The following is a 144,179-nucleotide window of genomic DNA, read 5'->3' as shown; positions in this document are numbered from 1 at the left end:
ACAATGTAGGCAGTGAGGTTTCAACTATATCTGACTCCGCTCAACATTTCATCTCTGGTTTGGTTTAGCCATGGGGTGAAGGAAAATGAAACACGGAGCGTGATTGACAAGAAAAATATAAACACAAAAAAATTAAGCATACAAACAAACAAAGGAAAAGAAAAAGTGGGGTGCTTAAGTGACAGACTTTAGTGTCTTGCCCAAACCAAGAACCCTGAAATAACGCAAAAAATTAGATTGTTTAAAAAAGGTAAAATGAAGAACCTTGGAAACACCTTCATTAGCGCAATCATTATAAACAAATATACTCATTAACTGATGGACTAGCATTTCAATTCAAAGCAAGATTAAATAACATTATCAAAACCATTTAAGTAGCAAAACTATTAATCAATCAAGCAAGTGGTATATCATATTATATATCCATCAAACTGAGGCTAATCACGGATAAAGCTCTGTTGTTCATCAGCCAAACTAATGTTTGTTGCAACCCAATCATCATCAACTCAAACAAGTGGTGACAAGAGGACTCACCAGGTCAACCACTGTGCAAAGCTTCAGAATGCTAGTCAGCCATTAGAACAACACATTGCAAGTTCTCTAACTGTGAAAACACCAGGGAGAAAAAGACAAAACATGGGTTATTGCATAAAGAAAACGCAAAAAAAATAAATGCAACAAAATTGACAAGTTATGACCGAAATATTATTATTATTATTATTCCACGAAGAGATTGTCATGGCGTCTCGTTCGGATCGAACTTCGAGGGCACGTTACAAGTGGCTAAAAAAGACACGAGAGGATAAAAACAGATGACGTCTATGCTAAAACAAAGGACATATGCCAAGACTGACGACGTCTATGCTAGAACAAACAACACCTATGCTAAACCAGTAATATACATGATAGATTAGATGACGGCTAGGTCTAAGATTCAAAGGCTCTACGGAAAAGTTCTGTTTTTAGGCATCGACGAAACAATGGCAGCGAAGAAGCAGATGTCACCAATGCTGGCAGACCATTCCATGTTCTGGCCGCAGCGACCGGGAACGCTCTGTTGCTGACTGGACAGACGTGAGGACGGGACGACGAGGTCATCCTTCGATGAGGAACGCAGTCGCCTTCTAGAAGGCAGATCCGACACATGCTGCAGGCCTTCAGCGAGATAAGGTGGTGCTAAACCATGGAGGCAGCGGAACATTAGAACAGCGACTTTAAACTGCGTGCACTGCTGGATGCGCAGCCAGTGAAGGTAACGCAAAATCGGTGTCACGTGGTCAAATTTCTGCCGGGCACAAACGAGTCGCACTGTAGCGTTCATTACGAATTGCAGTTTGTTAAGTGCCGTGATGGGAAGTCCGTAGAGTGTGGCATTGCCATAGTCCAGTCTGGTCAGCACAAGCACCACCATGAGGGCCTTGAGGACCGGCCTTGGGAGACAGCGACTGACGCTTCGAATTTGCCGCAGGATGCCAAAAAAAGCAGCGGTTACTTTGGCAATGTGGTTGTTCATAGATAGTTCTGAGTCCAGCTGAATTCCGAGGCTGCGTACAGAGGATGCAGGTGCGACAAACTCGTCGCCCACTCGCACAAGGTTTGCTGGAAGCTGATGTTGGCGACGAGCGGTCGCGAACCAAATAAATTTGGTCTTCGATGCATTGAGCTGGAGCCGGTTGGAACGCATCCAGTCTGAAACGGCGTCCATGCAGGCAGACATCCGGTCTTGCAGTGCTGCAGCATCCGCCGGCGCACAGTAGCCATAGATTTGGGTGTCGTCGGCAAACATGTGCGGATTCAAGCTGTGTGAATCAATTATGAGCAACACGTCGGCAGTATATAGCAGGAACAGTATTGGCCGAGAACCGAGCCCTGCGGTACACCGCAGGTGACCGTCGATGGTGTAGAAGAGGAGAGCCCGCGACAAACACATTGGAGTCTATTGTCGAGGTAAGACTCGAACCACCGCAGCACCGTACTGCGCAGGCCATACAATATGTCTAGCCGACGCAACAAGGTGGCGTGGTCGACCGTGTCAAATGCAGTGGAAAGATCGAGTAAAGCCAGCACCGCAATGTTGCCACAGTCGACCGCCTGCAGAATATCCGAAAAAACCTTCAGCATGGCGGTCTCCGTCGAGTGGTGACAACGATATGCAGACTGGAGGCGAGGCATGAGACCTGACTTATGAAGGTAGTTATTTAGCTGCCGGGCCACAACGCGCTAGAGAAGTTTCAATAAAATCGACAGGTTGGAGATAGGTCAATACGAATTTGGGTCTGAGGCGTCAAGGTCCGGCTTTTTGAGAAGCAGCGTGATGTAAGCGGATTTGAAGTTCTCAGGGAAAAATTGGGCCAGCTGAAGCCTAAAAGGAATTGCACAAATCTTTATAAGCTGAACCAGCAGCATTAAAACACGAGTTAAAACTATTCACTCTACCACTTAATTATATCTCTATTGAATGCTAAAGCTTACAAAGAGTATTACTTCCTTATGAACTAAACTTGGACTACTAGCAAGCAATAAACACCATAATGAGGACCAGCACCAACAACAAGTTAGCCATTTATTGCTAATAGGGCCATAGACAGTTGCCAGTTAAATTGCATTAATTGCAGATTTAGCAAAATTTGTCAAACTAACTGACATGGCAGTTAAATAGTGGTCAGACAAACACCGCAAACTTGTCAATGTATGGCTGAGTATTGAGTAAAAAATGTTACCATTAAGTCTTAACTAAGGCTTCCATGGCACTTGAAGGGAACCGTACGCATACGAGTTGAGTTCATTATGCATTTGGAACGAGTTCAGGCGCCACGGAGGGCATAGGGACGCAGATTCGTCGGCCAATTAGTAGACAGTGGTGTGGAGTCCTGGTAAGATATTCCTAATAATACTAAAGCTAGTTTTAGATTATCACTGCCTTTAGTAAAATTTTGTGCTACGCCTTCAGGAAATCTTCACAATCGCGCAGTTTCCTGAATTGTTATTAAACGCTTGTTTAAGGGAGGGGTATTGCCTAAAACTTAGGATTTTGACTTTTTCAGTTAGTAGTCTCATCTTAAAGCTGACATTCTGACCTATCCAACGGTACCATAACCATCTCTGTACATTGATTTATGCGTTCACGACATATCGCTAAAGGGTTAGGGGTGGTGGAGTTCTTTAACATTTAAGATAGAGGGAAATTAGCTGCCGAGCACTTAAATAGAGTGTCTGCTTGAGCTGCACTTCAGTTACCCACCTGGCATTGTATGAAGTGGTGTGCATGCAGTCATTCCCACCATCCTTGACTGGAATCAAGCTCCAGTAACGTTCAGTTTTGTATCCTTGCTACACTGAGTGCCTATTCCGATGCGTGCGGGACTTTGTCGGGCTCTACTGAAAGGTTAACTTATTGTCACTGCAAACCTATCTCCTCCTACAGTTTTGAAGCTACAGCATTGAAAGATATACCATTCAATTCCTAAAGACCATTCGGTACCTAACAAGCATTGAAGCCCCTTTTTTACAACACTTCTCTTTAACTTCACTTCTTGTCTGTTTGTTTGTTTGTCTGTCTGTCTGCTACAAATCTTGTAATCAAAATTTAATACACTTCTACTTATCCTATCGATCTGAAATTTTGCACATTTGTGTAAAGTTGGAGACAATGCATGAATCAAATGTCAAAGAAAAAATGATTTTGAAAATAAAAAAAAAATTTCTCAATATTAAAAAAATTGAAAAAAATAATTTTGTCAGCTACAAATCTTATAACTGATATTTGACACACTTTTACTTGTCTAATTGATGTGAAATTTTGCACACTTGTGTGAAGTCAGAGGCAATGCATGCTGTCTCTTATACACATCTAGATGTGTATAAGAGACAGACTTAAACTTGATCATTACAAACAAAAANACAAGATATATAAATATTAATTTTGATTTCTAATTAAAATATAACCGAAAGTTTTAAAATAATTAATTATAACGATAACATAAGAAAACTGATGGTATACATATCTCAGCAGACAGCTTCAAATTTAAGAACGATTCATCGCTTCTCTTGGTATTTGTTCTGTCTCTTATACACATCTAGATGTGTATAAGAGACAGCTGTTTCCATGGACATGCCATTGAGCATTGACAACAACCTTGTCCACTGCAAGCTTCATATCAGCAGCCAAGTAGCATTTCTTCTGTATCTGTAAGCTTACAGGATGGTTTGTAATTTTGCACAATTTTAATTGAGTCTAGCGACTTCATTATAACAAAAAAGATCGTGAAAAACATACCTGAAACAGAAAATAATGTTTTAGTGACAACCATCATATGTTTTGAAGAAATGAATCATAGTTTAGGTCAATAACTTTTCATTCTATGTTGCCCAGTGCACAATTCTATATACATATAGCATTCTATGTACAATTTTGTGATGACCGATGATGCACTAATTTTTCTATAAGTGAATTTTTTTTCGCCAAGTGAGGTAAATGTAATCAAAATTCTTTGTTGTTAATCAATTTTTTTTGTCAGCTGAACCTTTGCTAACTGAGGTTCTACTGTAAATGCATTTTTAAGGGTGTTTTAATTACCCCAGGGGTGTCCCTTTTTACCCCGTCGTGCGGAAATGGCTGCCATTTTTTTTTTAATGAGATAGGCAAATTCTGTCAATTACATTTTCAAGCTGACACCAGGGTGCAACTTTTGTGTAGGTAAGTAAAATTTTTCAATACGGCAAATATTTTTTATGCTCCAGACCTTAGCAGAGATACTTTTCCAAAGTCGCACTTTTCACTTTTATTCAGTGATTTTTTAAAGATGGTAAATGTTTGATTTCTTGACTAGCATTATACATAATAGATAGTAAATAATATGCGTTTAAAAATTACTTTTTAAAGACAACACTTCTAAAGAATTCAGTATCTGTGATGTTACATATGTAGAATGAATTTCTAATTTTATCATTAAATATTAAAAAAAGTCATTTTTAAATTTTATTTCAAAATAAAAAAAATTACATTTTACAAAATAATTTATTCTGTCAATTAAATCATGCATTGTCTCCAACTTTATGCAAGTGTGCAAAATTTTAAATCGATTGGACAGGTAGAAATGTGTTAAATAGCAATTATAAGATATGTAGCAGAAAAAATTAGTTTTTCAATTTTTTTAAAATTAAAAATAAAATTTTTAAATTTTTTCAAAATTATTTATTCTGTCAATTGATTCATGCATTGTCTCCATTTTTATGCAAGTGTGCCAAATTTCAGATCGATTGGAGAGGTAGAAGTGTGTTAAAAATCAATTATAAGATTTGTAGCAGACAGACAGACAGACAAACAGACAAAAAAGAAGTGTTGTAAAATGTTGAAGTTTACGCCACTATTTTTAGTTTTGCAATATTTTGATTAGTTTAGCTGCTACATTTCTATGAAATGTAAGATGCGCGTCTATTTACCCCGTTTGACAGTACCCCCCCTTCAACATTATTTAGGAAGGATACACATGGATATTTCAAGTTCTTTTTACAAGACTTCTCTTTAACTTCACTTCTTGTTTGTTTGTCTGTCTGTCTGCTACAAATCTTATAATCGCTATTTAACACACTTCTACCTGTCCAATCGATCAGAAATTCTGCACACTTGCGTAAAGTTGACGACAATGCAAGAATCAATTTACAGAATAAATGATTTCATATATTAAAAATTTTTTTTTCATTATTAAAAAAAATAAAAAATAATTTCGTCTGCTAAAAATCTTATAATCCATATATGACACAATTTGACCTGTCCAATTGACCTGAAATTTTGCACAACTGCATAAAGTCAGAGACAATGCATGAATCAATTGACAGAATAAATAATTTTGAAAATTTCCAAAATTTTGATATCATAAAAAATTTTTTTAAAATAATTTTTTTTCAATGTTTGAAAATAAAATTAGAAATTCATTGGGCATGTGTAACATCCAATACACTGGATTGTTCAGAAGTGTTGTCTTTAAAAAGTAATTTTTTAACGCATATTATTTAAAGATCAAACTATTATATTTTTTCAAACTTAAATTTTGTTGTATTTTAAAAAAGTTGTTGACATTTCTTTCCAGACTTTTTTTGAAGGAGATTGATCAAGGCAAGATTGATGAATCTGATTCTGTGATTGAGCTGGAGGCAAATCAAGTCTGTCCAGTCAAATGATGTCACCAGCTACAGCTAGTATGGCCTCCTCCAGGCAATCATAGAACACAATTTTTGGAAAATAAATAATGTGCTTTTCCATTTTATTTGCCTGTCAAGATTAAGTACCATATTAAACCACAACATGTATTCGTAGCAAAAATCATTTCAATTACCAAGTTCAAATCAGAATAGTAAAAGGATACGTCTCACTCTCAAGTTATTATATAAATGTATGACGGTAAGCCAAAGTTTACACCACATCAATAATTGATTCGTCTTGTTATTTCTTGATATATCTTGTTAAAATGGCCATAAATTCCGGAAAATTTTAAGCTACCTATTGAAACTGGGATGTCTTGTCTCGTCTCGTTATCTTCCCGGAATTTCTACGGACGGCTGAAAATTGTCCCGGTTTTTATTGCGAACAGGGACAGAGCCTGTTGTCTCATCTCATCTTGGATACAAAAAAATACCAAACGCAGGAGTCTATTAGCATAAACATTTGAGAAACTCACATTATGTTGATTTTGTTGCACACCAATTAAACTTTGCTGTTACCATTAGTGACAACACAGTTGATAACATAACCTATATTATATGAATCCAGGCTTACCTCATTGTCCCATGAGCCACTGATGAAAATTTCTGGCTTGCTGAATGTAGATGCAGATGGTTTCCACCGAACAGAATTTATTTTAGAATAAACATAAGATTTAGTTATTGAACTACTATTTGGCATTCTTACAGTTTCAGACTGTTAGTGGCAAAAATAACTGAAAATAAATAATATAGATTCTGTGAAAAGGATTAAGGCAAATGTATATGTTACAGATCCCATATTTAAAATACAGGAAGCCTCAGGAAGGTGCAATCAATTAATCACTGTTCCTATTTTAAGCATATATAATATATAGATTGATTTATGACTTTTCTCAAATTATAAAAAGCTACTTATGCACACATTGCTGTATGGCTCACAATAATTTTTTTTCTACATTATATTCAGCATGGCACACTATTTTAAATTTTCAGAAAATTCAGCATGGCATACTACTTTAAACTTTCATACAAATCAGCTGGGTTTTACTTGGATGCTGAAAATGTTGGAGTGGATATTTTGCCTCATGGAATACTGGGCCATTGAGAATAATACGGGCTCTATCTGCAGCAAGTAAGATCATATTGATGATTGAGCTGAAATTCTTTAATATCTAAAAAAATTATTTTAATACAATATTCTCCCCCTCATAATGGACAAATCTTTTTTAGATTTATAACTTTTTCATTGCTGTCTTTGATAATTGTGAAGGGCAGTAACCTGTTCACTTGCCATTTTGCCCCATCTCTTCACTTTCCCACAACCACAGGGCCCATGTTGCCTACAGTTGGCAATCTTACAGAGAGACTCTGAGGTGAGAGAGGAATTTAAGAGGGTTTAAACTATATGATATGAAAAAAATTAAACAGAACAACTAGAACTACTGTACTTCAAGTGCAAAAACCTTCCAGTATTTGAAAAATTTCAAGTTTGGCACATGTTTAGGTTTTTGTATCATTGTATCAAGAATATATTTTGAAACTGATCACCTTACAATACTGGGGATTGATCTTGAGATGCCCCAGTGGCCCAGCAGATGGGCAGAGATGCCCCAGATAATATGGGGCATCTCTTCCCTTGCAAGCAATCAATGTAGGGTTTTCTGAAAAGGATAAATCAGGAAGAATGAAGAAGCCACTCGTCCTCAGATTCAGAGGCTCCATCAAAGGTTATAAAGTGAGCAAATGGGAACCTAAGTGTCATGCAATAGTACGAAAGTGTGGACTACATGAAACACTGGCTTGCCCTGAGAATAATAGACCAAGAGAGGAATGGATGATAACAGTACAGGGTGCAGTGGGGATCAAATGGGACGTCAAAGAATGGAAGAAGGAAATAGAAAAGAGAGTGAAACTGTGGGGTCTGAGAGTTTGGAAGCATGGAATGGAAAGAAAGGACAGCCTGAAGTTGTACAGGAATCAGGATAAAAGAGGTGCCAAGCCTCCAAGATATGAGTACATATATGATGGAAGTAGAGGACTAGAGGTGGAGATCTAATGTTCTGTGTGAGAGCAAATGCTTCGAGTGTGAATGTGTGACATACAGGTTGAATGAGAGAAGAGAGGATATTTGTTTCATGTATGACAGAGGTGAGAGGGAAACTGTGGAGCACCTGATGATGGAGTGTGTCAGTGTGATGCATATGAACGGGAGAGACTGGAAATGATGAGTGATACTGGATGAGAGAGGAGAGCCTGAGAGGTGAGGGCGACGGAGTGGTATATGAGAGAACAGGAGACGAATGGATGGCAATGCTAGTGGGCTTGTCAAGGGGTGACAGCTGCTATGACAGTATGACAGAGTGGAAAGCAATTTCTGGAGAGTGCATGGAGAACAAGGGAGGAGGAGGCTGGCAAGAGTGGAGGCCAGGGGACAGTAGAGAGCAGCAGTATAATAAAGATAGAATAACTGAACCATAATAATTCAATATAACACAGATAGTCACTCAGGGCATTAGAGGCCACATAACTAACATAAATGTAAAATTACACAGGGCAAAAACAGAAACTAAGATATAGCAATAATAAACCATATGTATTTCCTCTTGATTTCCTTTCACCTAGCTCTCATCTTACCACTAACACAAACTTTCACAACCTCCTTGCTGTTTTTAATTTCCCTATCTTCCTCCTTTCTACTAACAAATGAATATGTGATGCGTGGCTGATGGCCATTGCAAAGGCCTGACTCTGATATATCATTTTTCTCTTCAGAGTCACCAAGCCCCAAATCCATAAGGGCTCTTGGTGTTTTTTCCTTCCCTTTTGCAGGCTACAACTCCATTCCCTGGAGACATGGAGTCCTCTTTCGACAACGAATCAGCTTGCTCGCCGGGGTTATACAGTTACTTACTTGGTTACTTGGTTAAGATGAGGCGTGTCACCAACTGAAGTATTGGCGCCCCCATTCAGCTATCTTCTTGGATTACTAAATGTTGTCAAGCATGTTGATGTCTTGGAGGTACTTGATAATTATATCAGCAGGAAATTCAAGGGCTATGAGCAAGGACAGGCTGAAGGAGACTCCGAGGCGGATGCAAGCAGCTTTCAGTTGATTGCGATGAGGAGACAGTGCAGGGCAGTTAATGAATAGGTGGTCAAGAGTGAGCCGGCATTGACATGAGGAGCACTGGTATGGGGGTGAGCTTGTGAAGTGATGGCCATGCGTCAGTAGGCAGACTCCCAGTTGAATCCGTGTGATGGCAACTTGATGTGGACAAGGAAGGGAATGTTGGGCTAGTGGGCCCAGTATTTGCTTGAAAAATGTGAGTTCTTGTGGTTGTGCAGACCATGCTCTTTGCCATTTAGTGTGAAACGTTTGAGTGATGAGTTGTTTGGTGTCAGCAGAGCAGAGGGGCACCTGTGTGATCTGCGTGAGATCCAGTGAGGAGCGGGCCAGCCTGTTGGCAGCTTCATTGCCTTTTATACCAACATGGCCAGGGACCCACTCCAGGGAAAATTTGTTTGGAGTGAGAGTCATGAGAAGGCTCTGGATCCATGGCACCAGGTGATGTCTGGAGGGGCGGGCTGATCGAAGGCAGCAATGCAGGCAAGGGAGTCTGTGAATATGACAAATTTGCCAGGTTTTTCAGTGGCAAATTTTATTGCAAAGTAGATAGCGTACAGCTCTGCTGAGAAGACTGATGTAGCTGTTGGTAGATGGGCTTTGATTTGAAATGAAGAGCTGTGGATTCCACATCCTGATTTATTGTCTTATGTGGAGCCATCAGTGTAGATTTCGTGGTGGGTAGGGTATGTGTGATTCAGAAGGTCTTTGAAAGCTTGCTGCCATTGTTCAGGAGAGGTTGTTTCTTTGCGTTGTGCTGCAAGTGTGGCCCAGGTTTCAAGTCTGGCAGGGATGTAGAGCGCTTGCATTGGCACAGTTGAGACATCCTCTATTTTTAGTTGTAGATCCCTGAAGCCTTGGAATGCTCGTCCTGCTGCTGGTAGCGGTCAAGTGAGGTGTTCATATAGCGCAAAGAGATCGTAATTGAGTATTTTGGATCTTGCTGAGTGGCGGGGGATGATGAGGATGCAGGAACAGTACGTCAGTAGAGTTTGCTGTCACCTCAGTTCTAGAGGCATCAGATCTGCCTCTGCCGCTAGTTTTGCAGTGGGTGTGCAGCGCAGTGACCCTAGTATGATTTGTGCGGCTTCATATTTAATTCTGTTGAGCTTTAGCAGGTGCGTGGCTGCTGCTGGAGTTAGGAGGAAGCTGGCATAGTCAAGTTTGGACCGGATTAGGGCAATGTATAGCCGCCGGAGTGTTGTGGCGTCAGCTCCCCACTTTCTGGCAGCAATTACTCGTAGCAGGCGGAGGTCAGCTTTGCATCTAGAGGCAAGGCCCGCTATGTGGGGGCCCCAGGTAAGTTTTTGGTCAAATATGATGTTGCCGCGTGTCTCCCGCGGGTGAGGCAAACACGTCGCCTACTTCTACTTGATAGGTTGGCAACAACCTACTTGGGAAGTGGATAATGATGAGACTAAAATTGATCTTTTATTAATGACAAATGAAATGGAATTTAGATTACAGTTCAATTAGATGGCTCTTGGTTATGAAATGAATAAGTGTGGTGCATAACTGAGTGAAGAATGGCCTAGCATAGGAGCATAAGGAACTAAGGAGCATAGGAGTTAACAAGAATAGGAGCAAGGAGCATAGGAGCATGTAACTAACTAGAACAGGAGCATGGGAGCATGGACTAACGTACATAGGAGCATGGACAAGATGCATATGTGATCTGCCATAAAAAGACAGTAAAACTTATTAATTTTATGCATCATAGCCATAAGACTATAAGATAAAGAATTGGATTAAATATGAACAAGCATTAATTAACAAGCAGAAAAACAGTAATAATCAAGAACCTTAATAATGACTTCTTAGAGCAACTGTGTTGCTTATGGATGCAGAAAAAGTAATCAAGCAAACTTATATTGCAGCAAACAGCTTAATGAAGAATTAAGCTACAGCAATGAAACATATACCATTCGATTCGTAAAGACCATACCTATTGACTTGAACATCACTTTATTGAATTTCTGTCTGGTTCGTTTTTTTTATATGGGGGAGAAGGGAAAAAGTGAAAAAAAAGCGAAAAAATTGAAAAAACTCGAATAAAAAAAGAACTATGGGGAAAATGAAGAAACCCATGTTTGAATCGATAGGTATGGTCTTTACAAATTGAATGATACGAGAGAGGAAGTCCCTCACAAAGCAAGCCAAGTTGCCACCTATGCCCATGCTTTTTAATTTCTGCAGGATGCCTCCATGCCACACAGTATCAAATGCCCTTGTTATGTCTAGGAAAATTGCAGCACATGAATTGTTAATTAGGAGGCACTCGCGGACTTCAGATTCGAGACGGAAGAGTGCGTCAACAGTGCTGTGTCCAGCTCGAAAGCCACTCTGATACGGGCTGAAGAATGCACACCTTTCTAGTTGTGCTTGCAGATGGTAGTTAATCATTTTTTCCATTATCTTGCATAGGCAGTTTGTTATTGTTGGGGCGGTAAGAGGAGGCGCTTGTTTGGGGGCGGTAAGAGGAGGCGCTTGTTGCAGGTTTTCTAGGCTTGAGGATGGAGACAATGATGGCTTATCTCCATTGGTGGGGGAATCCATTTGCATAGATATAGTTGTAGAATTTGAGTAGTGAATTCAGTTGCTGTGAGGGAAAGTGGTGTAGGAAGCTGAAGGGGATGGTGTCAGCACCGGGTGATTTGGAAGATAATGAGTGCAGGGCTCTGTGTAGTTCGTCTGTAGTAAAATTTTGATTGTACCACTGTTTAGAGTCTCTTTCAAAGTGAGATGGGTGGGCATCCTGTGTTGCTTGGTGTGCTGAGAAGATGGGATTGTCATATTTCCCATTACTTTGCTTTGCAAAGTGTTGCCCGAGTATGTTGGAGGTGGTAGTTGGGTTTGTGTGTAGGGTGTTGTTGCTGATGAGTGTTATTGCTCGAGGGGTTTGTCTGTGGGAGAGTGCTCTAATCTTGCCCCAGATCTCACTGCTGCTTGTCTTTTCTGTCATTGTGGCCAAGTATTGTGTCCAGCTCTCCTTGCGGGCGATGCATACAGTCTTCCTGAAGATGGCTCGAGCTTGTTTGAAGGCAATCCAGAGATCAAGGTTTCCAAGGTGGTTCCTGTACTTGGTTAAGGCTTTGTTTTTTCTGCGTCGTGCAATGGCACACTCTTTTGTCCACCAACAGTTTCCTGGTCTGTGTCTGCCTGGTGTTGAGCATGGTATGTGGGCTTGGGCAGCAGTGAGAATAGCTGTTGTTACTGCCCCACATGCCTGGGTTGGTGACAAGAATGCTGTGGGCAATGTTAGAGATTGCTGGAATCCAGCCCAGTCAGCAGCTTTGATGTGCCAGCGTTGGGGTTCNGCCTTTGCAGTTTAGACATTTGGGGGGCAGGTTGATGTCTGTACAGCTCTCTCTTGTGTGTCCCATTTTACCGCAGTGGCTGCATGAGGGTAATTTGTTTGAGCATCTGGCACGGGAGTGCCCATATCGGCAGCATTGCCCACATCTTAGTGGGTTGGGGTAATATTTATCTACTCTGACGTAGCAGTACCCTATTTGTATTTTGGTGGGTGGGGTTGGGCTTAAGAAGGTCAAGACAAACAGTGGGATGTGGGACTTAGCTGGGTCTGATAAGAGTTTTCTTACACCCACCACTTTGTTGGGCTTTAGTATTGACAGCAGATATTCCAGTGATTCACCCTGTAGTTCAGGAGCAAAGATTTTTCCATATGAAAAGTGGGACGACCAGGCTATTGTTGTGTCTACTGGGATAGGAGTGCCAGCAGGGGTGAATTCAGATAATTTCATCAAGGTTTTTACCTGTTCCAGCGTTTTGGTGGTGATGAGCAGGGATCCATTGCGAAGATGTTCTATTTTTTCTACTGGTCCGCAGATCTTGTCTGTGGCTGCAGCAATGCGAAAAGGGTTTATTTTGGATAGGTTTGTGTGTTCTTCCTTTGCTGTTATCAGTATTTGCCTGATGTCCTTTCCTGCATTTTGAAGCTGTTCAGGGCAGTTTAAGTTTGCTCTAGCAGATCTTGGTGCGTTAGCTTGTTGCATAGGTATAGGAGTGGAGCTGGAGCTATCCAGTATTGGCATGGATGTCTGTGACATCTGGGCAGTGCAGAAAGGTTATTGCTTGATTGTAGTTGATCCATTTCGTTCTCGCTGTCTGATAGGACTCCACTTATTATTGAATCTGCATCATATTCTTCCTCTGCTTGTGCTTGGGGGGCAGAGTCAGGGTTTAGGACTGCATTGGTAGGTCTGTTTGAGGTTTTAGTTGAAGATTCTAAGTCTTCCAGAGCACTCTTCTTGGTTTTTGAAGAGGCAGCTGGGAAGTTCATTCTTCTTTTCAGCGATTGACTAAGCTTATTCTTACTTTCAGTTGGTGAGAGAGGCTCGAGCGTTTTTCCCCCCTTCTTGAGCTTTTCTTTTGAGCTTTGATCCTTGGGCTTCATGTTCGTTGCCGTTGGGAGGTGGTCCCCTAGGAGACGGCCCTCCTTTTGTGAGGAATCCACCCTCGGTGTCTTGTTGGGTGATATTGTCCTTGAGATGTTGATGGGAGTTGGTATTTTTGTTGATGTTACTTTATATAAATTGTCAGAACTCAGTAACACTTATAGCACTGGTTTTAGAACCGGCAGATTTTGTCACTGCGGAGCTCACACGTCCGCTCACCACAAACTCACAATCGAAACTGCACTAGGTCTGGACTCTGGACAACTGTAAATTTTGGGAAATTGGAAATTTGGAATATTGGAACCTCCTGTACATTTGAAGAAACTTTCCAATGATGCAACTAATTATTCAAAATTTACTTGTACTGAGAGATAATATTTATTTGTAAGCTAAATATTACATTTTTAGCAACAATGTCTTTCGTTTTATTCAATATATAAGGAATTTTGACCCTTTTGGTGGAACAATTAGGGTAACAAAATTGTGGGTGACATTGCATCTACCCTAAAGAAAGATTACATCATGGAAAAATCAGCTGTTTACTGTTATGATGACAAATTTTTATCTGATTTTTGCACACCTGTAGTTTTCTAATGTAATAGACTAATCGTTACTGTCAAGAATAAAAAAATACTTTTAAGTATTCACAGAAAATACTTAAGCCGCATTTTGAAAGTATTATTATTTTATATATGTGTAATAATCTCTTCAAGACCTCAGAGTGACAGCCACTTAGCTAATTTCTCTGTTCCGACAGCGACAGTAAACGACTGCTCCTGGAATCTGGATCTCTCCGTCACACGGTCTCAGACATGCATTCTCAGGATGGTGATGTAAGTAACGAAAAGAATACTCAATGAAACAATTACCAGAATTTCAAATATCAGACTTCAAGCACCAACAATTTTTTGGAGCATTTACTTCAATTCATAGTGGCAAAGCAGAGAGTTTTTTAGACTCTCCCTCAAGTTCATTTTTGAGTCTTATAAGTAGACCAGTAAAGTATCATGGATACCAGCATTATCATACAAAAGAAATTGGTTTAAATCTTGAGTAAATGAGGAAATTAAAAATGAACTGATTCTAAAAAATCTCTGGTTTGTCACTATGCTTCAATTTTTATGTTATGTATTATTTTTCTGACTCTGAGAATCTTGAATCTGAACTGAGAAAAGATTGCTAGTCCCAACTTGCAAAGTCATTCTGGTATGAGAAATTAGGCAGAAAGTGGAAACCACCTCTGATTATGAGAAAAAAATGACCAGGCAGGTTTGCCTAGGCAGCTAGGCTAATCCCTAATGGGCTAATGCCTACTATCAATATTGATAATCAATTTAATTAACCAAATGGGAAGGGGAGTCCACTCACTCACTCAGCCCAGGCTGTATGTATCTGGATTGCGCCCCCTTTGCGCTTAGGTTAAGCCATTGTCCGTTAAAGATATACAATCCTAGAGTTCCTCTATTATTTAACCATTTTTATGCCCTTGCCTGATACGTATTTCTCATACAAGAAATAAGAAAAATGGTACTTTTGATCAACTAGTATTTCCAAAATTATCTGTAAACAGTGAAAAGGTGGTAATACTTTAGATTAAATGCATCACAAAAAAAAACGTTTTTTTTTCTTTAATTATATGTTTTTTGGGGTGTAGATTAAGAATCTGAAATCCGATTTTGGCGGTCGGCATTGGAAATTTTTAATGGAACATGTTCCTAACTGGACCTAACCTGCGAGGTTTTCGTTGATTGATTGGCTAGGTTTTTCCGGCCGCCTGACAGCCTCCAAACATAGAAAAAACCTAGCCGATCATTGAAAACCTCGTAGGGAAGGTCCAGTTAGGAACAGGTTCCAATAAAAATTTCCAATGCCGACCGCCAAAAATGGATTTCAGATTCTTAATCTACATTTTACACCGCAAAAAAAACATATAATTAAAAAAAAAATACCATTTTTTTGGATGCACTTAATCTAAAGTAATACCGAAAAGGTTGTTGAAATATTGGGCTAAAATTTTCTAAGACTGTAGGTTAAAACAATTGTTTTATGGCAGGTGAAAATAGGCAATTTTTCTGATTATTTACTAAAAAGCTGCATGAAAGGCTATAGGAATGGGTAAAAGTGGCCAGATTAAATGTTTTTAGGATTTTCTCTGATTTACAGATGGCCATTGATTGATTTCCTAGCTTTATACCTGCAATTTTAAGAAAATTCTGCCTAATATTCTAGATTAGTTTAAAAAAAACCTGGAAAATCAAGTAGAAGCTACACCTGTAAATCTAACCAAAATGCCCAACTCAGCATGCAGTGATGGTTTTATTCAGAAAAATAAGCGGTGTTTGCAGGGAACAATTTGCCTTGTCCATTTTTGCACTATAATCAGTTTATTAGACTTAAATATCAGTACATACTTGGACACACAAGCAAATGGAATGTCTGGCAGCAGCTTAAAAATTTTTTTGATGAAATTGATTATTTAATGCTATTTTTGATAATTGAAGTTACTATTTAATTAGCATTTTTAGACAAGTATATTCAAACTTGGGCTATGGTCAGGTATGAAGCTTTCTATTTCATATATATATGATTTTTATATATATTAATATATTTTCTATTAATATTAACTATTTCAACAGGAAGAAGTTTTTGAAATTGTAGACTTCACTACTGCTTCAGAATGGGAAGTATTTACAGCTGCTGTAGAAGAGGCCATTCAGGGTTGGGGTCTTGCAGGTGGTGGCCGCAGCATCCCTCCTCCTCCGTCTTCTAGTGTCAGCGCAAGCTCCCAGTGGAGGGAACAAAAGCAAATAATAAACTACAGTGGTGAGATAATTTAAACAAATATGCCACTGAACATTCAAATTTCAAGTGTTTGGTCTCATATTTGCACCTTTCACAAGAAAACTACAAATCTCTCTGGGAATGATGTGAAGTACAATTTGTCATCTTGTAACATTAAAGTGAAATCTGTAAGGCATTATTAAAACTGTGTTGTAGCCAACAATATATAGGTTATTCAATATTATTATCTAATTGTATAAACCTGATGTTAATGAGTTATTTTTTTAACTTGCATCATTATATTAACATCATCACTTTTTACAGATTTTCCATTTGAATTGAGTTATCACTGCCCTTTGGAGACTGGAAGTTCTGAAGAAAGTAGCAATCATGGTCAGTTCTTGCAGCCAGAAATGTATTATTTCAGCAATAGCAGCAGTAAAACAGTAAAATACTTTTGATAGTAAAATAGTAAAAAGCTTTTGTAATTGAAATAATTATAATGTCTCCAACTTGATTTCATGGTAAGCAAGTACGGTAGCCTTCATGGTTGAACTAAAAATGATGTTTTGACCTCTTACTAGGCAGGGCTGATGTTCTCAGTCCAGGTGACTTTGGAGAAGAAGAAAGCTATGAAGACAGCTTGCCACCTTCACTTGCCTACATCCATGACTGCAGCAACTGTTTCCCTAACAGAGCTCATTGTGTAGCTAGATGGTGAGACTCGTCTCAACTGTTTCATTCTCTGTCATGTAATCCACACATTTAAAGAAGTAGGTAATTCTTACATTTACAGATATGTTTATTATTAAAGTTGGTCATAAAATAAAGATACCAATCTATTTTGCTTGTAGTTTTTCAAATTAAATTTGAAAAGAAAGTCTCGAGAATTTTTCACCACAGTTTCTAATTGGGTTTTTAAAGTAAATAAAGTTTGCCCTATTAACTATTTTATTTGTAGGTATGGCTTGAGGGAGTTCATCATTGCAGCACCAGCATCAAGCAGCTGTAGTGTCGCCCCTTCCAAGGCACGTCTGCTCCTCTCTGCCCTCACTCTGGCTGCCAATAACACGGGCTGGTATGGAACGTCTTTAATGCCTTGAAAGTATGTTATTTCTGTTGACAAATGGAGCCTGTTATTTTATATAAGCTAATTAGTGGTTAAAATGTCTGTTTGAAGCATGGTTTAAGTAATTTATTAGTGAACTACCAAGGCTTCTTGTTGAAAAAATTTTAATATAAACTTGTGCTGTAGCTGTCTCTAGAGGCATACAAATATTGACTTAGGTTCATAGAATTAATTTTTGTCATTCAAAATTAATGAAAAGGAAATAATAAAAAGATTCACCATATTTTAATTGAGATGGTTCTTACAACAGCTCCTTCATGAGATCAAAATTCAAGATTACCAATATAATAAAATAGATGTCAAAATTTCCAAAGGTTCGTTAAAACCTACATTAATTAATGGAAGGCAAAATAACATTAAATACTTTCAATTAAAAATGTCAATTGGATAAGAATTATAAGCATTATTATACCACCAGTTTTCCACTATCAGTATAGTATGTCAGAATGATGTTGCATAGTTTCCACATCAGATAGGACTAACACTGTGGCAGGAGTCCAATCTGATGTAGCAGTCTGGCATCCAGGAAATCAATTTGCTGATCCACATCAATCAGCTGTATGAGCTCTGGCCAAGCATAGCAAAATTTGTTTTCAAAAATGATTATAAAATTTTAGTTTCCGCCTCAGACACTTCAAATTTAATCATTTATGAATCCTTGCAATTTATAACAGGAACCTCTTCTTGATAACACTGAGACTTGTATTCATTAATTTAGTTTTCAATTTAACTAAACTTGTATTATCTAATTTTTATTTTGTGAACAATCTAGTCTATGGAAAGTTTTTTTTAATGAAATACAGTGAATTTTCTTATGATTTTGATCCAATTTTCACAGGCAAAATAATATTTTTTCTTTCTTCCAATTTTGAGAACCAAATGATTTTGAAATGTACGTAATTGTTTCAGTGAACGGTTCACACTTACGTCAACAGGTTCACTTTGTTTAAAATTGCAGAATTTATCTTTGGTGTTAAATTTATTTTTCTGTAACTGTAATAATTTTGTTGAGCAGCGAGGTGGCGATGCTGGTGCAGGTGCTGAAGCCTGCAGAGCGCGTGTTCATGGGCAGCGTGACGGCGCCAGGGCTGAGAGCCACGCTCGACATGATCCACTTCCGCTGCTCGCCTCCTGTCGAGTGTCAGGACTATGAAGGTAGCAACACATTCTACGTGACTATGAAGGTAGCAACACATTCTACGTGACTATGAAGGTAGCAACACATTCTACGTGACTATGANGTTGTGGGATGACTGGGGTAAATTTGTTGTTGCGTTCATGGAAGCATGCAATGTTGTGGGATGACTGGGGTAAATTTGTTGTTGCGTTCATGGAAGCATGCAATGTTGTGGGATGACTGGGGTAAATTTGTTGTTGCGTTCATGGAAGCATGCAATGTTGTGGGATGACTGGGGTAAATTTGTTGTTGCGTTCATGGAAGCATGCAAAGTTGTGGAATGACTGTGGTAAACTTGCTGTTGCGTTCATAAAAGCATGATATGTTGGGGTATGAATGTGGTAAATTTGCTGTTGCGTTTGTGGAACTATTCTATGTTGTAGAATGACTGTGGTATACGGACAGTTTCGTTCAATTAAACATGCTATAAGTACTTATATACAGATTAAAAGTTATATATTATAAGAACCTAATATATAATTTTATTTAAATTCCTAACATATTTTCACATATTCTAATTGTCTGCATGATTAGGTATTTATTCTCTGAACGTATGAGGTTAAACCTTTTTCAGAGTCCTGCTGAACTAAATACCATGCAATGTTTATTCTAGGTTTGGTGGAGCTCATAAGCGACAAAGTTGGCATCGAGCGCTTGCGGCTTGAGCCAGTTTCATCCATACGCTTCACTTACATTATTAATGAATGGCCTGAGGAGGCTTGCTGGGCTCAGACGCCACCTGACTTGGACCTGGAGCTGGGAGATCTGGGAGATCTCGGCTACTCCGGCCTCAAACAACTGCCTTTTGGTCTGCTCTATGATCCTGTCAGGTGAATATATCTATTCGAATAATTCGATATTTTTAATATTAACAATGTCACTTTTGTTTAAATGTTATTTGAATCGGTCATTGCAGTCATATAATCGTGGCGTCGATCAGTATTTAAATATTTGGAACTCATGATATGTAATGCTATTCACGAGCATTTAAATTTTGCCACAATAAAGTTAAATGAAGAGCTGCATTCTATTTATCAGACGATTATGTACTGATGTATAATATTTTCACTGTGGCTCTCATGCGTTTCCAGATAATGCCAATTTTCATGTTGTTCCTGTGAATGTTATCAATACCTTTATAATATATAACACTAATTTATCCGGTTTAGATCACTTTATTAGGTATTCAGGAGTTGTGAAGGCTATAATTAGCTTATTATTGAAAACGAAAAAAACCTTCATATGTAACGATAGAATAATCAGGTACAGAATTCTTCATTTGGTACTCAAGAGTTGTGAATGTAAAGAGGGAATTTTAACACGTTGACTACGATTGCTTCATCTTGTACTATTATTTCATTTTTTGTACTGTTTTTAAACAGTTTTGCCAGACGGTCATTTTTTCCGGACAAATTCAGTGATTTAGTTTTTCTCAATTGCGTTAGCCGGCTGAAATTTATGATATGGGTACTTCCTAATTAAATTGTAAATACTGCAAAAAGAAAATGAATGGAATTTTTATAGTGGAACCTACAAATAAACTTGTATATTTTGAGTTATCAGCCTTTTTTTGGCCTTTTTTGTTCTCGGATTTGGCCAATTTTAGGCAACCTGAATTATGTACCACTACGTCCTGGTGAAATACATTTCGTGGTACGCATATGTACCACTTCGTAGTCAACGTGTTAAGGTCATTACTGCTGTGCAGAGAGCTGCATTTATCAGCGGCCTGGCCCCGCCTACCCCACGGATCATTTGAGGACTCGCTGCTGCGGTTCACCCTCGACCCTTGCGACGCTCCCTGCTGGACCGCCAAGGTCCTGCCTCCTGCTGGTAATATATTATTTTTGATTATTGTCTTTTGGTTATATTATTTTATTATCTGCTTTGGAGGTCGCAATGTTATGTACGGTGAGCATATTTAATACTGTAATTATACACAGTGTGTACAGTATAAAAATCGAACTTGTAAAGTTTACAGTGTCAGTTAGAGAGTAGCAAGCTTTATTGTTTGTATTTCCCAGTGCTAAACCGTCACCGAGGTCAGTTCCGTATCTGATAACACCAAGGTAAGTCAAAGATTGTCTACTGCATAGGCTAACTGATCCCTCTAATGCTAATAATTGTCCGCGTTAACTGAAAGTTACGCCAGTGGTTTCAATACCTTAGCAATGTATAACGACGAAAGCTAAAGTGATGCATACTCAATTTACGTCTTTCGGCAATAATCCGCTCCGTATTGTCAAGTTTAGGTATGTTGCTGAGGGATCGTTATCATTCTAATCATGTTGACCACTGCCTGTATCCCTGTGGGGACTTTGGAGACCCTGAGGTGGCAGGACTGCTGGGGGAACATCTCATGGAGCATTAGGAGCCTAATGATCTTGTTCCCTGTCCCCCAGGAGGAGTGGAAGGCCCTGAGGTGGCAGGACTGCTGGGGGAACATCTCATGGAGCTGCTGCACGCGTGTCGAGACGAGCGCTCTGTGCCAGAGTTGCTGGGCAGCGCCTTCTCCGACCACGGCGCTCAGGGTCAGTGCAATATTCTACTTCACGTTGATAGTTGAATTATGTCTATGTCAATTATGATGATTACGCTATAGATTATAGATTGAGAAAAAATAAATCACTCAATTTGTCTAGAATGAAATCAAGAACAACACGCAGTACAGAATTAGGAATCAAGGGGCGAATAAAAGCATATTTAGTGATAATTTAATAAAATTATGTAACATTTTTTATAAAGCTTGTCTGTTAGAAACAATGAATAATTCTCGCATTTCTCATTAGGTTTCAACATATTGGCGAAAATTTAATGAAATTGTTGTACCTGGCACAAAGCGCGCAATATTTGTCTTAATTGACACTACATTACTAATTGCAAGGCATTAGGGCCGCCAAGTTAAAGCAGGATTAAAAGTTATCTCATTGTACTAGAGTATTCTGATAGCACGCGTTACACATTCATGTGTTGTTTATCTTTAGTAAACTTATTATTCGCTTAGTCAATGCAACAGATCACGAGAAAACTGTATCCATGCTTCCCTCCAGTCATAAATTTAGGTTAATACTTCTGTAATTAAGTTACAGTTCTTTTCATTGAATGGAATTTCACGACATGCACGTTTGAAAAATTTTTTGAATGGATTTACACAATGATGGTACCTAAAAGACGAAATTAAGTACGACCACAAACAAAATGGCGAGTAAAAATGTCATTAAGACATAGAGATGTGCTGAGTGACCGGAGTCTCTGCCATAATGGTAGGTCTTTTTCGCCAAAAACTGTAGCAACTGCGTTCTTCATGTCCACAACTCATGTCGATGCGTTACATTATTTCTACCATATCACTGTGTGCTACACATGGCCATTATTGCACCATAATAATATGTACACCTGCCCATTATTGCACCATAATAATATGTACACTTGACCATTATTGCACCATAATAATATGTACACTCCTGCCCGTTACAGCACCATAATAATATGTACACCTGCCCATTACTACACCATTATAATATGTACACCTGCCCATTACTACACCATAATAATGTGCGCAGGTGGCAGGGACGTGAGCAGCGCTCTGGACCGCCTCACGGAGCACGCTGTGCCGTCGCTGGGCGCCGTGCTGCTGGGACCTCACCGACACCGCGCCGCTGGTGAAGCTCCATACGTTTAATTGTTTTTTCTTTTCAATAGTTCGTGTGTAAAACGGTTGCGTTGTCATTTTATAACTTGTGCAAATGTTCCTACTTGATGCCCAATTCATGATTTATTGTGCTACACATTTTATGTATTTAATAATTCAAACAATGAATAATTCAATGCGTAAATTTTCTAACGACCCAGGGTTTAGAAAGCATTTATGCAGTTTCTACCTAAATCTCGCCTTGTTTCTTTTGTAATAAATCGACACAAACTAAAGCCAATCACTTGATCAGGGAATAAACGAGGCTCGACTGTACAGCAAGGCCCGTTATCTGAGGAAGTCATCGCTGCCATATTGAACTTCCTGTTCCCTGAAGAGTATTCAACTGATGATGATAATGACTCAGCATATCCTACGACGTTTGCTAGAGTGCCTCACTGGCAGCCTCACGTTCAACACCTCCCCGATGAACACCCCCTCAAGGTCTGTGTTCGGTGGGCGGGTATGTAGTCGTTTTCTTGTTTATATTTAACCCTCTACCGCCGTATGTCACTCTCCTCGGGACATAACTTTCAGCTTAAATTATACGTAAACTATTGAGTGAAGCAGCCTGAGGACGTTTGTACGCAACAGAGAACATTTTAAAGTTGTCGTACGTGGCGGCAACCATCAGTGCAAGTCATTTTGCGCTCACTAGAACGTATCCTTTTTGGTAAGTAGGCGCGTGATAATATTGCTCCGGTTACTCGTGTCAGGCGGTAGAGGGCTAAGCAAAGATTAAAATTTATTACGGAAAAATTATTGTAAAGTAACTTCCGATTTGAAGTGATTAGTTTCTTTTTGAAATGTGATAGGGTTAAATATTGTAGCTATATGCGGTCACCTATCTTTATGTAATTAATAATTAAACTGTCACGAATAATTTTAGTTAACCATTAGTACCAGATGTTTCCAAAATGTATTTATATTTTATTTTAATTTGATCTTCTATGTTCAGGATGTGTGTGTGGGTCTGAAGACTGCACCTGCCGAGGGTTTAGTGTGGCGCCTGAGTGTGGTGTGCTGTCACGCTCTGCACTCGCTTGGTGGGCTGCCCGCTGTCGCCCACCTCCTCTACGAGGTCTTGCTCGAACTCCGCTTCAGGTAGCAACGTCTCGTCTGCTCAATGCTTTTTTTTTCTACTCTAATTTAGCATTTTTCTTGTCAAGTTAAGTACCGTATGCTTCAACTAGGTACTTCAAATATGCTATCTGCAATTGTATTAGATATTTTATTCTGTAAAATCGTGCATTTTCATTATATATCTCATCTATTATAGAATTTTCAAGTTAGATAATCCTCGTTGCATTAGGAAGTTTCTTGCCCTTATTGGTACGTTTCAAACGTGTTGAACTATTTTCATTGCCATTAATTTTAACGATGACTGCTATTCTTTACTATCTTAATAGGTACCTGTGAGAATTTATTAGAAATTTCCTTAGGTACCGTAGTATTTTGTTCATTCTTTATTCAGATATGATTAATATTAAATATTATGCAGGTATAATTTTAATTAATTTTTCTGCTGGTATAATTTTAATTAAATTTTCCTACAGATGGGACAACTGTTTGGTGGTACCCGGCGTGTCGCCGGCGTTCGAGGAGCCTCCTCCCCCAGACCTCGCCTCGTGTCTGCTGCAGCAGAAGCTACAGATGCTCAACTGCTGCATCGCGCACCGCGAGCGCAGGGAACGCGGCACTGCAGCTGCTTCTGTTGCTGCAGCTGCTGCAGGATCTGCTGCTGCAGGATCTGCCGGGACTTCCTTGCTGGGATTCGACGAGGATGAATTTTTCGATTGCGTCTCCGACGACGATGAAGAAAAAGATGCGGATTCGTCTAAAGAATCCAACGACGGTAAGAAAAGCGCTGCGTAAAATCCAGTGTTCTTGTTTAAATAGATTAAGTCCAATCAATTAAGCAGGTTTGAGTTGATCAAGTAAAATCCAATTAGCGTATTTTAATTAATCAATTCCTATCCAGTATGTCTGTTAGAATTGATGATGTCCAAAATGGTTGTTATCGCTCTGTGCGCTTTCCTTTTCGTATTTACACTTTTTAAAGCCAGTTTTATATAGTTATCCAGTTTATCCCTTTAAATTGTTAAATATTTCAAGAAGTAATACCTAAGAATGTAGTAAGGTCTAAATTACATCTACCGTAACATTATGGTGAATAGTAAGAGAATTTTATCCATATTAAGATTTTGTTATAACGAAGCATGCCTGAAGATTGAGTTCTTATGAGCTGGGACAGACCACCAAAAAGTAATGCTTAAGAATATAATTGGCTCTAAATTTCATCTTACCTTTATATTTTGGTTCATGGTTAAAGAATTACATCCGTAATTCCATACAGGATTATTCTAAATGATTGAGACCCAATTTAATAAATTCGTATTTATTTAAGGGTAAATTAAAAATGAATAATATATCCACCGAAAGAAATAGAAAGCTTCAATTTTTTTTACATATTTATAAATTTCTAATATGTCCCCCATGTGTTGCACGACAAACATCTAAATGGTAGCCAAACTTGTCCCGCACACGAGAAAGCATATCTTCTGTTACTGAGTGCACCGTAGCAGTGATACGGTTCTTCAGATCAACCAGAGTTGCTGGTAGAGGCGGGACGTAAACAGAGTTGCTGGTAGAGGCGGGATGTAAACAGAGTTGCTGGCAGAGGCGGGACGTAAACAGAGTTGTTAGAGGCGGGACGTAAACAGAGTTGCTGGTAGAGGCGGGACGTAAACAGAGTTGCTGGTAGAGGCGGGACGTAAACAGATTCCTTGATGTAACTCCATAAGAAATAGTCACGTGAGGTCAGGTGATCTCGGTGGCCAGAAGTGTAGAGCCAAATCATAATTTCCTATGCGTCCTACCCAACGCTCAGGAAGTGACTGATTCCGCCTTTGAATAGTTTAGAAAAAACATTTGAATCATTCTTTTCCCATCATCGATGTAGAAATTATTCACTTCAAATTTATACTTGAGTAAATACGATTTTTAGCGCATTTCCTCATTTATGGTAAAAATGCACTATTGTGCTCGCCATGCCAATCTGTCCGTCCGTCCGTCTGTTCGTCCGTGACTTCACGTTTTCGTCGACGAGAAAGTGCGCTCTCTGTCACTCACTGCATTGAGTACCGAGTTATATTTTTTTTAAATTGGTCCTGACCGTCCAGGACTGATGAGCTGGGACGAGCCTGAGGGACGCGTGCGTCGGTGCGGGGAGCTGCGTCTGCTGCACTCGAGACGTCGCCTCTACGTCCCTGCGACGCAGGACCCCGCGCCCTGCACTGAGGACAAGCTCGAGCAGCAGGCCGAGGTGCTGGTCGAGCTATACTCTAAACTCATTAGAGACTCTTGTTCATCTCGTTTATTAACTTATTAAAGCCTTCAATTCAATTTTTTTATCAACTAATTACTGCATTCAGCTTAACTTATTAGTGTTTACTTATTACAGCCGTCAGTTCATTTCATTTATTAACTTATTGAAATCTTCACTTCAATTCATTTATTAAATTATTTCAGCCTTTGATAAACTAGTTACACCATTCAGTTAAACTGATATAAAATAGTTACGGCCTTCAGTTCAATTGATTTATCAGCAAATTACGGACTTCAGTTCAATTTAACAATTGGTACATTAATTTATCTACCAGGTTATTCAAGTTGAACTAATTTCTGAACTTATTCCAGCGTTCAGTTTAGCTCACTTCAATTCACATTGTAACATTTGTTCAGCTGCTGCTTCGTCTTGGCGACACTGACGAAGGCTCGGCGATGCGCGCTCGTCTCATGTCGTCATCGCTGCTCTCCGACATGGAGAGCTTCAAGGTCGGCATCAAAATTTAGATTTTTAGTGCCAGATGTTAAATGGTTTGTATTTTTCGGTGCTTATTTTAAAAATAGGAATCTTATTGGCGCTTGGTATTTATATCCCGAACTATTTTTTTTTTCTATTTAATATTTCTTCTTAAATAATTGAATTAGCTTTGAAAAATGTCCGTCAATTTTTTTGTTGATCTTGACACACGCGGTGTGTACGAATTTTTTTTTTTTTTTTGACGTTTTGTCTTATGGTGAAATCATTTTTGGTGAATTGGCTTGTAACGGATTTGCTTTCAGCCAAATTCTGCTAGCGATTTGGCTAATGACAATCTTATCCAATGACGGCTCATGATGACTTGGCTTTCGGCCCATTCGTATAATTCGTATTTATCATTCGTATTCATCATTCGTATTCATCATTCGTATTCATCATTCATATTCATCATTCGTATTCATCATTCGTATTCATCATTTGTATTCATCATTCGTATTTATCATTTGTATGTACAGGCTGCCAACCCCGGGTGTGTGCTGGCGGACTTCGTGCGCTGGTACTCCCCCAGAGACTGGGTGCCTGTCGCGCCGGGGGAAGACCTCGTGGGTGAGACAATATCCTGCCCACGGCCAATGCCCCACCAGGCAATCCCCCGCCAGAAAATATCTAGTTTTGTCGAGAAAATTGTTAATTCACTGTTTCAAGCAATTCATTTGTCTACCTGTGAATGGGTAACTTAGATTTATTAATTGAATTTCAGCCCATACATGAGAACACGTCTGTAAGTTTAAGTTTTCCATCGGTAATCTGACATTCAGAGCACCTTGATCGTAAAAGGAAGAGCGAGATCGAATCAATTAGACTTCTTACCGATCATTTATTCGTGAAATGCAGTGCGTGAAGACCGTAATATGTAGGTCAAGTGTTAATTTAGAGATTCAACGTATGACTTTGGTCAGAGAGAGCAAAAATGTTGGGCTAAAAGTGGTGAAAATTTTCACATTATCTCAATTCTGATTTTTAATTCTTGAACGGTGGCTTAGAAGTAATTGATAAATTTTTATATATTGTTCCTGAATGAGTTACACGTGTTTTTTCTTCTCAGGAGTCGAGGTGGTGGACGGCCATCGGCTGAGCGACCGCATGACTATCCCTGGGAACCTATGGCAGGAGGTACGTCACTTACAAGCTAAAACAATATAGAAATATAATAAAAGAAAATATAAATAAACATAAAATAAGTCTTCACATAAATATTCAACGTAGTACAGTATTAAGCTTCAACTCATATCCGACTAAGTAGGTATTTACAAGCACACTGAATTTCCTTCAAAAGTTTGTTGTACTACGCAATTCATTTTAGTTGCATCCTGCCGATGATGAAATCAGGACGTGTTCCTGCATGGGCATGTAGAATAATAAAATTTCCATTGATGTGCGGCTGCGTTATGTGATCAAGATTAAATTTAATTTTTGTTTATTAAATCTCATAAGCGTATCTATTGAAAAATTTTCCAGACACTCATCTCAACGTTTACCCAAGTCAGTACACATGTTTTAGGTCTTTAAAATCATTTAAATTGAGACATTTTTATCTATAAAATATTAAAATATCTATTCTATATAAATCTAAATAAATTTATAAATGTATAATAATGAATAAATATTTAAATATCTATTATTAATGCTGCTCTCGTTCGACAACAATAAGTATATAAATGTATAATTATCTTTTATAAATATATAATAGTAAATAAATTTTAAATACCTATTTTATATTTATAATAATAAATAAATCTATTCTAATTGAAATATTGTTGGTGCAGGTATGGAAAGGCTCTCTGCCAGTGCCAGCACGTCGGCAGAAGCGTCTGTTCGACGACGCGAGAGAGGCAGAGAGCGCTCTGCAGTGGCTCGCGTCTCTGGGACCAGGAGCTCTCTGCCGCCACCTGCTGCCGGTGCTGCTGCACGCCGCCTGCTGCAGGACTGCTCTGGAGCCTCATCTCTACACTCTGCCCAGGTTATTTTACTTACGAGTACAAAACGACGTAAACAGATACGATATCAAGAGTTATTTACTAACAAGTACATATGTACAAACCGTCATAAATAGTTGCTATATCAAGAGTTATTTGCTAACAAGTACATATGTACAAAATGACTTGAATATTATATCAATGGTCTTTTACATACAAGTGCTTATGTAGAAACCGACGTAAATAGTTATATCAATAGTCATTTACACACAAGTACTGATATGCAAAACGACTTAAATAGTTACATCAATAGTCTGCTTACAGCGCAATTTCACCTTGAATCTAATAGCAAAGGAAACGCTAAAAAATTTCAGTAGAGTTACCTCGTTTTAGATCAAGTTATGGTGAATTCACTTCTCGTTTTCTTCTATTTTAAATTTTCACTCGATATTAAGTTTCAATCCAACTATCGAGTTGCAGCGACTAAATTTCTTTCGCGCTTTCCAATAATATTACTGCATAAATTATGTATTGAGCATGCAACTGTTCCGTGTGAATTGTCTGAAAATCGTTTCGAATATCCCAAATGAATGTTGGGAAAATAAATGTTATGTAAATGTAATATTACTATATGTATCGACACCTTTGGCCAATGATTTAGTCAACAGAAGCAAATTACTGTGATGAATCTTATTTGAAAGCCTTGAATTTTTTTTTTTGGAAGCCGAATTATATTTTATTATTTATTTTTATCTCTTCTTTATTTGTTTACCTACTGTTTATTTTTTATGCATTTATTATTTCTTTCTTATTCATTACTTTGTATAATGATACATTAATTTATTAACAGCACCGCGGTGTGGGGCCAGACGAGCGCCTACCAGAGCCTAGAGGCGCTGCCGCCGCTGCAGCACAGCGAGAGCCTCCCCGCCCTCCTGTGCCTCCTCACGCAGCGCCTCGGCAGGCTGTCGCGCCAGCCTTGTGACCTCAACAAGTCTGTACTGTCTGTGTTGTAGTCTGTATGGTACTCTGTATTGTTGTCTGTATGGTACTCTGTATTTCAGTCTGTATCGTAGTCTACAGACTTGCCTGTATTGCAGTTCTTCCATCGTATTTGTTATGTTCTTGGTAACGCGCTAGCAGGCATGTGCATTGAAAAGCCACCTAAAGTTTTGCAGGGAAATCAGCGATCAAAGTCAGTGGGATTCGATGTGTCTAAACATTCTAGTTTTCTTCTAAAGTTTGTGTAGGTAAATCATCGTCTATGGTCGTCTTGATTTAGAATCTGGTATACTATCATCATCGTTGCTATTCCAATTTAAAATATTTGGTATTAGGTCCCAATTTCTATTGTGTTTCAACGAACTTTTTTTGTCCTTCGCATTCATTTCTGACGCAGTGAATTTTATGTGCAAGATTTTGTGTAGGCAATATTTGATTTATTTTTCTGATTATTGCCCGAAAAGTTACTTGATGTCTTTAAAGTTTCATGTGAATAACTTTTCAGCAATTTTTCAACGCGTTAAACCATCTGCCAGGTACCGCGACGTGATCGAACAGCTGAGTGCTGTAGAGCGATGTCTTGGCCGCGCCATGAGCTTACGACACAAGTTATTACCTCAAGAAGCACGCAATGTTGAACCCAAACAGAAAACTCTCGATAACAAACGCACATCAGAGGTTGATGGATCTTCTATGACAGAGGCTAGACGACCATCGGACGAAGAGCACCGTAAGTCTAAAACATCGTCGGATGAAATATCACAAGGAACGTCCGATGTTCCCGCTTCACGGCAAGCGTCGTCTGAACAAACTCGACGACCATCCCGTGCTGGAAATGCCAGTAAACACTCAAGCCACGGTGAAGAAAAATTCAAAGTTGGTCTAGAAGACAGCGACGATGCCATGGAAGGCGTCGAAAGTAACTTGGGTTCGCAATTTACTGTACTGCAAGGGTCTGATGATACCCAAGACGATAAAGACGGCAAAGACGCGCCGAAAGACGGCAAAGATGACTCAGCGGTTCTGTTGTCGCTGATCAGCTCCTTGCTCAGCTCTGGTGAGGTCGACGTCGAAGGAGCTGCTAAGGGCGTCGCGGGACAGGCTCTGCTGCGTCTCTTCGAACGCTCCATTGAAGTGAGAATAAGTGGAAGATTTACTAAACTCTTTTGTGACAGTTTCATTTATTTGTCATTTATCACATTTTTAGTTACATCCGTTGGTTTTGAACTCCATAAGAACAAGACTTGATACTATTGCATAAGCTCTATTTGCCTTTAACTTCGATTGCACCAAAACACCGTTTGCACAAGATTCCATGTGCCGACATTCCTTCGCACCAACCTCCTCTGTACCAGTTCCCTATTCACACATTCCTACCCAAAAACCTCCATGTCCAAGCTCTGTGTTCACACGTACTTTCTCACCAGCCAATCATATACAGGTTCTTAATGCACACATCCAACGCACAAACCCCCTGTATGAACGTTCCTTATACTCAAACCCCAATTCTATTAGCACCAAAAACAATTATCTGAGACTTTTTGACACAAATTTCTATGTGTGTCTGCAGGAGCAGGAGCGACAGGGCAGCCTCCCTCGCTACTCCATGGAGCAGCGCGCCGCTACAGCGCCGTCCGCGCGTCGCAGTCTGGCGGAACAGACGCGGTCGCGGCTCGGCTATCCGGGCGCGCGGGAATACATCGTCCGCGTGCGCGCTGAGCTGCCAAGCAGGACTTCCAGACTCATGCCCCACAGACTCTACGCCACCTTCCTCAAGGGGGACTTCAGGGTCGCCGGACTCTTCACTCAAGACGCGACTTTCTCTTAATGGCGCTTACCATTAAGGGCTGCCTTGTCTAAAATATCGTCTTGGACCATTAAGACGTGACCTTCTCTTAATGGTGCTAGACCATTAAGACGTGACCTTCTCTTAATGCTACCTTCCTTTAATGGGTCGTGTACGAGGCATTAACGGTATTTTTTTAAGGTAAAAATCCGTTTTCGAAAGCCTTGGGGCTGCTTGATGGGTGGAATCTGCGGGAACGTCGTAGTAATTGTCTGAGTAAACTGAAATCTCACTGAAAAACAGGATTTATGGTCATCTAACAATATATTTTTGTGTATTGTATTTTTATCACGGCGTCTGCTGACAAGCTTGTTTCTACAATCAAATTAAATTAGGTACAAACGATTTAGAAGTGGCTAATCCTTTTGGTGGTGAAGGAAAAGATGTCTCCAACTTATTATATTTACATTTTCTGACAGCAAACGTACTGCTGCACCACACCGAATTCCAAAATTATTCCTATGGTGTTTATTTTCATTCATTGTTCAGATAATAAAGTAAATTATTTAACCGAGATCTATTCATACTTCGATAATATTTGATACCATTTAAAAGTTACTTACCTAGAGAGGAAACACGGATAATCAATCCGCTGCCGTTAGTGATTCATCCAAGTTTTGGTTGATGTTTTAGTGAAACCAGAGTCTGAACTTAATGCCTAGTTACACACCGTGCTTGGCTACTCATATAAGTTAATGTTCAGTCAAATCGTGTTTAAATATTACCGAACTCCTCTAAAAACTAGAAACTTTATCCCGCCGAGTCTTTCATAGTTTACACTCTTACTCGTAAGCTTGATATTGGAGTTCTTTACGTGCTTGTCTGTTATATTTATTTCACCCTATCTAATTCCTAATTTAGGCGAGTTAAGTATGTTGTTGCATCAATAATTATAATTTAACACGTAATAGACTATGTGGGTCTTTATTATATTCAATACTGATACTGATAGGATTATCATCCATGCTGATTGCAATTGTTGATACATTTTTTATGGTTGGTTTAGGTTTAATTTATAATATGGACTTGGTTGAATAGAATTTGATAACTGCTGCTTCATTTCATTACCAAGTGTTGTTGACTTTTGATTTATCTATAAATAGACAACACTGAGCTACATTGTTTGATGAATTAATTCAACCGATGAGTCGAGTGTTCAGCTCTCAATATGTTTGGAAACTCTGGTGTAAATCACGTTGTTTCAATTTTCGACTTGAGCGGGAAAATGTTAACCTTATTTTTCTTTAATGAAAATGCGAAAACCGAACTTTAACAAAGCAAGTTGTTTTATCCCTCAGAACATGTTTTGAAATGAACTTGTATTAACACGCTACACACTCATAATCAAGATTCTATTGTAATTAGGTACTATATTTTCGTAACTGCACTAATTTTAATTCATCTAGTTACTGCTGCTGTATGCTGATACTTGTAATTTAAATGAAAAGTTTTACAGAATTTCCTGTTTACGTGTAAGAAGTTGTCAATAAATATGACTGCGTTCGTGAGAATTTCACAGCTCCCTGACACTGTTATACTGAACACTTCACGCTGTATTCACAGCTCCCTGACACTGTTATACTGAACAGCACAAGAAAACTGTTGGTCAAATTGTCCAGGTATATCGTAAAAAAGCGACAGTGTGCCTCCCTACACGACTCTTTGCCTTCACCTAATTTTATAGGTTGTTTAATTAAGCAACGCTAACATTTTTCCTTCAATATAATCCATTATCTTTAATAATATCGACATTCTTTTATATCCCTTAAGGGTTTCCATTTTAAATAAACGAAAAGTACATATCTTGGTCACTCTCTTGTGTTATTTTCAAGGATGAGTTTTTTCTTTAACTCGAATTTCGCAATAGAAGTTCGTAATTTGCATGCCAATTTTTTTGATTGTTTCAATTAATACGTTTAATATAACGGAAGCTAATACCAGCAACGAAAATTCATGTGCCAATTTTCCAGATTTTTTATCGTGAACTATTCTTCCAATCCGCAAAGCAATTCAATCTAAGTTCTTCATTGTTCAATAAATCGTGATATGTGTCTTTGGTTCCAAACTTTTAAACCCCGGAGACCTGCAGCAAGTGAGGTCTGAGGTATTAAGATCACTCGACTGTGTAAATCGCAGATTCACCAGGAATTTAAAAGCAAAAAAATAGCCAAAAAAAGGTCACGTCTACGTGTGATGAATCGGGACCACGCAGACCAACTCGTGACGTCACTAACTGGATTTAGGAAGGTCTGGGTTGAAGGTCTGAGCTTCATTAGTCCCAGAACATCGGACGCATTTGCATCTAATAAACTGAACAGATAGAACCGTCGTAGCAGCGGAGTCATAGACTAGGCGTTACTGTGACATGTGCACTGTAAGAAATAAACGGTACTATCTGTACAGATTGTGATAATTTCTTCAAATTGCAGTGATATTTTGCGTGGCCAAACTGGTTTAGAATGATGAATATTAGGTAAAAAATGTATAGATATTTAGACAATGGCACACTCATTTACCTAGGGTTCAAGCGGCTCTTGGCACAGTGCAGTATTGATAGAAATATGCTGATCGTATATCTATAAATCATATTGATTTGCTTCATCTCTCAACTTTTTCTTAACATTCGGAATAATTTCAATCCAAAGTTATAAAAGGGGAAAAGTTTTCTAAAATTTCAAAATCATTATTGATAATTGAAAAATAGTCAGTGTAAAACAATTAAACCATTAACAAAAGTTAAACTTGAAATAAGCTTAACCTTATCCTCGCGTGCGTTAAGTTAATCTCCCCACGAGCCGTACATGATCTACCAACATAAAGTAGTTAATCTACCTAGAAATGTAGATGTAGAAAAGTACGACGCCGTCGTACTTTTGACCGTCGTTGTGTGGACAGATTGAAAAAACGTTGAAGAAAAATCGTTCACTCAAAGAAATGAGTGACAGAAATGATTGTTCTAATTTCGATGCACTTTTTATTCTCGTGTGTTATCCTGACCCAGATTAGCCCAGAAAAAAAGACTTCTCAGTGCTACGTCCGCTCTCTTTGGGTAAGGAAGTCTGTCACTATTTAGACAATGTGACCCATGCATTTGGCTGAGTGATGCATGTATGGAACAGCTGTGGTTTGCGTTTAAATGCGGGCTTTGTTTACTGGTCGTAACTTGGGTCTTTACGACTCTGTGGTGTCGTAACTTGTCTCTAATTGACCAGAGGCAATACACACCTGTACACCTCATTTGTCTGTATGCTTGAAATCTCACACTTTTACGATGGTTAGTGTTGCGACGCTGCGAGGATAATGATTCACGTGTTCAAAGTTTCTAATTCGCTACAGTCATTTTGATTTTCGAAGAGAACAGTCTCTGAATAACTGTGGGTGGTATTCTGGGCCTATACTTTCAAAATTCGCTAAGTGAACGTAAGTACTTACGCTATATTTTCTTGTCTACGATTGGTGGATTTTGCTTGAAAGACCGTCAATGATTGGCTGATAACTTACGATCTCTTAACTTTTTTTGAAAGTATAGGCCCTGTACTATAAGTGTTGATGCGCGGAGCAGCTCACTTTCTGATGGAAAAATGTATGGATTAATTTTCATAAGCAAGTTAATTTTACTTGGGTAAGCCGCTGTATTAATGATACGCTAGTCAATGAATACGCGGGTATACTTAATTTTTTGTTGTTTTCAAAATCACTATTTCTGGAAGCTAAGCAATACACATTTTTGCTACACAATGTGAAAGATTGATTAAATTTTCAAAAAAGTTTTCAGTATATTCATAGGTGCTCAAAATAAAATATTGTTTGATAATTCTGTAGGCAAGCCTATGGGCCAGGTGACAGAGGAGCAGGAGAGCCATCGCACGCATCATGATGTGTTTGGTAAGCTCCACGGAAACTACCGTTTGAACAAATGATGTTTCGCTCAATTTTCCGTTAATTTTATTAATATTAATAATCATATTATGCTAATAAATAATTAGATAATATGATTATAATAATTGACTTTTGTGTTTCGTCCAAGTCAAGGTAACGTCGTCCAATTAATCCTATGATGGTCATGGATGTGTTAACGGAATTGAATTTAACAGCTTCAATTTAGCGTAAATTGTAAATTATTAAACTGAATATTTCTTCTAACTCTTGGTTACGATTCATCGTATCTGGTCATTATATTTTAATTAAAAATCCAAAGCCTTATTTATAATGCAATTGTAACATTTACTTTCTTTTAAATAATTGAGTTAGCTCATTGTTCGAGATAGATTAAAATTTAAAAATATTTGAAAATTTGAGTTCACTGAAATATTTTTTGTTTCTACGAAGTGAAAAACCAAATAAATTAAATTAATTGAAAAACAAAGCGTTCTATTTATATATTTCTAATTTTCCTACTCTCGAGTCGCAGCTGTAAACTGAACAGGTTCGACCAGCTCACCAGTATGTCAGTGTGTCAGAGGTCAGAGCTGCGGCTATATGTTTCAACAATATTTATCTGCCGACACACTTAGAATATTTTCCCACTGGCATCACCGGCTTGCTGCCTTCCTAACATTTAACACCGAAGAACGGTCAAGCCGAACAACTAATTCTGAAAACTATTGCAAGAATATCTTCAATATTCATGAATTTGAGTATAAATGTCGAATAATTAGAGCGCAATGAATACAATTTCGTTAATTAAGCATTGAAAATCGAAAATTTCATTTCTCATTAATCATTTTTAAATTACTTTAATCATTCATTCATTCATTGACAGTTTAATTAATCATTTCATTATATCATCAAAATTTCAGTTACACTTCTTAGTCATTGAAATATATTAAAGTAGTGTATCTTTTCTAATAAAGAATGTAAAATTTTCAACCTACTTTTTTCATACTACTTCATGTACGTTAATCTGATAATATTAACACTCCATAAAATTCTACTCACTTTACACACGCATGGGGCAAAATTTATCACACCGTCATTGCTTTTAGTTAGCTTTTCATCACATTGTATTTAGTTAAAAAATATTTCCGTGAAAAGACCAGGTACTTCGTGTAGGTGCGGAAATTCCAGATTGTTATTTGTTCCAGGCTTAAGAAATTATTTCCTAACCTAATACATCTAAGTTATCGCCAAACTGTCAAGGTTTACCAGTTGTCATCTTCAAAATAAAAGTTACCCCACAAAGTTTTCCCGTCCACGATGAAAAGCGAAGAACTAAGCCGAAGAATTTGCTCCCGCGACTCCAATTTCTCACAAGCTTCCCACTTACGCGTAACGGCGCTCCGACCAGCCCCTATGGTTCATTTTGCCCCACGAGTTCGTTCGCTCAAATGACAACCTCAGTTGCTTGCTCAAATTTTCGATTGCTTCAAAATTTTTAAGTTCTATAAGCTATTTAATTCCATGTTTTCGAGAAGCATGTACGCAAATTTTAACAAATTTTAATTTGTACTTGCTCAATTAATGTAATGTAAAGGGAAATCCAAAGGGATAATAAAGCATGAATTTAAATTGAATAAAAATTTCATATTTCGTGGCATGGTAATAGTTTCCTGCTGATCATGTCATTTTATATGAATTTAATTCCCATATTGTTGTCAATATTGAAAGTCTACGGAGAGTAGTCCCTACATTTAGTTATCTTTTGTATATGTACTTACAACTCAATTCTTTTGACAAAAACCCAGAAGTGTCAACAGATGAAATCTTTGACATAATTTTTTATGTGCTAAGTTTCGATGTTTACATTACTTTTTTTTAGAAATGTCAACTGGAAATCACTAGATGAGTTTTAGAAAACCGCATGTGCACCTCCGATAACATAGCCACTTTAATTATCCAGGATCGCTCGTAACATTATCCGATCATCTATACTATTGCAGTCTCGAAAACCAATGAGGTTGAAGACTTAGGATAAACCTGACTTGAAATTACATTCAGTGTCATAGGGAGAACGGCGCTCGCTTGAGGATCTACACAAACCATAACAATTGAGAGCGCCGAGCAAAGCATGAAGCAACAGCAGAGCGGCGGTAGCGAGGGTCGTCAGTATCTTTTTCCTCAAGAAAGCAGCAATTAAGTGGAGTGGACGGCCCTCTAGCGGCCGTGCTCCTGCCTGGACCATCTTCGCTGAATGCTTTAGTTGTGCTGCTTACATCGCTTCTGCTCTAATCATTCTTTATTTCATTCTTCATTGTTTTTTGTGTGGCTGTTAAATGCGACTGTTTTGCACGTGGCTGTTTCGTATGCGGCTGTTAAAAGTGACTGTTTTGCACGTGGCTGTTTTGTATATGGCTGTTAAATGTGACTGTTTTGCACGTGGCTGTTTTGTATGTGGCTGTTAAATGTGACTGTTTTGCACGTGGCTGTTTCGTATGTGGCTGTTAAATGTGACTGTTTTTCACGTGGCTGTTTCGTATGTGGCAGTTGTGCGTGCATACAGAAGTTGTTTTGCGTGAGGCTGTTTGCGTTCGGCGTTTTTACGTGTATATGATTTGCTTGTGGCCACTGTTTTGCATGGGTTTGTTTTGCGCGTGACTGTAACGAATTTTGTTCCTGAATTGCGTTAATGAGGGGCGAGATGATTTACCGTAGATATGGCTTTCTGCCAATCGACAATTCATCGCACAGTAAGTCAATTCTGAAAGTTAGAGTGTCATCAACAGATTATCAATTGTTGTAATTATATAGATTATCAATATCAATCTCCAAAAAAATAGGTTATTTTAGCTGCTAAAGTACGCTTCAAAATGAATTATTTCGTTGCGTGTATCAGTAGGAATGGATTAATTATAAGTATTGAAACATTTCATACACATGTCTCAATAGTAAAGTATAGTGCTACAGTTTCACATATTAAAGGAGACATCTTTGAGTATCAAAGATTGCAACTCTAAATATTTTCTCTTGTACAGAAACTGGAGGGCGATGTAAATGAATATCGGCAAAACTATTCTAAACAACCTAGATTATAAGTTTGGTCATCTAATTAACAAACTGTAGATTATGCTGTTCACAGATAAAAACGTGATTTGTATCTAATCAGAAGATATCTTCAGCTCGCTATCAACGTCATTTTGAAGTCATTTTCCTTTCTTTTCCGAAGCCAAACGAAGCTGTGAGACAAGACTTAATCTGTCTAAACTGCCTCCCACTCCTGCCTTTCTGAACACTTTTACGACGCGGCAGCAGCATCTTTGAGGTAACTTTGATTTATAAGGGGTGAACTTTAGAAAACATAAAGTTTGAAACAAAAAGAAGCGCCAAGCGGTACATTCTAAAAGTTGTTTTAATGAAAGTTTTCCCACTATGAAGCAGCGTCATGGTAAGAGGATGTCGTGGTTAGCAGCTCAAACTAATGAAACTCAACCTGAACATCAAGACTTATAAGTCGTGAATAAACATCATCAATGCGTGAAATTAATAATTTAATCTTGAACAAGAATGGTAAGAATTTCTTCACTGTTTCTTCCTTCGACATTCTCCCTCTTACATGAGAATCGCTCTTTTCCTCTCTTAACCCTGTGTCAAGGCGGAGTATAAGAGGAGGTAAGAAGTCGGTAATGAGCCGCAACAGGGCCAATGCTGCGGGATTACAAGGATCACCGTAACTGCCCCGCTGTCCAAGGCTGCCATTACGGCGCAACTTTTTGATAGGGTATTAATGTGGCAGCCGCTGCCTGCCATCGCTGCCGCAGCCTGCCATCGCTGTCGCAGCCTGCCATCGCTGCCGCAGCCTGCCATCGCTGCCGCAGCCTGCCATCGCTGCCGTAGCTGTTCATTGCAGTGCTGTTCACGTTGTTGGCACCGTTGTTTTTGTTTCTTCTTGTGACTTTTATTTGTCTTAACGAATGTTGCTGATGTAGCACTCGTGCGAGTGAATGTCATTGCCGTTATTGCTGATTTATCAGTACTGCTGTTGCTTGTATCCTTCATTGTTGCTGATATAGCCCTCACATCATCGCAGCAATTACAGTGGCTGCTGATACATCACACCTGTTATTGTTATCGTTGCTACAGTCAGTTATTGTCACTGTTGATCCTGTTATTATTACAGTTACAGCTGTTATTGTTGCAATAGCAGCTGTTATTGTTAGTATATTGCTCATGTTATTATTAATATTGCTGCTGTTATTGTAACTATTGCTGCACGGTTATTTACCTCTTCCAGGGCAGGCTCATTGCTTCACAATGACTCGGACTGATAGCGGTAAAAAGATGGTTTTATTTGGAATCAAATATCTATGGAATATTTGGAGAATTTGGGGCGAAATACTTAAATGTACATAAGAAAAACAAAATGTTAGGAACAACATTTAATGCCATAAGCTTAAATCGAGCAATTAATCCGCGCAGGTATCACATATCATACCGACTTATAGTCTGATAAAAAGGTATGAGCATTATATAAGAATATACGCTGCAGGAACATAAGATATCATATTTCATATAGTATAGTTTCATAGTCATATATTCACTAAGTGTTCTTGTTTCATAGTTATATTCAAAGGCAAGTACGTGAGTAAATAAAATAATTAACTACTTTATATATCTGGAGAGAAAGAACATCGAAATTTAATTTATTTGATTTAGAATCAAATGAAGAGAATCTGTATGCAATTAAATTTGTAAATGAAGAGTATCGCCATGAACCTAAATTGAAATATTAATAAATGAAGAGCATCGACATATAATTAATTAAATTTCACACAAAAATTTTACTCGACTTGACGAATTGTTTACAGTTTAGTCAGTCTCGTCATTTAGGCTTGTAATTAAATCAGGCAGGCAGCTGAGTGAAGCTGTGGTGTTGGTTTACAAAGCTCCAGCGTCCGGGCTACTTGAGAAGCAGTTCTCGAAACCGGTGGCTTGATTTTGCATTTGCATATAACACATTTCGTATTTTGTTGTCAACCTCGTGTCTGAGTTCAACGAGTAAATTAAAGTTGAGATTTAGAAATCAATAAATAATCTGGAGTCAAAGATTATAGGCCTAAATTCATAATGGAAATTATAAGCAAATTTTTTGTATATTTATGAGGGGTTTGAATTAGCTAGGATGAGCTGCATGCAAGAATGAGAAGCAATAATATTCAAAAAGATATGAGGTGTAAATTCTGTAAGTTTTGATTTTCTTCTGCCTCTAAAATTAAACCTATGAATATTTGGCGTTGTGCAATGCACTCCGAACGTCATTTAAATTCTTAGTCTTATGCGTGCAAATGATTCTATTCCTGATTGATATTAAAATTGACCTAAATTAACGTAAATTTCTCTAACGAGCGTTAGAAAAAAATTGGTGCAATAGGTGTATTTATTGAACGAAATATGCAGCACACATTACACCTAAGCCGCGCTCCTAGAACACAAAGTAAGTTTTTGTGTTTGTATATTTACGTGAAAACTAAAGGTGTTCGTGAGGCTGGCGACGTCTAGCTATGACCAATAACAATTTTGACCACAGGTACCGCTTGTAAACAGCTTCCTTGAGCGGCCAACTTCGCTCATTGCAGGTTTTTGTGAACTTGTAAGCAGCGTGCAAACACTCGAGTCTGCTCAGGGCGCTGGACCTTAGCTGGAATAGGACTGCCTCTTTCCTAAACATTTGCTAAAACAGTCCGACTCGGCTATTATTTGCGAGTTCTTCGCGTTGTTGTCTTGAATGTCCCAATGAGTGGTTTTTGTTGCGCGTGTGCTTCCTTTGCAAGTTTATTTAGAGTTTTTGTAGACGAACTTGTGATAGTTTAATGCGGAAAAAAGCAACTTGAAGTACCAAGAATTTACGTGCAAGAAAGTTTCATTGCTCATTTGTTTCCGTTTTCACCGAGAAATGCACAATTTATGGTAATAAGTTCAAGTTTTGGGAGACTTAATTGATAATTATTAAATGCCATAATTTGTTTCCCAATTTTAAGTACTTGGGTGGCTTCTCGCTCAGAAGCATAGCGTCGATTGTTTTCTTCATCTATAGGCAATCTACGGTATTTTTCTTCTTACGTATAGTTTTTTTTCATTCGTAGTACATTTCCCCACAACGAGGCATTGCTGGTGTAGAAATCCTTTCATCGTTGTTGTTGCCGCTGTTGCTGATATAGCATTGCTGCTTTTGCTCTTCAGTATCATTCTTGGTTACGTAAATGATCTAATTATATTTAATGCTGTATTCCACGTCAAATTTTCCACGCTGATCACACTATTCGGCTCCGAATCCTCTTATATGTCAATAATTTTCTGGAACTTTTTTATGGCTTTTGCTCATAATTTTTGTGCTAAAATTTTCACGTCTCAAGTTATGAGCTTAACAAGTTGCATCGTCAAACACATTTAAAACATCCTGATGTTTAGTCCTGTAGTAACTCTGTTGGGATAAAACGTTATAATTTCCGTGATTTATATAGTTTTGTAACGCATTAATAGCTCGTGAATACGTAAATTGATTTTATGCTTATTTATATTAGCAAAATCAAACAATAATATCACAAAAAATTTCCCTTTGAAGACAATTTATTAAGGTTAATGAGTGCTATCAATCGAGCGCTTATTGAAGCATGTCTAGTACGGCTTTCTATAAAACTTCAAGACAAAACAATCCCTTGCATCGATCGCCGCGTTTTCTAACGTTTTGGACGTCGATGAGCTCTCCCCTTTTATTGAAGCAAGCTTGGGATAATGCACTATTGTTTTGCCCTCCTCATTAGCGCAACCTGATCCATTTGATCTGATAACCGCAGGCTCTGTTGTTCAGATTACGAGACCAGACGCGTTGATATACCTTAGCTAGCAAGTGAATCTTTAAACCACTTAACTTTGTCGTATTTAAATTCAGGCTATCTGGTTCGAGGTATCTGTGGCCGATCGTAACGAGTGGAGTGAAGTAACATAACGAATTAAGTAACATCTAACTGCTTACCTGCTTTCAACTACCAGTCCATCAAAGCGCAGACAGCAGCATTGGGTATCAATTAAAATATTTTAAAGGTCTTTTTTCCAGGACATCAGGTCCAATTAAACGCTCGCTTCTCAATCGGCTGGCATTACTGACGAGGGCTGACGAAGGGAAGGGTGAATTTTACCAGCCTCGTTGCCAGCCTCGTTGTCAGCCTCGTTGCCAGCCTCGTTGCCAGCCTCGTTGCCAGCCTCGTTGCCAGCCTCGTTGTCAGTCTCGTTGCCAGCCTCGTTGCCAGCAAGAGCGGCTGGCAGCTTTAGAGCTCTTCAATGTCTTTGTCTCTCGATGTTCTACATCAACTAATTTGTTTAACACGTAATATATCCTTACTTTACGGTATACTGACAGAAAAGTGAACAAAGAAATAATTTTATTATTGTTTTCCTTGTTTCTCATATTTTAATCACATGAGAGAAATTCACTTCCGGATTAATAGGAATAATCGATAAGGATAAATACGCTCAGTCGATTTTATCTCTTCTATCATTTTGTTGTCTACTTTCCAATTATTATTCGCACGATAAAAACCCACCGTTATCCGAATAATATCGAGTGTTATTCGGTATTAAGTAGGAATAATAATACCTAATTAATAGCCACTGAGTTTTTTAAGTAGCTTCATAAATCAAATCGATCTGAAGACTTGGGCCTCGAGCAGCGGAATTATCTTGTACTAAAGCTCGGGTGAGCTACGTGACGCGCGTAGGTGTGGACTCCTGACCTATACGTTCTCGAAAATAAGGGTTGATTTATTTAGGCATGATAGATTCTCCATTATTTGTAAATAAAATTTACAAATCTACTTCAAACTAATTGAGAATATAGGTACCTATTCAATGTTATTGTAAAAACGTTATCAGTTTTGTATCAAATTATATTCAAGTTAAAAAATAATACAATTTGAAGAGAATTATGTTTGGTTTTAGTAACATAAAACCAATTTCAAAATAATCAATTTTGTGTAGTAATAGCAATTTTCGATTTTTGTCGTGTGAATTAATCGGGTGCATTTTACGTGAACAAATTCTGCACTTGTGGTTGGATAAATTGAGTTGCGATTACAATTCATTCGAATCGGTTTATATTTTTTCGATTGTAGTAAGAGAATAAAATTATAAATTCAAAGACATTTCAGAAGAAATATATGATTTTTATCTAATAAAATGACATAATGTTGAATACGATGTTACACTAATAACAAACCAGAATATTGCGTAAATTGGAGCAATCAGCTGATCCTCTCCTCACTGCACCACTTATGGGGCTGGGCCGCCACCTCCCCTCTCCTCACTGCACCTCTTCTGGGGCTGGGCCGCCACCTCCCCTCTCCTCACTGCACCTCTTCTGGGGCTGGGCCGCCACCGCCCCTCTCCTCACTGCACCTCTTCTGGAGTTGCCCGCGACCGCCCCTCTCCTCACTGCAGCTGAGGTTATGCCACCGCCCCTCTCCTCACTGCACCTCTTCTGGGGTTGGGCCACCACCGCCCCTCTCCTCACTGCACCTCTTCTGGGGCTGGGCCGCCACCGCCCCTCTCCTGACTGCACCTCTTCTGGACTTGACTGCCACCGCCCCTCTCCTGACTGCACCTCAGCTCGCCACCGCGGCTGAGGAGATGATATTGGTCGTATGAAAAGCGGCCGCGAAGCACCTTTTACGATGCGGTCACCCACAATTTACGAGTCCCCGCAGTGGGGTTATTGACGGCGTAAATTTGGGTTACATCTGATATCGAGGATGTAAATACTGTCGTTAGGGATCGTCTGTATTCATATGGGACACCTCTTGCCCGAGGCCGGTCTCATAGCCCAGTGAGCTTCCGTCCATGTGCGCCTTATTTGCCGAACTGATTCCAATGTTAAATTTGCAACTCGCAATTGCATCGAGGTTTTCTCTGAAGGTCCGAGAGCGCCGCACTCGAGAAGAGCCGCCGCTCTGATCAAGTGAAATCCCAAAGGATGTGATCGTCCAGCGATAAGGTGGCACTCCCATGGCTTCCTGATAAAATGTAGATCTTTAGAATTCTTTCCTTCTTGATTTTATCCATCGAACGAGTTTTTTTTGCGACACAAAACAGAATACATCAATTTTTTAACTTAATTTAATATTTTCCTTTTCTGATGCACTTTTTTCGAAGTTATGTTCATTCCACATCTTCGGTAATATATCTCATTATTACCGAGTGTTTTCATTCATTCATTGTTCAAGTATTTTTTCTCGCTCACACAAGTTTTTGCATGACTGTACAATGTTCGCACTCTTTGTTCACTCAGTCGAACATGATTCGCGTAACTGTTCGCTATCCGCACAGTCGCCCATTGTTCCGAGCGCCGGCGCGCTTTCATCGAGCGGCGGAGATCGAGTCGATGCGGCGTCAATCCGTCATGTCGCTCTTAATTGTCGTGTCAATTAGAAGTTCTAAAAATGAGCACGCTATTCCTACTGACCCTTACCCCCCTTCTTTCCTTCAATTATTGTTTCGTTCGTCCTTCCTCTTATCCCTTTTAAACTATCTCTTCCATGCTTGCTTTGTCTTCCGGTCTTCTCTCATCCTTCCCTTTTGTTCCTGTATCGGTCTACAGTATTACTCATGCCGACTTTTCGATCGTACTCTATTTCTAATTCTTTTCTCTCCCTTCCCTCTTGTTTTTATTTTGTCTTTTAGACTTTCTAGTTCCTTGAATTCCATTTTTGCTTTATTTTCTATTTTATCTTCTTCCTTCCCTTCCAGTCTTGATTCAACATTTGTTCTCTCAATAACTCATACTCGCTAAAATATTCTTTCTTTCTTGTCTCGTTTCTTCGGTGCAACATTTTTAATGCAAACAGCCGACTTTCTACTTTACGATAAGTATTACTATTTCTTTTTTCACATTCGTTCGCATAAAATACTCGTACTTTAATATTCAATGTATTTTTACTTATAAGCTCTCTACTTTTCCTCATAGCCTACCGGGAATGAATGTCCCAATCTCCAAACATTCGGCTGGTAGTTTTTTCCTCATTCAAATAATGATGGTAGTTCATGCCTGGGCCATTAGTTGGGGAATTACTGAACGCTTATGAAGATCACAATCGGACACCGCGCTCGACGCTGATGACCATCGCTGACACAACTGATGTGGGCGGGTGATGGTCAGACGCTATCCTGCGGTGGGTGATGGTCGGACGTTATCCTGCGGCGGGTGATGGTCGGACGTTATCCTGCGGCGGGTGATGGTCAGACGTTAATCACGTTATCCTACGGCGGGTGATGGTCGGACGTTATCCTGCGGCGGGTGATGGTCGGACGTTATCCTGCGGCGGGTGATGGTCAGACGTTAATCACGTTATCCTACGGCGGGTGATGGTCGGACGTTATCCTGCGGCGGGTGATGGTCGGACGTTATCCTGCGGCGGGTGATGGTCAGACGTTAATCACGTTATCCTACGGCGGGTGATGGTCGGACGTTATCCTGCGGCGGGTGATGGTCGGACGTTATCCTGCGGCGGGTGATGGTCAGACGTTAATCACGTTATCCTACGGCGGGTGATGGTCGGACGTTATCCTGCGGCGGGTGATGGTCGGACGTTATCCTGCGGCGGGTGATGGTCAGACGTTAATCACGTTATCCTACGGCGGGTGATGGTCGGACGTTATCCTGCGGCGGGTGATGGTCGGACGTNNNGAACATATGCTCATGCATGGCCTTGTCTAGTCTGTTCTTGAACGCGTTCATACTCGGAGCGTCAACAATATCTTCAGGGAGGCTGTTCCACATGTCAGTGACTCGAAGCGAGAAGAAATGTTGTCGCGTGGATAAGTTTAACCGCAGTTTTTTTAGTTTATAGCTGTGGCCCCTGGTGTTGGTTCTTGTTTCAAATTCTAGTAATCCTTCTGGGACCTTGTACAAACGTTATCCTGCGGCGGGTGATGGTCAGACGTTATCCTGCGGTGGGTGATGGTCAGACGTTATCCTGCGGTGGGTGATGGTCAGACGTTATCCTACGGCGGGTGATGGTCGGACGTCTTTAGATTAGATTAGATCTTTAGATTAGATTAGATAAGTTAGATTAGATATTTCAGATTAGATAATTTAGATTAGATCATTTAGGTTAGATAACTTAGATTAGATAATTTAGAATAGATAATTTGGATTAGATTAGATAATTTAGATTAGATAATTTAAATTAAATAATTTAGATTAGATAATTTAGATTACATAATTTAGATTAGATAATTTAGATTAGGTAATTCAGATTAGATAATTTGGATTTGGAAGGTATAACTTGGAAGGCTGCAAAGTTACATGTATTTGACACAATTTTATTTCATGGGGATTGGGATACCGAGGCGCAATTGAGCATCACCAAGCAATCAAAAATTTCTTGTCCTAAGGAGAGCTTTTGACGATCTTGTGATTTAACGTTACAGCGTCTCGGTAAATTCAGTCTTTTACTATATTTACAATAGTTATAGGTGTATAGGCCTGATGCGTGATTGATGTAGGCGTGTGGTGAGCAGGCTGTGGTGCGTGATTGATGTAGGCGTGTGGTGAGGAGGCTGTGGTGCGTGATTGATGTAGGCGTGTGGTGAGCAGGCTGTGATGCGTGATTGATGTAGGCATGTGGTGAGGAGGCTGTGATGCGTGATTGATGTAGGCATGTGGTGAGGAGGCTGTGATGCGTGATTGATGTAGGCATGTGGTGAGCAGGCTGTGGTGCGTGATTGATGTAGGCGTGTGATGAGCAGGCTGTGATGCGTGATTGATGTAGGCGTGTGATGAGCAGGCTGTGGTGCGTGATTGATGTAGGCGTGTGGTGAGGAGGCTGTGATGCACGACAGGTTTCATGTCATCACAGCGCTAGTCGCTTTAATAGAGCGCCGAGAGTGGCCGCTATTAGCGAGCATATCAGGACGATGCTGCTGGGACGAGGGCTAGGAGGAGGGCTAGGAAGAGGGCTAGGAAGAGGGCTAGGAGGAGGACTAGGAGAAGGGCGGGATGGCTAGGAGGAGGGCTAGTAGGATGGCTGGGAGGAGGGCTAGGAGGAGGGCTAGGAGGAGGGATAGTATGAGGTGGGTCAAAGGCTAGGAGGTGGAAGAGGATGGCTAGGAAACTGATACGGAAACTAGGAGAATGAAACGCAGTGCCTGTGTCACGGAGAGAGCTGGGACGCGAGCTAGGAAGTTGTCATCACAAGAGGAAACAAGATAAAGAAACTAGTACTGCTATTTCAATGATGTCGAATCGCGCGCTTCTTCTTTGTTACAGCGCAGAGATAGTTGAAGATCATTCAACACAAAGTTCGATGGATTAAAGTATCTCATGCTTCTATGATTCAAAATAATTTATAAAACTCAAATTATAGCAAATAGACCTCAGGTTTTCCTTACTCATTAGTGCGAGCAACAGGAATATTTGGTTTAACCGCCAATTCAGAAATCACCAATCCAGGAATCACCAATTCAGCAATCACCAATTGAATCGTCAATTAAAGAAAATCTGGACAATTTCATTTGCAAGGACTCCAATTTTTTTGATTGAAGAACGTGGAGCAAAAGTGGTCACCTAACTGGCCCCGGCCACGGTCGGCGTTGTCGTACAAAGACATTTCCTGCCGACGGAAATGGAGATAAAATTAGTGGGAAGTGAGCCCATTTTCCCGGAGGGAGAAAATGGAAATAAGAAATGTGCTTTGGTTTGAGGGGTGACGTCATGCATAAAATATCATGCTTGGTATAAATTAATATTGTAACATTTATAACATTATGGTATCGAGATTTCATAACCTCGTTAACCAGATTTTATAGCATAGTATAGTATGTTTGTGTGAGGATTACAAATGCACTGAAGTCATATTCATAATGAACGGTGAATATTTCATTACATCAGCCGAAAAAACCTGTAGAAGTAGCACTCTTAAGTCAAACAGCACGAAAAATGTTAGTATAACGTATATTGAATAAAGCAAGCGATCATAATGCAAATAACATGAAATTATATTTAATTGATACCCATTAAAAATATAATAAATAATATGTGTTGTGGTAAGCGTGAAAACATTGCAACCAAAGCATTGATAACAGCACGGAATGTTCACAGGAAGGCGACGATATCTTCCACAAGAAGGTTTCCGGGAAAACGCACGCAACGAAAAGGACTTCAGTTTTTTGTTCGTTTGTATTTTGGCTCCTTGAGGTTTATCAGCCGCAAAATAATTCCCCGTAATATCATGAAAATGTGTCTTTTTTGTCAGAATTTGGATAGGCATGCGGGAGTGGCGTGGCAGATAGAATGTGACGAGCTCACATCAGATGCGGAAGATGAAAAAAGGTCTAGACCAAACCGGTAGATTATTTAATATTCAAAATACGTTATTTTATGCTCAAAGTTTAAATTGGAATCCATATAAATTTACATGTTTCCTTTACAATGGAATTTTGTGTCGAAGGCAACTTCATTAGTTTTAAATAATTAGGTGTAGACTATTTTTTTTCTTCCTGTTTTAGCTTCCTAGGGATAACTTTAATTTGTTGCGAATACTTATTAATTTAAATTAAACCTGTGATTTGTTGTGGAATCAGAATTAATTTTCTGTATAGAATTAAATTTTCGTCTGCAATATATATTTACTTTTTTAGAGAAATCAATAAAATTTTGAATTTCGATGTCATGTTTAATTTTGTTTTTAGCAAATCAAGATGGCTACAAAAAATTAAGGAAAAAAATAAGAAAATGTTAAGAAGTGTATATATACTTAAAATTTGTGATTGCCTGCATAGTGCATCCAATAAATTCATCACTCAGATCCAAATATTTCTCGGAACAAAACGAGATTAAATGACGGTTTTTGTTCGCAATATCGCTGAAAACCCAGGAAAATTTCCAAATTTTATTCTCATGCCACTTTTCGATTTGAACGCAATAACATATTTCTAACTCTTATCCACCAGAGGAAAGATAACACATTTACATTTTCCTATTTCCCGCTATTTCTGCACTAGCAGGTTAAAGTTCAGTAAATCTGCACTGAAAAATTTTAATCTCTGTTTTTTCAGTGCTGGAGCGAATATTTGGCAGTCAAGCCCCAAACACGAGGAAGAAATTACGAAGAATATAGTTAAGTTCTTGGCGCCGGTTGCGTGCAGGTTCGCCTCATTCCCGTTCTCCCACGCTCGTCAGGGTGCAGTTCTCCATGAATTTTCTCAAGTCGGCCCCCCGGGAGCTCTTCAGCTAATTCCAAAATGCGTCCAACTCTGCTGCAGCTACACTGCTGCCGCTCACTTACTCCTGTCTCGAGGAATGTAGATACTTTGCAGCTATACTCCCTTACACTTGTAGGTGTGTATCTACTTTGCTGCCACTCATGATTGGTGGTAAGACGCTATGCTTTTGTGTCTATGAAACTCGGATTAAGAGGTTTTATGTAAAGTTCACTACAAACACTAACTCTACTAGAAGCCTTTCCAGACTAACATAAAAGATTTGGAAGCTCGTTCAGTGCCAATTGAAGCTCTTGTAGATGTATGTTTTCCTATTTTTCCTAGCACCCTAAGCCCTCACTGTCTTTCTCTCATTATATGGCATATGTACAGTTCTGAGCTGAGTTGAAGCTCTCAACACAATCTTTGTTAAAGCAATAATGTTACCACTCTGTTCCCTTCACCTGTTGTCACATAAAAAACTCTCTCTAATCATTACTATTAGTACAAAAAAATTTTTGATATGAGAAGAATTTAATATTTTTCGTTTTTTATTGTCGAGTGTGCCACGTTGATTTTCTTCCGTTTCTTATTTATATTGATAAACATGACGAATGAATGTCATTTTAGCTATCGAACTTTCATCCATTTTATTGTTATATGGTGTTTATTTCTGTAAACAATCGCAGAAGAATGAAAAATCCTTTTAGTTCAGTCATTGGAAGTTATATTTCATCTCTCGAATGTGCTTGATTTGCCTGTTATTTGCTAGTAGGTACTGATCATCAAGAAACGAACCATATTCATTACGTTGAAGATGAGCAGCATTCATAGCTTTGTAAACACTAATCATTCGTCGCATTCAACCATTGGTTCATCATCAGGGTACGGAATACGTTCATTACGTTGAAGATGAGCAGCATTCATAGCTTTGTAAACACGAATCATTCATCGTATTCAAACGTCTGTTCACCATCAGGGTACGGAACATGTTCATTATGTTGAAGTTGAGCAGCATTCATGGCTTTGAAAACAAGAATCATTCATCGCATTCAACCATTGGTTCATCATCAGGGTACGGAATATGTTCATTACGTTGAAGTTGAGCATCATTCATGGCTTTGGAAACAGGAATCATTCATCGCATTCAACTGTTGGTTCATCATCAGGGTACGGAACATGTTCATTACGTTGAAGTTGAGCAGCATTCATGGCTTTGGAAACAGGCATCATTGGCCGCATTCATCGCATGGGAGTTCGAGGACCACTCTTGTAATTGGCGGGCAGTCCGAGAGACTCTGGCCAGCTCATCAAGAATGAGGGATGCTAATCAACGTCTGAAGGCAAGCGAGCGCTCAAGCGAACGAAGCCAAGACGGCGGCTCAAAGCGTCTTCGAGAAATTCGCCTCGGCTCGTTGATGGACCTGACCAAGCCCTTCGATGGATCTCATCAATGGATGGTCCTCAGATCTTCCTTGGGAGCTGCACAAGGTATGTTTCCACCTAAGAACTCAATCAGATTTAAAATATTGAGACACCTATGCAGAATCAGCTTTTTTTCTTAGAATCAGCTTCTTCTTTCTTCTTTGTCTGCATATCCTCCTACGGAACAGCAGCCAAACATGGTCTGTCGTTGCCTTATAACACAATATTATATTGAAATTAAAGTATAAAATTGGCTTGACTTTCTTCCGAAGCTCTCATAAGTACCGATGAAACTTGCATGAGTGTAAGAAAATGGTGCGGCATTTGTTTAGTCTGATCTACGAATTAGCTTTGTTCAAGTGCACAGGTAAGGCAGAGATATTCCCGAATAGGATACAAGCAGACGCTGTACGGCCCATACCTGCACCTCACACAGCATTCTATTCATCACACAGAGCAAAATAATAAACAATTGGCGCAGCTTCACTTAAAACATTATCCCGACCAAGCATACACTATTTGAACAAGAACATCTTCCCCGTGGCTTGTCAGTAGTGCAGATATCGCATTTTCCGACTAGGGATATGTAATGAGAAAATGTATGCTGCACATGTATCGCATTTCCCAATCGAGGATATGTAATGAGAACATGTCTGCTTTACAGACATCGCAATGAAGGACAATCTCGGTAACGTTTTTTGTGTAGAGCGGCGATACATCGTCCCAATACCGCTGCTCTGTCTGCCAATAGCGTAATCCGAACGGTAATCTGTCAGGTCCAGCCACGTATTCAGAATACCCGAACCCTGACAAATTTAGAGCCACCAACCGCACGGAATAATAGCAACCAAAATCCCCTTGACGTGGAGAACAAAATATTCCGGTGTCTTTTGCAATACCGAGATCCGGAGCACCTCTCCATGTCCGCCTCTGGTGAGATATGGCCGAATGATACTAGCCGGCTGGGGGCTGTTGTAGTTTTTGTTACGGATGAAGCTCAGCTCGAATTAGCTGATCTTCTTTGAATATATTGCCTCCTTGTATAACTTATATAAATGATGATAAAATTGTTCATGCTACATATCCGTGATGCAGATAATTTTCATGTTAACTTTATGATTTTTTAGTCTCCGGAGGCCTTCTACATCAGCACATGCTTGGCTGTCGTTTACATTTTATTTTAATTGAGTTCGCTCATGGCATGAGAATGTATTCCAGAAATAAGGCTTTGAATTGCTAAGTGAGAAACGTAAGTTCAGTCTCTGCATGATGATATAGATAAAATTCATTATTTGTAAAATAAATATTAATCTTCTTGAGATACTCATTGATTTTAGCATGAAATATTTATGACGTGGTAAAACGCAACAATCTAAACCTTAAGGCATTTTTCTCCATTAAAACAAACCATATTTCATTCCTTTGCTTCCAATTTACTGATTGAAAATATTTTTTTACTAAATATTGGTTTCCATTTCTTTCAATGTATGAAATTATGTGAAATGCTAATGCATTACAGTAAAGATGATGAGAAAAACTCTACGTTTCGATTAAAATATTATCAAGCAATTACATATTGCATGAAACTGTTCAAGTGCGAATAAAGAGCATGCTTCAAATCTGGAATATAATATGCCATATTTTTAATTATTTTGCAGTTACATTGAGATGTTTATATTTTAGAAAAATTTACTCAATTACCGTGAATTGATTGTTTTTCGTTGAATCACTCAACCAAATAAGCAAACCCGACCTAGAAAAATTTATGTGAGCAAGAAGCACAATTTGATCGAGCTTTAACGGCTGAAAAATTCATAGAATTAGGGGAAAACGAATGTTTTATCGATAAAATCTCCAGCGTAGTGGACTGCCACAAAGTAACATACAAGATTGGCATGCGTATTTTTTCACGTAATGGTTTTAGATTCCGCGCTTACAAGCTCGAGGTTTTACGCATCTGCTCGCGGACTCACCCCACCGCCGTAATAATGGTAATATCGGTGTTAGAGCCCCATAAACCATGTGATTGGTCCGAGACCCGATCTCTTGTCCTCAAAGAAGCGCTTCTTGACTTTCTTTTGTCGATTTGCGGCTTATGCACGCACGCTGACCTGACTTTTTCCGAGTGAACAGCGGCATTGTTGGGTCGTGCTGCGGTCTTCACGCTCCGGCGCCGGCAGGACTCGCTTTTGGGGCCACTGAAGTGGCCGGTTTTGGGCTTCGCGGCGGATGTGGCCATGGACGATGGGACATTTTTGAGATTTTTTGGTGGCTCAAACGCGGCCAAGAATGGCTAATCATTGGCCACTGAAATGATTTCCATTATTTAATGATTGGAGAAACCGTCGTGATTTCGATTTTCTAAATATTCAAAGCTGAACGTATGAAATTCAGGTTTCGAGATCACAAAATATGCATATAAGGAATTTGAGATTTTTTAATGAATAGAAAAATATATGGAACAAAACTGATGCCGTCTGTTACATTGCTTGCAAACGTGCCAGGGTATATTAGCCCGAGTTATCACATTGATTGTAAATGCGCCCGGGTATATTAGCCAGAGTTATCACATTGATTGTAAATGCGCCAGGGTTTTTAGTCAGAGTTATCACATTGATTGTAAACGTGCCAGGGTATACTAGCCAGAGTTATCACATTGATTTATAACGTGCCAAGGTATACTAGCCAGAGTTTCCAAACAAGATGAGGGCAGCGCCTCTTGAACAACATCTCTCGAAGTCAGAAAAAGATAAATGTTCTGCAGCAAAAGCTTTGTTTTGTCGAGACACCTCTAGACCTTCCGATGAAGCTTGGACCGATAATCGATGCTTGCTGTAGAGTTAACTTACTTTGCCATATTTGAGGGTAAATTCAATACATTTTCAGTTCAATTCAGAGTTAAGCTTTAACAATTTAATATATTTTTATGATTTTTGACTTAAATTTAGCAAAATTTGAATAACGTAGTTCAATGACTTATGTACTAAAAAGACTTTTTTGCAACTTTAAATAAATATTATTGAATGAAAGTATCCGAAGTCAGAACATATGTAAAAAATCATGAAACTAAATGGATGATTCCATTTATGAAGCGAAAGAAGAAGCTTAGTTCCTGTAAATATTGAGTAATTTGATCTTATTTTAAATTTTGAATATAACTGTCAAATTGCCTGAAATTTTTTCTGTGAATTATAATTTTCATAAGCGCAACGTTAATGTCTCATTAAACCTAATGTGTTGTATTAAACAACTGAATGAAATTCTCAGTTCAATTCAGCATCATACATCACTCAACATTATACATGCAACATCATACATCACTCAGCATCATACATGCAACATCATACATGCAGCATCATACATCACTCAGCATCATACATTCAGCATCATACATCACTCAGCATCATACATTCAGCATCATACATCACTCAGCATCATGCATGCAGAAAACGAATACTAATACGAATAAGCGTAGCATCCCCGCGAGTAGGATAGCCTATCTATCCAAACAAGCCATAACGGACGAAGCAGCTGCGGCACAACGCACTAGCACCGCAAATCAAGTTTGTTGTTCATTTCCGCCTTAATTACCGAACCCAAAGAGCCAGCCCTCGCTAGAGCGCACAACCATTTTTACTCACAGTCACAGCCTAGCTCGGTCGGTCAAAGCCTTTGCAGAGTATCACGGAAAATTACGAAATTTTGCAGTCTGAAAATATTATCTGTCGTATTTTCTTTTTATATGTTCGTCACCGGTAAAATTTTTTCAGCTGTTATCTGCAAGTCTGATTCTGAAAGATTTAACAGAATAAATTATTGTGATTCTAGGTGACTTGTTTACAGGAAAGTTTTTCGATTACCAAATTAATGGATTAATTAATGGATTAATTAATCAATTAATGGATTAATTGAATAAATTAATTAAGATTTTAAATCGCTCGGAATATGAGTTTCTTTGAAAGTTTAACCCATATATGAGCTCACTTCTACCAAATCTGCAAAGGAAAGCTGAAGAATGAATGATTAATGAAGCTTATGACTGATTATTTTTAATTAAATTAATCCATCAGTTTATTGTCGCGGTGAAGTTGCGATTTACGAAGTGGTCAAGTGATGCCAGTTGCAATTTTGTTCGGCGGTAGAAATGAACATACCAAACTCTTGAAAGTTTCTAAACGATCAGTGTAGAAATAATGAACGTCCAGTGCGAATTTAATTATTTGAAAATAAAATTCTTATGATAATTTATTTCCATTTGGTCATCTAGACCACTCCTGTCGCGCGGCCCATCCCGTGCTCCCGTTATACGGGCCGTTAGGCACGCGTTTTTTGCGACCCGTCCTTCACCCCCGTTGCCGGGCCGTTAGGCACCTCTGATGTGCAGCCCGTCCCTTACTCCCGTTACCGGGCCGTTAGGCACCTCTGATGTGCAGCCCGTCCCTTACTCCCGTTACCGGGCCGTTAGGCACTTCTGATGTGCGGCCCGTCCTTTACTCCCGTTAAATACTCCAGGCGTGTGGCTCTTTCGCAGTTCTCGTCGTTGGGCCCGTTATTCGGACCCGTTAGGCAGGCCCGTAGCCAACACCAGACGCAATTTTTAGTCAAATTAGTGGAGCTGAGACGACGAGGAATGTCTTTTGCGCACGCCATCGCAGCACAATGTTTTTTTGTCTTTTTCTTCTTAATTTTTTACCTCTTCCATGTGGCCAAATGGTGTGAAGAGCCTAATAAAGGAAATATAAATTAGATAAGAAGGAAGTTGACTCCTGTGATGTAAGACTTATCGAAAAATAAATAATTTTTTAGTTTCCCGATTTTTTTATATATCAGTCTTTCTTTTTGAATAATCGTTCTATTATTGATAAAAAAATTTGGAATTTATTTTGACACTCACTTATACCATGTGAATGCTTTTTTGTTATTGCGATTCTCACCCATTGATATTTCTTCGAAATGTTCCCGTTGATTAGACTGGGAAACTTTAGAGTTCTTTAAATTTTTTTCTCATTACTTGTCAAATATTAACAGCAGGCAAAGTTCTTGGTTTGAAATTTAATTGTTGATTCGCTTTCAGTATTTTTTTTTTTTGCTTCAAAGTTGCACACTCCTGCGTTATTTTCGTTTACAATATTTCATGCGCTGATATTCTCTGCGATAATGTTTTTTGTGATGAAATTTTTTGCGATATTATTTGCGATGATGTTTTTAATGGTATTTTTTGCGATAACATTCCAAGCGATAATTTTTCCTAAGATGATATTTCCTGCGATGAAATTCAAACATTTCATTGAATTTTATTCCTTAGTTTTGACAGACTTTGTTTGATCCGATTTCAGACAACATTTATTAAAATTTCAGTTACAGAAAGATTATAGCGATGCTTTCTAACACAGTCTTTGTTTGGACTCTCTTCACCGTTCCGTTATTTTCGTGTTCCGTTCATACATTATTTTTAATTCTAACTCTATTAATCATTTGGAAACTTGATCCTGATAATTTTTAACATGGATATGAATGCTCGGCACAGGTCACTCCCCTCGATGAGGCAAGCACAGTTTTTCAGCGAGCCTTCCTCCGCTGCCATTAATTTGATATATCGATATCAGCATTGATTTGGCGGACGCAGACGATATTGCGGATGCAATATTAGGAATATCTTGGTGCATTATTGCGAGGCGGTGTTCTTTGTTGGTGTCTCAAAACAGCTTTGTCTTTGCATTCCAGACGATTTGCAAAGGGCATTTTACTTAACCTTTTAATTTTACTTTGGGTGTACCAAAAAATAAGCGAACGTGCTTTATTTTAAAATAATGAGTTATAAGTGAAGTTCTCTCGAATTTAGTTTTCACCCGAACCGTTTCTTGAAAAAGTTGCTCTACAATTTTGCAGGAAATTTTAAACGCCCTCAGCAAATAATTTTTGGATTAAAAATTTTAATGGCGAGTGCCGTAAACCATGAATGAAATTTAAGTAGAAAATTAATTAGGTTGTTAATTCACACATAATTTATCAATACGTACAATGGAATTTTATGATATTTGTTTATAAGTCATACTAATTAAAAAATACGTAGCACCGCAGGCAAATAATATTTCTGTTTTTGAAACTCCTTGAATATTCAAAAACGATGAAATTTTTAGTAGGATTTAATATAGTTTTTCGTTCTGCGATCAGCGTACCATTCGATTGCTTCTCCGTCTATTTTTACGCATATTTAGCATATTTGCCTTCATCGCTACACGCTAATTATGACCCACAAAATATTTGCTTTGGGAAAGAAATTTCTTCCTTGTAGCTTCTGCAAAATTGTAGTTTTCTTGTTCCGTTCATATATGTTAAATCATAAATAAATCATAATCAAAAAGAACTTTTGATTTGTGACGCTTCCCATGACTTTATTTTCTCGAATTTTGCGTGTGCGTGACTATGAAGCTTGTAATATTTATTCTTCAGAAATGTTCATATCTTAATAGAAATTGAATTTTCAAAATTATTGACCAAAACCAAATGAGAAAAATTATATTCTAATCATCACCGAAGTCGTTAATTGTCATTGCTTCCGGTCGTTCACAAAAGTTTTCATAAAGTTTTACCTCTGGCACAAAACCACTTAGCATTTTCTGCAGCTCTGGCACAAAACCAATTAGCATTTTCTGCAGCTCTGGCACAAAACAACTTAGCATTTTCTGCAGCTCTGGCACAAATTTGCTTTGCGTTTTCTGCAGCTTAGCACAAAATCAATTAGCATTTTCTGCAGCTCTGGCACAAATTTACTTTGCGTTTTCTGCAGCTTAGCACAAAACCATTCAGCATTTTCTGAAGCTCATGCACCTTGCCGCATGTACGTCACCTCTGGGACATATTAATCACTCAACGTTCGTTTACTTCATGTTCAAGTCTACCGCAAATCTATAATTTATGAAATACTTCTGACTTGAACCATGCTCTTCATATTAATTTCTGTTACTCTTCACAAATTCAATAGTGGTCCAAGTTTCTTTGGCGCGTATCATATTCGTTTCAATACCAAATTTCGTTCGCAAAGTTTCGGATGCCCTCGCACCCCTTGCAGTTTCCATTATCCTCTTGTATAGAATTGTTTTTATTCTTTATTTCATTGACACATGAAATGCTCCGAGTTCGCAGCTCGTTATCACCGCGTCTCGTGTAGTTACCCTTACTTCATTCGTTTTCTTGGGTCCCTTGGAGTGAGGTTGCAGTTCCTCACAGCTTTGTTTACTGTCGTAAATAAATAAAGACTTTCATGTTTGCGAGAGGAATAACGTAAGGCGATATGCTTGAGTGCATCGAGACTCTCAGACGCTATTTGTCCAGTTGAACTTCCTCAGGTATAGCAGGGTTATTTCCTAGTGAAAAGTTGAGGTATGATATCATGATCGCAGATCTTTAAGTATAGCTTGAATGATTCATGATACCTAAAAGATACACATTGTTGTCATGAAATGCAAGTTTGATTTCAAGGGGCTTTAAGATCAGAGGTACGCGTTATGTTTACACGTACACGTCGGATATGATGGACAGAAGCGTATACTGTTTACGCCATGCCTCAGAGGCCACTAGATGTGATGGACAGATTGTTTACGCTGTGCCTCAGAGGCCACTAGATGTGATGGACAGAAGCGTATACTGTTTACGCTGTGCCTCAGAGGCCAGTAGATGTGATGGTCAGAAGCGTATACTGTTTACGCCGTGCCTCAGAGGCCAGTAGATGTGATGAACAGAAGCGTATACTGTTTACGCCGAGCCTCTAAGGCCAGTAGATGTGATGAACAGAAGCGTATACTGTTTACGCTGTGCCTCAGAGGCCAGTAGATGTGATGGACAGAAGCTATTTAGCGATGGACACTTGGCCACGTCACGACGTTATAATGTCGCGTTGTCTAGTGAGACCAGCTCCCGCTCTCTGCGTGCAGCGATGCACGCAATTCATTAATTATTATAACTCCATTTATTTCGGAACCTGACCTTGTATATTTGACAATAATTCTGAATAATAAATAACTAATAATGATATATTAATATTGATAATGATAATTTTAATTTAATTTATTTAACAATAATATAAATTAAGATAATTTATTGATATATATTCATTGTAATATAATTAGTAAATTTAATGGAATAATAAAACAATTATTTATTAATATTTTTTTTCCTTACGATGTTAATAATTTCTAGATTTATTAGGGTTTCGAATCATCGATATTATTGATCGCCTTTATGGATGTTTTTTTAATAAGTATAAGTATTTTTGTATAATAAAAAGATGAATGTCAAAATAATGGCCTGTGTTAACACTAAGCTATATATAAATATTAACGGAAATTGAAGAATGAAACTTTAACCCGCATAGTATTCTCTATTAAGGTTTCGTCATAAAAAACGCGTAGAAACCGGAGAATTCCTCGACTTAGAATCAAACGAAAGCAATTAACATAACTGCGCCTAACCCTGTTCTTGGGCAACTGCTAATTTATCTCAATATTATTAATTTTTAGAAATGAATTGATTCACATGACTCGACGTGCATGTGTGAAAGGGTTCATACATGTCAACAAAATCAAGCAAATGCCAAATATTTTTTGCTACTGGTTACAGAAGATTTGTGCAGAACAATGGACGCTGCAGTGAATGGACATTTTTGTATTTCAATATTCAGTATAGACAGTCAGGGTAGTTCCATCACAACGGAATGAGCAGATCGCGACGACCTAAAATGGAATGTGTGTCACTATTTATACCGGCCATTCGGTGGGTCAGTGGGGCGAACGCACTATCGGGCCCGACGTCTAAAATTGTGAACGGGACGGTGGCCCGAGTCCGGCGAAGCCTTGAGTGCCGAAGCTTGTTTGGGGCGACGAGCGCGCGAGATCGAACGGTAGGTTGTGGAGCGAACGTATATGTTTAATGCTTGCGTTAAATGATAAAATCGATGGAATAAAGCGTGGCACAATTGAGTGAATGAGGTAGAATGAAATGCATGAATTGTTTTAGAAGTCGTTTAGGTGGATAAACCTTCAATGAATGCTGTTAGCGCTCGATGCGATGATATAAGTTTTGATGAATAGAAGGAATCAGTGAAGATAAAAATCTGAAAACTTTAAATAGAGATAAAACGATGAATAGGTTAACCGATTGTAACGTTGATCTCCATAATTTGCATATCAATGCCAATTGCAATATAACAGCAAATTTTTGCGCGCTCAGTGGTGTCTAATGTTATATATCGAGTTATAAATTGATACCAAATTTAAGCAAAACAGTTTTTAGTGCGATCATTTCCTTCATGTTTCTTTACCACATCCCCAGTAGTGACTTCTCTGCTTCTCTGCCAGTTCCCGCCTCGCTTATATTAATGCTTCAATTTCAATGTGACAAAACTGGCACGAGTTCAGCGACTCGCATTCCTTGCTAAGCTTTTGCTTCTCTTGAGATTTGCATGCAGGTTCCAACTCCAGTCAACTGCGAAGTAAGCTGTTATTGCTGATATATTTGTGTTGTAGCAAATGTTTGTTACAGCTAATAGTGTTGTAACAGTGGTTGTTGCATCTGATGCTGCTTGTGTAGTGTAGTAGCATTGGTTGTTTCAGTTGTCACTGTAACATTTGTTAATACAATGTAATTTGATCTCAAGTGGTACCTCAAATCTTTCAACCGGACTGATATTTCTGAAATTAATTTACAGCAAATAATAAACGAACTCTTACTATTGAAACTAATTATGCGGAATATTTTTAACATACACGGTAATAAATACTTATACTTTACGTATATCACTGAGCATAATTTTTATGGTACGTTGTAGTACTCGTATTTCCTAATACCATGTATGTAGCGCAGGGTGCTTGCCGCAACTACCCAAGTCTCTGAGTATAAAGTGTATGAGTATAGTTACTCTATGGCTACACGCATGCATGTTGTCAGGTAATTCCAGTGCTACTAGAGTTCTATGGTTGTTGTTACTACACTGCCGGAAGAAGCGTCATCATTATGACGGAGGAGCTGCTTGCAATAACAGCCGTGCGACGCTCGCATGCAAATGTCCTGCAACTCCCCAACTTTTGTGCTTCGCTGAAGTTGAGAGCAGCGACAGCGCCGCACATCCAGCCGAGCCGCTCCTGCAGCGCTGCGCCGGACGCTAATCGGATAACCTTGGCGTCGACTTTAGTTCTATAGTTCTAGTCCTGTAGTCCTATAGTCCTATAGTCCTAGTCTCCTATAGTCCTATAGTCCTAGTCTCCTATAGTCCTTTAGTCCTAGTCACCTATAGTCCTAGTCCTATATTCCTAGTCCTATGCAGTAGTCCTAGTCTCCTATAGTCCTAGTCTCCCATAGTTTAAGGCTAGTTCTAGTCTTAGGCTAGTCCTAGGCTAGTTCTAGTCCTAGGCTAGTTGGAGTGCTAGGGCACAATATGAATTGTCCTGTCATCGTTACGGTGGGGTTGGGGTATCAACTTTTTTAGCATATACTGTATGTATATAATATGTGTACCTATTCATTGATAATGGGGTATATGAATCTTCTGTTATTTCTTGCCCTTCTTTCTCAACAGGGAAAGCGTACTAACCTATGAAGGTCGCTAAGCGAGTAGCTACTTTGTTAATATATATGCTCCATATTATAAAAAATCAATATACTGCTGCTCCTACATCCGTTAGTGAATTTAGTTTTGTCAATAAATTAAAAAAGGTTAGCAAAAATACAATCATTTGCACTACCGGGTACATTTGACTTCAAAGGGCTTGTAGAATTGTCAGCTATGCTCCAATACCTTAATTAACATCATTAAGAACGGATGATCCGGCCATGAACTTTTTTCTATTATCATCTTCATCAACATCATAATCATTAATGTATTATCAGAAATGATTTTGTCGCGTTATCTCGATCAAATAATGTTCTTACTTTAATATTTATTCAATTTTAATTCGCGATCTCACATTGAATAATGTTATGCCATGCGGCTTTGTTTCTCCTCTATTTTGTGGCGATGTAAAGCAATGATTCAATGCAATAACGATTAATAACAGTTATGGACCCTTAATAGTAATGAATTCATAAGCTTATTTGGGAAGCTGTTTCTTTTACCATAATATTCTGACGTGAAGTTGTGTAAGGTAATCATGGCGTGGCAAATTAATGTTCCAGTCAGTTTCTTATGTGGTGCCACCATGTTTTTCCACGAGCTTCACTTGTTGTAACAGCTTCGAATTTTTTATCCAGCGCTGGATGAGATCATCTCAGGTCTGATGGTCGTCATCAGTCGCGAGTTTTATACTAAACTTGAGACCTTGTTTGGGGAACTGTAGATCACACCTGTTAAAAGTCGTAAATTTTTCATATTTATGCAAAAATTATGATATTTTTGGCAGCCATAGGAAGCAGAAAAGATTGCATTTTGACATTGGATCGTTGCTGTTGCAATAAACAATAAATGTGGATTCGTAAATTGTGCTAATATAAGTTTAAATAATTGATAGTTTAATATGCCATGGAAGCCGCTAAATCTAAAGCAAACAAAATGAATTCCGAAGTTATAATATACGTCAAGCTGTTTCAGTTAAACCTATGGCCTTCGTAGTAATAAGAATTATTTTATATTATTTCATTTGTTGCTTTTAGGAACATTTTCCAAGACAGCACTTCTTATTACGTATGTGTACTTGATGTTAGAAAGAAAGATGCCAATGAACAAAATATTCAGTCCGTTGCCAAAGTTGTAATTTTCTGTATCAATTTCCGAAAACCAACATTTGAAATTGATCATCGTAATAATTAAATCAGCAGGAACATGCCGGAAATCTCTAGCGTTCACTAGATCTAGACACTAGCTTTTTACACTACTGCGTCTAGAATGCACTTCAGACTCTGTGTCTGGAATGCACTCTAGACTGCTGTGTCTAGAATGACTCTAGACTGCTGTGTCTAGAATGACTCTAGACTGCTGTGTCTAGAATGACTCTAGACTACTGTGTCTAGAATGACTCTAGACTTGCGTGTCTAGAATGACTCTAGACTGCTGTGTCTAGAATGAATCTAGACCGCTGTGTCTAGAATGACTCTAAACTGCTGTGTCTAGAATGACTCTAGACTGCTGTGTCTAGAATGACTCTAGACTGCTGTGTCTAGAATGAATCTAGACCGCTGTGTCTAGAATGACTCTAAACTGCTGTGTCTAGCATGACTCTAGACCGCTCTGTCTAGAATGACTGTAGTCCGCTGTGTCTAGAATGACTCTAGACCGCTGTGTCTAGAATGACTCTAGTCCGCTGTGTCTAGAATGACTCTAGACCGCAGTGTCTAGAATGACTCTGGACTGCTGTGTCTAGAATGACTCTAGACTGCTGTGTCTAGAATGAATCTAGACTGCTGTGTCTAGAATGACTTGACCGCTGTGTCTAGAATGACTCTAGTCCGCTGTGTCTAGAATGACTCTAGACCGCTGTGTCTAGAATGACTCTAGACTGCTGTGTCCAGAATGACTCTAGACTGCTGTGTCTAGAATGACTCTACACTGCTGTGTCTAGAATGACTCTAGACCGCAGTGTCTAGAATGACTCTAGACTGCTGTGTCTAGAATGACTCTGGACTGCTGTGTCTAGAATGAATCTAGACTGCTGTGTCTAGATTGACTTGACCGGTGTGTCTAGAATGACTCTAGTCCGCTGTGTCTAGAATGACTCTAGACCGCTGTGTCTAGAATGACTCTAGACTGCTGTGTCTAGAATGACTCTAGACTACCGTGTCTAGAATGACTCTAGTCTGCCGTGTCTAGAATGACTCTAGACTGCCGTGTCTAGAATGACTCTAGCCTGCTGTGTCTAGAATGACTCTAGACTGCCGTGTCTAGAATGACTCTAGACTGCTGTGTTTACAACACTCAGCACCCCGGCGGGAGGCGTCATGGCTCTAGTCCCACGAGTGTCATGTAAGACTCGACGCGAGATGTGATGCAGTGACACCTACAAAAACGGTCGTCCGTGCGCTTGTTCTGTTTTGCTTTGGTTTTTTTCTTTCATTCCAATTTGCTTGAGTTGCTTTGGGAATATCAATATCTTGAATGAAAATAGCTGCTTTATTTTTTCACAAGATTGCTGCTGGAATCTTTTTCGTGTATCCGGAATTTTCGTCCGTTATACTATATTCAACTAATGAATTTTAGGTAGAAGCTTTTCACAGATAATTTGTTATGTGCATTAAGCTTCACTATTTTTGGAGAGTTAAAACCTGGTTCACTATTACAATTTTTACAACTACAACATTATTTATGTGAAATTTTGCCACGAGAAATATAGCCGGCAATGTCTCCGTTCCAAAATTGCTATCTCTATTTATCATTGCTCGTATGTTTTTCAAGTTTGAATAGATTAAGACATAGCTACTGAATGTATGGCCCCTTCCTGTCCAGCTGCTGGTCTCAGATGTCGATGTTTTACTGGTCGTCGATAAATATATTATGATTGTATCTTGGTATATAAATGCTTGCAAATTAGAGCGTTTGAGTTTTGAATACCTGATTTACGTTTACCGTACGTATTTTTTTCAAAATGCAATGAATAAAGTATGAAAATGATATAGAAATCATTGAAAAATCAAATACAGTTTATTTATATGTGTATTCATTATTATTTATATATTTCTGCATATATATAGACATGCGATTCTAAATTCATTCTAATGGCTTTAGTAGTTTCACTCATGAGATGCATAAATTTTTTTTAGCCATTTGCAATCCGACAAGTCATATTTTAAGAGCGCAGACTGCCTCTGCACTTTGATGACACAATTTACAAGACAATATACAGGTACAACGAAGGTGATATTTTGTTCAAGTGTAGTCATTTCGACTTCATTTGTACTAGGGGATAAGTGCCGAGTAATAAAAGGCAATGCAGGCAGTTCCAGTTCTCATTCACTGAATGGACGCATGAATGAATGTATTTTTTCTCTCAGACTACTCTTCAATCAAGAGCCCACAAGGACTGCTTTACTGAATTATGAGTCATTTTCCATGATGCTTGCTCAACGCGATGATTTCTTATGAGACATCCAGACTACAATTTCTCCTTCCAGCGTACCTGCTGATCACTCCATGCTCGTTACTCATCGTCATGGCCAGTAACTCCGCTACTCGCTTTCTCATTCAACATGAAATATGATAACCTACAATTTTATAGTCAAATGTATAATAGTATGGTAGACTATTTTAAAACAAAACACCTTGAAGGCACCGAAAATTTTTAGGCGTGGGTTCTTGGAATTTTTATGAAATTTCAACTCGCGGTCGATCAGTGATAGTCTGGAGTTCTATAAGACAAACCAAAGAGGCTCCTAATCTCACGGAACTTTAAATTGAGTTTTATACTCCTATACATTATAAATTGAAAAATTAAAAAATGTACATCATTACCATAGTTTATTACGCCAAATTTTCAAAATTGGGGCAAGAAAACTACCAGTAAGTTGCTTTGATCGAAAAGTATTGACTATCAGCAGAACTGGCTCGACTCTTGCAATGTTAACTACTATTCTCATTCTCTGTAAGTATCCAGCAATTTCCCGCTTTACGTGTGACATTTCATGTATGAATATATCCAGCTATTTCGTTCTTTGTATTTTCTATAGAAGTGTTACCTTGTTTTAGAATTTTGCGTTCTTGTGGATGAAAGCTCTTAATGAGTCGCTTCGAGTTTGACTTACAATAAAATGCACTGCAATTGCAAGTCATATACGAACTTGAAAACTTGCAGTAAACATTGGTGTATTCTTCAAAAAATTTACCCTGAGTTAATGAAATGTTTTGCTGCTTTGCTTAATCACCTCTGGAATATTCATAGTCGAAGAATGAGAGTTTTGTAAAAAATTTTATGTTGAATTTAGTTTTATGTGGCAAAGGGGTTGTGCTTATGCAAACTTCAATATATATTGTGAAATTGAAAATAAAGTGGAAATTTCTGATAAAATTTTTGGCGAGCCTACATTTGTGCAGGATATGATAATTCGATTGAACGCTTTATTTTAATAATCTGAGACTCGTTAACTTATCATACAATAATGTTTCACAATTTTTACTCATGACAATTAATTATGCGTTCAATCAAAATGCTTGCTTGAATTTTGCGGTCATTTCGAACTGATGTTAATCTCATTACCTGGTCTTATCAGAACGACTGGTGCCTCAGTCGCCGTTCTCTCAACAAGAAAGCATCATTCTTTCATCACGCGAAATCTGCGCTGCACGCGCCTGCACTGAAATCACTTTTTGATCATTATTGAGCGCCTTCCTCACCACGCGTCAAACAAATTTATAGCGCTTTTACAAGTCCACGCAGATGCATATTCTCTGTAGTACCACCAGCTCTTTAATGTTCCATGCCACCGCTTGTTCTCTGAAGGTCCACGAGCTCTTTAATGTTCCATGCCACTGCTTGTTCTCTGAAGGTCCACGAGCTCTTTAATGTTCCATGCCACCGCTTGTTCTCTGAAGGTCCACGAGCTCTCTAATGTTCCATGCCACCGCTTGTTCTGTGTAGGCACACGATCTTTTACTGCTCCATGCCACCTCTTGTTCTCTGTAGGCACATGATCTTTTACTGCTCCATGCCACCGCTTGTTGTCTATAGACGCGCGTATCTGTTCCATGCCACCAACTTTTCTCTGTAGGCACCGCTTCTTCTTTGTTCAAGTCTTTTGATTTTGTTTATGCACTACAAGTTTTGTTATGACTATGAACTTTCAGAAAGTTTGATTGATCTATTGGCATATTCTCAATTTATGTGTTCATGCGATTTAAAAGCGAGATTTTCTTTGTCAGAGCAGCAAATATTTCTTTTAATTTCAGATGAAACCCACGAAATTTTTAACCCCTCTGTCAGTAAGTGCAAATTACTGTTAATATAAATAATGTCTATTCTACATTCTAATAACAGGCAAGTGCAATTAAATTCTACGAATTAAGTCTATAATATTCGTAGTATGATACAAGTAAGTTTCAAGGTACTGATGAACTAAGTTCACAAATATCAAATGCTCAATTTCGTACTTCTAACGACCGTAGTCGTTAGATTTAAAAAGTGAATGGAATTGTAAGTAGAATGTGTACTCATAATTATGTTATGTTATACAGTATTAGGCTGGTATATCGCTTCAGGTTATATGGATACTGAAACACTCAAATGCTGGTGATAGTTTACTGCAGCTTAATGAGGTAACATTACACAGAGATGAATGATATGAGCATGGGCGAGAATACGGATACTGTTCAGTGCACTACACTGAACACTGGTGCCGTGAACACTAACTGTGTGAACACTGGCGCCGTGAACACTAACACTGTGAACACTGGTACCGTGAACACTAACACTGTGAACACTGGTACCGTGAACACTAACTGTGTGAACACTGGTAAGTGAAAATCAGTTAATTGAACTATTGTTCATTTGGCATTACTTTAAGCACCTTCCTCAAAGTGTCGAAGAACAGGAACTTTGGCTGTACGATCATTAATTGATAGTAAATTTTTATTTCATTGTAAATTTTATTTAATGTTATTAACTATTTATTATTTTAATAAGAGCTATCTTGACACTCTTGTAAAAACTTGGTAATTATCCCTTCACTTTTGACAAAAAAAATTATATTTAACTTATAATCAGCGTATTTCAATAACAAATCTAATGAACATTATGTTTTTTTCTGCACTTCATACTTAATTCGGCAAAAAATTTTTATGCCTCACGTTTTTCCTCTTCTCATCTCAGAACAACACAATTTATTTTCGGATTCATTTACTTGTCTAATTTTAATTACATTCTGATGACTTAATCGCTGAAGACGATGTAATTCGTCCCAAGTAATTTTTAAAATTAAAGATTGTGATGCAAATTTGGCTGTGATACCATCAAGGTTTAAAAAATCTCATGTTGCCAGTTAGCTGCGGTCGCACAAGAGCAAACTGGCTTATTTAATTTGCATTGAGTGGCGTTTGAAATATTTTAAAAACTTGTTAAATGTTCGTTATTTTTCATGCCCTTAAATAGATTTAGTCTCGTGCAAATAAAATATTCAAGTGATGATCCACTATCCGATTCAATGCTCATTGTTTTTATTCATTTTTTGGTTCAATATTTAGTGCGTTTTGTGTTATCCAATTATTGATAATTCTATTATAAGGAAAATTTGAACGGTGAATTTACATTTCTATCGTTTAAATTACGTCTTAACTGTAGATGATCTCTACTAGATTATATTTACAGCTTTTATGTTCAAAATAATCGCATGGCAGTTATTCTGCATATTATATGTACAGTGAACAGCTTAATTAAGTCACGTTTTGTCTTTTAATGCCTACTTAATCAAGATTTTTTTTATATTTTTAGTATGTTTTTTTTATTCTATTGCTGTATCTTGTCTATCATTAACGCACCGTACGGATCCATACCGCATGTAAATATTCGCTGATATTTGCGTTACTAATTCGGGCAGAACCGTCTAAATTTCCTTGTAGCATTTCCGTCTGATACGGAAATTGAGAAATTGTAAATTTAAAACGGATTTATTGAGTTTTAAATTCGAATTCCATGTGCAGTATCGGTCAAACTTGTTTTAAACACTAAGTTAAATAAATATTTTTCGCAAGCTGTAGCATAAAATTTAGAGTAAATCCAGTTTTATTCGATTCTAATCTTATTAATTACTGAAAAATACGCATCATAAATTGTTGGTCAGGTTGAAGTTTCATCTTGAGTCGTTCCACGTTTGGCATCTGATGAACTAGCATTATTTATATACTAAACTTTTGACATCTGCTTAACCTACATTTTAATTCAACTAATGGTAAAGTTTCAGAATTAGTTTCCACGCCGGGTTCTTACACATCGCAATATTATGTCCCGTTTTTGTGCTACCTTATTTTATCATTTATAAAACATTGTATGGATGTTATAATTTAAAAAATAGCATAATGTTATTTTGTTAACAAATATCCGCCGTATAACATAATATTAATTGGGACGAACAACCGGATAAATAACGTATGTCATTAGGTGGCAATTAGCGTACATAATAACATAACGTTATTTAGGGCAAATCATAAAGGTTATTAAATGGTAATGAATCTACATAATAATTTAATGTTATTTGGTAGCTCGTAATCACAATATACCTAAATGAGAACCACATGATGAAAGAATGCATGGTTAAATGTATGTTTATAAGCTATCTTAAATAACACTGATTTCTCATTGCTTCACTTCTTATTTTTTAAACATCAATTACAAAAAGTTCTCATACTTTTCTGAATTTAGGTGCTTGCTTAAAATAAACACTGAAAAAATGATTTTAAGAAAATGTATTGTAAACTGAATATATTTCACTACGAACGAGAAAACAGTTACACGTATTTATTAATTAGTTCATTGTAGTGCATGGCACTAGTCTCTTTATCAAAGTATTCGTAACGTAGTTGAGAACAAACTTATGACTTAAAACGATTTTATTTCCTAAGACTTTCACTAAACCTACGCAATGCGATGCGCTACTGCTCGCGACGAACAATGAGCTTATGTACAACAAATAGAATAATACGTACTTCACGATATACAATCCTAAATATTCGGTAAATATATCATTAGTCTGCTTAAATCACTATTTACCATGAATTTAAAAGCAAAGACAGCGCCAGATAATTTCACCATATCGATTGTTTCATCGAATATAGTACCATATTTTCATTTTAGTAAGATATGGTGAATTTGTTTGCCGTTTCATTGCTTTTAATTTCTTGGTTAATTATTTGGTGCACACTAATGAGATTCTGTTACTAATGAGATCGGTATTATAAATGACTATTTTCAAGAACGGTTCTCTGGTGTAGAATCAACTCAAAGATGTAGAATCGGGTGCAGAACGTCTACCATACCATCTAATGTGCCATGAATATATGCTTAGGAGCTTAACCTTAAAACATTATCCACATTAAGAAGATTTCTCGTACATTGTCCAATATGCACGACCAGACACCGTATTTCTGACCTCAGGTTAACTGATCAACATGATTGCTAGGTTGATATTACGTGAGTGCATCGCTGTAGTATGAAATCTGCGATTAACCACTTGAAACTGGTGACATTAAGAGTAGAATCTGGTTTGGTTTAAAACTATGGTTTATACTTTAACATTTCGGAGAATTTTATTTGCTAGATTTCTGATGTTTGGCTTTGTTCAATTATCTCTTTCTCTGAAAAAAGGAACATGTTAGTTATACTGTACAGTTCATTTCCATGAATATTTTACAAATTATATTCACAGAAGAAATTTGCGTTTTTTTCACGAAAAGCAATTTTTATTGTATAGTATAGAGAATTTTGTATAGGTATATATTTTATAATAGATGTATTCATGTTGGTAATATGTACTGAACTGAATTAGCTCCTCTTGTTATTGCTCACACTCTCACTTGGAATGTTTTTCATCTTGAAGCTTCAAGAAATTGACAATTCGATATAAAATAGCATGTGATTAATAATAAAATTTAACGTAGTTTCAGTTCCTTAACTTATTTCAGACGTAAATGTTCTTGATTTTCTTATTTGCCTTGATTTAATTACCAAATCTACCAGAAATTTTACAGCGTACCTTCGACGTACCTTTAACGTACCTTCACAACGTACCTTCAACGTACCTTCACAACGTACCCCCTTCAGCGTCTGATGAACATTGCAGGAGGCATTGAATTTTCAAAACGCGTTTGAGAGTTTCCTAAAAATCAGAAATTTAAATGGGTTACATCGTCCAAAAAGTGACGTACTTTGTAAACCACAAAACGAACAGAAACCGAAAAATAGCACTGATATATTCTATGCTGGGCCGTACTGGGTCATGGTGATCCACGCAAAGGACAAAAGAGTGTCTTTCTATGTACAATGTCAAACATATTTTTTTGTGTGTACAGGTCAATGCAAACCGGGCATACTGGTTTCTGTCGCACTGGTCTTTGGATTTTTCAATTGTATGAATTAAAATGAATTGCGGTTTATCTTTGGTTCACAATGGAGAGGAGCGCAACCAACAGAAGCAATCGAGCTGAATTTGGTGGATGAATTGCTGAAGCCGTACCTGAAAGATGAAAAAATTGCAATGGTTTAACATTACCTGTTGAATAAATCAGGCCATGTTGGCCTGTTGTCAACCATTGTCAATTCTTAACCATCCGGCCACCTTGCTGATTTAGATTAGAATTTTCCCCGCTGGTTGCGGGTTTCAAACCATGAACTCGGTTTGAAACCATGAACAAATCTTGGTTACCGTTCGGCAACCTCGAGTATCAAATTATAATTATCGATTCGGTATCTTGTTATCAGTGAAATGTGTTTTTTTTGTCACTCATTGACGTACTTGATTGAATAATGAATTAATTTTTTCTAAACTCAAAAGGTTTCCAAATTCAAATGAATATAATGAGTTACAACCTGTATCAACTTAGTTAAAAGTTTCCCTTCGAAACTTTAACAGAGATGAAAACATTTCCTAGTTCCAGCAAAATGGCATCCACAAAATTGGGATGAATTCTCCCAAATGCTAATGGGGGAAAAAACTGGCAAAAGAATCGTAGTGAAATCGAGGATATGAAGGCATATATCAGGACGGGAGAGGCACATTCCTGCGATGGTATTGCTTTTATTGCTGGACTGCGTGTAGTGTGGTTCATTAGGTGTGTATGTGCTGACTGATGTGGTGCAGTTAGTGCAGTGGTGGCTGACTGATGTGGTGCAGTTAGTGCAGTTGTGGCTGACTGATGTGGTGCAGTTAGTGCAGTTGTGGCTGACTGATGTGGTGCAGTTAGTGCAGTTTGTTTTACAGTTTAAGCAGCATTCAATATCAAACTGCTTCATTCTCGGTTCACTTTTTTTTATTTCGAATGTGTTGTGCTGTTCGTTGACGATATGCTGTTGCTTATGCCACTATTAAGTCATAATAATCATTATTACTGTTTTTTAAGTAAAAATTGTGATGGCTATTGAAATTTTATGTCAAAAGGTGAAGATTTAATTTTCTCTAGGAATGAGTAGAAATTTTTTATCTCTACATATGAGTGAAATACACGTTTTGAGCCTTTATTCATTTTGGAGAATAAATTTTGAACATTAAAAAGAATGTTATCGCTAATGAAACTTATATTTCAAGTTTGCAGTTTTAGCTGCTATATTTCATTCCTTAATCAGTTTTTTGTATATATTGAAGTACGAAAAAATGCTTAAAATATTATTAAAACTAGAATATTTTTATTTGTAATAGTGAACAAATAATAAAATGTATTCGCTATGTCTCCTTAATAATGCGTTTTTAATTGAAAGATTCGCAAAATAAATTATGTATTGCTTACATATACATACTGATATGTTAACCTTACTGTTAACTAATAACGTTAACTTGTACTTAATTTCCATCTTATTTCAAGCAAATTTTTAATAGCTACAGTAAAAAAAGTTTTATTCTCACCATATCGGTGCTCGCGGCTCTGCAGCGAGAGCGGGGGCTGGAGAGTGTGGTGTCCTAAGGTCCTATACTTGTTCCTGCTGTAGGGCGTCAGGGCTGGAGGAGTGACCCCTATAGAGGCGGTGCACTTGAGCGTCATGTGGCCCTGCGAGAAATGATACGGTGTCGCCCTGAACCGCAGCCCCAGCGTCGTCTGCTCTAGTCCGTTGCGTAGCAGAATTGGTTGGTAGTGAAGCAGGTGGCTACGTTCTGCCTGTTGGAAAACACAAATATGAGGTTCTGGTATGTTAATTAAACTATTTTGCTACTGGTTAAAGGCATAGTTGACTCGTCGGGAGTGATGTTGTGAATTGTAGTTTTCCGGAATTTTTTTAGTCTATTGTGGAAAATTGTAGCTTCTTCATCTTCAGTTGTATCGCTTCATCTTCGTCAGTTTCTACGTTCGCATGGATAAAAATACAGCAACCGTTGACAAGGGTCTAGGCAGTTATTGGTATGAGAGCTTCCGATTGGTTGTGAATGCAACATTAAATTAATACGTTGTATTAACAGGAAACGTAAGAGTTTGATATATTCAAATACAAATTTTCGGCAAAAGTGAAATGAAAAAAGCGTACAAACATAGAACTAGCTTTTTTTAGTAATAAATTTTCTCGTAAATTTGAAGAAATTACAAGAAAAACAATATAAAACGATATAGTACATAAAAAACGAGATAAAGTATTTTATTATATATATATATCTTATATATATATATATTTTATATTTTATTTTATTTTTTATATCATATAATGTATTTTATTTTATATTCATATTTATTTTAGTTTATATTCATATTATTTTATTTTATGCAGCACTGCAGCCTGACAACGCCCGCTCTCTACGCGATGAGGTCGCCACAGGAGCGGAAGGGGCAGGTCTCAGGCCGAGGAAGCGAGCGGCGGTGACAAATAGTGAGGTGACCGCAGCAATGATTTATGATCCAACGATGATCAGGCAATACAAATTAATAATCTATTTAGATGAAAAATCATGCGCCATCAGTTTATCACATTTTTATGCAAACGGCAGAGAAAAATATTAATTTGTATATCCTAAAATACATCATTGAGGCTTGTATGATTGCATGTTTCGAATGCACTCATCGATGTAAATCCAATAATGTATCACCTATAATAAATCAAGACTAAACCCAGCTATGTGCATAGCCTTTTGCAGAATCTGCATTGTTTTTCAAACAAAAAAATTTCTTTTTTAGCTTTACGCTTCTTTTTCCTCGAGTTTTTGCCTTCTACCCTCGACCAGTTTCCCTCTACCCTCAACGCTCATAAAACTGGAGCCGCTAACTTGGTTGGCTATACGTTTGTGTTTGCTTGGATTTTTGACTTGCGCTCGTGACTTAAAAACGACGTCAAACTTTGCCGCGATGTCGACATGTCGTGAACTCAAACGGTCCAACTTGGGCCGCGTTCCTGTAGCTCATCGCGAGACTGGGTGAGGAGACAGAACAGAAGCGAGAAGGATAGAGGAAAGGAAGAGAGACTTGATCAATGATCGCGCCACTGGGGTGAGGAGACAGAATAGAAGCGAGAAGGAAACAGGAAAGGAATAGAGACTTGATCAATGATCGCGCCACTGGGGTGAGGAGACAGAATAGAAGCGAGAAGGAAAGATGAAAGGAAGAGTAACTTGATCAATGAAATTGATGATAGTTGTGAAGAAAGAAAAGTGCGAAGATGTGGTAATGTTGAAATTCCCGCAAGAGAATACTGAAGAAAAGAAAATAATGTTTAGTATGGCATGAGATAAAAATAGAGAAAGGATTTAATGGTGGAAAATTACGTGAACAGGAAAGGCCAAGCAACAGAAAATCACAGTGGGATGCATATGAAAAATCGATGAAAATAAAAGAAAAGAACGATGGCAAACAAACAGCGGGAATCACGCGGGGAAAAATAAAAACGACTTTTTATAAATTGAGAAAAAATAAGGGACAGCCAGGGGGACAGAATAGGGAAAAAAGACGATGCGTTGACAATGAAAATGAAAAGGAAATATGGTCCAGAAAGAGACACAGAAATCAGTACGAGTATTTCATTTATTAAATGCACACATACGTTTCAATTGACTTCATTCTTGACTTGTAAAAGACAGTGATTTTAAGGCTCGTAATTATTTTACTGGGAGTATCATCACGTATTTAATGAACAAGGATATATGACAATAGTAATTTTTGTCCCATAATGTAAGTCAAGTAAAATCAGTTCAAAACTGCATCATAAGAGTGCACGTAACATAAACCAACTATGAAACTGATAAAATGGTTCACAATCCACATATAGAAGGCAAATTTATTACAATAAGCTTATTGAACGTAAGCCGCTTGTTACACATGACGTAAATTTGTTATGACATTGCCCGAGACGTTGTTTCCGAGATGCCATCCGTATGCTAGTGTCACCAGAACTAGCGTGCCAATCTGTCGCAGTGTCATCGCGAATGCTAATTTGATACGAGGAGGCCGTAATGCCGGAGCGTGTTGCTCATTAATGGCAATTATCGGGCGCAGAAACCCTGGCTTCTCATCCCTCTGACTTGACTTCTCTTCGCGAGACCTGACGAGACGTCGTTACCAAACCTGTGATTTAGTGGCTTGAATTTGTGTAGATATCGCAGCTGGAACATTGTACGAGGCGTAACTAAATATCGGTGGATATAGTGGTTTGAATTTGTGTAGATGTCGCCGATAGAACATTATAAGAAATGTAACTAAATATCAGTGGATTTAGTGGCTTGAATTTGTGTAGACGTCGCAGTTGAAACATACTAGGTCCCGTTTCTAAACCGGTTGAAATATTGGCTTGGATTTGAGTAGATTTTGTAGTTTAAACATTAAAAGCCGCTGGAATTATTGGCAAGACTTTATGTAGGCGCGGCATCTAAAGAATGCTAGAAGAAGTTACGAAACCAACGCATTTATAAGACTTAAATTGAATTGGATTCAGTTGCATGAACAGTCGAGTTCATCAACGAAATTTCACTACTATATGGTTAAAAATAAGGGAAATACATTTACCTTCAGAGGGATTATGAAGACACTGCAAGAAAAATTAACGGGTTTATTGAAATTGGATGGACTTATAAAAATTTAGCAAACTGAGTTTCTTAAAATTTTCTCGTATTTCACTTTCACGTCCCTGATATTCGATACAATTGAAATAGAAATGGGAAAGCCATAACAGAATGTATCTATTTTGTTCGTGGGATTGTTGATTGCCTGAATTTGCAGTTCGGATTCAAGGCGTATTTTTTCAAACTATGCGTAACAATTGTTCAAGTAACCGAGAGATTGAGCTCGAAAAAGATGAACGTGCGAAGTAAATCGAGTGTACGCCACTTAAGAAAATTTCGTGCAGAGAGAAAAGCGTTGTGAGTTTTGAAGTCACTTTGAAAAAAGGGTTGGAAAAAAGTTCCATTTGAAAAAAATGGAGGATAAGGAAGAAGAAAAATAGGATATCCGAAAAGGAAAAGAAAAGAACATCCGAAGAGGAAAAATATGAGTATGTAGCGACTAAAATGAAATTTATGGTGAGGTAAGGGTGGGTAGAGGATGTTGTGAAGGTGAGGCGAGGGCGAGACGAAAGTGGAGCAAGGGTAGATCGGGAGTAGAACGATAGTAGTGATGGGGTAGGATGATGGAATATGTTGGGGCTATGATAGGGCGAAGGTAGGGTGAAAGTAAAGTAAGGATATTGTGAGGGTAGAACGAGGATAGGACAAAGGTAGAGCGAAAGTAGGGTGAGAGTAGAGCGAGAGTGAGGCAAGGGTAGAGCGAGAGCGAGGCGAGGTTAGGACGAGGGTAGGACGAGGGTAGGACGAGGGTAGGACGAGGGTAGGACGAGGATAGGACGAGGGTAGGACGAGGGTAGGACGAGGGTAGGACGAGGGTAGAACGAGGGTAGGACGAGGGCAGGACGAGGGTAGGACGAGGGTAGAACGATGGTAGGACAAGGGTAGGACGAGGGTAGGACGAGGGTAGAACGATGGTAGGACGAGGGTAGGACGAGGATAGGACGAGGGTAGACCGAGAGTAAGGCTAGGGTAGAGCGAAAGTAGGGTGAGATAGGGTGAGAGTAGAGTGAGGTAGTAGAGATGATAAAGTGAGGGTAGAGCGGTTGTAGAGAGAAGGCAAAGCGTGAGTAGGGAGAGACTAGGCCGAGAGTAGAGCGAGAGTAAAGCGAAGGTTGGGTGATGATAGGGCGATGATAGAGTGAGAGTGGAGCAAGGGTGTAGCCAGGGTTGTGTGAGGATAGAGCGAGGGCATGGACGAGGATAGGGTGAGGGTAAGCAGAGGGTATGACGAGGATAGGACGAGGGTAGAGTGAGGGTAGGACAAGGATGGAGCGAGGGCAGGACGAGGATAGGGTGAGGGTAGAGCGAGGATAGAGTGATGGAAGGACAAGAATAGAGTGAGAGCATGACGAGGATAGGGTGAGGGTAAGCCGAGGGTAGGACGAGGATAGAGCGAGGGTAGGACGAGGATAGAGCGAGGGTAGGACGAGGATAGGGTGAGGGTAGAGCGAGGAAAGGGTGAGGGTAGAGCGAGGGTAAGGTGAGGGCAGGGTGAGGGTAGAGCGAGGGTAGGGTGAGGGTAAGCCGAGGGTAGGTCGAGGATTGGTTGAGGGTAGAGCGAGGATAGGGTGAGGGTAGAGCGAGGGTGGGACGAGGAAAGGGTGAGGGTAGAGCGAGGGTAGGGTGAGGGTCGTAAAGCAGATCCCACAATAAGCCGCGCTCTGTGAGATTTATTAGTGGTCCCGGTGAGGCGGACGCGCGAGGGAACATGCCGAGCAATGCCTTAGAAATGATGCCATAAGCGACTGTCCGCGGCCACCCTCGTATCCCCTCTTTTCCCTCGATTCTTGCTTGCCTGTCGCGCATTTCTTTCACCACTCTTGCTGGCATTATTTTGCTTCCTCTCTGCTGCTTAGTTTCCAGTAGAACTTCATTTTAACGCTTGCAACGCAGGTCATATTTCTCTTCATTTAATTTACTATTCCCGACCTAAAACTGCCTTTTTTCATTTTTCAAAGAGAGATCCGAAAAAATTGGGTCTGTATTTCTCTCACCCTCGCTTAAATTATTTCGGTCTTTTTATATCTTCTCAGTTCTCTCTCATTATTGAAATTTTTCGAAACAGCTCGTTCAAGTTAGCCGATGTTACTTTATGTTGGCCGCTCTACAAGCGTTTTTTTTACTGTGCTTTTTCGTTAAATATTTCCATAGTTTCAAGAGAGGTAAATGGTGCAACAATGAGCGGGCATAACAGGAAAACTATCGAAACAATAAGTAATTTTAATTTTTCTCATTTGTAACTATTGTGTTTTGTAGCAGCCATCAGGAATACCTCAAAAATAGCATCGATTATTTTTATATGATTTATAATTACTCCCCAAAAAAAATCATGAACCTTTTTCAGATGGTTAATTTGATTCAAAAATTACATATGACAAAAAACCTTTGATTCTAACTAATTGTCTGTCAACGTAGATTTTTTTCTTTTTTCCTAATTTAAGGACCGTCCACTTTTTCTTCAACAAAGCTTATATGCACTGGGATGGTCATGCAAAATCTTTTTAGATCGTTCGTAAATTATCTTGGGGTTCTCCGTGTGTTGGAAGAAACTGATATAGGAACTGGAATACGTTTTATTTAAGATTGTATTCATTTTTTCGATCGTAATTTCGTGACTATATTTAATCTCAATTTCTTGGAGGTTATAGCCCATGTGAACTACGAATAGTTCTAATTGCTTTGAAATCAGACAAGCGTATAGAATAAGTTTAAGGCTGTTCTCCAGTGATTATCATGATTATTTAAAACATAAAATAATACATCATCATACCTCTGTTTAAAATTGTTATCAAATGCGTCCCTAAAATAATGACGTTAACCTAATGTTTTTTAACAAATTTCATACATAAATGTTCATTCATATATAAATGTTCAGTAAAGACAAAAAGTAGGTTGTCATGTCATAATGCGCATTAGAAAAAATTTCAATATATTTTGGATTTACTAGGCGATTCATCGAAAGTTAAATCCAAACACCAAAAAACAAAACCAAAACAATTCCGATGCATTTTTTGTATTTCGACGTGTGCTTCGCGCCGCAGGATAAGCGGCAAAGCTTCGAGGCCGCTATTGTTTTTGGCACAAACAGGATTGATCTCGAGCTTTGATCGATCCGACACAATTGGAAGCTTGCGATTTGGCATTTTCGTTGTCATGTGTTGGTGCTTGAGGCTTTTTTGGACATTTTGCTACTCGGCGAGCTCGCGTTTTTAATTTGCGTAATGGTAAATTTTGAAACAGTGAAATTAAAGCCAAGATATGTCCAATGGCAGGAGCTACTTGGAGTAATTTGTAATGCAAACATCTATTTGTATATTTTGAATTTGAGCATGCAATTGTTCAAAATGATTTCAAAATGGTTTATACTCTTGTAAAATATAATAATAATCTGCGTTGGTGTCTCCTCGTAATGAGTGCACCAAATAATAACGTTGTTTTTTGAAATGAAATGACGAAACAATGGCATGTATAATAAGTGCAACAAATAATTACTTGAGCCTTTAGAACTTATCACTTGAAGTTTGAATATTAATAATATAATTTCTGTGATTAACTTGACTGCGAGACTACGAGAACTATTTGCTATCCGTAAATTATGAAAATAATAAGCGCTGGTACCTCCTCATAATATGTCTAATAAATAATCATTTTGGCATTAATCTTCTCAGATGTCAGAGGGATCGCAGGTACCTCTCTTATTAGCACATAAATTGTTGATTGAGTACTGTTACCTCCTCATCATTGAAGTAGTGATCGCAAGTAGGTACCTCTCTTCTTGGTAATTAAATGGTTGATTGGAGTACTCGTACCTACTTTTCATTGATGTACGGATCACGAGTACCTCTCTTATATTAGTACATTAACGGTTAACTTAGTACTCTTACCTTCCTATCATTAATGTGGGGCTGGCAAGCACCTCTCTTATTAATTTATTAATGGTTAACTTAGTACTCGTACCTCCTTATCATTGATGTCTGAATCGCAAGTACCTTTCTTATTAGTACATTAACGGTTAACTTAGTACTCGTACCTCCTTATCATTGATGTAGGATCACAAGCACCTCTCTTATTAATTTATTAATGGTTAACTTAGTACTCGTACCTCCTTATCATTGATGTAGGATCACAAGCACCTCTCTTATTAGTATATTAATGGCAAACTTATTACTCGTACCTCCTTATCATTGATGTACCAGATGAGATGGGCTGCGGGCTTCGAAGGCGCCGAGGTGCAGTTCACGGCGACCAGGTCTCCTGACTTGTATTTCTCACGGGCGCTCTTCACGACGGGCTTCTCTTCTGGCAAGTCTGGCACGTCATTGGTGGAGGATAAAGTGAAATTTTAATTATACATTATCAAACATTATTTTATTAAAACAAGATGGTGGTTTTCGTACTGTGAACACACGTAATAACAGCTGATAAAGTTGAACAGTTATGCTAATGCATGAAAGCGTAGTTTGTAACATAATCATCACAATCTGCCGTGAAAAGTGACGGCAGATAATAAAGGTTCCGATGAGATAATAAATATAAGATAACAGAGTTCCGCTTATCGCAACCTGAAATCCAAATTTCATCGCGTAAGTTCATGGTCGTGCCTAGCACTCATACCAAATATCTACAAATTTACATTTATGCCGCACATTTCTGCCTCACGGCCAAGAAATCACTCACCCACGACGGTGAGTATCGCGTGCTGGGTGAGTGTGATGACCACGACCTACACTCACCCACGACAGTGAGTATCGCGTGCTCGGTGAGTGTGATGACCACGACCTACACTCACCCACGACGGTGAGTATCGCGTGCTGGGTGAGTGTGATGACCACGACCTACACTCACCCACGACGGTGAGTATCGCGTGCTCGGTGAGTGTGTTGAAGCTCGGAGCCTCAGCTAGCACCTCGCACTTGTAGCGGCCTGACGTGGCCAGCGAGACATCCTTCAGCACGACCGTGGCGCCGGTGCTGGCGTCCATCTGGCGGGAGGTTAAAAAATATAACTCAGTACTCACTGCAGTGAGTGACAGAGAGCACATTTTCTCGTCGACGAAAACGTGGAGTCACGGATGGACGGACAGACGGACATGTCGAGCACAATAGGGCATTTATTCCATAAATGAGAAAATGCGCTAAAAGAGAGTCACGGGGATTGATCTGTTTCAAATTGCACGCATTGTCTCGCTTTTAATTCTGGTAAACGTTTATAGTGAAAGATGGTGTAGAAATAACCAATTCTTCATTATATGTCAATGCTGATGTACAATGAGTATCGATATAAATGCGTTTGTGATTGTACGTGTTACGCGACGTGAACATTGTCTGACTATATATAATATTATTGCAGATGCATTTAGTTTAATAAATGTATTGTTTGTTCGGGAGCTTCCAGAGTAAAAAAAATATTAGGAATGTTTTAAACTTACCTTCTTCGAAGGTAAATTTCACTTCTTACTTTTACTTATATGTTCCTGTCTACTTACGAATTACCAGCGACTAACACGTAGTTCAATAACTCCGCAAATCAATAAACACACAATCAAAATTGAATTCCTATTCTACTTTGATTACGCCCGGGAATTTCTTCAGTTATAATCCTGTGTATGTGTTTCTTCAGTATTAACTTAGAATTTTTCTTCTTAAATTTAGGGCTTTCCCTCAACATCAGAGGTCAGAGCTGCAAAAAAAAGATATATAGTAGTAGAAACTTCTAAATCTTTAGTATCGGTCGGCAAAAAAATTCACAATCAACCTGTGGTGATAAGAAGATCAACCCATAATAAGCATGTACAAATAATAAATTCAGCCGTTGAAGAGGATTACTATTACCCTAGATTTTAAACCCACTCAGCCGCTTAATGAATAGCAACGAATTTTTCCCAAAACAAGGTTCATGAGCGCGGCACTCGCGCCAGCCCTTCATTACCGGACTTAAAATCTACACTTCAACCGCTCAGCGTTACGCGGGCTACTCATCATTTTTATTGCAATTCTATTGAAAGGGGAACGAGAGCGAATTTACCAAGCTAAATGAAAGCTACTATTCGAATAAAATTAGCCTCACAATTTAAGGTACGTTCACAGTATGAAAAATTAAATATTCTGTTATTTGCAAGTGTTGACCATAGAGATTGATGGAAAAGTACTAGACCTAAGTCAGCGTCGCACTCATAAAAGAATTTTTTGACAAAAGTTCTTAAAAATAATTTTCTTGTTGGTTATGAAATAAATGATAACAGAGCTACCACTAAAAATGCTGTGGTTTACATTTATTTTGAAATGATTCAAATTGTGGGTGAATTTTCTCTGACTCAGAGTAGAAATGACGCATAGCAATTTAAATTTGCCATAAAATAAACACATCTCAATGCGTACTGAACACACAGGGTTGCAGTCTTAGGTGAAGCATGCCATAACCTAACTGTTGTGATCTACTTTATCTGCCACTGCATTAGCTGTAACGATGCTCAAGTGACGCAAAAATGGTTCCCTAAAAAACGCCTGACTACTTATTTCGTATACGAGACAAAAGAAAAATTCACATACATACAGGTATATAGGTTCAGTCGTTTTTGAATAATTCGGTTATTATATAACCGACAGCCAACTTTGATCTCCACCAAAGTCGAGAAATTTGTAAATTTTACTGATAACCAGTGTCTGTACTAACTCTAGGTTGGTGAAATCAGTTGTTTATAAATTGGGTTATTATAGTGAAAGTTTCTAAAAATACTTCTCGATTTCTGTACCGGAAATCCCACCCAATATATAGTTTTCAGAGTATTACAGTATCCTCTACTTTGCTCTACAGTCATTCAGGACCTGTCAAAATAATATGAAATCCTAAAAGTGACTACAAGATATCATTTTATAGCAAAGTTGATTTTCTGATTTTTCGATAGTGTCGAACTTTAATGGAAGCTGTGTTCGAAATTTTGGTCATAAATTTGGATACTGGACTTTCCCCCCCAAAAAAATGTAAAGAAACATATTAGTCTTTCAAACAATTGTATTTCGATGCTATTAGCTTACACTATGCCTTTCGAGTATATAACTTCACTTCTCTTAATATTTTTTTTTGTAAACCAACAATAGACATAAAAAAACGGTTTCAATGAGCATCATAACTACAATCTCACAGACAATCCATGAAACGAAGGCAGGGGAGTAGTGAAATGAAGGGAGCAAAGTTCATAGACTTTTGACGTGTAATCTGATGATATTTTGCTTGTGAAAGAAACTAAAATCGTAACTCTGAATCTGTTAATCTAAATTATAATGAATGCAATAAAAAAAATAATCAAGCTCTCAATGTATGTATAATTTTCAAACATATAGTGCGCTCAGAGAATTTTTTCTGTTGTTTCATTTGGATCGTTTTTTTTTTCACTATAGCACAGGTTTTTAAATTTTGCACTCCTTTGCTTTCTATTCAAAAACAGCTTACAAGAATATCCTGATAATCGCCGAGCATCTTTAGCAGTAAAAAGCTAACAATTTAAGCAAAATCTTAAGTTTTAAGTCCATTTCTTCAAAAGATATGATGAAAGACCTGAAAACTTTTTCTTAAGTCTGGCACCCTAACCAATAACTACTGCAAATGAAGTGGGATCTCTACCAAATTAGAAAAATAATCTAATTTTACATCGGTCCAAAGTCTGCAATAATTCCAAGATTGTAGATTAGATATTTAATTACCGATGACTACCGCAAACGCACTTTAGTCTCAACCAAAGTCTAGACATATGTTAAATTTACACTAGCGCAGTGGCTGTCATCACTTCAGTGATGTGTGTGGTTACGCTCGTTTCATAGTTATACAATTAGTGGATATCTGCTGCACAGTCTCTTGGATTGCAACCAAAATCCAAAAATTAGTAAATTTAAATAATGCTCAGCGGCTATAGTAACATTAAATATATGGATTAAAAACGTTTCTGAATTCTACAATAATATTATTAACGAATAACTGCCGTCAACAAACTGGAACCTGAACCTAAGTTGAAAATGAGTTTATTGCACAAATTTAGTCTTTTTTGCATTTTTTAATAAACGAATAGCCGCCGCAAGCGAACTAAAATCTCGCACCTCGCCTCTCCAGTAACACTCATACCAGAAAGTTTTCTCTAATCCTATTTCGCCATAAATTATTCTTCTGCAGCATTCAAACAAGAGGTCTTTTTCTCGCCAGTTTGTCCCACTCTCGCAAACCAGTAGTCCCCTCATCAGTAACATTCACACAAATGAATTTGCTCGCAGTCCCTATTCAAGTCCCTCGCACTAGTTAATTCCTCTCTCGTCACAATCAATCATATCAATAAGTCCCTTCTTCAGTCCCAGTCACATTTGTAAGCCTTTATTTAGTCCGTTAAGTGCCACTCATCAAGTCCTATTGTTTATTATATAATGTTGTCTCCACCATGCAGTGAACAATCTAAGTTGCAATAGAACAGGAGCAGGCAGAGCTGTATAACCGCTGCCAATACTAACATTGAAATAATGTCACTGTGGCAGTATTAACACAGGTTACGCAGGAAAAACTTCACTGTGGAATAACTGTTTAACATCTCCACGAAACAATTACCTGAGGTGGTGTTGATAAAAATTCCCATCTGCTGCGTCAGCGTTATCCGTACTTGCTCGCACATATGAACTTCAGTAAATGTAAAAGACCGCAGCATAACTCGTCCTTTCATTATTGTTCTAGTTCAGGTCTCATCATGGATACAGAGTTCTGTCTTAGTCGTAGTGTCTCCCCTGTATAATTTTTCTCCTGCAGGGATCGCCTTCGATGCCGATTTCTGCATCAGTCTTACTTACTCTTTAGGGTTAACGCAGGCATCTCATGGAAGCAGATTTCTGTATTAATCCTACGTTTGATCTTGCATAAAGATGGGCATCACAATTCATCATACAATCAGACATCTGTATTATATATATATTTTTTCTTTTATTAACACGGGTATCACCATGCATGCAGACATCATTATTAGTTGTAATCCCTCTCTCATATCAGGTCCCCGTTCTTTTCCATGGCATCAGTCGGTTAGCTGGAAGTACCATCGTCGTTCATGGTGGTCCTTCTCGGGGACATGTATTGTAGGATTGCGCAGTTAATATGAATACGAATTTTACAACATCAATTCGTGAATGAATTCGTTGATTTCCCATTTAAAAAATAAATTCCTGAGTGCACTTAATTTGAAAACGAATATTAGCACACCTATTGCTGGATGAATCCCTATTTGATTTCACGTTGTAATAGGGAATTCCACAGTGCGGTTAATTTGAACACGAATTTTTGCACGCCCATTCCTGAATGCATTTCTATTTGATTTTCCGTTTTAATATGACATTCCCTTATGCTTCCGCCAGCGCTGGTTCCAGGAGCAAGGAGAAGGCTCCGGAACCATATCCTGAACTCTCTTGAGCGGCTTCCTGTAAACTAGCCGAGAAATCCTTCAGATGCACTGGCAATATTCGGTCCAGAAGGCCTGCGCATATATTTTTATTCGGGGTAACTTGTATAAATTGTATGGCTCGTGTACTCTGTGCAACTGGCTTGGGTTTAGAGAATTGTGGGACTCTGGATGTTTTTGTAACTGGAGTGACTTATTGTACAGGAATGAATCGTGTGACTTGTGTGATCAGAGCGAATATTTTGATTTGGATATTTTCAATGAATGTCTGATGATTCTTTATTTTATATAATCATATTTCATTAATAACACGAGTGCTGTAGATAGTTTGCCACATTTAAATGTATCTCGTATCTGTCACTTATTTGACACAATTACATTACATCTATTCACTGACTGGACTAAGATACTGAAAAATTAGTTGGGACACACTGATTGAAAATTTGACACTGGTAAAGAGAGAATGAAAAGTGAGAGCGAATGAAAATAAACATGTGAGAGAAAAAATAAAAATTTTCTAAACATGTCAGAGAAAAATGAAATTTTTTTCTCACATATGAGAGAAAAAAAATTGGTTCCAAAGTAAAAAAAATGTGTTAAGTAAAATTACTAAACAAGGAAGTACTTAAGACGGAAGCAAAGCAGGCAAACAGAAAGGAAAAATTCGCCTAAACGCGAGTTCAAACTTAGAAAAGAGCCGGAAAAGAAACAAGGGGCGAGAGGGAGCGGTGGGAGCGAGCATCACTCAAAGGCGCCAATATTGGTCTGCTCCTCATGTGAGAATTGCTGACTCCCGCAAAACTTGCGAGAGTCTGTGTCTGTGAACACCGCACTCGAGTACATATATAATGGCCAGCCTTACTGGGGCCTAGTGGCTGCATCGCGTCACTGGTGCTTGTTGGCTGTAATGAATGCTGTGTGTTGTGTCGAACGTTATTTTCTTCAATTGTGTTGGGTGGCTATGCATCACTTGTTTTCAACAGTATTTGGTGCGATGTGCCGCTTACTTCAACCATTTTTGGGGTTCAAATATCACTCATACAATTCTTTATGATACTTTTTACAAGCTTTGTGTGGTGACTTATATCTTCCATATAAGTCCTCCAAAGTTCTATATCTTAATCGTGATTTAAAACTTTTGGATAATTATATTACATTAACGGTTTACACACGCATGAGTTACTTCGCGGTTGGTCGAGTTTTGATTCTCACCCGACGCTCCTCTTATTCACGTCGCTCACTTTCCTTCCAAACTACCATTCCCTCTACTACCTACATACTCGTTATTATTTGCCTGCTTTATCTTAAATATAGGTTTTCTCATCCAAAAATTTTTCATCTCTATCGGTTTCCCTTCATAATTCTCTTTCTCTCTATTCCTATACGTTCCAATTTCCCTTTTCCACCACATTTCAACATGGTCCCCCTCCTCCATCCCCCGCCGTCGGTAGGTCAATAAATTGCTCCAGAGCCCAGCAGTGACGCTGCGCTCCGTGTCCCATTTAGCTCCTACATTTATTTGCATGCTATTAATGCCACTCACTCCGCCTTCACGCTAGAGGTTCCTTGAGAATTATCGAAGTTTCCGCAAGAACCCCGCCCCATAAATTACTCAAGTTATGATAAAAAATTATATCGACTATATACAGCTCATCTGATGCTAGATGCCAAGAGTGTGTCTACGGCAGCGAGATCGAAGTATTTATGTGGTGGCTTTACAATTTTTTATGCCCAAATTTTTTACTTATTACATTTTTTAATTTCAAGATTTTCTCGATTGTCAGTTATGATTCTTTTCTTTTTTTTTGTAGTACGCAGGACGATGGTAATGTTCCCTTTGGAAAATTATGGAAATTAAGCCAAAGTTACTGTTAATGGAACATGTTATTGCTAGTCTCGCTCCATACGATGTCCAGTATATATTTTTTATGAATTCAATGCTGTTGGCTGCAATAAACTTTTCAGTACCTTAACTATTAGAAATTGCGACTTAACTTTATTCGAGAAATAATCTTTCATATTGATCTGTTTATTAGAACTAAAAAATTTTGTCATTGATAAGAGCATGAGGCTTTCCTTGTGATTATTATATTAAAACAGTTCGAGAATACGGTCACTGATAAGAGAAAGAAGCTTTCGTATTAATCATCACATAAAAACACATCGAAAATGCCGTCACTGATACGAGCAAGATGCTTAATTTGCTATTTATTGATTATCACATTAAAACCCATCGAAACTGCCGTCACTGATATCAGTTATTGAGAGACTTCGAGTATACGGTCATTAATTCGAACATAATACTTTCCTATTAGTCATTACATTAAAACCCATCGAAACTGCAGTTACTGTTACGACCATGTCCGTTGCTGGAGCAGCATACGGCTGGAAGCATGACGCGTTTTAGTTGGCGTCCGACAAACAAGATTTCGTCTCGAAGTCTCGGAAGGTAAACACAGAAGCGTAAACCGCCTCCTACGAACCTGATGGGAACCACCGTGATGGAAGGAACGTCCGCACAAATGGATTTTTGAAACCGCCGGACAGAGTTCGTTTGCGTAAACCATCAAATAGATCGATCGATCCACTGGGGTCGAAATCCTTACAAGGGATGGATTTTCCCTGAGCCATATAAGCTGAGCATTTTTCTATCCATCATTTTTTTTTCAATGATGAAACTGTTTTTCAAAGGTCGGAAAAGTTATCCTTACTTGAGACGCTTAGGTTCACACGTTGTTTGAGAATAGAAATTTTTGAGCCCAAGTGCTGCTTCCTTGCCACAGAAAGTTATTTCTCTTAAGAATGGAAAAATCTTATAAAAAAGTACTTAAAATTTAAAGTAGTTCGTTGTTTTTGCGTGTGAACGAATACTTCTATTAACAGTTTTTTTCAGGGAAATATCAGGTAAGAAAAAGTTTCGAACTACCGCTCATAACAAATAAACATGCGGTACTTCCTTTTACAGACATAATACTTGTACATAGAAAATAGTACTGACATTTCTCGGAATTCACCTTGATGACGATAGGTGAAAATGACATTTTACACTTATTATTATTATTATTGTTTGATTCTTCATTTTTAATCCTAATCATTTTTATTATTTATTTCGTTAAGGTCGTGAAAATTTTTTATTCAATCTCAGAGAACGCGTTATGTTCCATATCCTGCAAAACTAGGATTGATTTCGAAACTACTAAAATTATGATTTCTTAAAATGTTGTTAAGAAATTAGCCATTGATTGGTTTGTATTTATGAGGAAAGGGATTTGGTGTTGCTTTTCAAACACGGTCTGAGAATGCTGATTTTTTTAAAAGTCAATATCAAACTTTTCAGATAAAATAAATAAATAAATAATTTTGGATAAAATAATAATAAAAAAGCCACGACTGAATTCATTCAGGATGAAGGAGATCATGGATAGGTAATATATATATGTCCATGCCTAAGCAATATAATTCTCTTGATGTAATTTTATCATTTTCAGTTTATATATTAAAATTGTTTGAAAAACTTTAATCGCTTGAAGACCATCAAATAATATTTTATATCGATTTAAATGACTCGCTGAATATCCCATAGAATATAAGTTAAATATACAATATTTAGCTGCCGTGAAAAGTCAGCTAAAATTAAACTTTTGCAATACTTTTAATTTTGTAGTTACTTTTGGTTGATGATAAATGCTTTCAGAATTTCTTACGCGGAAGAGTGAACAGGAAGGTGATGAGTGTCATGGTAGGACTTCTTCATGGCACTGATGAGTATCTCGGAAACTCGTGGCCGATGTAACGAAGGTTACAATTACGGCGATGGCCTTTGGTTGATTAATTGGCGTCGAGAAGTTTAAAGGTTTCCCGCTACAAGCCAAGTTAGAAGGAGCAAAGGAAGGAGTGTCTCAGGTATTCCCACCAAAGTGAACGAGGTTGCGTCGCTTTCAAAAGCAGCAACATTGCTGTCAAAAGGGACTATCCAACCTCGTCGCCACAAAGCAAGCTTCAACTTTGTGGGCCGCGAGGTGCAGTTATTAGGTCTCGCGGTATGTCACGGCAGCTCGATGAAAACCAAGCTTACCTTATGTTGACGAAGTTTGATATAATCAAATGAAAATTATACGTTTGAAAGAAAAGACACACCAATTTAATTTGAGATTGTCGATTATTCTAAGTTGATCGATGAATGATAGTGATTGCTTACCTTGAAAACTAAACAATTTTGGACAATTTTTCAAATTGAGATTCAATGTCATCCATATAACTACTTCCTGGAATTCATGTAGCTTAATGAGCTCCAGAAAGTTGTTCAAACAGCTTTCATTTCTGCAAATATGAATATATAAGTTTGTTTTGGAGGTGAAAAATATCCGAATATACTGAAAAATGCCTTTAATAATGACCCTAACTTATTGATAATAGAACCGCATTCATTTTTGTAAATATGAATTTATTAGTTTGTTTTTGGCGGTAAAAAAGACTCGAGTACACAGAGAAAAGTATAATATTAATCCTATTATATTGATAAATAATTACAATCGATTCTAAGACTAAAAACTTCTTAGTCAGATTTGCTAACCGCTAAAAATTAAACTATGCTGGAGAGTCATAAGTTTATATCACATATAGTTGTGTTATTCACCAGTTACTTCCTTCTCTCTTGATTGCAGAAGCGAAGTCAAGCGTACCCTACCGTGGAATATTTTTAAAGTTTTCCACTTTATTTTTGACGCCGGAATTTTGTCAATATTTTCTCTCCACGAACTGCGTCCAGTTATTCGCTAACATGGAAACTCTTTCGGTTTTTACTTCGCTCCTTTAAACTGCGGACGACGGACGGGTCGATTATACCAAGTCATTTCGAACCTTCCTTCACGAGTCGCGACTTCGGAGGATTTTCCTGAAATTTTTAATGTTGCAATGTGTTTATAAATGAATGAATGTACAAATTTAATTACTATATATTGAATAACGTCTTCAAAGAACACAAATAAAATTCGTTTCCTTGCAAAAAATGTCATAATTCAGTAAAAATTTCATGCACTTTTGAATAATGAATTTTGATTAATACGAAGAAATGATGCTCATACACCATTTACATGAACTTTATATTGCCAAACAGAGATTTCCTAATAGAATATATTTATATACATATAATTATATTGAACCTAAGAATAAAATGAGGATAACTTAAAGGAAACGCGTGCCTGGCACTAAAAACACACGAACACAAAATTTTGTGGCTGCATTGTTTCTTTTTTGAGGGGTGATTGGGTTGAGTGGAGTGAGACGAGTGCACGAGTGGGTTGAGCGGAGTGACACGGGTGAGTAGAGTGGAGTAAGACGGGTGCACGAGTGGGTTGAGTGGAGTGAGACGGGTGCACGAGTGGTTTGAGTGGAGTGAGACGGGTGCACGAGTGGTTTGAGTGGAGTGAGACGGGTGAGTGGGGACCCTGAAATACATAACGAAGATCTCAACCTCGATGTTGTAGGCCTCTTCAACATTCAATGATACAGGTTGGCATTTACTGTAAGTGTTGGCATTTAAGTCATAGTCGATGAATCCCCATGCTTCGCTGAATTTTTTTTTTCGACAAGTTTGGTCGCCTGTCTGATGACCCTTTGCATATTGACCCGCAGAAATTCGTATTTTTCTCTGGCATAATTTTTTTGTGAAGAGGTTTTATACTTTCATATTTTTTTTTAATTTTCATCCTAGTTATCGTTCTTCAATTATCCCGTATTGAATTGCAAACTCCTTTGTCTCTCATTCATGCTCTCTATACGTCAGCTTTACTCTACCCTTCTTCTTCTGCAGTTATAATTTAGAAAAAATAAACTACATTTCATGCCTTTTTTTCGTTTGCATGTCTTCTTTTCTTTTCTCCGAGCGAATCTCTGAGCCGCACCGAAGTCACAAGCCCCGATCCCGTCTGAAGCAGCAGTTGGTTCTCTCATTACAAAGGTTCTTAATGTCTACAGACGGCCTGAGCTGGGCGGTCATAACAGATCTCCGAACGGTCTTAAGACTCTGATTGACCCCAAACTTCTTAAGTCTCCTTAGACTCTTCACTTTAATACGGCGCTCTTCGAACGGGCGGTCGTCAGCTTGCGGCTTCCCTGAGCACTGCTTTAATCTACTGACGCTTTTTATGGGAACTTTAGCAATATTTTTCAGCCTTGTGGTGAGTTTTTTCAGAAAAATGTTTAATATTATACCAGGTTCTTTCTATAAGTCGTGATGCGTTGAATGTCCGTTGTATGAATTTGATATTGTTTGCTTGGACTTTAGACTTAATAGATTACAAGAAAAGTGCCAGGAAAAATAAAGTTATTGGGAATATTTGGGAGTAGCACAGCACGCAAATAAAATTATTAGCAACAAAAAAGTAAAAAGCTCACAAAGTTATGACTTGCTATTACTGTTTGACATACACAACTAACCCGGTAATCAGACAAATTTTCCAAGAACCGTAAAAAACTGCATGAGTTAGGCTGAAATTAACTAAAATTGTGTTGCTACTACCGAAGCTGTGACACTAGCAGCTATATGCCTTACACTGCAATCATTTTTTACAGGCTCGACTTGCATTAGAGACGAGTGCTGAAGTGATGAAATTGCATAGTACTTCGTACCCATTATATTTAAATATATAAAGTTATGTTTGAATTTCAAATTAAATCGTCCTGAATTAATCCGAGAAGATGAATGGCTGGAGCTGAAATATTAAATTAGTGTGACAAAATGTTCATGTTTTTTGTGGTCATTACCCATTCTGAAAAAAGTGAACATTTAGGATCATGTTCATAAGGCCATGTAGATAGATTTCACAGATTTATTAAATGAAACTTGAAATGGCAAGAGTGGAATTATATATAAATTTGAGAAGATTATCTTAACTAATTGAGTTTTTATTTGCCTAAAGTGGCAAATCGTAAAGTCGAACAAATTTAATTTGGTATGAATAAATAATGAACTTTTACATGCATTTTTATATGATTTGACTGCAAAAAAAGCAGTGATATCTGAACAGCAACTGAAATCGAAAACATTTATGCTGAAAAAATAATATGTTCGGTTATTAATATGTAAAAATAGTAATAACTGTTTTATTTTATTTTCATTTCCCTTGGAATAGGTCATAGAAATCTCATTAGAATAGCAATCAATTGGGCATCATAGCATGTCGACGATAGACTGAGATGACCTAAAGACCTTAAGAAATTCAAGCGCAGCCAGATTAATGTTACAAGTAGTGAAATCAATACGAGTTTGGTGCGTGACGAACTCTGTTCGCCGGTGGTAAAATTCACCAACTTGATCGATAGCTCATCGAAGAAAGACGAAGTTTAATTTTGCAATGAAACGCACAGGGATGGACAATATTATTCAGTAATGAGTAGTCTGAATTGAAAACGCACAGGGGTGGACAATACAAATCTTTCCTTAAGGAGTAGAAAGAACAAAAGACTCACAATGATGGACAGTGTTATTCAGTGAAGAGTAGTCTGGATATAAAACGCAAAGGGATGGACAATATTATCCAGTGAGGAGTAGTCTGAATAGAATAAAGACAGACATGGCAGTGACATGGCTCGTCGTATTTATCAGTTTTGTCATACGATTGCAAGATTAAATTACAATGCATATTGCACAAACATTGCATTGTGCTATTCAAGTATATGAATTATTTTTATACTAAGTTATAAAAATACCTCAACTTTACTACTTACATAAATGAGCGGGACTCATCTAAATAGCAATGCACGTTTTGCCCTTGTGTGGTCATCCTAACCAAGTTTCGCCATGGCAAAAGAACTATCAGTGCTACGTGCAACAGGTGTGTCACAATTTGAACAATATAATTCATTCATTTTATACAATATAATTCATTCATTCATTTTCTCATTTATGAAAAAATGCACTATTGTGCTCGCCATGTCCGTCTGTCCGTACGTGACTTCATGGCTTCGTCGACGAGAAAATGCGCTCTCTGTCACTCACTGCAGTGAGTACTGAGTTATATTTTTTTGTTGATGCATGCTCTACAGAACACCGTGACAATATTTATCGCACTAACTCTTGATATGACATAATGCGCATGTGACCCGTGTCCTAATTATCAACCCGTACACTCACAAGGTCGAGGTCGTAAACAAAACATAGGTAATTTCTAACGATTTTCCAGCTACTTCCTGCGTGTGCTACATCAGTAGAAGAAAGCAGCCATTAGTGATGTGGCAATTAAATATTTTGCAGATTTTAAGCTAAGATGTATACGATTTTCTTATGGTCTTTTAAAATAGCTATTATGTAGGGCTTCACGCCTGATGCATGAGTACGTCTAAATGATGTGCATTAATTTTGCATTTTGTCCATCAAATTTTGTTTGTCCAGTGATATAGTTTATTTTTTAATTATTATTACTGAAGAAGTATGACTCTAGATTTGTAATAATTTTGAACCTAGAGCTAAACAAGTGCTTGCATAAATAACATTGAAATTGGAAATAAAACATTGTAACAAATTTTGCCTGTAATTAGAGTGCTACCGTAATTTATAACTAAAATTTTACGAAATGTTCTCCGTTTGAACGAATTGCATCTATGATACACGCGACTATTTCGAACGTGATCAGGGAAATTCTAAGCATAAGGTGTCCATCACAGCAATCGATACGGAAGCCTTCTTGCCCGTAAACCCTCCTGGAGTTTGGCTACAGCAATTTAGTGATCGATGAGAAATCTGCCTTTACTGTTGCATTGGCTGGCAGCCTCAGTACGTGATAGCTGAGAACATCTTGATGGTAAAGAACTTTGAATTCATATTCCAAAAAAGCCCCAGTGAATTGTATGCAGATGAGCTAGAAATTTGGAAGCTTTGATTCATGGCCTGAGCAATTAAAAATCTTCTTTAATTTGTGGCCGTTCAGGTCATGATCTAAATTCTCTCAAAAATTGATACTATCGAGTACCAATTTTTTACATATAATCATATAAGTAGATAGAATGGGATTTGAGGAATAATTTTATCACAGCGAGCATTAACGTTTTTATACGACATTTGTATAATGTAGATGTGTTTTAAAAGATGGTAAATAGGTCCAATAATTTACAAAACGAATTTAATTCGGTCACTTTACAAATAATTTGATTAATTGATACTCACGTCAACCCAGACTCCTTGCACATCGTATCTGAGCTTGGTGGGTCTCTCGTTCGGCACGTAGCGGAAGAATTCCCGGCCTCCCTTGTACCACTTGATCGAGTAGAGCTTCTCGCCCTCCAGGTCGAACTCACACTTCAACTCAGTCGTCTCCCCTCGAACAACGTGAAGCGGTACCTCGAAGTTCCGCATCTTCAGACTGTTCACTCCTGTACAACAGGAAATATTTTTATTAGCTGAGTAGTTAATCAAATTTCTGAAACTGAGAATTTTTACAAAACATTTCCAAATTTTTTAAAACCTTTCTAATATTCATATTTACTATTTTGTTATGCCTGTGTATTATTCTTCTTTTCATTTAAATAAAGAATAATCAAGCATTGTCACAAATGAAGAACGTCGAAACTTCCTAAATTGTTTCCAAAGCCCAAGAAAATTTATGTTTCAAGAATTTATGCAATTACACATTTCACGCCGGGAAAAACTGCAATAAATGTTGTCTTCTGTCAGTTTCTGCATGCACCGCCATCAATGTCGTTTCGGATTTTATCTCTTAACTTATGCACGCAAAAATATATAGTGCTAACCTAAATAATCAGAGAAGGTTGAAAATATGCTATACTTGGTATGATATTTTTCTTCGCACCATCAGCAATATCAGAGAATATATCTTAAACTAAATTACACCCATAAATAATGAGAAGAATGTGGAGGCCGATTTTTTGTGTTTAGCTCTGAATTTCGGTTACTCTTTCGGGCGCAGACATCAGGCCAGTGGCTCATCAGTGACATTTGCATGAGCACTTGCGTGGGGCTCTTCATTTGTTCGCAGATGGGCGTGGCATTAGCATAGCGACTTGAGTGGTGGATGCAACACGCATATCTCAGAAGTATATTCGTGTATACGACTACTGATGAATGATTTTGATTTTTTATTTACTTTGGATACTATCGATCGTTTACTCAACATTAGATCAGTTTTATATTCATTCATATGGCGATATGAAAACGATGTAAATATATTTTATGTTCATGTTGTATATATGTGTCTTGACTTCGATAAACTTAAAAAAAGACAATAAAAATTTGATGAAAAACAAAAATTATGAGATAAAAGCAAATAATTATAAGAATATTCCTTGGAATTTGGTGCTACGAAAACGGAGCTGTGAGTATTTAGTCCACTGAAGCACTACAAGTCTATTTTACCTCACTGAGAGACAGGCAAAAATTTACAGCCGTTTTCCAGTGGTAACGATCGTGAACAGATAAAGAATTTTCCTCGTATTCCAAATGAACTTAGCTTATACTTCGTTCCAAAAACCAATTTCGAGGCTTGGTCTCCTTGTTTCAATTTTGAACATTCAACTTTTTCCTTGGTTTTTCGTAATTTGCCATTTCGACAAATTTTGACGTTCCCTCGAAAAAATTTCTGTACCTCAGACAGTGGCTTCTTTTCTTTCCTGAGCTCATCAGGAACGAAAGTGCGGGCCTTTGCGGTAGCGAGCAAAGGAGTCCTCATTTGTGAGAGAATATTTCAAGCTTTCCCTTCAGGTCATCTCGACACATCGGGGGCGAAATTTTCTGTCTGAACTTACAACCTGAAATACCTGCGTGGAACCTTGTTTTCTCGTGAATAGTGGTGATACATTTTGAGACCAAATTCCATTTTTTAAAGAAAAATAATAATTTTTGTTTCATGGTATTAGGAGGAAAATATAAAAAGAACAAAGAAACACTGTTTTTATAATTATTTTTGATGAATTAATAGTGTTTCTAAATGGAAAAAAATTTTGCTTTTTTTACCGAGAAATACCGAGAACTTTTTATTTCCAGCTTAATAATTGAGAATTGTTCTCAAGTTTCCTTGACGATAAGTATTCATTATTAACTAATAACCATCAAACTCTGAGTTGCATGGCATATACTGTTAAATAATTGCCAGATATTCATTAATTTATTAAATACATAAATTATCAGAATACAAATATGTCATAATTAAGCCTGCAAATATTTCGAAACAACATTGATTTTTCTTCTGTAGCCAGTCACTGTGACCAAGCCCCTTCAATTCTCTTTAAAAGTTAACACCACTCGCCAGAAAAAAACGGCAAGCGTATGCAAAAATTTCTCGGTGACACGAGAGTTAATTGTTCTCTCCTGACGGCAGAGACTGACGCTGCTACTGCCGCTGCAGTTGCTACAGTTTCGCCTTTTCTGTTCAGCATTCTGAGAAATTAATTAAACTAAAAAATAGTTAGACGATCAGCCAACAGTTATTTTATTTTAAATACCTATGCTAGTAATCCTCAAATTAATATATCGATGATAATTACATTCATAAAGATAAATGTTCAACCTTTTAAAGCCTGCCTGGACAGAATTTTCTGAACTGAGAAAATGTAAAAATTTCTTCAAGTGCTTTACTTTTATTGCTTATTGACTGTGCATGACAATAATGATTATTGATAATTGATTAAATTGATTAGTGCATGACATACTTTTATTGATTATTGACTGTGCATGACATTGACTTGGTCTTACATTAACAAACAAAGAATCTTCCTTACTTGAAAATTCACTTGATCATAATTTTGTTGCCTATTTTTGCTCAAACAAATAGTGTTCTCGTGATTTTTGGCACGCACTCTAATCTAAAATAATGAGAGCATAAACATGAGCGACGCCAGGTTTTGTGATATTCAAACTTGCGTAACGTTCTTTCCAACTAATGTTTGAATTCATTATGTATAAAAAGTATCTCGGGTATTAAGATTTATTAATATTCTGGAAACAAATGTACAGTTTTCAAGGACTTTGGTGTTATGGTAACTCATTTGTTCCAAATCACTATTAAAGTTTTATATAAATGGAAATATATTTCATTGATTGTTTTATTATATATTTTTATTATGAATTTTGTTTCTGTGATTTTACCTAAATATTCACTGCCTAGTACATATGGGGCTCAACTCGCGTTGCATGAGGAATTATAGCGCAGAATGTAACGGGTCACGTAACCTGACGAGTCCAAATATCTGTTTGTTTTAAAACGGTGCTGGCGTTTATCATCGAAAATTACATTTAAAGTGAGGAATGACGGGAGGGATGACTTGCCTGTCAGCTGAACTATTTGCAGGCATCAAATAATGGAAATATGTGGGGCAATAAATTCATTTATTGCGGATGTATGTATACATGTATATGTGAGCAAATAGTCTACGGAGTTTGACACCAAGATTTAAGTTACTTCTATCGCGATGCTGTTAAAAGCAATCTGATAATAATTTGAGTGTAATGAGAATTGCAAATGTGCATGCATAATATTTCAGCACAATATTGTAGTCATGTTAATATCAAATTATATATTTTCAAATAACGGCTAGGTCTAGTGATAGGATGAATAGCTGAATTTGTGACTATAAGTAACGTCGATATATTCTCCGACAAACCATCTAGATGAAGCCGTGAGTTAAGTAAGATGTTTGTGGCGCTATTCCAAGCCATTAGCCCAAATAGGATCACTTTTGATAAAAGTTTGCGAGTGAACTTGGCCGTCCTAATTGCAATAAAATTTTACGCGCAGGTCCTTAACAAAATGAGGCTTAGAACGGACCGCGACTTTTTTGGCGTATCCGACGCAGTCATACTTTCATGTTATAACCGGAAAGGTGTAATTTAAAATTTTGATGATGCACGACGCAGGGAAATGAGATTAATATTTTAATTTCTAGTGCTTAATTCTTGAAAAGGGTCTAAAATGTAATATTATCTTTCGAAAATGTTTCTTATTATCATGATAACTTTATATTATCATCACTAAAACATCAATAAAATATAAAGGGTGAAGTTTTACTTTCCATAATTTTTTCATTATTTTTTTCATGTTATCCCTTACGAGACTCCCATCTGTAAATTTTTTTATTCAGTTCGTTGATTAAATCAATGTAAACCTGACTCTCTGCAATTAACGAAATTTCTAAGATCGAGCCTTCATGACAAATTTGGCGTACGATGAGCTGCTATTTAATTTGTAAGTGCGAGTTAGCACTTTTATTTACACCAAAAACATCATCATTGATACCAGATTACAGAGGGAGGCCAGAAATGGCCACATGTAATCCAGGTTAATCGGATTTATACCAAATCGGGTCAGTTTTATCCGGGCCTCGGCCGGCGTCAGAATTTCTCTTTTGAATCTCATGAAAATTCGTTGGTGATTTGAGAAAAAATTAAGATGAAAATTCAACCACATAAAATATTGAAAGCATCTAAATTGATCATGGTTTTGTTTGTGTGCTTTCATAAATTATGAACTCTAGTTATTTAGTGAAACATAGATCTCTGCCTATCGCATAGTGTATCCGTCTGATTTTAGCATTCGACCCATCCATGTATATCGACAAGAGCATAATTGCAATACCCGTATGTCAGTATTATTAATAAGGGAAACATCATGCATTGACGCACCGATAATTTGAATTTAGATTTATCATAAACTATATTTACCATTACTCTTTGAGAAAATTTCAGTAAATACAGAGAATTGAATGATGAAAAATAAAAATAAATTTTTTGATGGAATTGCAATCAATACAATTATTTAGATAATCTTCATTTTATGGATTTGAATGAATTAAATCTTAATAAAATGTATTCGAATGAAGTACGTATTGAAATAAAGTACGTAGTAAAACGTATTGAATTGCAGTATTAGATTTGACGGGTTCCATCGCAGATTGCTATGGATTTTGATTACTTGAGAAGTTTACAAATATATATCCAATTTCTAATCTAGAGTGCTATAAATAATGAAAGATAATGTTTCAGTTTGCGTACAAATTTGTAGAAAATTTTCTGACGTGACTTTGGCTTTATTCAAATTGGTTAATAACATTTCTGGTTTCTTACCATTCCAATATTGTTACCTGATCGGAACCTTCTACCGGATCAACTCAGTCAGTTTCCAATCTCAAAGCGTGACGTCGAAATCCACACCTTTTAACTAAGGTGCGACGCTTAGCGATTTTTAGCTCCAACACGAGCGGGAGCGGATTGCTGTGCTCTCAGGTTTATGTCGATTAGGCAGCTTCCTAAAGTTAACAGAAGAGCGAAGTTTTACAGGCGTCGATGGACGGGGCGCCGAGTCGAGAGAAGGAATTGGTGAAAGTAGGTATGGAAAGGGAACGGAATGGAACGGAGTGAGGTAACAGAGGAACATGAAAGGGAAGTTACATGATGAGGAATGTGAGAAGGTTGGCATCAGATATTTGGCAGATTTTTTAATTAAAGGTCTTATTGTTTCATGATTGTTGAGGTAAAGAGTGAATGCAGAGGTAAAAATGAGATTTATCTGGGAGGTCGAGAATATCGTGAGAGTAAATGACTGCTATTATTTCAAAGTGGAGAGAAGCGCATTAAAAAGAAGCGTTGGAGTTAACGATGGCCTGAAAAGTGAAATATCACTGTGTGGTGAGACGTTTATTGATTAGAGAGGGCGGGATTTAATGCGACTCGAAAGCTACAGAAAACTGAAAATGAATTATACCTAATATATAGTCCTGAAATTATTGTAAGCGGCTGATATCTGGTAGATATTTGACTATCAAATTAGGTAAAACTAACTTTGGGGGGACAAGTTTTGAATACATCTTCATAATACTAACAGATATAATAATGATGAAAAAATAATATTTACTTTTGAAGACAATTATGCACACTAAAAGAAATGGCAGTTTAAGTTTTATGATACATTGAAAATTTATGATGATTGAATACCAAACAAAACGATTTTTTCCAATGAAAAACATGTTTCCAATTTTTTTAGTAAAAGAAAATTTACATCAATCATTTAAAGTTGGCAGGACTGCCAAGTTTGATGGTTCACGACCAAGCTAAATAGCGGGGCACTAAATCGACGCTAATTTATCTTGAAATCCAAACTTCAAGTCGCATTTAATTATGAAAGAGCCGTTGTTCCTTCCATCGACCTGCTGAGTGTTGATTAGACGCCACGCCTGGCCGCCTTCCCGTACACTCAGGAAATCAGTCTCGTTTTAATGCAAGAAAAAATGTTCTCTCAGAAGCTTATGCTCGAACTCAATCACTGCAAGTCTTAATTCACGACCCGCCCTCAGTGAGGCATGCAACGTGTGATGAACTACCTTGAATTTATACCATGCACGCATTATGCAAGTTGTGCGGTAGAGGAGTATTTGTAAATATAATTTAATTCTTAAGAAAAATAGTTGAAAACGAGTAAAATATTGTGTATTTAAATAATTTTTTATTGTAGTTTAACTTTAAATCCTAATTGATGCAAGCAATGATATTGGTACAAACTTGAAAAAAAATATTCGCAGGAGCCAAAAATCATCATCTAGGACGTCTATTTGAATTAGCTGGTCGAAACTTAAATTAGAATAAGTACATTATTGTTGGCATTTTTAATGCCGTAAAATAGGCTGACGAATGATAAAATTTCGACAGATTTTACTACACAAGAATCGTTGTTAAAAAATTCCTGACTGAAGTCAAGAGTTTATATATATAATTCGCTGCTGTCTGTATCTTTAACATTGTCATTGGCTTCTTGTATGCTAGACTAAGTGAATTACGAGTCGCATTCAACTTTGATTACAGAGACATGGAATTTTACCAAGCCCTTCCGCCAACAGCAATGGAGAATAAAAATAATGCCAATGCAGGCCCCCCATGCAGGAAATAGTTGCCATTGGATCGTAATTGCCGATTTGGATCTTCGATAAAGCGACGTTAGTTTTCAGCAATTGTCTTGATTCGCTATTCAAATGTCGACATGTTTGTCCCTTTGAGATCTCTTAATCGATGGAGTTAAAGTGTTTGGGTTTTGTTCTTGTTCCGTCTAAGGTGTGATTATGTTCAAAAATAGGTTAAATTGCCATGCATTCAATGAAGCAGATCATAGTTGGTGTCGGTAGGAACTGGAAATGTCCTTTCCATAAAGCGATTACACTTAACTGTCCTGAACATTTTGAATGCTCGAGAAATTTTACCAGTGAGAACAACTACTGCATTATGTAAACTGTAGCAGTCATGATTTTATGTAGATAACCCCCCGGGACTGAGGTTGACGTGTCGACGTTCTAAAAAAAAACATGTTTATTCAATTGCTCTTTTCACCTCGAGAATAAATAGCTGTGGTGGTTTTGTTAATAAATAATTAGCTGCGGTGTTTGAGTTGCGTTAGTTGTGTTGAGAAACGATCCATGCTGCATGGCGTAAGTGTTTGAGCTGCGTTGGTTGAGTTGAGAACGTTCATGCTGTTTGGCGTAGGTGTTTAAGAAAGGCTTAGTATTTAAACGCTTTAATTGGAGCGGAGAAGCGACCCGGCGAAGCGAGCAAGCGGCAGCAGCAGCTTAGCTTCATCTGCGGCTAAACTAGCAAAGCTCATTTCACGGGTGAACAGACTAGGGCACTCCGAGGAGTTACTACTGCTCGCGTGGTGGTGTGGTGGTGTGTGTGGTGTGGTGTTGTTGTGGTGGTATGGTATTGAGGGACGTAATAGAGGTGCAGGAGGTAGTTGAGAAACGAAATGATGGAAGTGGAATGTTCGTTGGAGTCGCTGTGGTTTGCAGGAGCCAGGAGGTGGTGGTTGAAAGAGGAGTGGGCGATTTTAGTGTATGGAAGAGATGTATGATGGAATCTAGTAGTCATGGTGATGGCGGTGGTGCGGTGTGTGTGGATTCAAAATGCCGATGCAGGGATGAATGTATATTGCAGTAAAACAATTGTCGTACGGGGTGAACAATAACATTCAGTGAGTGAAGACATTTATGCAGTCAATATTTATAGACCCAAGTTGGAAAATATGGCTTGTATTAAATTTTGTACGTTTTTGTAGCCCATAACTGTAGTGTAGTTTTTGGGGACGGTTACTTTTTGAAGATTTGCAAGACTGGAAACAATTAGACACACGGCACACTCTCAACGACGAGCCGCTGCGGCTCACTGAGCAATTTTCGTGAAAGCGTCGAGGATATGGTGCCTAAAATAACGGCTAAAATAAGACGTAATATAACGCCAACTTCTTGCTTTTAAAGTGCAATTGCCAGCCATTTTGTCACTCATGAAAATTTACTGTTAGTTGTGCGGTGGCAGGTGATGGGCCTACAGAAAAAACTTTTGAAGTTACTCAATTTTTCTCAGGCATGAATTAAAAAAAAACTCGAGTAAAAAAATTAATTTACTTTCTTATTAAATTATGAGTGCTGGTTAGAGGAGTTTATTTAGACTTGATCCCGATGCCTCTATAAGTGGTGTTGAAATATACAAAGAAGGATCAACGTTTTTTTGAAGCCGAATTTACCATAGGCTGATTTTATTTATAAGTCACAAGTATTATATTGATTTTTAAATCTGTTTTCTGTTTTATATTATTTTTCCATTTCATATAACCATGTTTAGGTACCATATAGCGAAAAGCTAACTGCACGAAAATTCTTTTGTACCATTAATAAAACCAATATTTCTAGCAGAGATTTTTTTCTTTTCAAAGTTTTCTTCACAAAGTTTATTCCTTTTTGTTAGTAACGAAAGACATAGAGAATTCCACTCGATTAAAATAATTAAAATATTAAAGGAAACGTTAATTTTTAGATGTGCTTATTCTCATGATAACTTATGTAATTATAGATTCTTGGGAAGCAATATTTTTAAAATAACAGCAGCTTTCAAATTACGAGATACGCACTACACACACACACACACACACACACACACACACACACATTGCGTGTTGCGTGTTCGATGTATAACTTTGTGGGACTCTACTTAATCAACTGATGGTACATGTAAACAAGCCGCTACATTCTAGTGGAGTCATAACAGGTGCTTTAAAACACATGCAATTACTCAACGCCGTCTGTTGAGTAAAAATGTGGTAAATTTCTATTTTTTTCCGACACAAGAAATTGCTCGTTAAAATTCAATTGGATTTTAAAACTGTAGGCAGTGAATGGATTATAAAAATGCCCCTTTTTAATGACTAATAAAAGGTCGTGCCATGGCACACAGTTGAAGTAGATTGTTAATTAAATTTCTACTACGTTATTCAAGATCTAATATAACATTAGTATAGTATAAGAGAAACAATATCACTGATATGAAATGCGTACAATGGTTCATTTAAAGTGAAAATATCAACTCACGATGCTACGCATTGTAGATATTGGATAGGACTGCAAAAAAATGTAACTGTCGTATAAATCATTTAGTCCGAATTAGATTTGAATAGATGTGATGACGACATTGAACTGTCACGATGCAACTTAGTTATAAATGGACAAGTATATAATTGGCCATCAACTGGATCTCAATGCATCCGGGAACACAAGATTAAACGGAAACTATTTTTTTGTTACGTGGTTGTCCCTCAAAAATACTGGTAAGCATTGCTTACCAAGCATTTAGATTCATTGATTTATCTAAACTTTTTAACTTAACAAACTGTATTTTTCACAGACGGCCACAGCGCAGAGTTGCAAGAATTTAAGCATGAACAGCAAATTTATCTACAGAGGTATCTTTTCAAGTGTGTGTATCTGGTGAGCGTAATGTGCAATACCACTTTAGTATAATATATGCAAAAGCAAACAATGTGCCGTCAACGTGCGTGGTTTGGATGCATAATTGCCATTCCAGTTGCCATGGAACAATCGTTGGGCTTTCATCAAATAAGCGCGCGCTGCAACATGTGAAGGAATTCATCATGAGCTTTCAGGGGCTTATCAAGCCGAGTGTTTGAGCGAGCAAAGTCCAGGCTGTGCGAAGCAAATTCGGGACCTGTGAGGTCACCACGCTTGTAGGATCAACTTTCGTATTTATGTATGTGTTATTCATAGGCTTTTTAAAATAGGCATACCATGTATGATTTGTGTGAAAAATTTTCCTCCTTATTCCGATTTGAATTAGGAACCAAATGACCAGGTGGAAGAATCTATCAAAATTCATCTAACATGAAAACTAGATTTTAGGTCTTAGTTTATTTATTTCATTGTAATATCTCAAAAGAACTCCTGAAGCAATCAGGGATAAATTCTGTAATATAATAACAGGACTTGTAAATTTCAAATAATAGTTCGACAAATGACCCGTTTAAATAAATAATTAACATAAAAGTTGTTGAATTTCGTTAAAGGATTGTTGAGAACTGTCACCAGGGCCATTCACAGGAGGTGAGGAAATTTCAATTTTAAATATTCTGCATTTCCGGAAAACTTTAAATCAACATAACAAACAAAGAATTAAAATAAAAGTTTTCGTATTCCGTTTCCATCAGTTAAATGTAAGTATAAATAACGTACAAACATAAAACGTATAAAGTGAAACTAATCACAAGACGAATATCAAATAAATTTTTGTAGACGCGCCCCAAGATCTGTGCTACATGAGCCCCAGTATCGTCTCCCAAACGCACGTAAGGCGCAATGGCAGCAGCAACAGAGCTCTATCAGAACCGCCTAACAACAAAGCTCAACGGAACCATGTCTGTCATTGCATATTCTGACTGAAGTGATGCTGTATAAGAGCTCGATCTGAGCAGGCCTATGCTTGAGTCTCTGCCTCGCACTCTCCATTTCTCACATTCACTCTCCTGCCTTCGCACTCTCACATTCACTTTTCTGTCTTCGCACTCTCTTATTCTCACATTCAATCCCCTGCCTTCGCACTCTAACATTCTCACATTCAATCCCCTGCCTTCGCACTCTAACATTCTCACATTCAATCCCCTGTCTTCGCACTCTCACATTCAATCCTCTGCCTTCGCACTCTCACATTCTCACATTCAATCCCCTGCCTTCGCACTCAAACATTCTCACATTCAATTGCTTCTCACTCTCACATTCTGAAATTCACTTTCCTGCCTTCGCACTCTCACATTCTCACATTCCCTCTCCATTTCTCACGCGTTCTCCTGCTCTCTAGTTTCTTTTTCTCACTCCTCCTCACACATACGTCCAAAATTACAGATCGCTTATTCGATTTTCTACATTCTCATTTAAAAAATATTTTTCATGCTGACACGTAAATTTTCTTGTTTGTGTCGTCTCCAAATATTACTTTGGAGTGAATTGGTTTGCCAATGAATAAAATTCTTTTTCAATAGGGTAGTTTCTAGGTTGTATGCTATTGGTCAAAACAAGATGATGATATCAATAATTTTTTAAATCGAAATACAAGTTCAAATAAAAAATTTTTCCGCTCAACACTCGCACCAAGCAAATTGAGTTACATGGTCTGGCTTCTCACTCTGTTTATATAAAGAATTAGTTACCATTTATTGCCACCAACTTCTCTGCTCATAAGCTTCTTACTCAATAAAATCCCTGCTACGGAAAACAAGTACTATACCGTCGCATACAAAAACATCTGCATTAACATTCATTTTATTTACTGCCCTTCTAACTTTAGTTTTCATTTAGAATCGAGTCTTATTCCAATTTAAAGCGTTTGAACTTCTTTTCATCACACCTTAGAGTGTCAATGAAAAAATTTAAGAATTAGTAATTAAAATGATCCGAAAAATTTTGTATACATTTTAGAACACTAAGCCAGCTCGCGGTTTTGGCTTAAAAAAGTTCGTATCTTTCCTGCGATGTTTTCGGGCTTCAGTTTCATTTTGCCATCATGGCGGAAAATAATTGAAGCCAAAAAACTGGATAGATTGTTTGTTTTAAATTGAATCGCGTTGCATGTTTACTATATGAAACCTATACAAGTCGTTAATTTTAATCTGACTTTCACGATTCACTGACATAAGAATTGTGTGAGTGTATGAATATAATTCAAAGCATGGAATTAATAGACTTGAGAATTGAGTGATCATAAACAGTCTTGAAAATTACACTCGTGAGCCTCATTAACATCGTATGTTGTTGCAATGCATTTAATGAGACGACGTCAGCATATTTGTCTGACGACGACATGGGCTAAATTCAAGATTTTGGCAAATTTGCTTACAATTTGAAATAAATGTATGATGCACTTATATAACTTTCTTCAAATTATTCTTTTAAAGGTTATTTAGAACTGAAGTTCTCGTAAGTTAAATGACCTTAATTTACATAAAAAATGGCGTCGTAAGAGGATAATAATTACACGCAGTTAGTTTCCCGGAATGTTTACGAATGATGACATTTATCCAATTCTTGAATGAAGGCAATTCTTATATTGACAAGAAAAATGTTTCCTACTTTTAAACGCATGACTTTCTACAATAAAATGAGTCATGCTATTCTTACGGCTGCCTCAATGCACGGGTGTAACTACGGACTGTAACGTATCTGACATCCAATCGGTCACCTCTACCTCCTAGCATGACAGGAACAGGAGAATTAAAGTCAATTGACATCATATATACTTTCATACGACAGCCATGAGAACATACTATACCTTGACTTAGGTGATTTGAAACTTTATGACACATTATTGCCGTACATACAAGCCTGATGCTCCAATTTATTTTAAAAGTAATTGCAAATTACGGTGATTTTTGTCTACATGTTACCTAGCCACACTTAACGTAATGTATGTTTCACATAAACTTTCTTGCATTCTGGAAATGTTTCACGATTTTTCAAAATGCATTAATAAGAATTTAATGGTCATCCTACTTTCATCTAAAAAATTTTGCTGTCGCTGAAAGCTCCAAGGAACCGTGACTCACGATTGAAAAATTTTTCATTGGAGTGAAAATATATCACAAATTGTATTTTTTATTTGGGTGGCACGAAAGCAGAGTAGTCTTCTCTCATGCAGCAGAAAAACTAAGCAAAAGCAATTCCCTGAATCCATTTGACCATGGGTTCGGCAGAGACATTCAATGGGGCGTTAAGATCATAATCCTGGTACGGGTTTTTTATCAGGTTAGTGGAAGCGGCGTGGAGGTGCCTTACTTTGCGCCGCAATTGCCAGGGATTAGGGACGCTCCAACAAAGCTTTGTTCGCAGCTTCATAGTTTGCATGAGCCTAACATATTGGCCAGGCTTCGGTCCAGATCAACGCCCCAACCCTCGGGACAACCGCAGCACGACATCCGAATATTTGCTAAGTCGTATCGTGCTCGAGGTAAAACGTGGCAGTGACTCCACAAACTACATCCAACACTTTTGACATGCACATGCACCATTTACTACCAACAACCGAAAATAATTCTTTTTTGAACATAGACTAAACAATTACATTGACAACAAAATATACAGATTAACAACTCGGTTATCAGATTTCAGTGTTTTTTTTCTCTGTGCGTTTAAATAATTTATCGTTGGTGTACCCATAGTGGCGAATGGCGTGAGTTTCTAAAGTCGATGATACCAATTAAAAGGACTAGAAGTATTTCATAATATTTCATAAATCTTCACATGTTAGATTCACGCTAAACATCTAATATTTTTTGCAAAACAATTCTTCGAGGGTGAAAAATTTGCAGCATATTGATTTAAATATAATTGGTAGGTCCATACAGTAATTAATATGAAAGTTAAATATTCATTCATATTTTTGCTTTAAGATCGAGACAATGAAATTTTTCAGTACTTGGAGAGACATTTTCTGAGAAAAAAGTGTAAAATTAGGTTCCGAGTCTCGAAATTACTTAGTCGAAAAAACTAAAGCACACAAATTTTTATAAAATTTAAAAGGCAAAAACTAATACTGAAAAAAATTACACTCATACTATTTTTGTTCTTCGCCAATCCAGCTTTCATTACACTGGCTAACACCTTCATTTTCTTTCACGTCTCAAACATTGTTAAGGATGTTCTTGTAATAAATTGCTTATAATGAGCATTATTCGATACAGCGACATTTAAGGCTTCCAATTCCATTAACAGTAATCCACATGCGACATGAAATTTCAAATTCGAATTTGTGTACTACTCATAAAATAATGATTTACCTAAACATCAAACATAAATTAACTCAAGTCGATTAATAGATATAAGATAGAATAGGATGCGAAATCCTCCCATCATTAACAACAATCTGTTTCTATTTGATTCTACTGCAACCAATTGCTAATTCTGAACGAAAGATTCATTGAAATAATGAAAATGTAAACGGATCAATAAATTTCGATAATGAGGGCGAGATGCGCTGAACGCAGTGCGTTTAATATGCGCTAAATTATGACAGACTGCGACACGGCGGAAGCGCGGCACCGAAACGGCGCTGCACTGCGGCAGTCGTGAACATTTCCATAGTTTTTCGTCCAGGTTATTTCTATGGCGAAAAATTATTTTTCTTGTATATTGATGCGATGGAGAAATAACGTTATATTTGAGTAAGGTTTTTCACTCGATGAAACTTGTTTTCAAAATCCTATGCGTCATGGTTAATTACATTTTTTGTTTTTAGAATGACTCATTTTTAAAATCGAATTCATTTCTCTCATCTATAAATAATATCGGTGAATAAGATGCATGTTCATCAATCACTTTTAGATTTTTTCACTGTTCACAGCTTGTTATACAACTCCCATATTCGACTGCTCACTGAAAAGCCTTATGGGGAAGTAGGGGAAAGCCCCCTAGAGAGCTAAAGAATTGCATAGACGGCGACAGTGTCGTTACGCGACGCGATGTCAGTTCGATAAGGCCGCTGTAATTCAGTTTGTCACTTGTCGATACCGCGATACCAAACCAAGCTCCTCCGCCATGCTATTCCGAACAAACCTTCCAATGCAAACGCAGCTGAAGATATCCTACGAGAAATGGATGGCGTTTGTCTCGAAGGAATGATCGCGAGTGCGAATAGAAGTAGGGTAAGTGCCATGAGTTTGCCTCTAAGAGGGAAATGATAAAACAAAGCAAAAAATTTATTGGAGTGTAGTTAAGGGTATTAGGAAAATATGCAGAGGTGGTCATAAGTTTGCAACACAATTCGAAGGCATATAAACTAAGAAAACAATTTTTTTATTTCATAATGGAGAATAGATATACATAGAAGATTTTAAGAAATAATGCGGAAGGTAAATTAATTTCAATATTTAATGTAAATGACTTTAAGTCAGCAAGGGTCTAAAAAGTTATAGCTTTTAAGTCAGTGACGTCACTATCGCTGTAATGATTTTGGAAATCAGGATCCTGTCAAGGGAGTTTAAAATGATCTAAAGTATGTAAATATCATGTAAATTGATTGATTTCTTAACAGGCAATTTTCAAGAGATTGCTTGAATGTCCTTTGGGATGTATTTCAGAAATAAGATGGTGACGCAAGATTGTAGCAAGCTTTCATTAAGTTAGTATATCTTTTCCCAAGCCCGCATTTTCAACTGCTGCAATTCCTCTGACGCTGCTACACTTGCTGCTACAGCTACATGAACAACTTTCTCATGCTACATGTGTCTCAGCATCATCATGTGAATGATAATTCTCAGCAATTTAAGCTGCAATGTCATAATCAGAGGCTAATTATAGTAAACAGATGTTTTCATCTTCCTGCTTCTATTCCATTAACAGTTGCATCATCTGCTCAGCTACAACTGGTGCAGTTTCTTCTTCTTCTTTGCCATCTGTCACCCTGGAAGCTATACCTGCTAGGGCAACATGTACCGCCGCTGCTATGCCACTTCTATTGGCGATTGTTTGGACAGAATTACCTCGGCACCAGATTGTGTCATGCCTATCGATTGGCCGCCCAAAACAGGTAGCTAAATGACGCCTATCTGCACTCGATCTCTCGAGGCAATGACGCGGCGCCACTCCAAGGCCCAGACAATCCTGAACGACTTACGGTGTCCAAAGCTGCGATTTCCTGAAGCCATTTGCAATCATGGATTGTGCATAGTCGTGTTGTCTTCTATGGGTAACAGTTAAGACCATCGTAGTTTAAATTCCAAAACTCCAGCGTTCATCCCGAGCATTTGACACCTTTAAGGATAGGCGTTGCAATAAACGCGTGTACAAATTTCCGTCATAAAAGTAAGATTGAAAATCTAGTCAGCTTGTACTAATTGATTTGAAAATCTCTATTGAGTATCCGTTCAATGAGAGACAAGCTTGTTAATCGAGGTCATAGTATCTGACCGGGCACTGGATACAATATTTTATACCTTGTCCAATTCCAAGCAAAATAGGGCAAAACTGGCAGAAAGGTTCGTAATGAATTTATGCTTTTTACGCATAATGGGTGCTCAGAGTAAATGCAAATGTAAAATATAACTTTTTCTTGATATCTACCTCTGTTATGTTGGTTTCTAAAATTTCGTGGATCATGACACGCACGAACAAGCTATGTATGTCTACTGGATCGTGCGTGTCCACTGCCCAGGATGTCAATGATCGCACTTGAACTGAGGTTCTCAGCTACACTCTTGTAAAAGATAATATACCGATCGTTCAAAGAGCGGTCTTTCCAGTGAGATTTTAGAATTAAAGTTTATAAGTTGAGCATGAATTATTTCACCTACAGGAATTTATCTCCTTAATATATTCGGAATGAAAGAATACTATTGCAAAAAATAAAAACAATTCTTCTATTGAATGTTAATTAGAGAATGGTTCGAAAGCAACTTGAGATAATTTTGAATTGAGGTAACGCTTCAAAATCGCGCTTTTAAAAATTTCATTTATATGATTTGAAGTTAGCAACTTTTGATACCGATTCCTTGCTATTTTATGACCATTCTAAGACTGAAAGTAGCGGGAAGAAGTTGCGGCATAAACATGAGGTATTCGCTCCTCTTTTTACAATGTCTCAATTACCGGAGCCTCGTAAAGTGGAAGACGTTCGCCGAGATGCTTACGCGGCATTCTTGCGCCGAAATCTTCCTGGAATTTCTAAGAAATTGCTTCAAACATAATGCATAAAATTTTGTGAGCGTTTCAAGTAACTTGTTTTCCTATGAATAGAATTTTATTATGAATAATAAGCACGTGTAGCAAACATATAAGCTTGCTTAATAAAAATATAAGCAAACAGTTGATAAAGAAATGCTTTTGGAAGAAAAGATTTCACATACAATTGGGAAACTATTCTTTGCCATTTTAATTAACTCGCTGTAACGTTAACGAAGGCTGAGAAAATATTTTGGCTTTAATAAACTTTTTTAGACTAAAGGATTAAATCAGCAGCACTTCAGCTGCTGCGGCAGTACACAGACAACCGACGCACTGACCATAAATTTACGCTTCTATTACATAACAAAAAGCCGCAAGTATTCTTTCTACTTCACAAAGAAAGAGACGTCCATACCACTCTATTAAAGAGACGTTTTAGAGGCAGCTCGCACACAAAGAGACGTTGCAGCACCCGACGCAGGCGCGTCACGACGTTTGCTAGGTTCCTATGAACCATCCGCATCCATCGGTCCAATTAACACATGCGGGCCTCGGCATCGTGTCACTCACGGGCGTTTAGAGAGACCGGGCCGTGTGTACAGAATACGATTCGGTCTTGAATTCCACGCAGAATACTGTATTGTATCGTTTATTGTAGTTCACCCTTAATTTTCCGTTACTCGATTTATTTCGTACGTAAAATATTGCCAAAAATTTATTGTTAAACCTTCTGGTTTCTTTTTTCCCCTTTGTATAATTATATTTTCTTTTTAAATCATTTGTCTCGGTAAAATGAATGAAGGCTGCCCTTTCTCGAAAAATTAGAGTGCAAATAAGCAGCGTTTTTGAATGAGACGAATTTTGCCCTCTCTTATAATATATCTCAGAATGTTAATCTCAAAGGCTTGGTGTGGACTTTGGCCCCATAGACCACGAAATATAAAGGATTAATTATTCACACTTTAGCTCTAAATTCATTTACGCGTGCGCTTCCTCAATATCTGAATATCTTTACGATTGGAATTTCCTCAGCGCTTATTTTTATCTAAGGCCATGTAAACCTCGAGTAATTATTAAGTAATAATGTAAACCATATATGCAGCGATCAATTGATATAACAGCAATTGAATATTTACGCATAGTATAACTTAGTTAACTTTTTAGGGTTTTAATCTACGCAAAATTATTCTACTGAACGTGCAAATTTATCAGATTAATAGCTGAAACTCCCAAATTATCATCTGAAATGTTAGAGCCACTTACTTTGTAAAGTTTAAGGTTAAGTTGAACCTAAAGATTTCATTTAAACATGCTATTGGTGAACAAAACTGAAGCCAGTATAATCTATAATCATCACCAGTTATATATTTGAAGATCTAATTATCATCAGTCGCATTCTCACATTCGGCCATTCATTAAACATTGAGAAGCTGAAGATAACAACAAAATCATCACATTTAATTAAATAGAATCGTTGACCGACGTAAGTTATACCGAGGACTGAGTAAGTGGACGTCGAGTGATAGAACTAATTTATCGGAACTTGATGTTTGCTATTCACTTAGGGGGCGAGTCAGGCGGGGGACAGGGTGACAAAAAAGGGAGTAAACAAAAATCGGGGGACGAAAAATGGGGGTAAACAAAATGACGGGGGATAGAAATGGGGCATACAGTAGAGCGGATGAGCCGTAGACGCTTGTACAAAAATTGAAATTGGGGAAGGAAGAACGAATGAAAACAGAAATTTAAAATAAGGATTCAGAAAAGCGGCGTAGGCTTGAAATAGGAAAGTGTATGACACTGCAGGTACAAATTTGGATCATTGTTATGATAGCGTAGATATGACATGGTAAATGAACGAAAATAGATAACACGCACAAAACAGGAGGGAGCAATAAATAAATAAATTCAGAGTTAGAGTTTAGAAATTTGATGTTCAAGATACATATTAAATGTATCTGTTTCTATTATGAAAAATATCTTCTTTTTTCACCTCCAGCGCCTGCAATTACTTTGCCTTTTTGTCAGCCAATTCATCCTATGTTTCTCATCATTCGAATTTGAATTAAATTCATATTATATTCAAGACTCAGCAATAACTGCAGCTGCGAAGCAAACACAGCAACAACTGCAGCTGTGAAGCAAACACAGCAACAACTGCAGCTGCGAAGCAAACACAGCAACAACTGCAGCTGTGAAGCAAACACAGCAACAACTGCAGCTATGCAACAAACGAAGCAACAACTGCAGTTGTGAAGCAAACACAGCAACAACAGCTGCGAACAAACGCAGCGATAAGGTTTGCAGCGAGCGTAGGCTTTGGCCAGATGTTTTTTCTGGCGCGATTTTGCCGCTTAAAACCGAGATTGCGCGGCGCGATGTTCATCTGGCGGGAGTTGGCTTATAAAACTCTTATATGGCCGTGGGCTCTTCAAGTAAGAATTACGACCTGGCGTACGTGTCTTACCCTCGCAATGAGGATGATCGCACCCACTTGCATTCTTTCTCGTTTCCCCTTGCTGCTTTCTCTTCTTTCCTTACTGTTGCTTTCTCCTCTTTTCTTCCTGTTGCTTTCTCCTCTTTTCTTCCTGTTGCTTTCTTCTTTTTTCTTCCTGTTGCTTTCTTCTTTTTTCTTCATGTCGCTTTCTCCTCTTTGCTTCCTGTTGCTTTCTCCTCTTTGCTTCCTGTTGCTTTCTCCTATTTTCTTTCTATTGCTTTCTCCTCTTTGATTCCTGTTGCTTTCTCCTCTTTGCTTCCTGTTGCTTTCTTTTTTTTTCTTCCTGTTGCTTTCTCCTTTTTTCGTCCTGTTGCTTACTGTTGCTTTCTCCTTTTTTGTACTGTTTCTTTCTCCTCTTTTTTTCTGTTGCTTTCTATTTTTTCTGCCTATTGCTTTCTCCTCTTTTCTTCCTGTTGCTTTCTCCCCTTTGCTTACTGTTGCTTTCTCCTCTTTTCGTACTGTTGCTTTCTCCTTTTTTCTTCCTATTGCTTTCTCCTCTTTTCTTCCTGATGCTTTCTCCTCTTATCTTTCTCCTCTTACCTTACTGTTGTTTTCTCTTCTTTTCATTCTGTTGCTTTATCCTCTTTTCTTCATGTTGCTTTATCCTCTTTTCTTCATGTTGCTTTCTCCTTTTATCTTTCTGTTGCTTTCTCCTCTTTTCTTCCTGTTGCTTTCACATCTATTCTTTCTGTTGCTCTATCCTCTTTTCTTCATGTTGCTTTCTCCTTTTTTCTTCCTGTTGCTTTTTTTCTCCTTTTTTTCCTTTTAGCGTTCAAAAATGACTAAAATTTCTGTGACATTAGATATGAAGAAAAACTATTTTGATCAATAATTGTATCTAATGTGTTTGTTCATTAATTCGTTAAAATGTTTTGAATGATTATGAAAAAACTGAATACCTGAAAGTAAGGTGGAATAAAGGCTTATTTTGCTTGCTCTTTATTTCTTGGCATTGAAATCCATGTATTTTGTTTGATAAAATTATCGAGAAGGTAATTTTTGATAGTAGATGATATATAATGTTTTTTGTCCGATAGATGATACTTTGGAAAAAATCCAAATGATGTACATATATTGTCAATCTCTTTCAAGCTTTAGCAATGACGGGCCGAATCGACAAAAGTTTGATTATTAAGTGCAAGGAAAGAATCGTGATGAAGATGAGAATGTAAAAAGGCAAACATTTTTCTAGAAACAATTTGACAGATTTTCTGCGGATTCAAGAAAAAGAATACAAACAATTATTACTCGGTAGAATCCGTGTCTGGAATCTCGGTAGTCCGCAAGTAATTCTACTTAATTGTAATGGCATGCAATCCATGCCACGGCTCGGGCGTCTCTCAAATTACGCTTGGTTGCGCCAATCTCTCATCCCACCTAGAAATTAGCCCCCTTCTTGCCAGCCTGTAATTAGAATCTCCCTCGCCGGTCATTGAGCAACTGGTGCTCTTCATTTAAGGGTCCCCTCGGTCTGCTTCTTCCTAAGTCTCCTGCAGAGCGATCTTCGTCGTCCTAGGAACTACTTCCTTCAGATTATCTTGTTATGTTCTTCTTCCGACGTTCGTATTTTTTCCTTCATCTTTATTCACGTTCGTGTTTTTCCCAAGAATTTCTATGGATTTTATTCACGTGTTAAAGATTTTAATGATCTTCTTGAGATGTGGTTAGTTCACTTTTGCTTTCATATTTTTTTAATTTCTTAGCTTCTTTTCCGGTGTCGTTCTTTTTGTTTTTGGTCCTGCGATTGTTACTCGTTTACTGTCATCCTGTTGCGGAGTTTTCTTAAATTTTATTGCTCATTTTTAGTTATAAGATTTATATCTTTTTTTAATTACTTATTTGCATCGATGCTTTTGTTCGCCTTGTGTTTATTTTATTATGATTTTCATTTTCTATACTTTATGCTGTTATGCATTTTGAAAAATATCTCACATCGATATAACCTTCATTTAATAACGAAGAAACTTATTTACTCACTTTAATGAGTCTATCTGACCCACTTGTGCTGCAAAACTAATACCTGCGCAGTGTCTGTTCGTCAAGTGAGTCAGGTTCCATTCACTGAAGTACAACAATAACTATTAAATTAAATCACTGGTAGTATGAGTTTGGACGGCACAAATAATTGATGGTCTTCTGTTACAAGCAATGAACTGACATCAATTTCTTAGTGCCTTATAGGTGGTTTTGATTTTCAATCTTGGGATGTAATTATCGAGACATTTTTCAACTCTTTTCAATTATAATGACCATTTAATTAAATTTAAAGTTAAAGCTAAATTATGTTTGCAATTTCACTGCTTTATAATTGAGATCAAACACCTGATTTGGCAACGTTTTAGCATGCCGGTTTTACAACACACTGTTTGTTGTCACATGTTTGCCGCGATGTAAAAGTCTGCAATCACCCAGAGTTTTGTGTTTGCCGGTATCCTGTTTACGGCTGATGCATAACTGATGATAACAACTGGAGGTGATAACTATATTTGATATCTTGTTTTAACCACAATGTATATGTCTGCAAGTATTAAGAGTTGTGTGTGTGTCGGTGTCCAGCTTACGGCTGTTGCATAACTGATGATAACAACTAGAGGTGATATCTATATTTGATATCATGTTTTAACACGATGTATATGTCTGCAGGTATAAAGAGTTTAGTGTGAGACGGTGTAATGTTTACGGCTGTTGCATAACTGATGATAACAACTGGAGGTGATAGGCTCGCTTGCTCGTTAAATAAGAACGAGTCGCCGCGTGACTGATGCCTTAGACCCTTAACAAGGCAGGGTCTCAGTACGAGCTTTGTGAGTGAGAAACATCATTATTTTCTGTGGTGGAAAAAACTTTTGATATTCCATAGGTTTACTGGCTCTAATAAAGGTTTATTAATCATTTATATAAATTTGTTTTTGAAATATTTGGTACAGAAGTTTGTACCTCGTAGTACTAGAGTTGTTTAATTTTTCTTTCATCACTTGTATAGTTCTAATACTTTTTCTGGAAGCTGAAAATGTATGAAAAGAATGGGAAGCTGAATTTTTCTGGAAGCTGAAAAGTAGTATCAAACGAATAATATTATTTTATGCCACTACAAAGTTCCTTATGAAAGTTATAAATTTAAAGTATTTTAGTTGGTTATAAAAGAATGCAAAAGAACATGCATTGTATCATTGCTTCAGATCTCCTTCATTTGAGGTTCCTAACTGCTTAATAATAATTTTAAACACAATTTCACTCGTAATACATTTTGAAAACATAAATCACTAGATATGACTTGAACTCAAATAATTATTGCAACGCGCGTGTTTTCTACAAAAAAAAAAAAACCTCTCAATTTCGTATCACGGCTACAGAAGTCCCGAGGAGGCGTTCTAATTCACTTGCGCTCTGTGAGGTCGTCAGGTTAGAGCAGCACTCGGTCTCAGACACGGCACGATGACGGACATAGCACGAACAGTTATTGCTTGTATTTACTTGTTGTTTTTATTTACTGTAATGGTTTTATTGATTGTGATGGTTTAATTGATTGTAATGGTTGGTTTTATTTGGTTTGATTGTGATGGTTCTATTGATTGTAATGGTTTTATTGATTGTGATGGTTTTATTGATTGTGATGGTATTATTGATTGTGATGGTATTATTGATTGTGATGGTATTATTGATTGTGATGGTATTATTGATTGTGATGGTATTATTGATTGTGATGGTTTAATTGATTGTGATTCTATTTAATATTATCTTTCATTTAATGAGCTGGTTCTATTAACTGTTCTCGTTTCGTTTAATACGTTGGTTTTAATCACTGTAATGGTATTACATATGGTTTTACTAGCTTACTGGTTTTATTTACTGATCTATAGTTAATGAACTTTCCAGAAATTTATAAGTAGTTAAATGTAGAAGTAATGAATGAGGCGTTACTGGGTTGAAGCTGCAGTCTATGTTTTATAAGAAAACTGTTGTCAACGACATATTTAACATACTATTTAAAATGCGGTATTGGATGTTTTTTATATACGTAATAATTTAAATAAATTTCCAAATATGAATGTCAAAGTTTGTAGGAGAAAAAGATGGGAAGAAACACATCTGAAACTAAATAGGTGGTACGAAAGTGATAGCAAGCATAAATATAGATTCAAACACAAATAATCCCATTGAGAATTTAAAGAGAGCATTTCATTATTTTAACTAAAATAGTCAATGAATGATTAGTTGTGATGGAAGATGTCTGCAGGAGGCAGCCGATTTGCATTTGATGTCAGTCTCCTGAACCTCAAATATTGTTTTACCAAATTGAACTAGGCATGGATCTGTCACAACTTTAATCGTTATAATTATTAAATACAGTACATGCTAAGAGTTACTTTACCTTTTGCTAGAAGTATTGATTGTAGGTGCTCTATACAATTATACATTTAAAGTTTCTCGAACATCAAACTGTTAATCAATTTATATTTCTCATGCACGTTGAAAAATTGAACAATAAGTTTGACTTGCATTATTTCCTTTTACTATCCAAAAGTCACCCCATTTTCTTTTTTTTAACTGTTTTTTTTAAGAAAATAATTAGCTTTATCATAACTCACAATCAAAGAAGACAATATTTACTCATATTTACTTTTTTTGCAGTATGACTTGCATTCATACCGCATATGTTAAGAAGACGAACCTTCAATTTTAACCATTCATATTAAATGAACTCAAACAAACTCTCTCCGATTGATTTATTTACACATGCACACATCAAAACCACGCGCATTCTCGCCATGTGCTGACCCCTCATCGTACTTATTGTCCGCATTGTACGACTCATCAAGAAAATGTGCACGCTAGCTCGCTTCTCCTCAGCGGCTTCTAGAGGAATGCTATTCATATGCGTCTTATAAAGTAATGATATGACATAAGGAGGTGTTATAAGTCTTCTAAAAAACATAGGAAAGTGGTATACGAGTGCGTCTTCTAGAGTAATGGTGGGACATATGGAAGTGGTATGCGTCTTCTAAAGGAAAGGCATGACATTAGGGAGAGGTATGCGTCGTCAACAAGTCATACGAAAGTGGTATACGTCTTGTAAAGAACATAAGAAAGTGGTATACGAGTGCGTCTTCTAGAGGAATGATATGACATCAGGAGATGGTATACGTCTTCTAACGGAGAGGCATGACATTAGGAAGAGGTATGCGTCTTCAACAAGACATAAGGAAGTGGTATACGTCTTCTAGAGGAATGATAGGTCATTAGGATATGACATTTGCTTTCAACGCAGTCCTTCATCTGTTATACTCAATGTAAAAGGACTACGGAACTCTGACGTGTAACGACTTCGTTATACGTCAATCATTGCGCCAAGGAGACGATGATTGGACGAATGTAAAGTGATTATTGCCTGACGTTGATTGGTCAAGAAAGATTTTTGCTGTGAGTGACTTGTTTTTACTGACTAGGACGTGTGGCCATTATTTGATAGCCATGCTGAGGATGGGTAAGATACTGCTTTGTAATTAAACATTGTTATACAGTTTAAATATATCTTTTTTAGATCGATCATCGAAAAATGTAATGAAATGAAGCCTAGAAATTGACTCATATTTACACGGAGGAATGTATAACATTCAATCATATTCATTTTTGAATGAATATACAGAAAGCTGAAGATCATCTTTCATGATTGATTCATTTACTTATAATATATTACTACATCTAATTTGTATCGTATCAAAGCTCATGACAAAAGACATTCGCACCTCAGAATATAATTTATTGATCACATGAGAAAATTAGAAGAATGACAAGAGAATTAATCCTAAAATAATTAGCTGTTGGCACAGCGAAGCAAACCTTAAGTTCACTAAAGCCCTACTTGTTACAGGAGTTTTTAACGCAGCCCGGAAAACAACCTCCGCACTAATTGCTTGGCCATTTATTAAGCGGAGCCTTAAGGCGGATCACGCTGATCCCGGCCCACGGTCCGCTCAAGGGGACGGGTGACGGGAGTAACGGGTGACAGGGTAACGGGGGTAACGATTGACGGGGGCAACGGGTGACGGGAGTAACAGGTGACGGGAGTAACGGGTGACGGGAGTAACAGGTGACGGGAGTAACGGGTGACGGGAGTAACAGGTGACGGGAGTAACGGGTGACGCGAGTAACGGGTGACAGTGTACCGGTGGTAATGATACCGGTGGTAATAAGTGATGGGAGTTACGGGGGACGAGGGTAACGGGTGACAGGGGTAACGGCGACAGAGGTAACTGATGACACGGTAACGGGGTAATGATTGACGGGGGTTATAGGTTATGGGAGTTACGGGTGACGGGGTAACGGGTGACAAGGGTTACGGGCTATGCGGTAATGAGTGAGGGAGGTAACGAGTGAGGGGAGTAATGGGTGACTTTCATAAGTATGTCTCAAATGCCTAAGTAATACATATACTTAAATTAACATAATTAAAGGTACTAGACTAAACCATACAATGATTTGTAAAAAAAAACATTACTCAGTATTTTCAAAGCAAATACTGCATGTCTAAGAATGGTCTCGTATCTTACTGTATCTTTCCCGTAGTTGACGATTACTTCACGTAAAAAGTTCAGAAACTAAAACCACTGTGCGAAAATGCTCTCACCTTTGAGCCATAGAGTTCAATTCGAGTGTGAAGCCGCGCCATGTTCTATTTTTTAGGTGTTAAGAAAATTTGAAGTCAAAATTTATTCCTTTTGAGTGAATTCGTTCAATTCGTACTTTTTCGCAGTCATAACTAATTCAGTCATAAGCTTCACATGAATTCAATGATGTAACGGCAAGTTCACAACCCTTTTGCTCAATTCAATGAATTTCTTGCAAAATCTTTTACAGTGCGTAATAATGGGAAAATAATGCAATTTAATTTCACCATATATACAAGAGAATAATATTGGCTTAATTCAGTTTTGCTTCTTGAATTTTCTGGGATCTCAAATTAAAATAAAAATATTGCTTTTTTTAGTAATCTTGGGGGTGACTTAATTACGTTTTTTCTATAATTGATAGTAAATAAGAAATTTTCGACCGCTTTTGTTCATCATAGGTCGTTCATCTTCAATTTGAATCTATTCAATTTGTTTATAATTTTAAAATAATTTTAATCTATTTAATTCTATTCTAGTTTCCTTAAGCAATTTTAATTTATTCTCCTGAAAAGCTCTATCCTGGTTCAGCCTTCCGGTGCAGCCCAGTCCCGCTCGCCCCTGGGTGCAATGCTTCTTAATATATTCTTGCCCAGCGGTATACCTGAAAAAATAACCCAGAGATATCCCGAAATATCCTAAATTATCCTGAATTATTCTCTCATGAAGGGAAGGAGGCTCGCCTTCAGCCGCTGCCTGCGCATCAGCTGAGGAATAAACAGGCAAGAAAATATTCCAGCTTATGCTGGTACTCAATCCATTTCGTTATTAATTAAATTAAATACATTATTAATGTTAAACTACTTTTACATAATTAACAGAGTGTAGTTGCTTAACACAAATTTTGACATTTTTTAAACACAATTTTCAACTCTCGTTTTTTAATGGAAATAATATGAAAAATTTGTCTATTTTGTCGTGCAGTGATGAAAAATAGATTTCGCACCTATGGGGCAACTGAAAAAGCAATTCATCCGAACAAGGTTCACTACAAATAAATTTATCAGGCATAAAAATAAATAGAAGAGACATTTGATGTCGGAATGATAAAAATGGATGTTAAAGAGAAAAGGAAAAATAAATGGGAACAGATGGCCGATTATTTCTATTGTAGCTTACATTTTCCAGAAAATAGGCTAATTTTGAGAAAATTCTTCTTTCTAAAGCGATTTGTTAAAAACAGTAAGGCTTTACTATTTGCGAAGTTAATTTGAATACTTTAACATCCTCAGATGAAATTAATAATTTGGCTAAATTTTTTCACAAAATTACCATATTTTTAAAATTTCAAATCCAGCGGTGAAGTAATGCCCTTGCTGCTCTAAAATTAAAAAAAATTCTAAAACACAAAAATTCAGAAAAAAATAAAATAAAAATAAAGAGAGAGAGAGAGAGACCATCAGCATCGACATAGAAAAAAAAACGTATATAAAAAGGCACTCCGATGCCTAATTTGTGGCTCAATCGCTGGCACTTTCGCGGTGTGGGGTGCCTTTGAGAGGAGTTGAGAATGTCGGCATGTTTTGCGTCTCCCAAAGCACTTCATATTTAGTTAATTTCGGGGCCGATGTGAGGGACGCGTCCCGCATCTACCAGACTCGAGCCTGCCAACTATCAGCTCGTCCAACTTTCTTTGCCGCTTCTCCGAAAATTATTAAACAGAAAATTTTCGAGAAAAATTTCGCATCATTTCTTGGTTGGAAATTTGGTTTCACCAAATTATGAAAATTGGACGTTATTTCTGTCTAAACAGTCTTGTATTGTTTAAATTAATTTTCAAGTGGAGCTATATATTTTAAAAATTTTAACTTGGTAGAAGTAATTAATTTTTATCTATAATTTCCCTTTCATGATTTCTTACCTTGATACCTTGGCTCATCTGGAGTTTCATTTTTGCTGCTTTTCAATGTCCTGCGAATATTTTCATTGTCCCGCCCGATTTTATACCGGATTTCCATTTTATACCATAATTATTGATAATTAATATTTGAGTTCTAGTAGCTAATTTTTGTTGCATGGTGCGTATATTCCTTAAACAAATCGCTTCCAGTCATCCAACTTTTCTTAATTTCATCATTATTTTGAATATTTTTATATAAATATGTTTTAAAATAAAATAATTGTAATTGAAAATATTGATTGTATTTTCCAATTAAAAATTCGTCATAAATTTCGTAATTTTGCACCTGCTGTTCGGAGATTAGTATAGCGTACGAATTTATTGAACAATTTTGTTTTAAACTGAATTTAGGGTAATAATTTTAGTTGGGACGTAGCTTACTTACTCATTGTTCTGTTATTCAGATCAGCAGACGTTAATGTTATTTCAATTATTTTTTCAATATTTTTAAATCCTAATCAAGGATTGCAATATTCCTAGTCATAATATTAGGACGATGTTTCTGCAAAATATAATATTAAAAGTTAAATATAAAATATAAAAAGTTAAATTATTTCAATTTAACCCCTTCAAAATGAAAAAAAATTAAATCAGGCACACGGAAGTCATTCGGAAATTAGTTTGAAAGTCGTCAAAAAATATCTGGCGCCTAATTTATTCTCGGCTCTTTAAGGCATTTAATTTATTATTATTGGATTCATCTACCAGCCTTATTTGAATACTAATAAAAACATGGGGAAAAGTTCTCAGGAAGTTTCAACCCGAGCGCCTGAATGAATTTTTTTGTGGCGTCGCCGGCTTTTTTGCCGTGAACGCAAAATCTTGGTTCGCTTGGTAGACATTTAACCTTTGAACTGAATAAATTCATCTAGTCAATAATCTAGTGATCTAGTGATTTGGATTGATGTGATTGATTGATTGAGTGATTTGGACTACAACTTTGAACTGTATCTATTGATTCGGTCCATTGGATTGAATCTTTAGACAAAATCTATTGATTATGTCTATTGCCTTGAATACGGTTGAATTGAACACAACTGAGCTATAACAATAGCTTAGTTATTAGTAACGTTTAATTGTCAAATATCTGGGATTTTTTGGCGTCAATTGAACTCAGTCGAAGCATATTCTTTCAAACTTAATTTTAAAAATCCTTTTGCTCATTTCACTTGAATTTTTTTAGTAAATTTTCGAAATTGCTTTTTCAAATTCGCTAATAACAAACGACACTTGACTTAAAATAAAGGACAAAGGGCAGCAAAAAAATAACATAAAACCCTACTCTCAATTCTTCTAGTCTTTTTCGGTTCCGAAATTTTTTCATCGCTTGTTTAGACCTTTTTTTTCTTCCTGAGTTCGATTTTTTTGCGTTCTCACCATATTTTAGGCGGGAGGTGTGCGTATCTCATCAGTGTAAGTATTGCGCACAACGAGCGGCTTTTGTTTATGCGCGCCACACATGACTTCATCTCGGCCACAATGGAAGAAATTACGGCGTGGCTCCAACATGGCGTGGCTGTGTGGCGAGGTGGAAGTGAGGCAGGAGCAAGAGATGGCATGGGTGGAAGAGATTATGGCGTGGCTGTGTGGCGAGGTGGAAAGGAGGAATGAAGTACAGATGGCATAAGGGGAAGGGATTATGGCGTGGCTGTGTGGCGAGGTGGAAAGGAGGAATGAAGTACAGATGGCATAAGGGGAAGGGATTATGGCGTGGCTGTGTGGCGAGTGGAAAGGAAGAATGAAGTACAGATGGCATAAGGGGAAGGGATTATGGCGTGGCTGTGTGGCGAGTGGAAAGGAAGAATGAAGTACAGATGGCATAAGGGGACGAGATTATAGCGTGGCTGTGTGGCGAAGTGGAAGTGAAGAATGAAGGAGAGATGGCATGGGTGAAACTAATTGACTGCGTTGGGAGGAAGAAGAAAGTAAAATTGGAGATGCATGGACGGAAGTAGCAGATATGAATGCATGAAAGGTATACAAACTTGTAGGAATAAGTTTAATGAAATAAAAGAAATGAGCAAAAATGGTAGAGAATTAAAAAAATAAAATGCTTATGAAATTTTTTTTTGTGGCTGCAGCAGCGACTGCTCTCAACCTGACACTGCAGTTAATGCAGCGGCCGTGACTGATTTTGTCTGGGCGGTACAGTTACTGTTATTGTCTGGGCGCTGATGTTACTGTTATTGTCTGGGCGCTGATGTTACTGTTATTGTCTGGGCGCTGCAGTTACTGTTATTGTCTGGGTGCTGCAGTTACTGTTATTGTCTGGGCGCTGCAGTTACTGTTATTGTCTGGGCGGTGCAGTTACTGTTATTGTCTGGGCGGTGCAGTTACTGTTATTGTCTGGGCGGTTCAGTTACTGTTATTGTCTGGGCGGTGCAGTTACTGTTATTGTCTGGGCGGTGCAGTTACTGTTATTGTCTGGGTGGTGCAGTTACTGTTATTGTCTGGGCGCTGCAGTTACTGTTATTGTCTGGGCGGTGCAGTTACTGTTATTGTCTGGGCGGTGCAGTTACTGTTAATGTATGGGCGGTGCAGTTACTGTTATTGTCTGGGCGCTGCAGTTACGGGATCTGTATATCTTGTTTATTTACTGCCGTTGATGCAGCGGAAGTGGCAATTCTTATTTCGACTTTTTAGTTGCTATTCTCTCTGGACCCTGCAGTTGTTGTACCGTCCTTCTGTTCTTCTCTGTTCGTGGCAGTAGCGACCGCGGCTGCTACAGTTGTGGGATAATCGATTTCTCGGAGCAGAAGAACAATAATTCAAAAGATGACTCGTGACATGTGAAGACATTGTCCTGGCGAGCCTCAGCTGTGGTTGTGACTCTTGAACTCTCGTTTATTTCTGGGGCTTCTACTCTATCTTGCTCCTCTAAATTTCCATAAAAAAAAGAAAAAAAACTCACAAGGAATATTTTGGCAGCGAATAGAAGAATTCAGCATAAAATTTCGACGTCGAAGTCTTTTCAATGATCGTCAATCATAAAATTAAATCCATGAAATTTTTCCTGCAAAATATTCGCAATTAGAAAAAAAAATTCGAAACAAAACGCGGGTCCATGAAAAAATTATCCCGGAGTGTATTTATACGTGTGAGAAAACTTATAAAATAAAATACAATATAGGGAAACACTGTGATAAAAATGAACTACTGCGAAAATTCGATGAAATGTACCTATGATATAATTAGGCCTCCTTCGCTGCAGTTTGTTCTCAGTCGGGGAAAAGTTCTTACGTGAAATGCATTTACGCTCTAATTCATAGATTATTGAGTTGCCCTAGTTAAAACAGTTGACAACATTCGATCATTTAAGCCATTATTGCAAGGCAAAACACCGCGTTAGAACTAGAGCAAATCGTGGAAAAGACAGAAATTTCAGAATCAAGTAATCAACAGTGTATGCTCGCTTAATCAACACTTCCATTACATCATTCGTATGCCGTAGATACGTCATCACCTGTAAATAAAAGCAGTAATGCACAATATTTAATCCAATAGGATTTGCACACTTAAACCTGAATCTAGCAGACTATGCAACCAACGGAAGTGTAGTCATCCAGGAGCAAAAGAAGCTCTAAATATTTTAAATTAATAAAAATTTGAAGGTAGTGGCTATAGGTATTAAAGAAATGAAAGTACTAATGCACATTGGTCATTTATGAATCACACATAATATATAAATGGCTGCTGCTATGTGCGTTTACCGACACGCATAACAGGGGCGCGTCTTGGACGCCATGAGCATCAAGGCAGGAGATCTGGCATCAATTAACTGCTCTATCTTATAGGGATTGTTCGAATTAATTGAGATTCCCTTGACTGCTGCAACTGCTGTTGCTGCTGTCAGCCAGCAATTGATGTGAGTGCTGTTGCTGCTGTCAGCCCAGCAATTGATTTGAGTTCTGTTGCTGCTGTCAGCTCAACGCTTGATACGAGTGCTGTGGTAGCAGCTGCATAAATCGGTAATTTTGAACTTATGTTTTGTTATTATTAATTATAATATTTAAATTTTAATGATCACTTTATATATTACTCCCACAATTAGAAGACAACTGCGACTTATTCTGGTTGCAATAAATTTGAATTAGTACGAAACCCGGTATATAATGTCGCCAAAGCCAGTAAAAAATCTGTCCACGACCTGGGCTCATATTTTACCAGAACATGAAACACTGACGACGAGTTTGTCTCGTTGGTTGACTATACATCTAGAGTTACTGCCGCAATGTTATCATATTAATAAAAGGCCTGCGTAGCTCCTTTAATTTCCGCCCTGGAGTTTGCTTGACTTGCCGCGCATGTGACGGGAAAAGCTTTATGAAAAGCCTGAATGTGCGACAGGGTAAAGGCGTGGCAATGTAAAGACTGATTTATTCATATCAAATGTTCGTCTATACATAATATTTACATAATTATTAATTGACCATATGATAATTATGATCAATTATATTGATAACGGGCAAGTTCAGTATATGTAAAACAAACGGATTAAATTGTATGAATTAAAGATAATCAATAAATCCTAAGCACTTTCATCTTCATGATTCCACTTCCTCTTCGACCTGTTACGAAGTGTTTGCTGGGCACATCGAGAAAACAAATCCAAGTGAAATAAGCGAAACTCATAATCAATGAAACTCATCACATAATTTTATGTTATTATTATTATTTTGATGTTTATTTATTTGTTTTTTTTTTTGCATTGGTGAGAGTGGAGCGGAGTTATTTTTATTTATTTTCTCTTCTTTTCCTCACAAAACGCTTAAGCGTACCGGATTTTCGTTACAATATTAAGGCTTTAAGTCATTAAAGGTTATGTTCATAAAAGTAAAACCATCGCGTTGTAATTAAACCAAAGATAGCATTTTTACAGTATCCTTCTAAAATACATTTTAAAGTCCTGTCCGATCAGAAAACAAAGCCATGATTTCGAACTTGAATGAAGCTCAACTCTATATGCATTGACATTGTGATTTCTCTGCTTTTATTCAAGGCATCATCCTGGAGCTGATTGCAGTGAGTTGAAATTCTCCCAGGACCAAGAATTACGTCCAACAAACTCCAATGAATTCCAAATGTAACCGGGAGACTTTACGAACAGGCACGGTCACGATGGGATGTGACCGCCCGCCTGTTAAAAAACATCGCCGTGTGGGACAGTTTCAGGTTTTGCAGACTGCAGGAGGATGAAAACTACCTTCAATTGATATAATTATCCTCGAAGGTCATTATTTTATATTAATTTCACTCTCAAATAATGTAATTTAACTGCTGAATTACTATTATAGCTTTTGTAAGCTTGTCATCCTTCATATAATGATATTAAACTGTTGAGGTGCAGCCATTGTCTTATTTTGAACTTGTCCACCTTAAAGTAATATAATTAAACTGACGAATGACAGTAATTACGTTATTTTTGTCATGATACAATATTCCATGATTACGCGTCGGAATTATTTTTCTATTCAATACGTAAGTGCTATATGTTGTTATCACTAGAATTAGAGTGTTTTTGGATAGCACTATTACAGTATATTCATTCTCGAATATAATAGTGAGGTTCAGGATGTTTATTAAATCTGTAAATAATTTCCAAATAGATATATTGTCAAGTCGGAGTCCATAATAATGAGAATTACTTTTAAATGATGGATCATTTAAAATCGGAATTTCTATGTTGCTTTTATTTTCAAGCAATAGAGTGAGTATTTTCTTCTCCTCTATTAAGAAAACTTTGTCGACATGCAGAGTCATGATAACTTCATGATAAATATAGAGATTAGAATATTAGAATTAAAAGTTCAAAATCCACCTACATTTTAGCACCTACATTTTCCCCGCTCTAAATAGCACCCACATTATTTCAGTTCTGATTCGCCAATTTTCCTAGGGGCATACATTGTCTCCTTTCTAGTTTCTATTGTCTCCCCTGTCCTACATTCTCTCCTCTCTAGACAGCACCTACATTTTTTCCTCTCTAGACAGCACCTACATTTCTCCTCTCTAGACAGCACCTACATTCTCTCCTCTCTAGACAACACCTACATTCTCTTCTCTTAAGACAGCACCATACATTCTCTCCTGTCTAGACATGCAGTGTCTGCTCTGAATGAATTCATCACCCGAATGCAGAACAAACTAATGTCTCATGCACTCCAGAAACTTCTCTCACTTTCGATATTCTATCGCTTTTTGTGTGCGGGCTCAGATCTGCTGGCTGGAATAATGGAATGCGTTAATTTCAGGAAGCCTGGCGCTTGAAATCTGAAGAAGCCTTTGACGAGGCGTCATAGGCAGGCTAGGCGTCACTTGAAACTTGACCAACAAACCTGGCAGAAGATTTTGGTCGGATCATCGGCGGCCACCGAAAGACATGGATTTGAAACCTCTATTGGAAACTTGAATTTGCAGAGCATAGTTAGAAAACCATAAAACCTGCTCTCCGTGAATATGTATGGGAGGCTTATGGTGCTGTAGCCTTATGAAAGACCATTGGTTTGCTAGCCATAAAATACATATTATTTTTGAAGAAAAATTAAAAACATTTGATTTCAAGAAATCGAGATTATCTGGCTACACGTTAAAATTATGACGCAACAGTTTACGGAATAAAGTGTTGTAAATTGTTGAAATAAAAAGACATTTGATGGACGAATTGAAGACATATTGATCTAAAAATCTCATACTTTTGTAAATTTTAGCGTATAATATAAATAGTATACTGTAATCTTTAATAGCTTCGTTCCATTTTCCCGCTGGAAATACCTTTGCTTGGCCAATACTCTGCTTGATACAAGCAGATGCTGGCTGTCACCTCTCATTTGGCCCGCAGCTCGGGACGCAAGCGAGATGAAGATTTTACCTTCACTCCGCCATATGGGAGCGCCAGAACGTCGAGGAGCATCCAGTCTACTACATCGAACAGCACTCAATATACCTCGCGCCTCTGCTTGCTTTTCGTTGCTTTGTTTTAACGTTTTCATGTGAGCAGCTGAGAATTTTTTAAACGAGAATTTTCCTTTAGAATGATAAAGTGTCTTTAGTTCGAAAACCTAATTGAGTCTAATGAATTGAATTATTAACATTAAAAATTAATGCTCAGTGTACTGTATACAGTTCTGTTATTGTTATACATCATTACCTTGGCCTGGACACTCAACTAAAAATCTGATCCCGAATTGAAATAAGACGAATGAAGCATAAAATTAGTTAGTCGAATAATTAGCTGAAGTTGAATCGAACTTAAATCCCGATTTATATGAGTTATTAAATTCTCTCTAAGATGCATGAAAGAATGAATGGTACAATAATTCAAAAAACATTGTATTGTGTTAATTACTAAGTCTATATACAAGACGCCGTGATCACAAAGGTCTCAGCATATCTGGAATCAAATTTTCGGGGATCACACACGTGTGTCCATTGCTTATTCCAGGAGTATCTGAATACGTCTTCAAAGTCCCACAGTTGCTTAGGGTAAAATTTTTGAGGGACGGTCTGCATTCCAATGCAGCTTGCAAATGAGCTCGACATGAAATGAGAAGACTTCTCTCAGGACTCGGGTCCCTTAAAGTCATAATCAACCTCCGTATTAACGTCTACTGTAAATGAAGGATGACTGCACACCCCTATACGTGTACGCACAGCACAGCTCGTAGCATCCGCAAGATTTTATAAATCAAACTGGAGTAGAGCGAGAAAATTATTTGGATGTTGAATATTGCTTTGCAGCATTCACGTGTTGTTTCGACGTATGAGTAATGCAAAATATGATCAGGTATCATTGTAGGAATATTGAAATTTATAACTTAATTACTATTTCATAGTTTCAGGGGGCACACAACGTTCAAAAAATATAACTCAGTACTCAATGCAGTGAGTGACAGAGAGCGCATTTTCTCGTCGACGAAAACTTGAGGTCACGGACGGATGGACAGACGGACGGACAGACGGACCGACAGACGGACATGGCGAGCACAATAGTGCATTTTTTCCATAAATGAGAAAATGCGCTAAAAAGCATGACAATCATCAACTCTTGAACTCCACACACCGGATAAATTGAGTAATTTCATTTCTCGAACGAAGAGCGCTGCCTGTTTTTTCACCCCATTGTTTCGCTTTAGAAAAGATATCAAGATGAATAGCAATATATTAAGATATTTATAATAGATATCATTGCCTTGGTATTGAAAAAAATTTATTTTGAGATCTATTTTCAAACTGTGAAGCGATGTTCTGAGAGAACTTGGTAAATTCACTCGTTAAAAGTACAAACGCTGAGCACAAATACGATCAAATAAATACCAGAATATAAAATTTATTATATAAGAGGCAGTAGAAGATACATTTTCATAGTACTAAAGTCACTACATTTTTCAAGATTAGGTTTGGAGAAACTGAAGTCTGAAGAATATATCTATCCTCAATGACACATTAGTCACCTCTCAACAGATACTGCACTTACCTCGCCGCTAGTCACTAAAAACATATGATTTGTACAAAACTACAATTTTTAGGGTTCGATAACTGCTGTATGATTGCGCTAGAAAGATATGGTTTATCTTATTAATCATTATTGATTATTATTAATAGTTAGATCGCAATTATTATTTCTATTATATTATTATTAATTATATATTATATTATTATTAATTAATTATTTGATTGATTTATTAATCAATATCGTTAATATTAATTAGATTACTTATTAATTGGATCGCAATATTGTTTCAATATCGTTTCTATTGAAGGCCGGCAACTTATGCGATGTGGCGACGTTATTGACGGTAGTTTAGTTCTTAGAGTTACGGTATTTTTACATTACGTTACTCACCACAGGGAAGCGCCGTGAAGACAACGAGCGTGAAAACAGCAGACAAAGGCGCTGTTGTTATCAAATGTTTGCTTGAAGGTCGCATCGTAGCAGCTTGCAATATTCGTTCTTCAGGTGGTTGTGTTATATTAAATAGAATCAATTTTTAAAAGATCAGAACTTATCATGCTCACCATAAGATTTCTGATTGTGAGATCAACACATGTTGTGAGATTGCTACTTCACTGATAATTTATAAACCAATTATGAACTTGATAATATTTATCTAATGCATCTCATGTGAACATATATGATGTCTATAAGCAATCCTCGTCACTGAGCCTTTTTCGGATAGAACAGAGGCACAGCGTAAAGTTTGGTTGAGATTGGGTCAATGCACTTTACGTCACATAATTATTAATATATTTTGTCAGCGGCACTCCTTAAAGTAAAACAGATTATTGGCTAATTGATGTACATTGAAGGGTCGTCAATCCCGTTTTAATTGCTCGATAAAATGTCCGTATTCTCGTTAATCATTTTCTTAGCTGGTGAACAGAGTTATTAATGATGGCACAATTAAAAATCACCTAACATGTGAAACTTATAAACGTTATTACCTCCCACAAGACACATAGGGAACACTAATCGGTTCGATTTAGCGTGAATGTTTTAAACAGTTAAAATGATGGCGTGGCAGTAAAATTTTTACCTGTGAATTTATGCTCCTTTTGTAATAATGCTTCATCATCCATCCATATAACCTTCCGGCATTATTCATAATGTTTCAGTGTTTATCTACAATGTTTTAACATCTACCATAACATTTCGGCATCCAAATAACGTCTCGGCACCTATCCGTGATGTCACGGACTCTACTCATTATTTTATATAACTACCATCATCTTTCGGCATTCAAAATGGTTTTTAGAGCATCTATATACACCCATAACTTGCGGCATTTAGTCATAACGTTTCGTCCGTCACTGGTCCCATTTTGTTAAAGCTTATTTTGCTAATGTTGAACTTAGTAAAACCAGATCCCGTTATAAAAAGGATGTGAAAAATAATATACGTTTAAAAATTACTTTTTAAAGACAACACTTCAAAAGAATCCAGTGTCTCCAATCTTACAGATGTACAATGAATTTCTCATTTAATTTTCGAATATTAAAAAATTAATTTTTCAACTTTTTAATATATAATTTTTTTAATATATAAACTTGTTTCAAAATTATTTATTCTATTAATTGATTCATGCATTGCCTCTGACTTCGCACAAGTGTGCAAAATTTCAGATCAATTAGACAGGTAAAAGTGTGTCTAATATCAGTTATAAGATTTGTAGCTGACAAAATTAGATTTTCAATTTTTTTAATATTGAAAAAAATTTTTTTTTATTTTAAAAATCATTTATTTTGACATTTGATTCATGCATTGTATCCAACTTTACACAAGTGTGCAAAATTTCAGATCGATGGGATAAGTAGAAGTGTGTTAAATTTCGATTACAAGATTTGTAGCAGACAGACAGACAGACAGACAGACAAACAAACAAGAAGTGAAGTTAAAGAGAAGTGTTGTAAAATTGAAATCTATATGAGCCATAAATCTTTTTGAGCCGCGAAACTACATTGAAATAATCCCCACAATTATTTTGTGTTCTAACTGACCGGATAGATGTGAGAACTTTAGACCAGAACTTTAATAACATTTAGGCTGGTCCGGGAATGGCTACGACATCAGTTGTTATACGTTATTAGATCCAAATTCTAGTGATTATCGTTAATTCGTGAGTAGTCTAATTAGTGAGTGAGTATCATCTAATTAACATTAGAATTGAAAAAAACTCCGTTTCTAGCAGCTCTATACTAATTTCATAATTTGTTTCTGAAAATGATACATTTCATAAATCTACGCACATCAAATTTCCACCCTACGGCCGCAAAAAATTTCGAACGGACTTACAATCTGAGACACTTCCGCAATTTTGTTATTGTGTTCCGAGAACAACTTGATTTTAGCAAAATTTTGGCACATATTTTTGGATGGTAGGCAAAGTAAATCACGTCATTTCCAGCGTAATGTGGCCGAGTGCTGATAGCTCGACCTCTCTGGCGCCGGACGCGCGGTGACTTGGCGCGCATCCGCCCCTGCCGGCGGTACGGCTTACGCCACAGCAGCGGCGCCTGAGTCGCGAAACTTCCCTCGGCATCGGGAAATTAAAATATTCATAAATGAAATACAAAATATCCTCCGTGAAGAGGACAACATTAAAAACTTACACTGGCATAGGAAATAGATCCTACAAATATACGTATGTAAGAAGTTGACCATAGAAATGTTGGTAAGGGGTTGTTTCGTAATTGAAGCTGTGCATAAGAGAAATATGAATATTTAAATCCTGTTATGTCGTCACTAAATTTAACTTGAATTCTTGCTTTGTATTGTAGCAATTCAATAAATCTGCACTATTTTTGTAGCAAAACTGTTATTTCGAGACTAACAGCTTAATATTAATATTTCGAGACTAACAGCTTAATATCGATTCATTGTGCAAAATGAATGTTGCACAATGAATCATTGTATGCGGTTGATCTCGCACTACTGCATTCTCTCCTCATCAACCAACCCGGCACACCATTACGATGACACAACAGTTTTTCTGCACACGCAGGGTCTTTATAACTAGCAGGTGTAGGAAAACGTTGCTTTATTCAGAGGCTGAAAATCCACAATATATCACGTTGAAATAACTTTCAATACTGAAACTGTCAATAATTGAAACATTATTTCGCATCAATATTATAGCATTAGATATTTTGTCAAATACTAGCCAACTGGGAAAATATTCTGTGAAATTGAGTAACTTTTATTTTTCGTACTGACATTTCAGTATTTTTTTAGGATCGCATCAACGTAATCCTCAATATCGAACAATCAAGTATCTTAATCTGAGATATTGTTCACCAACCACTCAATTGAAATACCTAAAGCCCCAAAATCCTATAAGTTATCGAATGGCAACCAAAAATTTTCATAAAGCAACTAATTTCAGAACGAAAACCTAAATCTAATAAAATAATTTCGAAAGTTCTCAACTGTGTGCTGAAATGATCAAGGTTCAGGTGAAGTAATTCCACAAAATGTGAAGCAAGTCTAAAGTAAGTCTACAATCTTTCTTTATTTGAAAACTTTTTTTTTTAAATTAGTCCACTACATCTTTAACCGTAAGACTTTTCCCAGAAGTTTAAGTAAGTCTAAAATATTTCTAATTTTAAATAATTGCTGCTGTCCAAATATATTATTATCAAATATATTTATTACCGTTTTGATCTCAGGAGAATTCCGATTGGTCTCTTTAATAAACAACTGGAATTGGATCAAAATCAATGTGTATATTAGATCTTGATTTCTATTTGATGTTAATCCCTATTTTGAAGGAGGGCTTGCAGAATCCCTGGAATTATCGAGACTAACAGATAGGGGAGCGATGTAAAGTTCTCTAAATTGGAGTACGGTGATAGAGGTTGTGCTCTGCTTGAGCGAACAGATATCTTTGAACTGCGTTCAAATACTTGCTGATTTTATTTGTTAAGTGCAGTGGTAGTTCAATTATTACCCTAATGTCTCATTACGAAAATCGTCATCTATATTTTTAGTAGAGAGTTAATTAAATTCCTTAGCGAAACCTAACAAGTGAAATACTTTAATGTTAAGCAATATGCAAATTTTTTGTTTGCTCTATTTTCTTGTAAGAAAAAGACTTATATATTTTATAATTTTTATAATCAAATAGATTTCCGTAAAATTTGGTGGCATGAATTGTTATATTGTTAAGGAAATACTTTTTAAACACCATCGGCAAAAAAAAGTATTTCGACAATGGAGTGGAAATTTGGTGCTCCTTTTGTTTTCCAGTATCATTTTTATATTTCCTTATGATTTTTTGTTTTATAGGATGGTGAAATATTATTATTATTTTTATCCGTGTATTTTTTATTGACATTTTGGCCTGTGTTTTCTGGTGGCCAATTTTAGAGAAGATAAATTGTTTAATAGAAAGATCTGTAAAAATTTTGTTGTATCGTAGGTATCAATGCAATTATAACAAGGCAGCATTAATACTCATGGATTATCTTCAAAATTAATGTGTAAACAATAATTTGCATTAACTAATACTTGAAGTATCAAACATTCCTGCCCTGCCTACCATTCAAATATGATAGTTCTATATAGCGTCCATACTAAGACTTCGACTCCTGCACTCACAGTTCCTAGCCATGCAGTCCGCTAAGTTACATGTTCCGCCAGCGCAGTGCAGCTTCTAGCCGCTTCCTGAGAAGCATAACGCGTTTTCCGGACCATATGCTTGCTCAGCATTTCGGTAGCACCAATTTTAACGAACCATTTGGGACCCAAAGCCTTAGAGCGCCTGCAATCGATAGCTTTTGCGACTCAAGAAAAATTTTATATTCATCTTAGCTTATTCACGTTTCGATTCCGATAATGCAGCGGCCGATTTTTTTTATGGTCTAGAATCAGGAGAATTTGAACTTGTAATCGTTATATCGTTACCTGAACAGTATTTATTTGGGTTAAAATGGCTGTGAACACTGAACTGCCTGCGTAATTCAAAATCTAATTACTGGTATCGGACTGCCTTCTTTTACGAACCTTGCCGACGCCTGTCGATACTGTAACTATATTATAACTATAGTTATACATAAACTATATTATCTGCACTCAAGTTATTGTTTAATGTTCTAAAGCTTGATTACATCCAAGCTTTTCCATTTAAGACTGAAATACATTTCTCCTTTTTACAGTTAAACTATTCCTTTCCTTTTACTTTCCTTGATAACTGAAATTCAATTCCTTTGCTTGACCCAGTCTTTAACCGCTGTCTCTGAGCAAATTTAACAATTTCACTCATGAACTAAATTAAGTTAGAATGTTTGAGGTACATTGCTGAAAGACAAAGTTTCTATTATGCTTTAAGCCGTTCAATGCGTGAGACACGATTATCTTATTATAGCACAAGGGCTGTATTACGATAGTAGCGGAAACATACCAATCGTTTCGAAAATCAATCTACGGAATGACTGCGTAACATACTGCGGTGATGCAGTGGTGAGAGACTCAGTCTCTCGCAATTAGCTCCCGGGTACGAGTCCCACAAGTTCTTTAGAGAAGCTCAGCTCATGGCCAATACAGCCATCATTTCAATTCTGGTTGTTAAGTGGGTACCCTGACTTATCCAAGATGTTGTGTAATGATAACAAAGGGTTCTGGCGGGTCAGCGAGCCAGAACGTTGAAGATGGTCGTTGAACCAGAAACGTTCTGGCTTTCTGACCCGAAAAAGATGACCAGAACGACCAGAAAGAGATGGTCGTTGAACTACCAGACTACCAGGGGCATGAGTGTCTTGAAAAACTGACCTATCATAACCCTACCTAGTCGCAGAGCTGGGCAGCGCTACTTGGAAATGTAGCGGCGCTACCGCTACCGCTACATGCTCTAAATGTAGCGGGCGCTACCGCTACCGCTACACCCACTAGATTGTAACGGACGCTACCGCTACCGCTACAGTAAAATGTAGCGCGCTACATTAGCCGCAACAATGGCCAAAATTATTGGAAATCTCTAAATATTTATTGTTCTGCTATTGGGATTTACTCATTAACATTTAATGATAATAAAACATTTTTAAAACATATCAATGCAACTTTATTGCAATTAACCTAACCGAACTAGTATGGGTTACCCCAGGGTTAGATACAGTAAATAAAATTTACAGTTATTTTTATGTTTTACCTTCCCTACATGGATGTGAACTTTAATCTACCAATCTAAGAAATTATCCACATATACATATAAAAAATCAGTCTTTTATTTGTATATACATATATATGTGGATTATTTTTGAGATTGGTAGATTAAAGTAGACATCCATGTAGGGAAGGTGAAACATGAAAATAACTGTGTAAAAATAACTGTAAGCAAAATGAAAGATGAAAAAAAACCTGTAAGTGGTCACTGGTAACAACTTAACAAGTAACAACTAACATGTTGACACTAGTAACAGGCTGAGGTTGACAACATTACACCGAAATCTTTCGTACAGTTTTATTCTTTATTTTGTATTATGTATGTATCATGCTGGTTTTTAAATAATATTCAATACTATTAAGGAGACCGGCTACCCTAAAAATCGGAAATTTTGGCTTTACCGTTTTCTTGACTCATTTTGTAGCTGCTGAAAAGGCGCGTCTAACGCAGTTTACCGCATGTCTGTGCGTGCTATAATTTTTGCGTAAGACAATTTTAAAAATATATATATGAGCATTTTTTAGCAATATGTACAAAGATTTATTTGAATTAAATTTGTATATATAGATCATTACTCTCGTTAATTACTAAGTGTTTGCACTCATATGAAAGCTACAAACGAGAAGCGCTCAACAAAGCTACTACCTACCATAGATGTACATGCAATACTTTTTTGTGTAATGCAGTCTTGAACTTTTATAAAATGATCATTTTATATCATTTTTTACAAATAAATGGTATTTATATGTCATTATTTAGGTTAATTGCAAAGTGTTTGCACTCGTTTGAAAGCTACAAACAAGACGCGTTTAACAAAGCTACTACCATGGCTGTTCATGCAATAGTTTTTGCGTAATGCAGTTATGTTGCGTAATAGTTTTTGCGTAATGAAGTTATTTAAAATGAATGTTTTATATATATATTTATATATAAAAAGTCCCATTTATAGCCTATTATTCACGTTAAATTGAACACAAATAGGTCTAAAGACGCGTGCTGGTACCTTGAATGCAAATAATTGGCAATGGGAAAGCTTGGGCTACAATATCAAGACTTTTTGGGCATATTCTTCTGTTATCAATGAATTTTACTTTAATTGGCTCCCCTGAACAATTTAAAAATCTAAAAACGCCATCTTAAAAAAATGATAACTCCAACAGTTTTCAAGCTACGGCAATGAGAGACACACACCATTCGATTTGTAAAAACAATACCTATCGACTCTAGAAGCCTTTTTTTTAATATGTGCATGGTTTGACTTATATATGGGAGGGGGAGGGGAAGGTGGGGGGGTAAAAATGTGAAAAATGGTAAGAACGCGAAAAAAAGATGAGGAAAATAAAAAATCAGGGCTCTACAGTCGCTAGATATTGTAGCATGTGATTTGCAAAAGTTATAAACTTTTTTAGAGTACCCCTTATTTGCCGTTTTCTATTAATTTCACGTTTTCTTTCATTTTTTTAATTTACATGAACAAAAAGGTCTTAGATTTCAGTTTTACATATGTGTACCAAGTTTCAAAACGATCCGTCTGTAAACAAAAAAGTTTTGTTGGAGGGTAGCCGGTCCCCTTAAGTAAAATCTAAAGGCTTTATCTATAAATGTAGCGGTAGCGCTGTAGCGGCAAAACCTCGTATCGCTACTTATATATGTAGCGGGCGCTACCGCTACCGCTACATTGCCTTAAATGTAGAGCCGCTACCGCTACCGCTACTGAAAATGTAGCGGCCGTTAGTGGCGGCCGCTACATGTAGCGCGCTACTGCCCACCTCTGCAGGCTAGTCGCCACTACCAGGATGGACAATCACAATAATAACAACTGTGGACCATTCAAGCAACTCTGGCAGAAAAACTGAAGTCCGCTAAACCGACCTAATACATAACGCAGTAGCGGTAGGTAACGAACATGCAGTTGATATCGTTTCACTGATACCCTTGATACTACCTATGCTGTTTTGCAATCAACAGGCAACTTGTTACGAGTACATACGCGTCATTTTTCATAGACACTATCATACAAACTAACCCTCATAAATATCTTAATCTCATTTGTAGAATCGTTTTGTTATGCTGGTCTGAATCGCATAACTTAACATATTGATCGCTAAAATTAATATTCGAGACACCCGTTGGAATTTGTTCAGCGTGCAAGCATCAGACAGGTATAATTTCAACAGCGGTATGTTAATTTCATTTATATACTGCAGAAAATTTCCGTATTTATTTAGAAGGAATCATTCAGAAATGCTTTCATACATTTCATTAGCATTCAAGACGAACGTTATGCTAAATTCATTATCAATTTTATCCTTTCCTTATAATACCCATTGAAAATTGCTGAAAAAGTTGAATATCTTGAATACACGCACATGCATTGGATACTGCGATCAATACAATTGAAATGTATGAAAATGCTGTCATCGAAATTGAGTTGAAACATCAAAGAATGTTTTCTTCAGTATTTAAAATTGATTAACTCAGCTACCTAATTGAGATTTTTCAACTTGACATCCCAAGTGTTTTTTTTTCGCGGAAAATTGTACTAAATTCGTTGATGCTCATATGCGATATGCATTAAATATTCCATTCTGAGTGTACCTAAAACGAAAGTCCTAGTTAAAACATTTTCAATTAATATTCGGTGACGTCAATGACGCATGAGTCGCCACAAAACTTATGCCCTCAGCCTCCAATAGAAATGATTTTTTTAAACCAAGCAGAACTGGAACTTTTGCGTATCCTCTTACCAGCTTTACATTTTTTTTTGCTGATTATGCTTTATGTATTGATGAACCGTTCAATGCTGATAAATTAATAACGGCACGTTCAATGCTAATAGATTAATAACGGCACGTTCAATGTTATTGTATTGATGAATGGCTATATAAATGCTGATGAATTGATGAACGACGAGTTAACTGCTGTTGAACTGATGAACGTCAACTTAATTGCATCTGAATTAATGAATGCCAAGTTGAATTCCGTTGAATTGATGAATGGCAAGTTAAAATTGTAGACTTTATAAACGGCAAGTTAGATGCTGTTGAATTGGTGAGCGACAAGTTAAATGGTTAGTGCCAACTCACGCGTCACTGACGGTATTCAAAAATTTTGTTGGCATATTCAAAATTAATTGCAAGGCAAGTGCGCTGCTTTCCGTTAGTTACGACGGCCCTATGATATCAGCTGACACTAATTCTTTATGACGAAGATTATAGCACGAAATTCTCTCGGCATTAATAAAGTGAAGAAGAACTTTTTATGGGATTAATGCTCTCTCACTATCTCAGTTATGTGTATAAACCGCCAGATGAGGTGCTGAACAACTGTTGTTTGTGGAAGCATCAGTCTATTTATTTCTAGACATAAAGATAACTAAGACTAGTCATGCGTGTTTCAGTGTTCCAGAAAAAAATTATTCTCTGGAGCAAGATTACAAAGAAAATTATTATACCTTGCTATTACCATTGTGACTATCTGAGAGCTTAAAAATTGCGATTTTGTCTTTTGCTTAAAAATTTTGTTTATTAGAATAAATGAAGAAAATAAAGTTATATCAAAGTTATATTTCCATAAATATAAAAAATCAGTTCATCCGAATAGCAAGAATTTTTTGCGGAACATGAAGGATTAAACAACAATGATTACCAAAACAACAAGAACTAAACAACAAGGATAAAAAACAATGATTAGATACACCAAGGATTAAAGAGAATAATTCGGACACGGAGAGGTTGTGCCGCTATCAAGCCTGTAGTGAAGCTCTTTAATTACCACACGATAGCATCGATAAAGGCTTCAGTTTTATGGCCGGACAAAATGTAGCTCGACGCACACTTTGATGAAGTTAAACTGCCGCATCGCAGTCGCTTTGCTGGAGGCACACACGGTTTACTCGCTGCTTTATGATGAGAGTCCAAGGCTAAACATAAGTTACGTTGACGTACCTTACGTGAGGTTGTAAGTCACGTGCACTCATAAGTTGCGTGACATCGTAAGTTGCTCGAGCTTATAAGTTACGTGTGACTTATGTTACGTGCCATCGTATGTAAGTTGCGTGGCATCGTAAGTCACGTGAGATCATAATTTACGTGTGACTTGGCATCGTAACTTGCGTGACATCGTGTTACGTGAGATCATAAGTTACGTGTGACGTATGGTTCGTGGGGTCGTAACTTGCGTGTACATATAAGTTGAATGAGTTCATCAGTTACATGTGACTAGGTTAAGGGACACTGTAAGTTGCGCGAGGTAGTGAGGTACGTTGTCAGGGAACGCCTTTCAGTAATTGTTTCATTAATAGATAGGTTACGTTTACTGTCATTAATCCGAACTTGAAACTCGTTCACGGTTTAACAGGCAAGAGCTTACTGAGCATATAGTTTATTTTTTTATTGTTTGTTTTTTAATTTTGTTCATTAATACAGACTCCAACAAAGTGAGCTCATAACGCAGCAAGGTACGCAGATTCTGATGTTGAGCAAAGCTGTAGCAACAATCATGAGCATCGAATGCAGCATAAATAAGGTCGGAAATTAACCAACGCCATCATAGAAATCCTACTAAATATCACCGAATTAGGATTGATTATTTAATGCTTGCTATAACAATAAAGGATGAGAATTCATTTAACATAAATATTAAGCATGACTTAGCACACTGAATTGAATCTCCGTGAGTGCGAGGATTGCAAATTACAACCGCAGAAGACGAAAGTTGAATAAATTATTGGATTCAGTGCGGCCATAAGCATCGAAAGAAGGGTTTCAAAAATCATTTCATGATAAATCTAAAAACCACATATCCTACCCTCTAATCATTCCAAGATATTTGAATTGGTTCAAGGCGATTTGAATTTACCTTCGCAAACCGTAAAATAATTATTAAATACAGTTGTGCGCGATGCGCATTAGCGTACGTCGGAATGTGACGCGTAACTTCTTCACCCGATTTTACACCGCAACAGGAGCATTCGTTCGACTCTACCGCTTTCCAAGCTTTCACACTCTGCTGTGCGCCTTCATGCGCATTTTTACGCTTGTGTCTAAAAACGATATCAAAATACTCGTACTTTTGAGAATTCAGATTAAAAAATTTTGGAATCGCTGTATGTTGTCAGCTGCGGGTTTACTCACGCAGGTTAAACAAAGTAGGTCACCATATTCCCGTGTAACTTGAGTAATTGAGATTCTTAGGGCTTGTCATGAATCTAAAAACAATCTGCAAAATTTCAACGAATAATTTCGAATTTGGCCCGTTCCATACAGATTTCTATCGTTATATATAACAAATCATTCAGCTGGATTTTAAATTCATTTAAATTTGTCGAGTTTACATCTCCACTTAATCGAGTAGGAAGAGATGCAACGTTACGCGGCCGTCTACCAGGGCAAAGTGAAGAATGGCCTGCCAAAGAATAAAGCAATAACGGGAAGCTGTCTCTAAATAGAAATCACAAAAATTATTAGAGGAATTAGTGTGAGGTGGAATATACAAAATGAGTAATGGGATATATTTATCCCTATCTATGGTCGAGAATAATTAAATTGCTCAAATGAGAATAGGGTGCGCGAGTTAAATGCTTATTTTTAAACAGACACATGTTAATAACACCTACAGTTCTTATCATCTTGAAATTGTGAATCAATTGATTTTTATGTTCCGTTGTCGTTTTCTTGAAACTGCTATTTTAATCTGCTTTGGGTATATTTAGATTTTCACTGCAGACTTAATTTGTATCCTATAAAATTTCTTCAACTGATGATGGAACTGGTATCCGAAACGTTCTCAATGAAGTTATGACAAATCTGTATGTATTAGTTCGTAAGCTATGGAACCTTTAACAGCCCAGCTCATACACTCGAAAAATTAGAGGGACATCTTGTCCAAATCGTAAAAACTTTTATTCCCGTAGCACGAGCAGAGAGCGGATGTAGCATTGATTCACCCTTACTTCATTTTACTTAAACGCCTCTTCCCTCTATTCAGTTCACAGAAGCGGTATTTCGGCTGCAAAAACGAATGGGTTTCCTTTTGTTAATTGAGTGCTTTGGTGCCGTTAGTGCGATGCAATTTCCTTACAAATTTAATTGGAGCTATTAGTTCAATCGCATCTTACGGTTCATAGTGGCTGTTAGTCTAATTGTAGCTAGTGGTTCAATCGTATCTTACGGTTCCCATTGGCAGTTAGCCTAATTGTAGTTAGTGGTTCAATCGCATCTTACGGTTCCTAGCGGCTGTAAGTCTAATTGTAGCTAGTGGTTCAATCGCATCTTACGGTTCACAGTGACTGTTAGTCTAATTGTAGCTAGTGGTTCAATCGTATCTTACGGTTCACAGTGGCTGTTAGTTTAATCGCATCTCACGGTCATCAGGGGTTAGTATGGTTAGTGGGTCAATATCCTCACTCCCGCATATGCTTGATAAACTCAATATCTTCATTATCGTCAACTGCTGAACCTTGATGATGAAGTCAATTGATGAACCTTGATGATGAGGTTAACTGCTGAATCTTGTTGATGAGGTCAACTGCTGAACCATGATGATGAGGTCAACTGATGAACCATGATGATGAGGTCAACTAAAGAACCTTGATGATGAAGTCAATTAATGAACCTTGATGATGTGGTTAACTACTGAACATTGATGACGAGGTCAACTGCTGAACCTTGATGATGAGGTTAACTGCTGAATCTTGTTGATGAGGTCAACTGCTGAACCTTGATGATGAGGTCAACTGATGAACCTTGATGATGAGGTCAACTGATGAACCTTGATGATGAGGTCAACTGATGAACCTTGATGATGAGGTCAACTGATGACGAGGTCAATATTATCATCAAGCTCACAACCATCACACTCCTCTTTGCTTGCATTTCCTCTTACCCTCGACCGCCCTCCCTCTTACCCTCGACCACCCTCCCTCTTACCCTCAACCGCTCTCCCTCTTACCCTCAACCGCCCCTCGTAACAGACCGGCCATCTGGGTCGTGTCTACAGCTGGTGACGGCTGCGGCTGGTGAATAATAAGCGGGTGGACCGCGCATCATAGCTGGGCTTCCGATGGCCACCGATATTGCAACCAAGTTTTTTGTTAAGGATTAAGCTGGACCTCGTCACCGCAGTTCTCGGTCGCTCTTACCACTTGGCTTCTGTATGCAGGAACTGGGCAGTATTTTAGACTGAATTTAATATTCTAGGTAATGAGAAAAGCTCAATATGCACTGCGGTTGTTCACACAATATTCATTCATTTAATCAATATTCCTAGAAGTTATTCGTTTCACTTGCGTAGCATTTGGCCACCCGATATTTTCGTTATTATTGTTTCTGTGGAAGCGTTTCAATGGAGGAGCTCAACTAACCAATTGATGCTGAAACTGCCGGCCAATATTAGAAATTCAAACCAAAATTTCTATTATCAAAGGATGCTTTATTTTCAATAAATAATGCAGTTGGTAGTTCTTCGTGTAAATTATAATTAGTAGGTCTTCGTGTAAGCAGTAATTAAGGGGCTCTCTGTGTATCCTGTATTTATTAACCTTGAGTATCATAATGCAGGTTTTAAATTGTAAGTTTCATAGTAAGTCTAATATGCACTCCACGCAATGTATAACAGAGTAAAGTAACATTCTAAGTACGATAAAACCAAGTTGCTCCTGTTAATCGTAAACTTATAATTACTATTAATGTTGAT

General features: G+C 37.5%; 3 protein-coding genes across 4 annotated transcripts in view; 1 reads left to right on the top strand and 2 right to left on the bottom strand.

Moving 5' to 3' along the window:
* LOC108667970 (nucleoporin Nup43) overlaps positions 1-6,984 on the bottom strand; it is a 10,943-nt gene extending 3,959 nt beyond the window's left edge. The window contains exon 1 of the mRNA XM_018155084.2: positions 6,776-6,984. Within this exon, the coding sequence (XP_018010573.1) occupies positions 6,776-6,901 (126 nt within the window). The 5' untranslated portion in view covers positions 6,902-6,984. The remainder of the gene's footprint in view (positions 1-6,775) is intronic.
* Positions 6,985-14,282: 7,298 nt separating this feature from the next.
* On the top strand, positions 14,283-32,916 carry LOC108667963 (rab3 GTPase-activating protein catalytic subunit). 2 transcript variants are annotated; one of them, XM_047884568.1, is made up of 21 exons: positions 14,283-14,576; positions 16,380-16,566; positions 16,849-16,917; positions 17,133-17,241; positions 17,486-17,602; positions 18,669-18,808; positions 19,444-19,660; positions 20,539-20,663; positions 21,233-21,361; positions 22,394-22,492; positions 22,775-22,965; positions 23,480-23,625; positions 24,078-24,376; positions 25,704-25,846; positions 26,266-26,358; positions 26,863-26,953; positions 27,453-27,520; positions 28,174-28,367; positions 29,174-29,317; positions 29,862-30,459; positions 30,896-32,916. In XM_047884568.1, the coding sequence occupies exons 1-21, from the start codon at positions 14,556-14,558 to the stop codon at positions 31,151-31,153; spliced, it is 3,438 nt and encodes a 1,145-aa protein (XP_047740524.1). In that variant the 5' UTR covers positions 14,283-14,555; the 3' UTR covers positions 31,154-32,916. The 2 variants fall into 2 exon arrangements, with proteins under 2 accessions (XP_047740524.1, XP_018010565.1); XM_018155076.2 differs by having other exon boundaries at positions 17,109-17,241.
* Positions 32,917-70,029: 37,113 nt separating this feature from the next.
* On the bottom strand, positions 70,030-130,831 carry LOC108667971. Its single transcript, XM_018155085.2, has 6 exons — positions 130,673-130,831; positions 93,952-94,157; positions 80,213-80,348; positions 79,542-79,675; positions 72,239-72,488; positions 70,030-70,855 (listed from the first exon to the last, which is right to left on the bottom strand). The coding sequence occupies exons 1-6, from the start codon at positions 130,755-130,757 to the stop codon at positions 70,773-70,775; spliced, it is 894 nt and encodes a 297-aa protein (XP_018010574.2). The 5' UTR covers positions 130,758-130,831; the 3' UTR covers positions 70,030-70,772.
* Positions 130,832-144,179: the final 13,348 nt, after the last annotated feature.

Source organism: Hyalella azteca, unplaced genomic scaffold (assembly GCF_000764305.2).
Source record: "Hyalella azteca isolate HAZT.00-mixed unplaced genomic scaffold, Hazt_2.0.2 contig1933, whole genome shotgun sequence".
NCBI classification, from domain to species: Eukaryota; Metazoa; Arthropoda; class Malacostraca; order Amphipoda; family Hyalellidae; genus Hyalella; species Hyalella azteca.
This window is presented reverse-complemented; position numbering and strand designations above follow the sequence as displayed.

Coding starts and splice junctions, on each gene's coding strand:
- LOC108667971 (XM_018155085.2), bottom strand. CDS start 130,757: ATGCGACCTTCAAGCAAACATTTGATAACAACAGCGCCTTTGTCTGCT. Junction 79,676..80,212: donor CGCGATACTCACCGTCGTGG/GTGAGTGTAGGT, acceptor ATGACGTGCCAG/ACTTGCCAGAAGAGAAGCCC. Junction 70,856..72,238: donor GAGCCGCGAGCACCGATATG/GTGAGAATAAAA, acceptor TTCATCTTTCAG/GTACGGCTTCAGCAATTCAT.
- LOC108667963 (XM_018155076.2), top strand. CDS start 14,556: ATGCATTCTCAGGATGGTGAT. Junction 17,603..18,668: donor GCTGCCAATAACACGGGCTG/GTATGGAACGTC, acceptor TTTGTTGAGCAG/CGAGGTGGCGATGCTGGTGC. Junction 26,954..27,452: donor GCCGGGGGAAGACCTCGTGG/GTGAGACAATAT, acceptor TTTTCTTCTCAG/GAGTCGAGGTGGTGGACGGC.